The sequence below is a fragment of the Diabrotica undecimpunctata genome, chromosome 8, assembly GCF_040954645.1.
Source record: "Diabrotica undecimpunctata isolate CICGRU chromosome 8, icDiaUnde3, whole genome shotgun sequence".
NCBI lineage: Eukaryota > Metazoa > Arthropoda > Insecta > Coleoptera > Chrysomelidae > Diabrotica > Diabrotica undecimpunctata.
Window position 1 is genome coordinate 88,549,728 of NC_092810.1, and position 144,179 is coordinate 88,693,906.

The window sequence follows — 144,179 nt, forward strand, 5'->3', positions numbered from 1 at the left end:
TAACGGTGTTTGTTAAAAATTCTTTTGTATTTAATTTCAAAATTATTTGACTCTGGTTTAAAGATAATTTGGTTTGAGGATAAATTAATTGGTTCAGGTGAAATCTCTATTCCAGTGATAGGGTTCTCAACTGATGTATGTTGTGTGTTAGTACTGTTTTGTAAGTTGTCAAAATCGGCAAGGAAATCGTCAATGTCGAAATTGTCGGGTGGTTCAGCACATTCTGAACTCGGTGGTTCAGCACATTCTGAACTTGAGCTTAGGGCATTTATTTGGACTCGGCTAAGAGCATCAGCAACTTGATTCTCTTTGCCTTTTTTATATTTAACTTCAAAATCATATTCTTCTAGTTTAAGTCTCCATCGGGCTAATCTAGAAGTGGGGTCTTTAATTTTGTAGATCCATACGAGAGGATTGTGATCTGTTTCTACAGTGAATTTTTGGTTGTATAAATACATACGGAAGTGTTTACAAGAATCTAGTATGGCTAAAAGTTCTTTTTCAATAGTGGAGTAGTTTTGTTCTGCGGAATTTAGAGTTCGAGAATAGTAGGCAATAGGGTGATTATTTTGAGATAATACTGATCCTATAGCTATATTAGAAGCGTCTGTAGTCAGTACAAAAGGCTTTTCGAAGTCTGGGTATTGTAAAACTGGGGAATTAGTTAACAATTGTTTGGATTTTGCAAAACATTCTAAATAATTTGGATTGGTAGGGTCAATAGTTGCTCATTTTCGAGTACATCTCGAAAATGGGGATGTTATTTTTGCAAAGTTGGGTATAAATCTTCGGTAGTAACCGATTAAACCAAGAAATGATTTAATTTCTTTTACTGTTTTTGGTAGAGGATATTTTTGTATAGCTTCGATTTTTGCTGGGTTAGGTTTGATTCCTTCGGTTGTCACTACGTGACCTAAGAAAGAAACTTCTTTCGTGAGAAACTCAGATTTGTCCAACTGAATTTTTAAATTATTTTTCCTGAAAGTGTCAAAAATAGTCGCAATATGAACTAGGTGTTCTTGCAATGACTTGGAAAAAATAATGACATCGTCCATGTAGACGAAGCAAAACTTATGAATAAAGGGCCTAAGAATATTGTCCATTAACCTTTCGAATGTTGCTGGGCTATTCTTTAAACCAAAGGGCATACGTAAAAATTCAAAGTGACCATGCGGAACTGAAAAGGCTGTTTGCCGAATAGAATCCGGATGAACTTCAATCTGATGGTAACCTTGAGCTAAATCTAATGTTGTGAAATAACTGGCTTTTCCTAAGTTATCCAGTATCTCATCTATCTGAGGAAGTGGGTAGCGATCACTTTCAGTAAGATCATTGAGCTTCCTGTAATCAATTATTAATCTAAATTTTTTCTGACCTGAGGCATCAGCTTTTTTTGGTACTATCCAAACTGGAGCTGAGTACGGTGAAATTGACGGTCGAATTATCTTATTATCTAATAAATTAGTTATTTGTTTTTTTATTTCTTCCTGCATTGCTTTGGGATGCCGAAATCCCTTTACATAAATCGGATTTTCATCCTTCGTTTTAATTTCGTGTCTAACAGCTGACGTGAAAGTTAAATTTTTGTTTTCATCGTAAAATACATCTTTATATTTTTTGCAAAGATGTATAATTTTATACTTTTCTTCGTTATTTAAGTGCGAAGTACGGATTTTATTTTCATTAAAATGCGTCGTCGGAGTTTTTACTATATTATAATTACAGAAGTTCTCAACTTCAATTCTCTTATTAAATTTCATAGGCATAGGTAAGTCGATAGTGTCTATAAAACCGTTTTTTGCAACGTGAATAGAATGGGGAATTTTGATACCTTGAAAGTGTCTTTCGCGCAATAAAACTTCACCATTATGAACGCTTACTGGAATTTTTTGGTATAAAGTTTCAAATGGAATGCTAACATGAGGATTCTCAAAGGTTAAAATATGAGTTGCGTAGCTAATTGTGGCGTGGAATCTTTTCAGATCGTAAGTTCCAAGGAGGATATCAAAGTGCTGACTAAAGTCGGCGATTTTTACGTCGAATGTTTGTGGAAAATGGGTAAAGTCAAAGGTAAGCGGGGACCCGGTAGAAGGAGAATATCATGGCTGCGGAATTTAAGAACATGGTTTAAGAAAACCTCAATGGAGCTGTTTCGAGCCGCAGCGAGCAAGGTCATGATTGCCAATATGATTTCCAACATCCGAAACGGATAGGAACCAGAAGAAGAAGAAGAAGGAATAGTGGCGTCTTAATATTTAAGTCGTGCTTGGAAGTAATTTTCATTGACGTTAGCGAAAAAGGTTTTCGATAAATATGATTTTTATCAAATAGTTTGAGAGCTCGCGGATTTAAAATTAAATGGGAACCGCCGTTATCGATTAAAACGCGTAGATGTGTTTTGGGTGTAACGAAGCAGGGTAACTCAGGGGAACTTGCGATATTATGTAGGTTTATACAGGGGGTGGATGATCGTCTAACGGGATGGCTTGAAAATCCTGATGGGTTGGGGTCAAGGAGCTTTATATTTATTTAATCTTTGTTGGTTGTTTTTCGGAACATTGTTTCGTTGGAAGGATTGATTTTGTTCGTGAGAACTGAAATTTTGTCTCTGAGGAAAATTATAGTTCTGTTGTGGAGTGAAGTTAAAATTGGGCTCTGTGTTGTGAGTTGAAGGTCTCACATAATTTGAATGCATGGGTTGGAAGTTTGAGTGTGTGGGTTGGAAGTTTGTGGATCTTTGATTATTCGAAGATTGATAGGGTTTATTTTTGATTGGGGGCTTTTTGTTTTGTTGGCTCTTAAGGAAGTTCATGTATTGTTGTTGATTTTTGTGGTTATCGTAGGCAATACACTTTTGAAGGGCTTCTTCTAGGGAATTTAATTCAAAATGCGATAAGTATTCGCAATAATGCTCGTTGATTCCGATACAGAAAGTTTTGAGGGCAATGTTTTTGAAGTATGGAGTTTTAAAAGTGACTGTCGCGGGATTATCGTTTAGGGTGATGTGTTGGAGTAAATCGTTCAGATTTGTAGTTTATCTCTGATGATAATTGTCGTAGGATTCACTATGTTTTTGGACGGTGGCGGATAGTTGTGTTACTAATATGTCTTCGGAACGTCTGTCTCCGTATTTAGTTAATAACGCTGGACGAATTTCTGTCCAATTGATTTTATTAGAATAGTTTAAGAAATTTCTAGGTTCTCCTTTAATTCGAGATACGATATGGGAATTTAAGATAAATTCTTGGGACGGATTTAAATCTTGGGTGCCTAAGAAAACTATTAAATTATCTACTGCTTTGATAAAGGTGGAGAGGTTGTCTCCAGAAGAGAATTCGGGCAGAGTTGAGCAAAGGCTAGCAATATCGCTATTGGTCATCGGCATTTTGGAACGTAATTTAGATGCAGGCTTAGATTTAGGGGTTTGTAGATTTCTTTTTATTTTTAGATTTAAATTGTCGAATAGTAAACTTAAATTTTCGATACTATTTTGGGAAATATCATTCAATGTACTCATAAAATATATGCAAACATGTAAAAACATAAATGCAAATATATATAAAAAATTCGTTGAAGTAAAATGTTATAAATAATATAAATTCAATAAACAATAAATAATAAATTCAATGTAAATGTTTAAGAATTCAATTAAAATAATAAATGCTCGTAAACAATGGTAAAGAAAGGAAAACCTTACGCAAGGATGATCGTGTTTGATTTCCAATACATTTTTCTCTTTTACCAGGTTCTTCAGGATTTCATTAAATTAATGTAGACCAGGAAACGCCTATGTTTCTGTATGAAATATCCTGTGGTTCGCAGCGCCAGAAATGTTTCTTCAACGTTGAGTTTCCCAAAAAAAATCTTTATTTCGAAAATAAAAGTTACAATTTTGAGAAATACTACAAACTACTACATTTAATGATTTAAACTTGACTATTGAAACATAATAATAAAATTACAATAATAATAAAAATATTGATTTCTTCCTATTTATAACGTCGGATATCGGAATCTGCTGATTCTTAATAGTAAGGGAGCTTATGACTACATTTCTATATATATATATATATATATATATATATATATATATATATATATATATATATATATATATATATATATATATATATATAGGAAGGGGGGGGCGGCAAAACGGGGTAGTGTGGCAAAACGGAGTACCCCTCTTATTTTCCAAACCACTAGTGCAATTGAGCTACATCTCCAGGAATTTCGTGTTCACGTGGTACGACATCACCTGATGCCGCCGTTTGGCTGTACAGCGCGCCAAAGTCGATGAATTCGTTGAATAGTGAGGATTGATAGTGGTATTGCAATATATTACATATTTCGTTTACAAAAGTAAGTAGACTGGAACTATATTCACTCAATAGCTATTTATTTCATGTCATTGTCTAAGGTGTGAACTTATAATTTTGTTAGTATTATTACGTTTTAAGTGTTATTAAATTTATTATTGCACTATAATCACAAATATGCAGCTGGGGCAAAACGGGGTAGGGCAAAATGGGGTACTACCCAATTTTGCCCCATGAATTGATATGTTTGGTGTTTGATTATTTTAATTACATTTTATTTTTCTTCAGATAATAATGGTAAGAAATTATAAAAGAAAAACAGATCGACAACAAAGTTGGAGTGAACAACAGATGCACGAGGCAGTGCAACTAGTTATAGATGGTTTCATGGGATATAAGAAAGCGGCTGAGCAATTTAATATACCCCAAACCCAATTCCGAATACAAAATTCAGAAAACGCTTGGACGTTATAAATGTATCTTTTCAATAGAACAAGAAGCAGAACTAGCAGTTTATTCGACCACCGTGGAAGCTCAACTATTTGGTCTGACCATGAATGAATTAAGAGAACTTGCTTTTGATTTAGCAGAACGCAACAATATTGTTCATCTGTTTAAAAATTCAAAAGCAGGTTTAGACTGGGTAAAAGGATTCTTGAATAGGCATCCTAATCTTAGCTTACGAAAGCCAGAAGCTACCTCGTCAGCTAGAGCAATGGGGTTTAATAAAGTCGCAGTAAAACAATTTTTCGACCTTCCATAAAATATTTTGGATACCCATCAGTTAACAGGGGATAGAATATATACTGCGACGAAACGGGCTTAACAGTAAATCCTAAAGGTCATTCTAAAGTAATTTTCAAGAAAGGACGTCGTCAGGTCGGAATTTTAACTTCAGCTGAACGAGGTCAAATTGTTACCGCTGAAATTTGTTTCTCCGCTAGCGGGACATATGTTCCCCCAATGTTAATTTTTCCCAGAAAACGCATGCAGCAAGAATTCCAGACTGGACTTTCATCGGGTGCGTTTGCTGGGGTTCAGGAAACTGGGTGGATGACCAAGGAACTGTTTGTTGTTTGGTTTCAAAGATTTATTTCTTTTACCGGAGCCAAAAAAGAGAAACCAATTCTGCTTGTTTTAGATGGACACTCCACCCATACCAAGAGCTTGGAATTAATTGATCTTGCACGAGATAATGGGGTAATTTTGTTGTGTTTTCCGCCCCATTGTTCTCACCGACTTCAACCACTAGACGTGGCATTTATGAAACCGTTAAGTAAGTACTACGAGGATGAAGTACGTAAATGGTTGAGACTTAATCCTGGAAAAGTCGTTACCTTGTTTCAGATAGCTTCGTTATTTGGGGCCGCTTTTATACAGGCTGCAGCGATGAGCACGTGACATGAATGTTTTTAAAGATGAAGATTTCTTACCTTCTGCAACGACAAACATTGAACTTTCTCTCAATAATACAAGGGAGATGCAAGTCCAGAGTACTACAGCTTTCAAATATTCTTTCAACCATCCATGATTGTACAAAATATTTTCAGTCCATCGACTTCGGCACAATCTTCCATTTACTCAACTTCTCAACCAGATCTGAATTGTAGTAGTTTTAAAGGTGCTAGTCCCCAAATCATTTTGCCAATTCCCAAAGTATTACAGACAAGTAAAAGGACTACCAGAAAACGTGGAAAAACTGTGATTTTGACATCATCGCCATATAAGGACGAGTTGCGGAATGCTGAAAATCAAAGGCAAGGAAAAGCAGACCAAACCGTAAAAAGAAATCTGCTTAAAAATAAAAAAGGCACTGTTAAACCAGCCAAACAACAAAAAACATCATCTACTATTCAGAAAAAAATGCCAATTCCTACTCCTGCTTCATCTGATAGTGAAGAAGAGGCTGCAGAAGATGAGTGTCTATACTGCCATGACTTCTCTGAAGAAGGGTGGATTCGTTGCCGATCATGCTCCAAATGGGCACATAATTCGTGTGCAGGAGTTGATGAAGATGACGATGATGCTACACACTTATGCGCTCTATGCGAAAATAATTAAAGATACATATGTATTTTATTGTTCAATACTTATGAATACAAAAATAAAGATATTTTTTACCTTCTGACTTTAGCTTTTAGGAGGTACCCTGTTCTGCCCCATAGGTGGGGCAAAATGGGGCAAATGACACATGCGTCAAAATATTAGTATACATCAGAAACGTCAAAACTACTATGTCACGCAATATTATTTTTTTTCTTATTATTTCATAGAGATTACGCTTACAGCTTGAAACAAATAATTTTTAATACCGTGTATGAAATATGTAAGTTCAAATCTTACGTACCCCATTTTGCCCACCTTTCCCCACCTCTCCCCTATATATATATATATATATATATATATATATATATATATATATATATATATATATATATATATATATATATATACGTGTTTATATATACGTGTATATATATATGTGTTTTTGTAAATTTCTTAATATTCGTTTTATTGGGCGTGAACTTCTCTTTAATGATTTTTATGTATTTTATCTTTAGGTCGTATCTACATCCTACAGACAGTGTAATTCACATATTTTTCAAACCTAATTTTGCAAGAAGCTACAACCATGACGAAGTGTATGTTTGGTATGAGATGATAGGTACGTTTCAATATTTGTATTATCATTTTGATCTACAACATATACAAAAGAAAATTTTAAACGAAAATAGGAAATTCATGCTTTCAAGATGTTTCATAAGCCGCTCTATATAAAATTATATAAATTTTTTCCCGGAAAATTAGAGGTATTTCGAAATTTTAAGATGTTAGAACAACAAAGTAGCAAAATACAGTTTCATAAGAAGTGAATATTTGTCCAGTTTACCACTTCACGAAAAACGATTTGACTTGTCTAACTAAAGATCTCGAAAAGGATCTCGTTAAAAAAAGTGGCATTATGGGCATTTTTATTCATAGAAGGTTGCATTGGAGAACACCTCAATGAAGTCAATTAACATTGTCGCAACAGAAAAAGGTATACCACCTTCAATCATGAAATGGTTTTAATCTATGCTCAGTATGAATATAATTATCTACCTATGAGATCAGTCGCCCACTATAAGAAGAGTAAAAAGTCCTATCACCTTAACTGTGGTCGATAGTGGTTGACAATCTTTTATCAAAGCTAAAAAGGAAAGAAGCTGGACTATGCAGACGATCTGTTATTGCTAAACGCATGTAGAATAGTCTTAAATCTAGTACTTACTTGGTGTTCTAAACAACAAATTTCAGTAAATCGTCAGTTTGTTTCAATCAATACAACCCAATTTGTTGCAATAACAAATAGAAGGAAATTAATAATTCAACCTCCGTCCTTGAATAGAACAACACCATTATTCTCAGAAGAGGTTAGTCTCATAATTATCCGAGATAGAAAACCTGCGTGAAGTGCTCATTTTGCAAGTATCGCCAATAAAGCAACAAAGGAGCTTTGGGCGTACCATCGGATTTGTGGCAAAATTGGGGGCTAAAACCTAAAATGATCTATTGGTCATATACGGTTTGATTCATTAAGAATGTCCTATTAACAATGTCCAATCCAAGTTGTAGATTCTAGACCTCAGTAGGTATATGATGATTCTGCCCAACATGCCTTATACGAATATTGTTAGTTTCCAAGATACCGGGTGTTTAATGATTAAATATGGATTTTAATTTTCGCAATAATTTTGTATGTTTTCACAATTTAGCATTGTTAATAGACGCTTATTACACTTTGTTGTGTTTAGTAAATCGAAGCAATTATTTTTCAGTTCAACTATGAGTAAAATAATAGAAAAATATGAAGAAGCGTTAAATTCTACAAAAAAAGTTACTCTTGTTTGATTCATGTAATTCGAACGGTTATCAAGTTCTTTGCTTTTAAAATGTCCAATGAATTTTTATTTGACAATAAAAAAATTTGTTCTCTAAATGTGTAAGAGTAAAAAATTAAAGTACCAATTAAAACAAAAAACTTTAAAGTAAATGTTCACCATTTACTTCAATACACTTTTTGATCGGGTTTCTCAAAAATCTCTTCATATCAAATAACCCTTATCTATAACGTTTAATCACATTCGCAACTTCTTCTATATTCTTTCACAATTCTAAAAGAGAATTAATTCATTTTTTGTAAACTAATGCCTTCTTTGCGACCAAATTAAAAAATCCGAAGAATTAAAATCAAGACTTCTTGGTAGCTAAGCAAACTTACTTCCACGAACAATCTATCGATGCGAAAACTGTTAATTTAAGTATTCTAAAGAATAATGTGGTGCCCCGTCGTGCAAAAACGACATGTTTTGTTTTAAGGCGAGACGTACATCCTCTGTGGATTAAAAGTCCATGGGAGATTTTTAGTGTGTCATTTGACCCAGCATGAATCACATATAAAACAATATTACAATATGTAGTAATAACTTTAGAAACTATGTCGACAATTCTTATCGGTACAGGTGAGTCACAGGTAAGATAAACTTACTACCCAAGGGGGGCACTTTTTAGCCAAACATATTTTTAGGCCATTTATAAATTCTGTAGGTAATACAAAAATAATGACCTGCGATACAGTACAGCATTCATATACAAAGTTTCGGATCGGTATATAGATTAATTTTTTTTGTTACGCCGTACATTTTGGGTGGAACAGGAGTGACAAATCCCCATGCTTTGAGTACCGATAAGAATCGGTGGCATAGTTTCTTAAGTTATTATTACATATTGTAGTATTAATTTATATGTGTTTCATGTTGGGTCAAATGACCCCCTAAAAATGTCTCATGGGCTTGTAGTCTACTAGCGATTCGTGTAAATGTTCTTGAAGATAATCTAAATACAGAGGTCCATTTAAATTAGTTGGCAGTTTAAACGTTTTGTTCTTTTGAAAAACGTGCTAGTGTAATTGAAAATAAAAAAGTTTTAAATGTTTTAGATCGTTTGTTAAATGAAAGTTTAAATCCAACATTTTTAAGCATATTTCAAATGCCTCATATTTGTTACCAAAACTCAAAACTAAAATTTTATGCTATAGGTTTTAAAGGTTAGGCTCTAGTAATCGAAACTTTATAGTGACCAGTTAATGAAAGGGATATGTTGTATTGATCTCGTTAGAATCATAAAAAATGGAAAAATCGCGCCACGTTTATTTACTTAACACCTCTATAAAATCTGAGTTTATTTGCGACAAAATACAAAAACTGCATACGAAAGCTGAACTTTTTACCTTTAAAACGCATCTTGATTTTTGTGGATAGGTCAGTTGAATCAAAAGATATCAAATTTTTACCGTTGAGCGGTGGCTTCAAGCGTTGTTTCTAAGAGAATGGTTCATTCTACACAAAAAATGCTTATAAAAATTTTTGTTTCAATTATCTCAGCTACATTTTTTATTTAAAACATTTTTTTCTACGGTGTACAGATTGTTAGTAAACCGATTTTTTTGCATTTTTAGCCCCCTGTGAGGGGGGTTTTTGGGCGAAGCCCGAGGGTAAAAATGGTAAACTTTTTTGCATCTTTTTGGGGTCCCAAAATTAATATTCTCGGCAAAATTCAGCTTGTTCGTATGATTTTTAGAGGTTCAGTGGCATTTTCGTCTCTGCCGACTGGAGTATTACACTTATTGCCAGACTTAATCGGCGAGTTCTGACATCTGAATTCTCTGCAACACGAATAAAATTTCATCTTCTTCATCGACAGTAATAGTTTTTCTAGCTTCATGTTGACTTTTAGGACGTTAAGACCCCCTCTCGCCTAGGCGGTTGTAAATATTTCGAAAGTAACAGTTTGTAGTTACTTTCGATTGGGGTTGCCTTCGATTTGGGTATAATTGTGAATTGCTACATTAGCAATACCCATGCCAAAAAACGTGAAATTGTCCATTTTTAAATAACAATATTGTGAAAACATACAAAATATTGCGAAAATTAAAATCCATATCCCAAACTTTAAACCCTCGGTATATCGGAAACTAGCAATATTTGTATAAGGCGTATCATTATATTTTGAGGTCTAGAATCTACAACTATAGGGATTTTGAATTCTTAATTAATCACCCTGTATAACGGTTGTCAGACCCATAGTTACTGATGTTGCGCTGGTTTTGGTGGAACAAAAGAACCCTGTAAAAAGCAATAATGGCAAAAAGATACTAAGACTCGCTTTAGGATCTAAAACCCGGCGACCTAATTGTGTATTTCGAGATTTTAAGAGTTACAACAATGCAATCGATCAAGATACCTAGTAATATTGGGCGAAAACAAGATTTCGATATCAAACTAAATATTATCATAAACGAGAATGAATTAATACAAAAAGAAATCGCACAAATCACAAGATATTGTTACGATAAATATCATGGCGTATAAAACTGTAAATATATTATGACTAATTCTTTTCTGTTCTAGTTATTTCGGCGCTCAGTTGAAAAATTAGTTTCAGCCGTCGACCGCCTTCTAGTTTCTTCGCCGAAATACCAGTCTATTCGATGGGATCCCGTTCTAATGGGGAAGGTCATCGACTCATTGCCAGACCCTTCTAGATAACGGCGTTTTATATAAATGGGACATTTTATTTGGAAAACAGTTAGTTTCTGAAGATTCGCGCCGCGTTTTAAATTGTAAAGCACGAATTATAATAAATTATATAAGTGTAAAATAAATTAGTACAAATAAAGACTTTAATAAATTTGTAAGTGTTATAAATAGAACCTTTAATAAATAAATAATAAATAAATTAGAATTAATAAAAACATTACAAATGGTGTCAGAAGTAAAATAAAAGTAAATTAGACTTATATTAATATAACGTTGTTAGTGTTGTTATAAGTGTTGTTCCGAAGTAAATATTTTTAAATTGTGAAAATGACGACGATTTATGAGCTCACAGTTACGAATTTAAAAAGACATCTCGAGGACAGAGAATTAGCTTCTACCGGAAAAAAGGCTGAGTTAGTCCAACGACTAAAGAACGCTTTACAGGAAGAAGGGTTGGACCCAGAGACATATATTTGAAGATTCTGTCCTCTCGTCGATTTCGAAAGTTTCTTCTGATGTAGCCAAAGTTTCTGGTGATGTAGCCAAAGTTTCTGGTGACATCGCATCATTAGAGAACAAAGTTTCCGGCGACATCGCTTCTTTAGAAAACAAAGTTTCTAACGAGATTTCTTCTCTGGAAAGCAAAGTTTCTGCTAACATTTCTTCAGAAATCTCTAAAGTCACTTCTGAGATGTCTGCCCTGGACGATAGAATATCTTCGTTAAAAAACCAAGTTGCTTCCGATAAGTAGGCCTTTGAAGAAAAGATGAAAGAGATGGAAAGGAAGATGGAAGAAACAGGGACAGCAGAGAGAGGAAACAATCCGATTACAGTAGAGACAAAAGAAGAAGAGACGAAATGTAAGTTGGAAATACGGCCGAAATTTGAAGGAAGTGGAGGTTCTGTTCATGTTAAAGTCCCAACTTTCGACGGAAAATCATCATGGGACAACTACATGAAATAGTTCGAATCGGCCGCAAGAGCGAATGGACGGTCTGAAAAAGAAAAGGCTGTAAACCTGACTATCGCTCTTCGAGGAGATGCCTTAGATGTGCTTCAGACCATAGACGTAGAAGAGACGGATCACTTCGAACAACTTAAAAAGAGGTTAAATATGCGATATGGCCACGAACATTTGGAGCATGTATATCAGTCGCAGCTTAAAAATCGAAGACACAAGAAAGATGAGGCTCTTTAAGAATATGAGGTAGATATTGCCAAATTAGTACCATATGCTTATCCAACAGCTCCCGAAGACATGATGGAACAATTGGCCGTTCAAACGTTTATTGATGGTCTTCGTGATCATGAAATGCAACGAACACTGCGATTAGATCGTCACAAGACGCTGATTGATGTCTTATCCGCCGCCCTCGAATACGAGTCAGCTACACAGGCCTCTGGCGGTTACAGTAAAGTTAGGACTGTAAAAGAGGAAGGAGATGAAGATAAACTTGACCAGCTCGTTAATATGATTAAGAGTATGACATACAAGAAAACGAAGACCATAAAATCAAGAAACTCACCATCAGGAAAACCAGAACGAGTCGGCCTTAGGAGGGTAGCTTCGCCCCTCCAAGTACCCTCTTATACTAATAGCTTCTTTGAAATGTCGTGAAGATAGTGTATAGGTAGATGGAGAAATAAATGGTAAAAGGCATACGTTGTTGGTGAATACCGGAGCGACCAGAACCATTATACGCCCGACAGTTATAAACAGCCGTAAGAAACTGTTACCAACGAGGTTGCGACTTCGGACCGCTACAGGTGAAAATGCCAACATTCATGGAGAAATCCAGGTACAATTGGGAATTGGAGCAGAAAAGTTCGTCCATACTGTTATAGTTGCTGACATCGAAGAGGATGTTATATTAGGAATGGACGTAATGAATATGCATGGATTCCAATTGGATTTTAAGAATAAGGTAATCAAAGTTGGCAACGAGGAGGTATTTCTTCATCCACATGATGACAACACTGTGCAAGCGGCCATTAAAGAAGATACAGTCGTGCCTGCAAGAAGCGAAACGATCATAGTAGCGCGGCTACAGGGAATTGTGGACGAAGGGACACCTGTTATGATGGAGCCTTGGAACCATGAGGACGAGGTTGGCCGTGGAATCATAATTGGAAAGGAATTGGTGACTTCGGCTAAAGAAATTCCTGTGAGACTTATCAATGTCAATGACTACCCGGTAACCATCAAGAAAGAGACAAAAGTAGGAACTTGTGTACCGGTGATATCCATAATCTGTCAGACGACAACATCTGATAATTCCGACGACAAATTCGACCAAATAGTTGCAGTTGCAGAACAGTCTCTAAATCAGATGGAGAAAAGGAAATTAAGGGAATTTCTTCGATAGTATCGTGATATTTTCGTACCGAAAGGAGGAAAGACGGGAAGAACAACCGTTGTTAAGCATAAAATTGATACTGGTAATGCTAAGCCAACTCGTCAAACAGCTCGACGATTACCACATGCGAAAAGAGAGGAAGCTGAAACAATTGTTCAGGAAATGAAGAAAGACGGGGTGATAGAACCTTCTACGAGCCCATGGGTCTCTTCGGTGGTCCTGGTTAAGAAGAAAGATGGAACGACGAGGTTCTGTGTGGATTACCGTTTGCTGAACAACGTTACCAAGAAAGATAGTTATCCTCTGCCTCGGATCGACGATACATTGGACACATTGGTTGGAAGTAAATTGTTTTCTACTTTGGATAGTCTAAGTCTGGATACTGGCAGGTAGAAATGGACCCAGTAGATAAAGAGAAAACAGCCTTCACCACAGGATCTGGATTGTGGCAATTCAACGTTATGCCATTTGGACTCTGTAATGCTCCTGCGACATTTGAGAGGCTTATGGAAAATGTGTTGAGAGGGTTATCTTGGAAAACATGCCCGGTTTATCTGGATGACATAATCGTGTTGGGGGAGACATTTGAAGATCATCTGAAGAATTTAGAAAACGTTTTTAATCGACTTAAAGTTGCCCAATTGATCTTAAACCCCAAAAAGTGCCAGCTATTTCAAGGTAAAGTCAATTATCTGGGTAAAAAAAATTAGACTTACTCACAATCAATTTAATTTAACTATCCAGACGACCGGTTTCGCTTTCTACAATATGCAAAGCATCTTCAGGTCTCGATACAAAGTTAAATAAATGATGCCGGTACTCTATTAATTGATGGTTGAAAGAACATGGTTCAAACTATCCTGTATTGTTGAATGGAGAACTTAAGTCTGCTATTGTAATTGTTTGACAGTAAACGGGGAAGTTCTTGAGGAGACAGATTTTATCCAATGAAGTAGAGATAGGTGTAATGTGATTGTTTGTTAGATGAAAGTAATGTTCCATACCATTGAGTTATTTAAAAGTTATTTATATTTATTCTAGAGATATATTTATGAAATGTGTGTTATTTATTGAGATTTTATTTTATGAAGGTGACAGTTGTAAGACAATGAATGAGATTAGATGTACAAATTGTGTGGGTGTGCAATTCTTTCAACTTGTAATTATCAAATTTCTTTGATAAAGTTCTATTGTTATATATGGCAAATGATTGCAAAGTCAAGTATTTAAAATTAAAAATTAAGGACAATTTAAGACACACAGAAAACACTTAAAAGGCGGACAAAACAAACATTAAATTTAAAAAAGGGGACTTGAATGCACTACATTCAATGTCTCCTCAAGAACTTCCCCGTTTACTGTCAAACAATTACAATAGCAGACTTAAGTTCTCCATTCAACAATACCGGATAGTTTGAACCATGTTCTTTCAACCATCAATTAATAGAATACCAGCATCATTTATTTAACTTTGTATCGAGACCTGAAGATGCTTTGCATATTGTAGAAAGCGAAACCGGTCGTCTGGATAGTTAAATTAAATTGATTGTGAGTAAGTCTAATTTATTATTTCTTTTACCTTTTGAAATGGACTCACACAAGCAACACATTCATGATTTCAATTATCTGGGTCATATAGTCAGTAAAGAAGGAGTGGCCGTGGATAAGGGAAAAATCGATTCCATTAAGGAATGGCCCGTATCAACGGATAAAAATCAAGTGAGAAGTTTTCTTGGACTATGTACTTGTACGCGACTTACAGAGGAAGCAAGAGACTACCGCTGGGATACAGACTGCCAAAATGCCTTTAAGACCTTAAAAAAGCATTTAATCACAGCACTAATTTTAGGGTATCCGCTGCCAGAAGGAGAGTTCATCTTAGATACAGATGCAAGTAATGTGGGAATTGGAGGAGTGCTGTCTCAGATTCAAGGGGGACAGGAACGAGTCCTTGGATATTTTAGTAAAGTTCTTTCAAAACCTGAGCGGAATTATTGCGTTACGAGAAGAAAACGTCTAGCAGTAGTGAAATCAGTAGAGCACTTCTATCAATACCTCTATGGAAGAAAGTTTTTAATCCGAACCGACCATGCCGCCCTTAAGTGGTTAATGCAGTTTAAGAATCCAGAAGGTCAGATAGCCAGATGGATCGAACGACTCCAAGAATACGATTTTAAGATTGAGCACCGGGCCGGAATTAGCCACAGAAACGCTGATTCTCTTTCCAGAAGGCCATGCCCAGCAGAGTGTTCCCACTGCAACAAAACGGAATCCAAGGAAGAAGCAGTGCTAAGAACAACGATGGTCAACGACGACTGGACGCCTACTAAGATCAGGAAAGAACAAGAAAGATATCCAGTTATACAGAAAATTCTAAAATGGAAAGAGGAAAACCGTCGACCACCTTGGCAAGAAATATCAAACCTATGCTCAGTAGTTAAGACGTATTGGGCCCAGTGGGACTCATTTATTCTGGAAGATGGCTTGCTCAAACGAGTACTGGAAAATGATGACGGTTCAGATAAGAGAAGACAGTTGGTGATCCCAAAGAGCAGAATAGCCGAAGTACTTCGTCAGTTACACGACAGTCCATCAGGAGGGCATTTTGGTGTAAAGAAAACCCTTCAGCGAATTCGGAAACGATTTTATTGGATGAACAGTTCCGACGACGTAAAAGACTGGTGTAAGAAATGTACTATTTGTGCTACGAGAAACGGGCCTTACCGAAAAAGGAGAGCTCCTATGAGACAATATAATGTTGGAAGCCCGTTTGAAAGAATAGCTTTGGACATCGCTGGGCCATTTCCAGAAAGTGAAAATGGAGGCAAGTACATGTTGGTAGTAATGGATTACTTCACTAAGAGGGTCGAGATTTACGCACTTCCAGACCAGAAGGCCGCCACCGTTGCAGATAAGTTGATCCAAGAATATATCAGCCGATTTGGAGTGCCTTTGGAGATCCATAGTGACCAAGGCAGGAACTTCTAAAGCGATCTATTCCAAAGAATATGTGATAGACTAGGCATGAAGAAAACAAGAACTACCGCGTATCATCCGCAATTGGATGGTATGGTAGAACGAATGAATAGGACAGTTGGCAAGTATTTGACAAAGATGGTGTCCGATCATCAGCGAGACTGGGACCAATATCTTCCGTTCTTCACAATGGCCTACAGATCTGCTGTTAACGAATCAACAGGCCAGACACCAGCCAAAGTCCTATTCGGACGCGAAATGCAACTACCTTGTGATATAGAGTTTGGGTGTCTACCTGGAGAAGATGTAGCAGGTGAAGATTATGGGATCGAATTACGAAGAAAAATGGACGATTTACATGAGTTGGTCCGTTCCCATCTTCAGATCGCTAGCGACCGAATGAAGAAACGGTACGATACACAAGCCGAAAAGGGTTGCTTTAAGAAGAACGACAAAGTCTGGCTCTATAATCCCAAGAAGCGAAAAGGTTGTTCTCCCAAATTGCAGCAGTTTTGGGAAGGCCCATACTTAATTATGGAGAAGATCAACGATGTCATCTACCAAATAAGCAAGATTCCGAGGGGAAAGCCGATGATAGTACACCATAACCGGCTGGCATCTTTCGAAGGTGACCACGACGAAGATGAAGAAGTGGAAGTAAACCAAGTCCAAGATGTGTCTGACCTCACGTTTGAGGAATTCATGAGTGCCTATGGAGGTACCGGTAAAGCAAGACATGGTGTTACCACTGAAGAAAAGCAAGATCTACTTGCGCTTCCCGATGACTACTCGCTGGCCCTTACCATCCCGGCCAGTATCAAAGATGCACCAGGGTTGGTATCCGTATTTCGAAGGAAGTTTGGTCGAGTTGCAGAACTTCAATGCCAAGTGCCAGCTCCTGGGAAAGCCTTGAAACTCCAAGAAGCATCACGTTACCTGTTCTACCTGGTAACAAAAGACACTGCCCGTGACCAACCTACCTACCGAGATGTATGGGGAGCCTTACTTCAATTGAGAGAGCACGTACTAGAGTCCGACGTGCAAAAGTTAGCCATGCCAAAGTTAGAGTGCCGCCAATTAGACTGGAGGGTTATCCGAAGTATGGGGGAGGAGATCTTTAAAGACACCGAAGTCCAGGTGTTAGTCTGTTGCAATCCGCATAGTTACTGGTGCGGAGAGAAAACCGTCCCTTGTCATTTTTATACAACTGGAAGTTGTAAACGAGGATCCAGTTGCCGATACCAGCATACCGTTCCAGTTCCAGTCCCGACAAGGTTCCAGGAGGAACCATCTTTTAAGAGGGGGGCAATGTTACGATAAATATCATGGCGTATAAAACTGTAAATATATTATGACTAATTCTTTTCTGTTCCAGTTATTTCGGCGCTCAGTTGAAAAATTAGTTTCAGCCGTCGACCGCCTTCTAGTTCCTTCGCCGAAATACCAGTCTATTCGATGGGATCCCGTTCTAATGGGGAAGGTCATCGACTCATTGCCAGACCCTTCTAGATAACGGCGTTTTATATAAATGGGACATTTTATTTGGAAAACAGTTAGTTTCTGAAGATTCGCGCCGCGTTTTAAATTGTAAAGCACGAATTATAATAAATTATATAAGTGTAAAATAAATTAGTACAAATAATGACTTTAATAAATTTGTAAGTGTTATAAATAGAACCTTTAATAAATAAATTAGAATTAATAAAAACATTACAATATCCTTACAGGATTTATACTGGTGGGTCAAAAACACAAGAAAAAATAGAAATAGGGATACGGGTTCTAACACCAGACTGTCAATAGTCTTTGGAAATACTGCTCCAATTTTTCTAGCAGAAATACTAGCAGTCGATTTTTGTGCTCAGTGGTGCCTGAAAAATTGAACTAAAATATTAATTGTCTCAGCCGCTGAAGTTGTACTGAAGGCTCTGAACTCTACAATTTATGAGTCAATAACAGCTTGGAACTGCAAACATTCTTTGCAAACTTGGAACTGTGGATAAAATAAGATAAAATTAAATTAATAGAAGAATTTTTCACTAAGTAACAAAAACAAAATTTGTTTAATTTACTAATGTTTGTATTTTGAGAACGATTTCCGAAGTGGAAATTGAAACGTCAATAAACGTATTTTAACCTTTAATTGTGGCTTATTCCCAGTTAAATAGTAATTAATTTAAAATGCCACAAGAAAATAGCTTCAGAACAATATTGGAACTGTGGGTTCCGGGGCATAACGGAATTGTTGGTAATGAGATTGCTGATAGTACTGCTAAAAAAGGAGCAGAATTCCTTCTTTTATCTGACTGGTGGGAAAATATTTCAGATCAAAGACAATCGAAAAAGTTATAGCATTGGACATTACTCACTCAAATATTATTTCTGTAAAATGAGCAAAGTGAACAACATGTAGATTTTGCAAAAATGCCGGAGAAACGGCCGAACATATAGTTTGCAACTGCAGGGGAATTTTTTACCAACGCCATAAGTACCTGGAATAGGTCTTTTTAGAGCCTCTCTCCTAAACAGATCACTTTTACCAGAGGTTATTTTAAATGTTTTTTAAGATCTTAAAAAAGTTTCTATACATTTATCACAGCTTTTTAATAAACTCTTTCCACACCCGACTTGGGGTGGTAACCATTCCCAGAAGAAAAGCACATATTGCCATACGGTAAATTTTGATCTTTGACCTATTGTTTAACTACTGTCAAAATTTCAAGCAAATCGATGCATACAAAAATGGTTCACAGGTTTTCTACTATTTTTACCGTCTTATCCTGGACTATATGCCACAAAGGTAAAAATATTGAATTAATGGTGACACAAGTTCCTTGCAACGACTATTGAATTGTTTTGGTATTTTGATGATAGAAATAGGCGCAATAAAAATTGCTTATTTACAGTGTTTTTTAACTTTGTTTACATTGTCCAAAACTGTAAAATTAACAAAAATATATACCTATGATAATTATGTAAACAGGAGTGAAAGTCTTTAACTGTAATTTTTACGACATAAATGAAAGCTTAATTGACGTACTGGTTTTTGAAGTTATACTTCTATACGCGCGGTCGACGTTGGAAATTTACACGGGAGTGAATCGGTGAAATCATTACATATGTAAGATATAAGTAAGAGAGAGACAGAAGATATATTTTCTCTTTCTCTATCGGGAATAAAAATGTTCCTTTTGTATATATATTTAATAATATATATTATATATATATATATATATATATACTATTATACATATAATATATATATATATATATATATATATATATATATATATATTAATATTATTCTTTATGTGATATGTTTTGTATTATTTATTAAATGTTCATAATTATTTTAGGCTTTTGTATTTCAAAATAATAATTACAATAAATCACTGTATGACCGAGAACTGTCAATTTTGAAATACGTTAGTGTCATGTTTAATTGGCAAATTTCTTACGTGTTTGGTTTATACGCTGGTATATGTGAGTTCGAATCCCAATATGAATTTCCTTTTTTATTTTTGAAATATTTAAAAACCCCACGTTAGTCTTATTAAATATATGTAATATACGCAAAAATGCTAAATTTTAAAATAAAATGAAAATTTACAACATAATCCGAGTTGTTGGTTTTTATTTTTATCTTCCACAAACATTTTTTGAAGTTATACTTTTATACGCGCGTTCGACGTTGGAAATTTGTGTGTATTAGTATATATTGAGTGAATCGGCAAAATCATTACGTATGTAAGATATAGGTAGGAGAGAGACAGAAGATACATTTTCTCTCTCTTTCTCTCTCGAGAATAAAAATGTTCTTTTTATAAACATATTTAATATTTATTAATATTATTATTTTTTTATTAATATTATTATCATGGTAAATTAAACATATGCGTAAGTTATGTATATTATTATTTTTAAATACTTATAAATATTGGATTTTAATTTGTATTGTATTATAATATTGAATTATGTGGCAGTGTATTGTATTGTATTTCTATATTAATAACAAAATTAACAATGAATTTTACTGCAGAGTACCTATGTGTAAAAGAATTTTTTGGTTTTCAACTCCTTTTATACATATATGAAAATAAAAATATATATTTTCATTAAAATATTGATTCAATCCTTCATTTACTTACTATACTCCTATTACAGGTCAAATGTTTATATACAGCAAACGATGCACCATATATCTGTATACCTAATTTTTTTCTCTTTCTGTTCTCTCTTACCTATAGCATTACATATGTAATGATTGTGCAGATTGACTCAGATATAAATTTGTAACGACGAACGCGTGTATAGAAGTATAATTTCTACCGGCAGTCCCACTGGACTGCCACACCCGTTTTTTCTTATATATAAATTATTATCTTTCGAGTACTAAACTTAAAATAGTTTTCTATAAATTTTAATGTATTGAAAACATGAGGTATATAAGTCAAAATAATTAAAATAATTCGAAAATTATTGTTAGGGAGCTTCTAAGCGGCTCGTTATGAACTGCCCTACATGTTACGGAAATGAATGCAGAAAAAATTAATATGCTTACCTATAGCTGTATCTTACTATTAAAATTCAAATGGGATAATCCCCAAGAGGTGGCTGTATACCACATTGTTAAAAAACTCGAAAATAGAAGTATAACACTTCTGTTGTAATTGGTATATTTAATTAAAAATTAAATTTAAAAATCCAAAAGGATCAAGTTCAGAATGTTTTCAGACGATCTTCAGAATTAGTTCATCTTCATTGAACTTTGTAGTACTTGCAAAATAACCCCAAAACAGAGAACACAAGTCTCTACTCAAAAGAGTTCTTCTACATCCGATTCTACTCGGATGGACTGATTCACTGAAGATGGACTGATTAGTCCAAAAACGTTCTGAATTTTTCTTTTGAATTTTATTATTTAATCTTTAATTAAATATACCAATTACGACAGAAGTGTTTTACTTCTATGTTCGAGTTTTTTTTTTCTTACTATTTTTAGGGCTGATCCTACATAAAATTATTGCTTTAATACTACATATACTTGTATATACTTATATAATCTATTTATTTTAGGTACTTTTGGGGGTATATTTTCTTTATTTATCGGAATCAGCGTAATATCCATCGTAGAAGTAGTTCTGTTAATCATAAAAATAGTTTGGAATAAAATGCAAATTTCATTATAATATTAAATTAAAACTACACCTGTATATTTATTATGTTTCTCCTTTGGAAATATATTAAACTCTTAGAATATATATGTTTCTTTTTGTTGTCTATTTACTGCCTCTATTTACTCGTTTAAATCTGTTGATAATTTTGATACACGAACATAAACGAATTACAGAATCGGACCGCTCAAGTAGAATGCCTTCACAGCTTCTTCTGCTTGTGTAAAAGACGACTAATTGGAACAGCTGTCAGGTGACAATTAACAAATTTCTTAACTTGTTCCTATATGATAGTAAATACTCATAACTATCATACAACACCTACCCCTACCCATCATACACCACCTGATATTCAAACCTATACCCGAGGAGAAAACCTACACTAATACAAAAACCAGTGAAGGAAACCACTGAAAACAAACGAATATGCATAGGGCAGGCAGCTATACATCATCCTAATATACAGCCACCCTAACCTAAAGGTGTAACACCTTCGTGGCGAAGGGATGCATAGCCCAGGGGTTACAAGCCCAGGGGGCTACAAGCAATGCCCAAGGGAGATGGCGTATCCGCGGGGAAAACAGTATTGGCAGGGTAAGGGAGCACTGTAAGGGACCACTGTACCAATCAACGCGGAAGAAAGATGAGAAGGGAAAAGAAAAATAATACAGACGGAAGAGAGTTTAATGGCAGTGAAGGAGAAAGCAGAAAAAGGTTAAAAAGAGAGGGATAAAACTCAAGGGGGGGGGGAGGAAAAGCAGGAAGAGTGATGTGGAAGAAAAGTAAGAAACCGGATCCACAAGGAAACTAAATCCCTGTAGTTGGCTGTATACCATGCATCACAAAAATTTTTATTTAAAAATTTCCTTTATAAAAGGTATATTTTATATAGGTAAATTATTGGTAATGAGATTCCTGATAGTACTGCTAAAAAAGGAGCAGACTTCCTTCTTTTATCTAACTGATTCTTTGGTATTTTTTATATTAATTATTTATATTATTTATATTACTAATCTAACCTAATTACTATTTTAATGGGAATAAACCACAATTGAAGTTTAAAATAAGTTTATTGACGTTTCAATTTTCCCTTCGGAAATCGTTCTCAAAATACAAACATTAAAAAATTAAACAAATTTTGTTTTTGTTACTCGATGAAAAATTTTTCTAATAATTTAATTTTATCTGACTCATTTATATTAACAATTCAGATATATATTATACATTTTAAAGTAAACGACTTTAAAATGATATTGCCAATATGGCTAAGTTGCGTTCCTGTGACGACTTTATGGTAAGGAAGTTCATTTGATTACATGAAATCAACTTTCACTTAAGAATATCCGTCAGAAAAAAATCATAGCATGTGATTCATCTTTAAAAAGACAACCACTTGCTATGATGACAGTAAAAATTTCCTGTTAGTGATTCCATAGTAAATCATGAGGAAAAAAACAGAAAAAAAACCTCATAATACTATCCCGACTAAGTATTTGGCCTTACATTTAGTTTACTCTCAATAAACACAAAATTCTGATTTTATGTGTATGTTAGTTAAAAAATATAAATGCTGTATCCTCGATATGTTACTGACTTACTAATAGTGGTATTTTTCTTTTATTAACTTCCTCTTTTAATATGGGTAACCTAATCTTACTGTTGTTCTGAAGCTATTTTCTTGTGGCATTTTAAATTAATTACTATTTAAATGGGAATAAGCCACAATTAAAGGTTAAAATACGTTTATTGACGTTTCAATTTCCACTTCGGAAATCGTTCTCAAAATACAAACATTAGTGTTTGTATTTTGAGAACGATTTCCGAAGTGAAAATTGAAACGTCAATAAACGTATTTAGTAGTAATCTTACTGCATTCTGCCGAGGAATTTGCGACACAATTTGTCTCATTTAGCATAATTAGAGCCGCTTCTTTGATTTTTCTCTTTTTACCATATGTTTCTTTTAGGACTATACTTGAATTGTTCTATTGAACCCTATGTTTATTTTCCCATGCGTGTTTATATATTTGAGATCTATCAAATTCTTTATATTTAATATAAGATTGATATTCACTTAAACTAACATTTACAACTTTTAGATATACGATCAGTTTTATTTATGTTTCACCTAAATAAAACTGATCGCATTTACAAGGTATTTTATAAATACAATTCTTTGTTCTTTCTTGTTCATTGTTAGGTTTTGTTTTAGATAAGATAGATCTCAATGTGTTTATTGTTTTGAATGTTGTTAAAATGTTGAATTTATTTCCCACCTTTTTAAGTTTTTCTAATAATCCTTTTATGTATAGTATTGTTATTTTCCTAGTAGGTATTATTCCTTGTGTATGCTGTAGGATCTCGTTCTAAGTTGTTCTGTTCTATTCGGTGGATTGCTGAAAATTCCTTATTTATAAACTATAAAGGTTAATAATTTTTTAATAAAACAGATGTTAACAAATGTTTTTCTAATAAATTTTCTGACGAATATTCTCGAGTTTAAGTTGATTTCATGTAATCGAATAAACTAATACTAATCAAACTAATAAAGTCGTCCTAGGATCGCAACTCAGCAATATTGGGAATATCATTTTAAAGTCGTCTACTTTAAAATGTACAATATATGTCTGAATTTTTAATATAAATGAGTCAGATAAAATTAAATTATTAGAAGAATTTTTCACCAAGTAAAAACCAAAATTTGTTTAATTTATTAATGTTTGTATTTTGAGAACAATTTTCGAAGTGGAAATTGAAACGTCAATAAACTAATTTTAAACTTCAATTGTGGCTTATTCCCATTAAAATAGTAATTACTTTAAGATGCCGTAAGAAAATAGATGAAAAGTCCTATTGCTGGCATGCTCATGATCAATATACGTCTATAGTTATAACCACTACACCGCTTTGTGCTTAAGATGTGGTGATATATGCTGAGATGTGGTGAACGTACCTACTGTCACGAAATGATCTGACTATTATATATACTCATTTGTATAAATTTATTCTCCTTTTCTGTTACATTTTGTTTGAATTGCTCATTAAGTTCGTGTCAGACGGTCAAAAAATATTTTATTAAGCTAGTTTGACCAAACCAAAAAATTGACAGCATAAGACGTCACATCCTGAGTTTGATCAAATCCTCTAAAAATAGAGGATCTTCTATTTTCAAGGTCAGCTTGATTAAACTTTAATTTTTATTGGTCGAAAAATATTTCGAAATATATTTTTTTCTTTGGTTGACAGTATGTGGTCTATTTATAGTACGTCCACTCTATCTTTTCCCATGGATGAAATTATTCACGAATTACTTTTTATAGTAGGTCTCTTTTTTACTCACAAAAACTAGTAGGTATTGCAGAATTAAGCCGCTTGTCCATAGACATCACAATAAGTTAAACAAGGATCAACAATATGGCATGTCTTTGATACCTTGTTTACTGTAGATTTTGACGTTTATAATTTTCATCGACAGTGACATTAGCTCATTGTCGTGTTTATTGATTTATTTGAATTTATTGAAGTTACACTTCTATACGCGGGCTCCACGTTGGAAATTTGTATGGGAGTGAATCTGTGAAATCATTACATATGCAAGATAATGAGTAAGAGAGAGACAGAAGATATATTTTCTCTCTCTGCCTCTCTCGAATATAAAAATGTTCCTTTTGTATATTATATTTAATATTATAATATATTATATACACTGGGGTACAAAATTAACCGGACACTTATGATTTTTCCTAAAAACTGGAGTTTAAAAGAGTTTAAGATGTTCCCAATTAAGTATTTAATAATAGACAAAATTTAAAAGTTTAAATTTATTACAACTCAAGAATGTTACTCAGAAAAAACAATAAACAATTCAAAAAATTTAAAAATCCGCAAAGAAAAAAATATTATTTTTTATTTTAATATAAACAATTTTTATGGAAAACAATGTTTAGTAGAGTGTATTACCTCCACGAGCCCTAATTACGGCCCTTATTCGATCAGGCATACTTCGGTTCAAGGTAGTAAAGTCTGCTTGAGGGATTTGCTCCCATTCGTCACGAACTGCTTGCTCCAAATCATTCATGGTTTCAAACTCACCATGGTTACGTCGAATACGTCGTCCCAGAATATCCCATGCATGCTCTATTGGATTTAAGTCTGCACTTATTGGCGGCCATGGTAATAAACGAATTCCAACTTCATCCAAGTAATCCCGTGTTATTCTTGCGATGTGCGGACGAGCATTATCTTGCATTAGACGAAAGTTTTCTCCAATAAATGAGGCAAATGGCACTACATGATCTTCCAAACATTTCTGAATATACCGTTGAGCGTTCAAACTACCCCCTTGAATTGTAACAAGTTCTGTATGAGCCTCTAGGGAAATGCCTGCCCACCCCATTATACCACCTCCACCAAATTGAACTCTCGGAGCAAAACAACATTGCTGATAACGTTCACCAGTTCTTCTCCATATCCTATGCCGTCCATCCGATGAGTATCTGTTAAATCTTGATTCATCCGTGAAAAGCACAGCACTCCAATCGTCAATACTTCAATTAAGATGTTCGCGAGCGAAGTGTAAACGTTGCCTCCGATGATCTGCTGTTAATAGAGGTCCCGTGACAGGTATTCTGGACCTTAATCCATATTCATTTAAGCGTCTTCGAACGGTATAAACGGAAACTGTGTTTCTATAGACATCATTTAATCGTTGAACAAGTACTGGTGCTGATAATGTACGATCGCGTAATGCTTGTAACCTAAGAAAGCGATCTTCAACTTGACTTGTGGTTCTTTGTCTACCTTGACCTGGTCTCCTAGTGTATTGTCCTGTTTCCCGAAATCTTTGTATTGCATCAAACACTGTACTTCGAGAAGTTCCTAAAGCATTTGCGATGTAACGAATGCTCCGCCCATCATCCTGTAAAGCAACAGCTTGTGCTACTTCTTCTGGTGTCATAATTTTTTTAATGCAAGTTTTAAACAGGAGACAATCAAAAACCTACAGCCGAACTTATAATCAGGTACAGTACCACAATAAACTTAAATTAATACTAAGCCAATATTTCACATTAATAACAAAACGTATGTGTAAAAGTGTTTTTGTTCGCAAAAAACATCTAAACAGGTTCAAACAAGAAAAAAACTTGTCGCTAATAAGGCATAAAATACAATTTCAAACAAATTAAACAAGTTTCGATCTAAACACCAACAAAAAACAAAAAAAATTGAGTGTCCGGTTAATTTTGCACCCCAGTATATATATATATATATATATATATATATATATATATATATATATATATATATATATATATATATATATATATATAAATACATATACACATATATATATATATATATATATATATATATATATATATATATATATATATATATGTGTGTGTGTGTGTGTGTGTGTGTGTTTGTGCATTATTGGCTTCGGAGTCTCTGTCCATTCGCCATCTTACCTTTAAGGGATTATTTTGTATTTTTTATACGGAAGCTCTAAAGGAGTGCTCCTTGCTTTCTTCTCGTTTGCTATACAATCATAGTCCTGCTCTAATTTTACAAAGAAATATTTCCTATATATCTAATTTATATATATATATATATATATATATATATATATATATATATATATACATATAATATTATATATATATATATATATATATATATATATATATATATAATATTATATATATAATAAAATATTTATTAATATTATTATTTATGTGATATGTTTTGTATTATTTATTAAATGTATTATAATTATATTAGTCTTTTGTATTTCAAAATATTATAATCCCAATAAATCACTGTATGACCCAGAACTGTCAATTTTGAAATACGTTTGTGTCATGTCCTCGGTAGTTTAGTAGTCAGTATCCCCGCCTGTCACGCGGGAGACCGGGGTTCGATTCCCAGTCGGGGAGGACTTTTTTTATTAATATTATTACATGGTAAATTAAACATATGCGTAAGTAGAAAAGTTATGTATATTATTGTCATTTTTAAATACTTATGAATATTGCATTTTAATTTGTATTGTATTATATTGAATTATGTTGCACTGTATTGCAGTGTATTTTTTTTATGTATAATATTGTCATTTTTAAATACTTAGGAATATTGCATTTTAATTTGTATTGTATTATTATATTGAATTATGTTGCAGTGTATTGTATTGCATTTTTATATTAGTAACAAAATAAACAATGAATTTTACTGCAGAGTATGTGTAAAAAAATGTTTGCATTCAACTCCTTTCATACATATATGAAAATAAAAATATACATTTTCATCAAAATATTGATTCAATTCTTCATTTACTATACTCCTATTACAGGTCAAATGTTGTTTATTAATTGTTAGTAAGTTGTTATTAATTATGTTTCTCTTTCTGCTATGTCTTACCTATAGCATTACATATATAATGATTGTGCAGATTGACTCACAAATAAATTTGTAACGGCGAATGCGTGTATAGAAGTCTAACTTCTACCGGCAGTCCCACTGGACTGACACACCCGTTTTTTTTTTTGTTTTTTCAAATTATTTACCTTGTATTCTTTGGGTATATCATTTAAATTATATATTTTCAAGCATAATTATTGTTATAACGACTAACTGTTGCTCTCTTAATTTGATTACTTCCTTTAAGTATTTATTTTTAAGCTAATGAGAAAAGTAATATTTTCTAATCTACAAATTGTCATTATACTACATGAGTCTGGCTATACTTCCATCGAACGGTAACTTATTTGTATATTTTCGAGATTACTTATTATTATTATTGTTAAGACATGCCTATAAAAATGCTAAATTACCAAGCGCAACAACTTGTGTTGAATTTATATGAATATTTTGAGTTAGAAAGAAGTAATGGAGAACCTTTGGAGCCTCTTACATCTGTTCAATAGGTAAAGTATCAAATGCATGTTTTTTAATCAATTACCATTAAATAATTATTTTTTTTAATAAAGTTGCCGCTGCTTAAAAATATCACGGCGGACAATATACTCGATGCCCTTTAAAACCAGGCAAAAATTGACGCCGTCTTAAAAGTAAGACGACTGATATGCCCGAGGCATCAAAAATGGCAGTACGGAATACGTAGTATGATATGTACCAACAAAGTAAGTATTGATTTCTTCAGTGTGAATTTTATGATAAACAAGAAACTGGTTAGGTAGGTACCTCAATTTTCCTGAAATTTTCTATCTACTTATTTTTGGCTATAAAAGACTATAATGAATTTTTTTTTTTAGAGAAGCATGTTACTCTGCGGAGTTTGACCTGTCAGTTAAGGGATAAAGAAGTAGTGGATATTGGAAAATCATCGCTTAGTACATTGTTAAATCGAACTTAAATTCAAAAAGGATGACAATCGACGAGCAATAATTGAGCAAACTGGTAATACTGATCTAAGAGCCAGATTCCTCCGTAAATATATGGAAAATCTTGAAAGTGTATTTACAAGAGAAGTTGTTTTTTTAGATGAAACTTGGATTTACTCCAAAGGAAACAAAACAAATTCTTGGCAAGACAATAATGTCAAAAGTTTCCGAAAACCAGGAGGTTCTGATGGTAAACGTTTTGTAATTGTTCACGCTAGTTCACGCAAAGGATTTCTTTCGGGAGAAAATTTATTGTTTTGATCAAAATCAAACGTAGCTGATTATCATGGAGAAATGAACAATGAACTTTTTACTGAGTGGATAAGAACACAATTAACAAATAATTTAGAAGAGGCATCATTTGTTGTAATGGATAATGCTTCTTACCACAGTGTCCTTTTAAATAAACAACCTTCAACTACTTCAAGGAAAGATGAAATTATTAGTTGGTTGATAAAAAAGACAACTAAACTCAGTGTTGTGGGATAAGAACATTACGAACGAACACCCTGACAAGAAGTATCCTGACATATGGGTCCGAAAACTGGACAATAAACAAGAGAAATAGAGGTAGAATAAGAGCAGTAGAAATGGAGTTCCTGAGGAGAAGCTGTAGACTTACAAAAAGAGACAGAATTGAAAACGCAGAGATTAAGCGGAGAATGGGAGTGCAATCAGACATAATCGACTATATAGAGGAGAAGAGACTATCCTGGTACGGCCACGTCAGAAGAGCGGACAGAGGACGCTGGATAAACAAAATCACAGAATGGAGCCCGATTGGAAGAAGAAAGAGAGGAAGACCCCGAAGGTCATTCAGAGATGAAATCGACGAGGCTATGGAGAAAAGAACCCTGCGAGATGTAGACTGGAATGACAGGGAAAATTGGAGAAAACGGTTGAGTGAAGGAAGACAGTGAAAACTGTGGAAATCCTTAGTAGTAGTAGTGATAAAAAATAGTATTAAATATGACCCACATTTTACACACACACTGTAAGTGACCCACAAAACTAACAGAAAAGAAAATAGGTATATATGTCATTGACGAGTTGCTCCGAGAATATGGTCATGAGGTGTTGAGACTGCCTCTTTATCACTGTGAATTTAACGCAATAGAATTGCAGAATGGGCATTCTGATACTGCTGTTTTAAATATATGGAATAAGACACTGGAACAATATAATGCAGATATTTGGGAGAAATGTGCCAAACATACCAATGAAATTATCAAAAAATGGTATATCCGAGACAAGATTATGGTGAATGTTGACATTCAACCAATTAAAATAAATCCTGATGATAGCTCAGATTCAGACAGTGACGAGAATTAAAATACATGAGTTTCTATTTCGGTTGGCATTCGATTAGCAGTTTATTGTTATATAGTTACCCAATCTTTTATTTCAGTCTTGTTTGAAGACATGTTTTATACTTTCTCTAAGAATAAGCTATGGTATGAAGCGTTATCTATTATAATTATTAGGGATGGTTCAGACAAATTGTTTAATAGTTTATTTTCAAACCACGATTAAAAATTTGCTTCATTTTCATTACCAGCATGAAGAATAATATATCCAAAAAAAAATATTTCAACACCTTCATGTTTTCAATATGATTACGGTTATATATTAGGGTGAATATAAATATATTACGGTTTTCTATCAGTTTTATTAGATTTTAGAAATATTTTATTCTCATCTTGCCATAAGCGACATATAAATCTATAGATCAAGTTTCATCTATTAAAAACAAACTTGTATAGTTCTTCATGTTTATATTTTTTATATAATCTCAAAGATTCTGCTTTCTTCACAGCAATATGAGATTGTTCCATCACTCCTTGCCTTGGATCATCTTTTAGCCATTTAAAACCAATGTCTTTCAGTACAATATTGAGTGACATACGATAACCACTAAACAGATCTTTTTCCTTCAATTGAATCCATAAATGGGTCTGTTGGGGTAAACTCGCTTGTTTGAATAACTCGCTTGCATAAAATTGATACACTACTTTACTACTACTTTATTTTCACTGAAACAAACTTATTATATATGTATATATATATATATATATATATATATATATATATATATATATATATATATATATATATATATATATATATATATATATCTTCATGTTCCTCTTCTTTCTTGCGCGTCTACTGTCAATTTTCACGAAAGGGTGTGGACAACTGCATCCACTCCAACCGCAACTTCACTCATGTTTTAATTCTCCGTAACATACCGGCCGCCTTGAAACGTGTTAACACTTTCAACTATGTATTGTGCTTCAGTCGGTAATATACAAAGTTTTGATACGGGTCGTTTAAACATTTTATTGTTTATGCGGACTGTTACCACTCGCACTACTCCATCAGTTCCTGGATGAACTTGTTCGACCTTAGCCATTGGCCAACTTAGGGTTGGAGTCTGTTCATCTATCACTAGGACAATATCCCCTGGTTGGATGGTTCTCTCGGAATGTTGTTTCCACTTGCTTCTGATTCGTAGTTCAGCAAGATATTCTCTCTTCCATCTTCTCCAAAAATGCTGGAGAATTTTTTGTAATCGCTCGAAACGCTTGAGACGATTTTCTGGTATTTGATTGACATCTCTGTCTGGCAGCGAAACTAAACTTTTTCCCAGAAGAAGGTGAGCGGGAGTCAAAGGATTTTAGCTGATCAGGAGAAGATGTTATAGGGCATAAAGGACGTGAATTAAGAATTGATTCGACCTGAACCAGTACCGTGTGAAATTCTTCTAGATTTAAATGTGCTTCTTCCACAACCCTCTTAAAATTAAATTTAAAACTCTTAACCCCGGCTTCCCAGATCCCTCCAAAATTTGGCGGTCTGGAAGGTATGAAATGTCAATCTATTCCTTGCTCGGTGAAGTAACTATTGAATTCTTCCGATATCGCTTGATTTTCGAGGAAGTTATTCAGACTTTGTAATTCCTTTTTTGCACCTACATATGTTTTTCCATTATCTGAATAAACCTTACTTGTTTTCCACGTCTGCTCACAAATCGTCTAAAAGCAGCTAGAAAACAAGTAGTGGTTAGATCAGATGTAATCTCTAGGTGCACAGCCTTTGTCGACAAACATACAAATGTACATACATAGCTTTTTATTAATTTAAAACCTCTAGTCAATCGATCTTTTAACAAAAACGGACCAGCGAAATCCGTTCCTATATTAATAAAAGGGATATTGTGTTATTCGTGTAGCCGGTAATTCTCCCATAATGTAATTACCAGGTATAGGTTTTGCTATAATGCATGAGATACAGTTCCTGACAATTCCCTTGCAAATATTATGTCCAGATATTGGCCAAAACCTTTCTTGAATCGAAGCCAACAACATAGTTGGCCCACAATGCATCAATCGTTGATGCTCAGATTTTAAAATTAAACTTGTTAGTACATGTTTAGGTAACAAAATTATTGGATATTTTTTATCGTATTCGTAGGTTGACTTCTGCAACCGGCCACCCACTCGGATAGTACCATTCTCTAAAAATGGGTTCAAAGATAATAAGGTACTATTGCGTTTCAATCTTAAACCCTTACTTAATCTTTCAAAGTCTTCAGGAAAAGACTCCTTTTGTGCCAAGGTTTTTAATATGTCGAGTGCGTCTCTTAATTCATTACTAGTAAAAAGCCCACTCTTTTTTTCTTACCGCATAAATCTTTCACGTTTAGCCTTAATTGACAATTGAATATAAATCTCGCAATATACGATTTTACTCGAATAAGTTTATTCAAATTTGAAAAACGTGTGAACAAATTAAAATTAGCAATTAATATTGAGTGATGAGCAGTAGCCTTTTGCTCTGGTAAACCTTCAAACTTTAGGATTTTACTAGATATAAATTCTTTTAGATCATTTTTAGTTAGCCAACTGGGACCATTCTACCACAAATTTGACAAATATCTCATCAACACTCATACCCCTAGAGACGAGATCCGAGTGATTTTGGTCAGTCGCTACATAATACCAATCACTCACATCTGTTAGTTGTTGAATTTCATTTACACGATTTGCTACAAATAATTTCCACTTATTAGCTGGACCTATTATCCACGATAATGCTATCTGTGAATCCGAATAAAAATAGCACTTATCAAACTTAATTTGTAAATCCTTTATTGTTCTTTGTGTCAGCTGTGCTAGTAGCAACGAAGCACATAGCTCTAATCGCGGTATAATTAATAACGTTTTAACTGGTGCTACTCTAGATTTTGAATATAAAAGTTTGGATATATATTGAACTGATTGAACTTGACACCTAATATATATACAACAACCATAAGCCTTTTGGTTAGCACCGCCAAATCCATGCAATTACACAGATACATACGTAGACTGGACTAGCACAAGATCAAAATAGATGGAAAATTATGAGGGAGATCTATGTCCAGCAGTGGATAAGCGAAGATTGAATGATGATGATGATACGTAGACACTGTGACCATTCTGGGTATGGTAAGATCAGTAATCTTCATTAAGTCGTCTTTGAAATTCAATCATACATTAACTATTTCTTCGGGAAGATTCTCATCCCAATCGAACCGCCCTTGCCATAGTGATTGCATTAATAATTTGAAGACTATTGCAATAGGGCCGAGTAGACCTAGAGGGTCAAAAATCTGCGAAATAAACGACAATATAACGCGTTTCGTGATAGCTTGGTAAGTTTTAAATACTGGCAAGGAATATTTTATGGAATCAGATTCAGAGTCCCATAATATCCCTAATGTCTTGTTCGTCTCTCCATTGTTTATATTTAAGATACTTGATTCTAAGCTCGTATCTACTTGGAATTTTGTCAATAATCGTCTTTTGTTACATAGCTATTTTCTTAGTTGAAATCCTTCACTCGCTAGAATGAATGTCACTTGTCCTTGTAAAGCTAGTAATTTATGCTCACTATCTGCTCCTTCTAGATAATCATCCATCTAGAAAGACCTTTTTCTCGATTCACTCGCTTTAGGATTACTTATTTTATGTTCACTTGCTAATTGTGTTAAACAGCGTACAGCTAAATAAGGAGCTGAAGCCGTACCTTACGTCACTGTGTTCAGCTGATAACATTTTAAGTCATCGGCTGCGTTTTGTCTCCAAAATATTCTTTGTAGTTTACGTTGTTTGGGAGCTACGTGAATCATTCGATATATATTTGATATATCTGCAGTCATAACAAATTGATACTTTCGAAACCGGAGAATTATTGAAATAAGATCATCTTGCAAGGTCGGTCCCACACATTGTACCTCATTAAGAGACAGACCGAATTCCGCTTCTGTATTTGAACTTTGAATGTATTTTGGAAATAAATTTCGCAATATTGCTCTTCTTCTGAAAGAAATGTTTTTATACTAGAATGAACATCTTCTATCTCCCAGAATTTCAACAATATTTTATTAATAGCCTGCTCTTGGCTCAATACGCTGGAAAAATTGCTAGCATACTTTTCTACCCGGCTAGACGTTGAGCTTATCGCGCCGCCCAAGATCCATCCTAATTTTGTCTCTTGTAGAACAACTTTGCTATCTTCTAATTGAATCCTGTTCAATTGTAATATTTCCCAGAATACAGATGATCCTATTAACAGATCTATTTCTCTCGCTCGATTGTAAGTATGGTCAGCCAATTTAATATCCTTTGGTATTTTTAAAATGTTTTTATTAAATGAGGTGGTAGGTAACTTGTCGGTAATACTTTCTAACACTAAACAATCAATAACTGAATTGTAATCGCTTGCACAAGAAGATATATTTAGCTTCACTCGATTATTTAATTTGGATATCGCTTGCCCTACTCCTATTATTTTAAAATTAACCGACTCCATACTTATATTTAATTTTTCACAAAATCTCCTTGTTACAAAGTTGCTTTGTGATCCATTGTCTAACAGAGCCCTACACTCATGTACATTGCCTTGGCTGTCTTTAATATTGAGCAAGGCTGTTGACAGAAGCACTTGTCATATTGTTCTCGCTAAAACAAGTATGACTACTTTCTACTTGTGTATTGTTATGATTTTCACATGTACTTTGTAATGTTCGATTGTCATTGTTAATAGTTCCCTTGTAATTATTTTCCTTTGTATTATTGCTAGATGCCCTAGAACTATCGACATGCAGAAGACTGTTATGTCGACCTCCGCAAGCTTTACAACCTGAATGCCTACAACTCATAATGTCATGTCCGGATCTCAAACAATTCTTACATAGATTTAATTTACAAATCTCAGGTAACTGCATAGCTGGGGATAAGTTTAAAAACTTTTCACATCGAAAAATAGTATGTTTTCCTTTACAAAAATAACAAGTGACCGCACCTGATCCTGCTTGATAAGTACTTACAAATGCATTCCTTTTATTGTTATTGAATTTGTTATTAAAACCTTTAAATTGAACTTTTTCTTTTGTATTATCATGAACTACATTTGAAACTTCAAGCTTCTCTAATAATTTACATCTTTGTTTTAAGGATTTATTAAAATCATTGTGGGTAAATCACCATCAATTCTAAATAGCTCCCATTCTCAACGAGTATATTTATCTAACTTGTTAGAAAAGAAATAAATCAATAACCTATCCCACATGTTTACACTCTCACCTAAAACTTGAAATGCTCGCAAATTCTTAGTGAAGCTATCATATTCATAAAATGATCTCAAACTTACATGACTTTCTTTTTGTATAACAGGATATTCAAATAATTCTTTTATATGACTATGGATTAATAAACTCGTTTGAACGTACCTATCTTTTAACAAATCCCAGGCTATTATATAATTATTCTTGGAAACTGAAATTTATTTTATAAGCCCTAATGCTTCATCACTCAAACATGATCGTAAATAATAAAATTTTTGAATATTAGACAATGTACTGTTATCGTCAACCAAGGCTTTAAATGAATCTCTGAACTCTATCCATTGTTGAAAACTGCCACTGAATTTTGACATTTTTATCGCGGGCAAATCGACAGCTCTTGAGCGATTTTGTTGAATTGGAGCATCGCATAAATTATAACCTGAAGAGACTACACTATTGCTAGTAAGTGTTAAATTAAATAACGGTATAAAATTTATCAAGTTTTGACTTCATATTACTTATTAGTGCAAAGTATAATTTTTCAAAGCATTCCCTCTCATCCTCGTGCTCTTGTAATCCAGATTCCGCCGTCTCAGTTAAATCTATTGCTTCTTGCTTTATATTTAATTCTGCGTATAAAACTTCGACTTTGTTTAACCTTACTTCTAATTCTTTGGCGGTTCTATCGTCGAAAACATCAGAATAGTTAGCATGATACTATAACAACAAGATATGCTCACTTGCCGTTCTAATTTTAATCGACTTTGCGCATGACGTCATAGCGAGCTCAATTTCAGAAAGCCTAATATACTAGATAAATATAGAGCATCAAATATTCAGTTGGCTGTAACATATCGGTATAGGATGTATCATGGCTATTTCAAAAAATAAAAAGATGTCGATTGGTAAAATTCTGCCAACGGTAGATGCATTTACACAGCATCTAAAAATAGTTTATAGTTGGTTGTGCGGAGGAGTTTTGAATGTAACAGACTGCAGATGGAAGTTCAAAGAAAATTCCTATCATCCAATGAAGATGACACAGCCTCCTGGCCCACCAAGTGTGAGAGTTTAATTTTTTGCAGTTGCAAACAAGTCTGCGGCTGATCATATGGATGCAAAAAGAATGGCTTGGTTTGCAATTTGACATGTAAAAATTGTGCTTGTTCCAATTGCACGAATATGGAGAATTATGATGAAAATCAATTATCTGATAAAAAAAACTGATGATGAGGATAAAAATTTTTTGTAGAAATCATATTTTAACTTTTATTTGATACCACACCTTAAAATAACAAAACTCTAGGAGACGAGGTCCACACTGAGCACCAGGTAGCTCGAGGACCATCGCCGTCATAATATTTGTGTTCAGCAACCTCGAAAATCTCAGAGTAATTACTTCCTGATACTTTCGACCAGGAGACGAGATCCACCCTGGGCACCAGGTACCTCGAGGAAGATCTTCGTTATCTTATTCATGTTCAACTACCTCGAAAACCCCTGAGTAATGACCGTCGATTGATTTATAGAATGAAAACATTCTCCAGAAGATGAGGTTCACCCTGGACATCAGGGGGCTCAAAGCCTAATGCAAAAAGTTCCATACCGATTCATCTCACTGCGGGAAATTGTTAGGTTTATTGCTTCATTTCTTCGTCTAGTAATTCATAAGCGTTTAAAAATAATAACCAGTGAGAGTGGATATTTTGCATTCCTATATTGCTGTATATGACAAACTGTTAGTATTTCGTTCCATTATAAAGAAAAACAACACATTATTTCTTAAGTATGTGTAAAACAAACTCTAAAATACATAAATAATAAACTTCACATTTAAACAAACTTTATTTTAAGAAAACAGCTTTCATTTATGTTACAAAAAATACCTCATACGAGAAAAAACATCACACAAAGCGTTAACAACAAGAATTGCTACAAAATACAATAAATAATTAAGAGATCATGAAACATAAGAAATAAAAACTCTTCAGAGTCTTAACGAATCGAAAAGCAAAAATAGTAAAAAAAAAATTACAATATTCAATCTTTTATTGTAGAAAAAATTAGCCCCTCTTTATTCTGAGTATTGCGCAAGTATTATGGGTGTTTTCTTTGGTTTATTTAACCCCACATAGTTTCGGAACGTTATTGTTACTCTTGCTCGTATTTTCATTAAAATATTTCTCAGTGTTAATTCTTTGAATAATTATAAGGAAAACGCATATTAAAATACATACATAGAGATTATACCGCCATTATTCCTTAACGAAAATTATTGAAAATTTAAATATAATCAAATAGATTATAAAATTTCTATAAGTTTAGACTACTCCTAGTAATAAGAATGAGAAGTGCTTCCATTGCCACCAAAATTAGGTGATATAAACAACATGAAAAAAAAAAACGATAATTTACAAATACAAAAGTGGCTTTATTGAGAGTACAAAACTAGCCAAAGCATTTGAGCCTTCTTGATACGTTCCTTATAACCTGTTAAAAAATGTAGTACCCACTTGATGTTAAAAAATATTTTAAAAAGTTATATACAACCCACATTTATTTCCAAAAAGTCTTAGCTTCTATTCATTCTGTTGCCCCATCCTCTTCTGTGATCATCCTTAAATTCGTCCTTAGCTCTCATTCTAGCTATGTACTCCTCGTTGTCTTCTTCCACTAGTTTCTCGTTTTCCTCTTTGTCTCTTTCTTCTTGATTTGGAGACACGCCGGAAGTAGCTGCATCTTGTAAAGATATGGGGCCTTGTCTGGGTTTATTTGGATCAGGAAAGATGCCATCTTCAACACGTTTTTGGTAAAATTCTTCAACCTAAATAGAAGAAATACTATAATTATGAACAAAAATCTTTCTCTTATGACAAAATACAGTTCGTGTTTAAAACAAATTATTTATTTATTTATCACCGGCAAACCATTTATAATAGATTTTTTACAAATTCTATAACAATTATTCACTGGAAACATTTTATCATAAGTAGTTCTTTAAATAGATCCCGTAGATTAGCGTGAATAAGTCATGTACTAAGAAGTAATGATGATAGAGATACAAAAACCATATATAATTGATAGGGATTAAGTATATCCATAGATAAGAATGAAGAACATATCTCAGATAAATAAGCGGAACAAAAGAAACTGAGTATAAACTTGAAACTTCTGAAATAATAATTAAATGAATTAATGTAAATCGTACGAACAGAAATAAGAGAAGCCATCACACAGTTAAAAATTAGAACTCTTATGGAAAAAATACAATAAACTATGACTACATTTGTTCTCTAGCACCGTGAGAAGAGCAAGATAAAAATCTAAAAACATAATTATATTAAAGAAAAGTTAATAAAAACTTCTGTTCGTCAGCAGCCAGAGAAATCACACATCAGAATATATTGAATATTGCTATTAGCAGCAAAAAAAACGGTGTTATAGTCAATAACGAGAAAACCAAATAAAAGTTCATTAACAGACAAAAGGTATGATATAGAATAGAGCATAAATGTAATAATAGAACCATATAATTTTGAAAGATTAGAGCAATTTAGATATCGCTGATAACGTTGTCACATAAAAGATAAAAGGTAGCAAACCATAGATACATAATACAAATAGACTGACTGCTGCCATACATTCGCGTTTTCGCAATGCGACAGAGAAAACTGACTAAAAGCAATTCCTGCATCTTTTTCTAATCGACCACATGACCGGACGGCTTTATCGACCACGTGACCTTCTCAATGGTCATTTAGGTCACGCGTTCGATAAACCTTCGATACCGATATGGCAAAATAGAAAAAGATGCAGGGACTGCTTTTCGTCAGTTTTCTCTGTCGCACTGGGGGGAACGGATCTGTATTGCAACAAGTCAGTCTATTTGTATTTTATGTCTATGTAGCAAACCAATATCCTCATATAACTATTAAATCTACAAAAAGAAGAAATTGCAATATAAACAAAATTTGTTTAGTGTCCAGAAAAGAACTCCAAAAAAAGAATTTGGAGAAACGTCAACTACATGTGTAAAATAAACATCAAATTTATTCTTTTAACCAAAATGTTCACACCAAGTTTTATTATATTAAAATAGCCGGTAGCTCCAACTACCTGTATTCTATAGTATTCAGTAATCAATCTCAATATGACCGACTTTATTTTTTTAAATCTTTTGGATAGAATGCAAGAAATATGCCACAATATTTATTACTACATATTTTATTTGACGTTTCGATTAGGAGTTCGTTCTCAAAAATGTACAATATTATTTTTACAAGGTATTACGTACAACAAGATGTTATTTATGCTTTTACTTTATCTGGTTGGTTATATAATCAATTAGTTCTCGGTTGTTTCGCACTCTGTATTGATTTGTGATATTATCCTTAACAGGTTCATATATTACTCTAATAATTCTTCTTTCTGCGACGCTCAATCGGCTCTTATTTTGTTTTTTCGTCGTCCATGTTTCATGTACATATGTTATTATAGGTCTTACGACTGCATGGTAAATTCTTAATTTTGGTATTGCATGGTATATTTTTGGATATAATTTTTTGCTTAAAAAGGAGCGATTGCCAGTATGTATTCTGTTGTTAATCTCGTATGCAATGTTTTTATTAACAGTGATTTTGCCTCACACATATTTAGACCATTCAAAGTTTTACTGGTCTATTGAAATAGTATGTCTAATCATGTTTCTCTTCTTATGATAGCCATATATTTTTTTATCCTCGTTTATATGGAGGACCCATTTTTTTCGCTTTTTCGTAATGAATGTATTGAAGATTTTGTTGTTACTATTGCAGTTTTGCAACTACATATATATAAGCATTAATATAATATTAATAGACTTTTTGTTAGTTTTTATTCTCCCCGTAAAATTAGCCCAGTAACAGAAAGTCATTCCATCCAATAAGGGTGGAGGCTGCTCAATCATCAAAGACAATCATTCCATCCAGTAGGGATGAAGGCTACTCAGTCATCTAAGACAGTCGTTCTATCCAGTAGGGGTGGAGCATCGAGTTAGAATCTATGGAGAAGCTATGAGCATATTAACGTGTGTATTAAAAACGGCGTAGGTAGGCGTGGCTAACGATGATACCAATATGGCGGTGGGATCATGGCCGGACTCAATAATATTAAAACTACTATAAAAATATGACTAGTTATTCAGAAGATTTAATCATAATCTAAAAAAGTGCAATACATTTTTAATAAACTATGATTTATTTATCCCGCGGTAAACACTAAAAACACGATATATTATACATTAAGATAAATTAATACAGTCAAATACTATTAATTTATTCTCTGAAGTACGGGCCATTACTTTGTTTACATATTTGTATACTAACCTGTAGAACGTTATTCCTGAAGATTTTTTATTAACATTGCTTCTGCTACTGCAACTACGTTGAGAACAAGAAACCATTATTATGCACTATCACAATATATTATTACAGTTTCTATAAAAGTATTATAAAACTAAAAATATTCGAAAAACAACAAACGTAAACAAACATATACGATATGTCAAAAGTGTCAAAACAATCTTAACAATATGGCCGAAGTGAGGTCGTTTTTAGTCAGGTGATGCCCTCTCCATAGATTCTAACTCGATGGGGTGGAGGCTGCTCAGTCATCGAAGAGACGAGTTCCATCTGCCAAACAAAAGAGTCGTGTCTTGGTTAAGGGGTAGCTGCCCTTTGCGCTTTCGACGATTTTTTTGTGGTTGCTGTATGTCAAAGGGATAAGGTACAGCCTACATATTTGTTGCCAAAATTACGTCGCTGCTGTATCGAGTACCGTTTACTGGTATATGAATTTTGTTACAAATTTATCTTATGTGCTGAACTCTAATAAATATTTTACCGCGAATTGAAAAACATGTTTTAACCTTTATTTGGAACATTTATCGTTAACGTTGAATGGAACATTTTACGTTTATCTAAATAAGTAGTTACTATATTGTATAATAGTTGTAGTTTTATTTTACTATTTGTATCTATAGTAAAATTCCACTATTTGGAAGAGTGATTTCATCGTTTAAACGCCGAATGTCCTTAAAATTAGATGTACTCAGCGGCCCCCGAAAACTACCCGTTTAATTTGCGTTTTCTCATCAGAAATCATAGAATGTATAATTAGTACATATATTTGTGCTTCTCTATAGCAGACGTAACCACAAGATGCCGTACAGTGTAGCCGATTCTTGTTCACAAGTAGCAGTTATGGTGATACAAACCTGAATTCTTCGACGCAGCGATTATTACCGACATAAAAATTCCAACAAAATGAGTTTTTTCAATAGTACAAATTGAGCACAAAATTGTATTGAAATAAATTTTATTTACATGTTCCGTTTTGATACATATTTAAGTTTATAAAATAAAAATTGATTACATTTCATTCCTATTCCGTTTCAAAAACTTGGCAACTTGGGAATTTGCAAAGCATCGTAGCGATAATACCACCGCACCTGCCGAAGCAAGAAACGTTCATTTACATAGGCGGTGCTGGCGGGAGTGCTTCTGTTGCCTTTTGTGATTATATTTTTTGCGATTGAAGTTTGGTGATAATCCTAGTGTTATTGGAGTTTGTCGTTTTATAGTAAATTTTTAATTATATTCTGTGATGGATATAAAAAATATAATGGACGAACAACCGAGTTGTTCCAAGAGAAGACAGCAAAATGTTAACGTCAGAAGAGAAGGTAGTGATACGATATGAAGGAATTGAATTGCATGTTGCAGAAAAATGGCATCAACTATTAGCCAAGCGGCTAATAAGTTGGCTAATAGCCAACAAAAGTATCCATTAGCTGTATTTATCATGTGCCTAAAACATCGGAAAATAAAAAGCAAGTAAAACGTAAAACTATGGATGACGAGACAAGACATTTTATTTTCGGAGTAAAATTCCAACACTGAAAAAATTTCTCAAGGGCTCGAAAACAATTACTTTTTACCAAAGATATCTCGTAGATTATTAATCAGAACTATGCGCGAAATGAACTTTCGATATGTAAAAACAGAAAAAGTGTTATTAAAAAAAAAAAAGAAATTATTGTGTGGAGAAGAAAATATTTTAAAGAAATACGCACACTTCGCAGCATTGAACGGAAAACATATTATTTGGATGAAACCTGGATTAACTAAGGTCATAGGGTTGGAAAAGATTGGCAAGATTTATATGTCAAAGGTAAACGCGAAGCATTTATAGAAGGCTGCTTTACAGGATTAAAAGCTGTATCAGGAAAGGGACGACGGTTAATCATTATCCATATAGGAAGTGATACAGGGTTCCTTGATGATGGTTTGCTTCAATATGAGTCAAAAAAAAACAGGAGATTATCATGAAGAAATGACTTCCGAAGTATTCGAGCGCTGGTTTAAGAGAATCTTAACAAAATTAGAACCTGGTCAGGTCACGTCAATAGACGTTTTAGCGCAACTTCCGCGACAGCCGGGTAGCATCAATAAGCTTTCTGTAACTTTATTTGTTTTTATAGCTTTTTGTAACAATAAAACACTGAAAACTTGGTTTTTGAAACTTCCACAAAATTTATTATAAAATCTTATCACTACAGCTGTTTCGGCAGAGTATCTTTCTCAAGTGATCTATTTTTGGTATGCATTTACACATTATAGTCTTTAACCAAATAGGTTGAGGAGGGGAGAACTGTTTGTCTCAAGTTGGTTAAAGACTATAAAGTGGTTTCGTTAATGACTATAAAGTGTAAATGCATACGAAAAATAGATCACTTGAGAAAGGCACTCTGCCGAAACAGCTGTAGTGATTTTAAGATTTTACAATAAATTTTGTGGAAGTTTTGAAAACAAAGTGTTCAGTGTTTTATTGTTACATAAAATGAATTTCCACCAAGTAACGGTCGAATCCATCAATTATAGCTTTTTGCTTATGGCATTCTGTATTTTTAGGGGAATGTAGGGAATAAGCCACAAAATATATTCAAATGTTTAATTTACTGACGTTTCGATCTCTATTCCAGAAACCGTTTTTAAAAGAAAAAAAAAAGAAAATAAATAATATAAGATTATATAAATAATATTATATAAATATATAATAATAAACAAATAAAATTAATGTAACTATCGTGTATATCTTTGAAAACGGTCTTTGGATATAGAGACCGAAACGTCAGTAAAAACCTGTAAATAAATTTATATTGTGGTCTATTTCGAACAAATAATATTTAAAAAATATAATATAATTAACGTTGAAATAATAGTGAGTGTACGCCACTGGATTTTTATACGTCTTTCCCCACTTCTCTGCCTTCAAACGATGAAATCACTCTTCCAAATAGTGGAATTATAGTATATATAGGTATAATTTATAACAATATTATTTGTCTTATTTACAAAATCATCCTATTTGCGTTACATTGATATTTATGTGGCAATTAGCTGTAAAGTCATTAGTCTTTCCTGCCGTATCATATTTTCCTTATTTTTTTTTGTAGACAGGCGGTTTAGTTTGTGTAATATAATATCCTCAATTAGTCTCATAATATTTAGTTTTCAAAACAGCTGTTATGCTAATTCGTTGACCTTTTCTAAAGCACTTTGGGTTATAACTCTACCTTCACCACGCATAATTTAGTTTTTAAATATTTGGGATTTATATAATCTTTATGTATATATTATTTGTTTATTGATTTTACTTTTTAAATAGAGTTTGGAATGGAATCTTCCTGTTTTAAATCAATGTACATTTGAAAATAAGTCGACAGTTTTCCTTGAAGTCTTACTTTACTTGTAGATTACTCCTTGTTAAATTAATTAATTTCTTAGGTAAGCCTAGTTCTGCCATAGTATAACATTTCTCATTAACTGCCTAATAGTGAATAATTGATCAACGATTCATTAAGTTTTTCTAATTCCCCACTAATAGTCTCCTATTTGATAGTTCATCTATTCACTCAATCGTTCCAGGTGTATTAGAAAAAATACTGTATATTGTTACGATAAATTCTGACCCAAAACCGTAAATATATTTATTACTAATATTTTCATTCATTCACGTATTTTTTAGGTAATGCCTACCTGACACACGATGGGTCCCCCTTTGTAATAAAAACATAATAGTTCGAACCTTCTGGAGACAAGCCGATTTAACCATACCGGTTCTGAGAACAATTCGCCGCTCTGTCTAGAAGGCCTTTCAGCAAAACAGCGGTCTATGTTCGATGTGTTTCGAGAAACAACTGTTTTCATTCTCGAATAACAGGACTTTATATTTATAGAGGAATTTTGGTTATGGAGGGACAGTTAATAAAGAAAATTCGCGCTCCCGATATTATTGTTACGCTCGCCTACTAATAAATTATTGTATATGTAGTGATAAATAAACTTATATAAATTATCGTGCCTTTTAATAAATTAAAGTAGGAACAATATAATAAATTAGTAAAGACATTATAAATTAAAGACATAACAATTAATAAATTCACAACAAATGGTGCCAGAAGTGAGATCGAACATAAATTAGACTTATAATAATAATACAAGTGAATATTTATAAATTGTGAAAATGACGACGATTTATGAGCTGACAGTGACTAATTTAAGAAGACATCTCGAAGACAGAGAATTAGCTTCTACCGGAAAAAAGGCTGAGTTAGTCCAACGACTAAAGAACGCTTTGCTAGAAGAAGGACTAGATCCAGAGACTTATATATTTGAAGATGCTGTTATCTCGTCGATTTCGAAATTAGAGAACAAAGTTTCTGACGATATTTCGAAGGTATCTTCTGAGGTAGCCAAAGTTTCTGGTGACATCGCATCATTAGAGAACAAAGTTTCTGACGATATTTCGAAAGTTTCTTCTGATGTAGCCAAAGTTTCTGGTGATGTAGCCAAAGTTTCCGGCGACATCGCATCATTGGAGAACAAAGTATCCGGCGACATCGCTTCTTTAGAAAGCAAAGTTTCTAACGAGATTTCTTCTCTGGAAAGCAAAGTTTCTGCTAACATCTCTAAAGTCACTTCAGAGATATCTGCTCTTGACGATAGAGTGTCTTCGTTAAAAAACCAAGTTGCTGCCGATATGTTGGCCTTCGAAGAAAAGATTAAAGAGATGGAAAGGAAGATGGAGGAAACAGGGACAGCAGAGAGAGGAAACAATCCAATTACAGTGGAGACAAAAGAAGAAGAGACGAAATGTAAGTTGGAAACACGGCCGAAATTTGAAGGAAGTGGAGGTTCTGTCCATGTGAAAGTCCCAACTTTCGATGGAAAATCGTCATGGAACAACTACATGAAACAGTTCGAATCAGCCGCAAGAGCAAATGGATGGTCTGAAAAAGAAAAGGCGGTAAACCTGACTATCGCTCTTCGAGGAGATGCCTTAGATGTGCTTCAGACCATAGCCGTAGAGGAGACCGATGATTTCGAACAACTGAAGAAGAGGTTAAATATGCGATATGGCCACGAACATTTGGAGCATGTATATCAGTCACAGCTTAAAAATCGTAGACAGAAGAAAGATGAGGCTCTTCAAGAATATGAGGTAGATATTGCCAGATTAGTACGATATGCTTATCCAACAGCTCCCGAAGACATGATGGAAAAATTGGCCGTTCAAACGTTTATTGATGGTCTTCGTGATCATGAAATGCAGAGAACACTGCGATTAGCTCGTCACAAGACGCTGGTTGATGTCCTATCCGCCGTCCTCGAATACGAGTCAGCTACGCAGGCCTCTGGCGGGTACAGTAAAGTTAGGACTGTAAAAGAGGAAGGAGATGAAGATAAACTTGACCAGCTCGTTAATATGATGAAAAGCATGACATACAAGAAAACGAAGACCATCAGATGCTGGAATTGTGGCGAAATAGGACACGTACGAAGCTCCTGTAAGCACCCTAGGTACGACGCAAATCAAGAAACTCACCATCAGGAAAACTAGAACGGGTCAGCCTTAGGGGGGCAGCTTCGACCCAGAACTTTTCCAAAGACCCTCTCATACTAATAGCTTCTTTGAAATGTCGTGAAGATAGTGTATATGTAGATGGAGACATAAATGGTAAAAAGCATACGTTGTTGGTGGATACCGGAGCGACCAGAACCATTATACGCCCGACAGTTATAAACAGCCGAAAGAAACTGTTACCAACGAGGTTGCGACTTCGGACCGCTACAGGTGAAAATGCCAACATTCATGGAGAAATCCAGGTACAATTGGGAATTGGAGCAGAAAAGTTTGTCCATACTGTTATAGTTGCTGACATCGAAGAGGATGTTATATTAGGAATGGACGTAATGAATATGCATGGATTCCAATTGGATTTTAAGAATAAGGTAATCAAAGTTGGCAACGAGGAAGTATTTCTCCATCCACATAATGACAACACTGTGCAAGCAGCCATTAAAGAAGATACAGTCGTGCCTGCGAGAAGCGAAACGATCATAGTAGCGCGGCTACAGGGAATTGTGGACGAAGGGAGACCTGTTATGATGGAGCCTTGGAACCACGACGATGAGGTTGGCCGTGGAATCATAATTGGAAAGGAATTGGTGACTTCGGCTAAAGAAATTCCTGTGAGACTTATCAATGTCAACGACTACCCAGTGACCATCAAGAAAGAGACAAAGGTAGGAACTTGTGTACCTGTGACATCCATAATCCGTCAGGCGACAACATCTGATAATTCCAACGACAAATTCGACCAAATGGTTGCAGTTGCAGGACAGTCTCTAAATCAGATGGAGAAAAGGAAATTAAGGGAATTTCTTCGGCAGTATCGTGATATTTTCGTACCGAAAGGAGGAAAGACGGGAAGAACTACCGTTGTTAAGCATAAAATTGATACTGGTAATGCTAAGCCAATTCGTCAAACAGCTCGACGATTACCACAGGCGAAGAGAGAGGAAGCTGAAACGATTGTTCAGGAAATGAAGAAAGACGGGGTGATAGAACCTTCTACGAGTCCATGGGTCTCTCCGGTGGTCCTGGTTAAGAAGAAAGACGGAACGACGAGGTTCTGTGTGGATTACCGTTTGCTGAACAACGTTACCAAGAAAGATAGTTATCCTCTGCCTCGGATCGATGACACATTGGACACATTGGCTGGAAGTAAATTGTTTTCTACTTTAGATTTGAAGTCTGGATACTGGCAGGTAGAAATGGACCCAGTCGATAAAGAAAAGACAGCCTTCACCACAGGATCTGGATTGTGGCAATTCAACGTTATGCCATTTGGACTTTGTAATGCTCCTGCGACATTTGAGAGGCTTATGGAAAATGTGTTGAGAGGGTTATCTTGGAAAACATGCCTGGTTTATTTAGATGACATAATCGTCTTGGGGGAGACATTCGAAGATCATTTGAGGAATTTAGAAAACGTTTTTAATCGACTTAAAGCTGCCCAATTGATGCTAAACCCCAAGAAGTGCCAGCTATTTCAAGGTAAAGTCAATTATCTGGGTCATATAGTCAGTAAAGAAGGAGTGGCCGTGGATAAGGGAAAAATCGATTCCATTAAGGAATGGCCAAAACCAACTGACAAATATCAAGTGAGAAGTTTTCTTGGACTATGTACTTACTACCGGAGGTTTATTAAGAAGTTTGCAGATATCGCTAAGCCATTAACGCGACTTACAGAGGAAGCAAGAGAATACCGCTGGGATATAGACTGCCAAAATGCCTTTGAAACGTTGAAAAAGCATTTAATAACAGCACCAATTTTAGGGTATCCACTGCCAGAAGGAGAGTTCATCTTAGATACGGACGCAAGTAATGTGGGAATTGGAGGAGTGCTGTCTCAGATTCAAGGAGGACAGGAACGAGTTCTCGGATATTTTAGTAAAGTTCTTTCAAAACCTGAACGGAATTATTGCGTCACGAGAAGAGAACTTCTGGCAGTAGTGAAATCAGTAGAGCACTTCTATCAATACCTCTATGGCAGAAAGTTTCTAATCCGAACCGACCATGCCGCCCTTAAGTGGTTGATGCAGTTTAAGAATCCAGAGGGTCAGATAGCCATGTGGATCGAACGACTCCAAGAATACGATTTTAAGATTGAGCACCGGGCCGGAGTTAGCCACAGAAACGCTGATTCTCTTTCCAGAAGGCCATGCCCAGCAGAGTGTTCCCACTGCAACAAAACGGAATCCAAGGAAGCAGCAGTGCTAAGAACGACGATTGTCAACGACGACTGGACGCCTACTAAGATAAGGGAAGAACAAGAGAGAGATCCAGTTATACAGAAAATCCGAAAATGGAAAGAGGAAAACCGTCGACCACCTTGGCAGGAAATATCAAACCTATGCTCAGTAGTTAAGACGTATTGGGCCCAGTGGGACTCATTTATCATCGAAGATGGCTTGCTCAAACGAGTCCTGGAAAATGATGACGGTTCGGAAAAGAGAAGACAGTTGGTGATCCCAAAGAGCAGAATAGCGGAAGTACTTCGTCAGTTACACGACAGTCCATCGGGAGGGCATTTTGGTGTAAGGAAAACCCTTCAGCGAATTCGGGAACGGTTTTATTGGATGAACAGTTCCGACGATGTAAAAGACTGGTGTAAGAAATGTACTATTTGTGCCACGAGTAACGGGCCTTACCGAAAAAGGAGAGCTCCTATGAGACAATATAATGTTGGAAGCCCGTTTGAAAGAATAGCTTTGGACATCGCTGGGCCATTTCCAGAAAGTGAAAACGGAGGCAAGTACATGCTGGTAGTAATGGATTACTTCACTAAGTGGGTCGAGATTTACGCACTTCCAGACCAGAAGGCCGCCACCGTTGCAGATAAGTTGATCCAAGAATATATCAGCCGATTTGGAGTGCCTTTGGAGATCCATAGTGACCAAGGCAGGAACTTCGAAAGCGATCTATTCCAAGGAATATGTGATAGACTAGGCATGAAGAAAACAAGAACTACCGCGTATCATCCCCAATCGGATGGTATGGTAGAACGAATGAATAGGACAGTTGGCAAGTATTTGACAAAGATGGTGTCCGATCATCAGCGAGACTGGGACCAATACCTTCCGTTCTTCACAATGGCCTACAGATCTGCTGTTAACGAATCAACAGGCCAGACACCAGCCAAAGTCCTATTCGGACGCGAAATGCGACTACCTTGTGATCTCGAGTTTGGATGTAAACCTGGAGAAGATGTAGCAGGTGAAGATTATGTGATCGAATTACGAAGAAGAATGGACGATGTACATGAGTTGGTCCGTTCCCACCTTCAGATCGCTAGCGACAGAATGAAGAAACGGTACGATACACAAGCCGAAAAGGGTTGCTTTAAGAAGAACGACAAAGTATGGCTGTATAATCCCAAGAAGCGAAAAGGTTGTTCTCCCAAATTGCAGCAGTTTTGGGAAGGTCCATACCTCATTATGGAGAAGATCAACGATGTCATCTACCGAATAAGCAAGATTCCGAGGAGAAAGCCGATGATAGTACACCATAACCGGTTGGCGTCTTTCGAAGGTGACCACAACGTAGATGAAGAAGTGGAAGTAAACCAAATCCACGATGTGTCTGACCTCACGTTTGAGGAATTCATGGGTGCCTATGGAGGTACCGGTAAAGCGAGACATGGTGTTACCACTGAAGAAAAGCAAGATCTACTCGCGCTCCCCGATGACTACTCGCTGGCCCTTACCATCCCGGCCAGTATCAAAGACGCACCAGGGTTGGCATCCGTCTTTCGAAGGAAGTTTGGTCGAGTTGCAGAACTTCAATGCCAAGTGCCAGCTCCCGGTAAAACCTTGAAACTCCAAGATGCATCACGTTACCTTTTCTACGTGGTAACAAAAGACACTGCCCGTGACCAACCTACCTACCGAGATGTATGGGAAGCCTTACTTCAATTGAGAGAGCACGTACTGGAGTCCGACGTGCAAAAGTTAGCCATGCCAAAGTTGGAGTGCCGCCAATTAGATTGGAGAGTTATCCGAAATATGGTGGAAGAGATCTTTAAAGACACCGAAGTCCGGGTGTTAGTCTGTTGCAATCCGCATAGTTACTGGTGCGGAGAGAAAACCGTCCCTTGTCATTTTTATACAACTGGAAGTTGTAAAAGAGGGTCCAGTTGCCGATACCAGCATACCGTTCCGGTTCCAGTCCCGACAAGGTTCCAGGAGGAACAATCTTTTAAGAGGGGGGCAATGTTACGATAAATTCTGACCCAAAACCGTAAATATATTTATTACTAATATTTTCATTCATTCACGTATTTTTTAGGTAATGCCTACCTGACACACGATGGGTCCCCCTTTGTAATAAAAACATAACAGTTCGAACCTTCTGGAGACAAGCCGATTTAACCATACCGGTTCTGAGAACAATTCGCCGCTCTGTCTAGAAGGCCTTTCAGCAAAACAGCGGTCTATGTTCGATGTGTTTCGAGAAACAACTGTTTTCATTCTCGAATAACAGGACTTTATATTTATAGAGGAATTTTGGTTATGGAGGGACAGTTAATAAAGAAAATTCGCGCTCGCGATATTATTGTTACGCTCGCCTACTAATAAATTATTGTATATGTAGTGATAAATAAACTTATATAAATTATCGTGCCTTTTAATAAATTAAAGTAGGAACAATATAATAAATTAGTAAAGACATTATAAATTAAAGACATAACAATTAATAAATTCACAACAATATCCTAATAATTAATATATAGCTTATATATAGCTCATACCGCTATAGTTTGTGCAGTACATTTTATCATCTCCTTTGTGTATGGGTATGCTTTTCAGCAAGTTGGTACTTGCTCTTACTTTTAAATTGACAGATCAGCAGTTTAACCGCCTGTACTGAACTTTTTTCTCCATTTTACAAATATATATAACAATTATAAAACACACTCTGAAATACCGTTGATTGAAATATTGGATACCCTATAATATTCAATCAACGGAAATACTAAGATCACGGGGAGAATATTATGGGTTATTTCTGGTTTCGTCATAATTTACACTGAAATTACTAACAGGAGAGTGCTCTCACTTCCAATATATATATATATATATATATATATATATATATATATATATATATATATATATATATATATATATATATATATATATATATCCAACAGATGCTAGTCATATACCATCAGTACTAATAAAATGGAAACTATCAAATTAATGTCAATTTCATTTAATCAAACGTACTAACCTTAAACATGGTCATTCAAGGAAACACACCTCAAAAATATTGACAATACATTAAAAATGGCTTAAGCGTTAAAAAAATTAAAGAATTGTGAATAGAAATAGAGGAGACATCTATCAAAGAAACGGAACAGCAAAGCTCACAGCATGAGAATATTGCCTCGCACTTTTATATCGCAATTTGTTGTCAAAATTCTATAGTTTTTCAAAAATGAACTCTGATTCGAAGATTAAAACGTCAAACAAAATGTAAAAACCTATTGAACCTTATACCCAGCATTATTCCCTAACAGTGAGATAACGCCACAAGAAAATAATTAAAAAGAAATTATAAAAAATCATTGCGAAATTTAAAATCCATATTTATACCGGTATCTCAGCAAAGAGTAAGATTATAGTATAGTATAATAGTATAAAAGTAGAACATATTTTGTATAAGGCACGTAGGGCACAGTCATATTTTGAGATATAAAATCTTCAATTTAGATATTGGACATTCTTAATAAATGTATAATCTAATATGTAAGCCTGTTTATGTTTTACAGACTTGGAAAACACTGAAGAGACAAATATTTATTCTTTTGTGTATTAGGTTCCAAAAACAGTGTACTCAAAACGAATAATATTATCTACCAAGTATTTTATTCCAGTTTAATATGAAATCATCAGATATTAGATATTATACAAATTTCGTCATAGGTGCAAATTTGAGATAAAAATCAAATGATAGAGCATATAGTGAAATCTAAATATCTTAGAATAGCTGTATCGAGCGAGGATAAGGTAACTCTATGATGAGGAAAAAAGATCTATCGCTGAGGAAGTGAGAAAGCAATTGGCAAACGAAAAAGAGCACTTTAATTACATTAAATGAAATATGCATTACAACCTATCATGATACACATATATTCGTATCGCAGAAATAAGACAATTAATAAACACGTTAAGAGAATCTTAATAATAACAAAAATTTAACTTTTAATACACAGAAGAAATAATGATATACAGAAGATACACAGGACAAACATTAAAATAGCTGCAATAAAGAGAAAATAATAAATCAGTCATATTAATGTAAAATAACAACGGAAAAGGCAGAGTGTTTGTCATAGCCTTGGACAAGTGCCCAATTGAAAAAAGAACACAGGTCGTTCAAAAAAGAAGGAACTCTAGAAAGAAAATAGAATAGATTTAAAAAAATAAAGGCATAAACATGTCTTTTCCTAGTCTTTTAATATTGAAAATACGTAAATAGAACCTTGAATTAAAATGTAACCTTTGATATCTGTGATAAACCCATCACCTGAACAATGGCGCCGATGTATGTAGTTGAAATTTTTTACACTTATTTTAACTGTTTATTTTCTTATTATCTGTATATGAGTTGCGACCGATATCACAAACTTATTTATTTTCCACAAAGAGACTCTTTAATACATAAAATTATTACTATACAAATCTGATTCGAAATATCGTCAAAAAGTAATACACGGCATGTAAAATTAAAATTTTTAATAAAAAGTAAAAGATTAGGTATTACTTATGGGGTTCAAAGAACGAGCCTTTACGAAGATTGAAGTACTACTAAGACCATCGCAATCGGGCATACCCCGGGTAATAATTAATTTATTAATCGGATAATTCTTTACCCCCTTTAATCACCTCTTTAGTCACCCCTTTAATATGATTTTGTCAAATTGGTCCTTTTTAGGACCAACTATTCTAATAACATATATAATAACATATACATATAACATATATAATATTCTATATAACTGTTAAGGGCATATCTAGAGATAAAAAAAAACTTTACTTTACTTAAACTTATTAGACATATGCCCTAAACACGAATCTGACTTATTTCTAGTGCAGGAAACAAATATAGATATAGACATGCTATCTCTGTCGGAAAAGAAGCAAAGAAAAATTGAAAGTAAGAAAGGACAAAACCAGTCAGCTGAGAGAACCTTTCAACGATGTTGAGCTTGGATCCACCATCTAGATATTTAAAAAAAAATAATACAACTACCGACATTGAGGATCTGGGCACAAAGCTAATTACACAATCTGGACCAAAAACACTACAATGGCTCATCCGGATGATCAACAACTGTATTCAAATTATGCAGATACCCAAAGTCTAGAGACAAGCCAAAGTTTTTACCATGCTTTAACCTGACAAAAACTCCAATGACCACAAAAACTATCGGCCAAGATCTTTATTTTGTCAGCTATTCAAAATACTTTTACGGGTACGAAAAATATCGGGTATCACGGGTGATATTTTTAAATCTAAATGCCGCTTACGACACCTTAAATTACAGGATATTTCTCCAAAAACTATATGATATCCCCTTAGATAACAAACTCACTTATATTATCTGCGTATGCCTACACAACAAAATATGTTTTGTATCACTCAATGGTAGGAATAGCAGATGAAGAACGGTCTCGCTTGGGGTAGCATAAAGGTACCTACACTGTATAAGATTTACACAAACGATCAACCCATAACAGTAGACACTAGGACTTCTATTATATAGACGATACACCTATTATTGCACAATAAAAATAAACTATGAATCAATTTTCAGCCAAAACCCCTGAAAAACTCATGTGTGCTCCTTCAATTTCCCTAACATAGACGCTTTCACAAAACTGAACATCCAATAACGTCATGAAATCGTTGAACTGTAGACTTGAAATAAATAAATAATTGAATAAAATAAATTCCTTGAAAATAGTTTGTATCGCACGTGGTCATTCACAGATCATTGTTTAAAACTAAAAGGTAAATTGGGGACCAGAAATAATATTCTTCGCAAGCTTGTCAGCTAAAAATGAGGCGCTTGCACTATATGCTTCTGCTGCCGAATATACATTGTTAGACAAATTAATCATTCTTTCTTTTTGTGCACACTACTACCCATTTTAACACAAAAATATCTATTGTAGCACTTAAGCATATTTATTTTGAGATAACCTTCTATCGAGATATCATATGTAGTACACAAATAAGACCAGAACTAAAATAATAAAAAAGCTTTATACAAGATATTGCAGAAGATTGAATGAAATAAAAGCAGTTTTTATTAATCGGATGCTTACATAAAACGTACATACTCACGTAAACAAAATATAATACGAAATTTCTGCATTTAAAAGTTCGGCATTGAACTAATAAAATTGTATTAAATAAAAAAACAACATTTTTAAAAATGCAGAGAAAATAAAATTTTCTATGCAAGTGAACATTCCATTAAATAATAAGCCCAGGGCCTTTTGTGTCTATATACCTGTTTTTTAAAGAACCAGGTACCTATTAGTACATAGTAATACTAGGTAATAAGATATCCTCTGTTACCCAGCGTAATGCGTATGGCATTACACTGTCTACAAAAACTAGATAATAATAAGGAGCCCATATAAACCGTTCAGGGTATATGTTGAAAATATACTGTATAATCGCACAGTTGCCAAACTCTCAGAGCTTACTTAAACCGATAAACTTATGGTTCACATATACAATGAAGAAGATCTGAACGACCCCTATAATATATACACGTGAACTAAACGATATATATTTATGGTACAGGGGTACTTATGGGCTCCAAAAATTTTTTATAAATTATTAAACTCTACATATTGACGAATCGACAGAACCAATATTATGGAATGGTCAAGTGAGCTACGTATATCGGTGTCCACTTGACCACGGAGCTCACTTGAACCTGAATTTTAACATGGGCGGAGTCCACTTTATGTCGTATATATATATATATATATATATATATATATATATATATATATATATATTAAAAGTGATTATTTCGACCAAAAAATAATTTATAAATCTGTAGGAAATATCGGATATAGTGGTCTATAATAAAAATCTTTGTTTTTTTCTAAGACTCAATATTTCGCCATTTATTTTATAGCTTCATCAGGATTAAACTTTAAAACAATTAGAAACATTACAAACAAATGATGTACAAATAGATTTAAAAAACACTCACAGAAATTAAAAGATTTCACAAATAAAACTAACATTGAAGTATGTAAACTTTTGAATGTCAAGATTAAACTGTGCTGTTCCACAGCAGTACGATAAAAAAAAATTAAAATTATTTCAAATGTACAAATAAAAACAACAATAAAATAAAAGAAACGTTAGAAGATTGATATTTCTTTGATGAATTATTAAGGTTAATTGTTATTAAGGTGAATGTTAGCTATTTTGAATATTTATAAATTTTGTTCAATACATTACAATAAATGTTACTTAATTGTCCAGTGTCTGTTTTATAATTTAAAGTGTTTTTATTTTTGTTTATGTGATACATCTCAAGAAATAATCTACTTTTGTAGTTATCATTATGTGCCAAAATGCGAGCTTTGTTATAGTCAGGCATATGACCGGTATTTTCATAGTGCTCAACTACTGCACAAGCATTTTTTCCCAAGCGTCAATCACTTTTATGTTGTGTGATGCGTTGTTTTAGCCATTGTGATGTTTGGCTAATGTAGCTATTTTGACATCCTAGACACGGTATTTCATAACCAACATTACTTTTATATAGGGTTGGTACTGGGTCTTTGATTTTTGAAAACAGTTGTTTGCCGTTCATTGTATTATATTTAGCTATATTAATATTAGGAACATTTTTGAATATGGATATGACAGAATGAGTTAGACCATTAATAAAGGAGAGTTTTTTATATTTAATTGATTTCTTGTTAGAATCATGGACCGGACCATCATAGAAATTACTGCTGTAAATCAGTTTTTTTTTAATTTGTTTAGGATAGCCGTTGTTACGAAAAATTTTTGTATAATATGTCCAGATTTTTTTGTAAAAAGTTGTCATCAACAATGGACATTATCCTGTTTTTCATACCTAGTACAGTATTATATTTTTGACGGGTGGTATGATTTGAATGGTAATTTATATACCTGCCTGATGCTGTCGACTTTTGGTACCAATCAAATGTCAAAATATTGTTTGTTCTTATTACCCTTGCGTCTAAAAATGGTATACTAAAATTTGTCTCAGTTTCAATTGTAAACTAAAGATGTTTATTCATCATTTTGGCTTTACAACCCTGTGTGGGTCCTAGCCTCCCCAAGAATTTTTCTTCAGTCGTCCATATCTATCGCCTTCCTCCGCCAAGCACGTATTTCCATATTTCTCATGTCTTCATCGATGTTATCTAGGAATCTTGTTCTGGGTCTTCCTCTTCTTCTTTGACCAATAGGTCTATCAAGGAGCGTTTTTCTAGCTGGGTCGGTTTGCTCCATCAGCATTACATGGCCTACCCACCTCAGACGTCCTATCTTTATGTGTTTTACGATATCTGGTTCCTGGTATATCCTATAAAGTTCGAAGTTGTATCGTCTTCTCCAGACACCATTTTCATTTACCGCTCCATAGATGCGCCTTAGTATTTTTCTTTCGAAACATCCTAACATGTTTTCATTGCTTTTTGTTAAAGTCCAGGTTTCTGAACCATATGTTAGGACTGGGCGTATTATTGTTTTGTAGAGTTTTACTTTTGTATTTCTTGATATAACTGTAGATTTAAAAAGGAGATTAAGCCCAAAATAGCATCTATTAGCCATGCAAATTCTGCGGTTTATCTCTGCGGTAGTGTCATTTTCAGTATTGGAAGATGTTTATTAAATCGATTAAAAATGTTCAGTGTAGTATTGATGTGATACGATGGAACTGCACACATGATGTCATCGACATATTTATATGTAAATGGTAATTCAAAAGGTAATTGTGTAATCACATTATTTAAGAGATGATCAGTTACAATAGTTGCAAGAATTGAACTAATCGGGGAACCCATCGGCGTTCCAAAAATTTGAAAGTAAAATTTACCATTGAAACTAAAGTAAGTGTTGTTAAAAATGAACCTAAGGATTTAAAGAAAATTGTCTTTTGATAATGTCGTGTAGTCTTTTATAAGGTTCCAATTTGATTCTATAATGTACGTGACCATATTTAGTGGAATGTTTGTAAATAAAGACACCACATCTAAAGAAATTAAAACATAATCATTTGGTAACTGCATTCCCCTAACATCATTGACAAAAGTAAATATGTTCTTAGAATTATAATTATTGTGATATTCAAAGGCATCATTTAATGTATCAGCACGAAATTTAGAAATGTTGTAAGTAGTGGATTTTAAAGAACTTACAATAGGCCTGAGAGGAATGTCCAATTTATGGATTTTAAGCGAACAATAAAGTTTAGGGAAACATGAGTCATAAATTATCAAGTTTTTTGCAACTTGTTCAGAAAGTTGATGTTGGTTTTTTAAGATTTTTATTAAGTCATTATAGTTTTTCTGTATCACTGACGTAGGTATATGTCGATTTGCCATTTAATAATGTTAAGGTTTTGTCGATATATTCCTGTTTGTTCATAGCTACCGTACATCCACCTTTGTCAGATTGTAAAATGTATACGTCTGAATGTAACTTTAAATATTGTTTTACATATTTAAACATTTTGTTCATTGTTGTGGGGCGTTTAGATGTTAAATTATGTAAGTAATTAGTTTATAGCTTCATCAGGAGTAAACTGTAAAACAATTAGAAACATTACAAACAAATGATATACAAATAGATTTAAAAAACACTAAGTAACAAATGTAGTAACTATGTTAGTAATGTTTCTAATTGTTTTACAGTTCACTCCTGATGAAGCTATTAAATAAATGGCGGAATATTGAGTCTTAGAAAAAAACAAAGATTTTATTATAGACCACTATACCTGATATTTCCTACAGATTTATATACATATATACATATATGTATATTATATATATATATATATATATATATATATATATATATATATATATATATATATATATATATATAAATATGTTGGAAATATCGGGTATGTGGTCTTTATTAAATAAAAAATCTTTGTTTTTTAAAACATAACAATGTTTAAAAAATAACAATGTAAGAAAACATTAGAGGAATAGTATTTCTTTAATTAATCATTAAGGCTAAAGAAAAGGCTATTAAAGAAATACTATTCCTCTAATGTTTTCTTACATTGTTATTTTTTGCATTTTGAAATAATTTTTACTTGTTCCATCTTATTTATTGTTAACGAACGTGCTCAAAGATATTTTAAATTTTTACATGCATTTTATTAAATGTACAGTTTCATCAAGAATAATGTTATTTTAGTATTCAATTTTATTTATGTGTATAATCTTTTAATTTCTGTAAGTATTGTAAATCTAAGTGTACGTCAGTGTTTTGAAATGTTTGTTTTTTACAGTTACTCCCGATGAAGCCATCAAATAAATGGCGAAATATTGTGCTTTAGAAAAAACAAAGATTTTTTATTTAATAAAGACCACATACCCGATATTTCCAACATATTTATAAATTGTTTTTTGGTCGAAATAATCACGTTATATATAAATTGTTATGATGTATTGTTTTTTGTTTGAATGATGAGCAATGAGTATTTTTAATAATATAGGGTTTTTATCGCGGTTCTCAAAGAATTAGCTTGTAAGTACTTTTTTAAATTATCTTTATTATAACTATTATGAAACACACATATATATCTAACCTAGCCAATGTAAATTTAAAATAAACTATCTTTAAATTGATATTCTTATAAAACTAATTAAATTCTATAGACAATCTAAAATTTAAACAAACTATCTTCAAAATTGAAATTGTTATGACACTAACTAAATTCTATTAACAAAATTTTGTACCTTTCTTTCACTGAATGCCTAAATGAACTGTTTTCCACTATATAGATTCTAATCATCACTAAATGTCTTCGTACTTCGGTTATCCTTGTTTTTGTGAAATTACTTTTTCCAATTATCAGCTTCTACCAATTTAAGATATAGTTTTCTTCACCAGCATTTCTACACCACCAAGCAAACCAGCAAACACCATTTATATTTATTCTTCTTTTCAATATACCAATATCCAATTATTATAAGTTGATTTATACTAATCTCCAATCATAATATAATTTTAATTCCTTCCAATGTCCATCCAATATTCTTCTAATATACTTTTATAATCTTCAATAATTATTTGTGTATAATTATAAATGTGCATTAAATATATGCATAATTTTTAATCTTCATTTAACTCACTATATTAAACAATTGGACTATCTCCAACTAACTTTCATATTTCTTATTAAACTGCTTGACTGACTTACTAAAACTGTGAACAATTGACTTCACTAACTAATCTACTAACTTTCATAATAAACTGCTTGACTTCTGACTAAAAACTGCCTCTTGAATCCAAATCACGGGTATTTATATCTTTTTGGATCCTCTAGAATCATCTGGTAAGAGATCATCTTCCAATTTGTTCCATTACTTCTATATAGATGTTCTCGAAAAAATATCTGTTCCATCCACCGACATAATCATTATTCCAGAATGTTCGACCGTAAACAATGGTCACACTCTGCACTCTGGAGAATTCTTTAATGTTCCATTGATAATTTTGTTGACATTTAGGCTTTTCAGATCAGAATAAACATTCAAATTAGTAACTAACACTCTAATTTAATAAAATACACAATTCAAACAATATATTATTATAACCCCACTTTATATTCCCTTATGATTAATTTCTATCTGTCAATTACTTACTGTATAGTTGGTTGCATAGGCACATGGCTCACTTAAACATATTTACAACATTAAAATACAACTTTTTACACTTATTATATGCTAATTTATTAAAAATGCCCTCACATAAATAAATTTTTATAAAATTCTCTAGTATATAATTTATTTAAAACAACCAAATATCTAATATTATGTAGTATATAACTTATAAATTATTTTCTATAAACCCCAATCGTATCAATACTCCAAAATAATATTTAAAATAAATAATTTACTTATTATTTTTTTAAATATTAATTTTCTCATACCTTATTAAATTTAATAAATCAATTTTTTTTTTAAAATGTGTTAAATACATCCCTGTTCGCTGTCTATGTCAAAACAGAGAACAACGGAGCACAGTTCGGCTATTCTATGGTCAAACTGTCATGTCAAATGGAGCAATGGATGCGATATCAGAGAATAAAATATAACCTTAATTAAAAATATAATCGATATGGTGTTCTGTTTATTTATAGACAAAATCTAGGAATTATTTCCATTCAAAATAACTTCATCAATATAAATTGGTAAGTTTTTCCACTTTATTATATTAGAAAGACATTTTTATAGCAATTATAGTATCTAACCCCAAATTATGATTTTTAGGGTACCAAACAATTTCCATATGTACAAAATTCAACAAGTATGATGTCAAATTTATTCACAACAAAGAAATCTACCATCTATCTATGAAATGGATCTATCAGTAAGTTATTAGTGTTATTATATTTGTGTTAAAGGTATAGAAAATATTATTCAATCTCTTCATGATATTGAAAAATGTCGTTGATATGAAATATGCCTCTTAGTCTGTTCTCTGCATCTATTAACACATAACTATTTAGTCCATTCTGATTTTCAATTGTATATGGACCTTCAAACATTGGTTGTAATTTCTTACAACGGTTTTCTTTAACATTACTTTTTCTAAGTGAACGAATTAACACTAGGTCTCCTTTTTTAAATGTGATTGGTTTTTTTATATTTCGATTTTGTCTTCTGATATATTTTTCAGCTTTCCTCCTAATTCGGTTATTCACTTTCTGCATTACTTGTTCTAACATATCCTGATTATATTCACTAATCCACTTTCTGTTTCCTATATGGCCAAACATTAAATATTCTGGTACTTCCTCTGTATTCAAATTATGTGTATTATTTAAAAAATACTCTACTTGTGGTATATGTTGCTGCCAAGTTTCGTGTTGATTTTGGCACAGTATCCTTAAATATTTTATAACTTCTTTAATATATCTTTCTGCAGGATTTGCCTGCGGATGTCTGATACTTGTAAAATGAATGTTGATTCCCTTTTTCTCACAAAATGTCCGAAATTTTTGGTTGTTAAAATATGTAGCATTATCTATTATGCAATTTCTAAATGGTCCTATTTCTTCGAAAAATTGATTAATATATAATTTTAATGTTTTAACATTTGTTCTAGAGCAGGGATATAGTTTAATAAATTTTGTATATAAATCAACTATCACTAGTATATGCTTTTTTCCTGTTGGACTGAGAACTAAATTTGAAATAAAATCCATGGAAATTGTATTTAGTTTTTCATATACAACATTAGATTTATATGTGTTCTGGTTTTTGAAATTCTTTTCTTTGTTTAGTTGACATATTGGGCATTGGGTAGTAATTTCTTTTGCTATACTTATGTCATTCTTTGCAAAATAATTGTCCCTAAATAGCATCCATAGCTTTCTTGAACCAATATGCATATAATTGTTATGTAAATTTTTCAATATTTTCTTTGCTAAAGTTCTAGTTATTACATATACTTCTATGCCATTTATTATTTTATAATATACCCCATCTTTCCTAAGGACTTTTTGTTTTTCACTCAAATTGATCTGATCTCTTATAATTTCTTCTTTAGAATATAATCCAGTACTTTCTACTAATTGATTTAATCCAATTTTTATTGTTCGCTGCCCTTTTTGTGATGTATTTTTTAACCTTGATAAAGCATCTGCCACTATATTGGATTTTCCAGAAATGTATTTGATTTCAAATGAGTATTCACTCAATATTAGACTCCACCGATGTATTCTACTGTTTCCATATTTGTTATTTAATATAGATGTTAAAGCTTGGTGATCTGTTTCTATTGTAAATTCATTACCCAACAAATAAAATCTTAATTTTGTGACACAGTGTATTATACTTGCTAGTTCTAATTCTGAAACTGAGTAACCCTTTTCATGTGGCTTTGTAATTCTTGAAATGAATTGTATTGGGTATTCGACCCCATCATGTATTTGTAATAATACCCCTGATAATCTCTCTATTGATGCATCTGTTCTTAATATGAATGGCTGTGTGTAGTCAGGATAGTATATTTTCAAATTTGACAGAAAAATATTTTTAATTTCTTGGAATGCTAGTTCTCTTCTCTGATCCCATCTCCATTTTACACCTTTTCTCAGTAGTTCAAGTAATGGAATTTCTTTTATACTTAGATCTGGTATCATCCTTTTATAATAATTAATTATTCCAATAAATCCTCTTAAAGTTCTTAAATTGTGTGGTGTTTTATATTCCTGAATGACTTGTGTCCGTTCTGGATCCATTTCGATTCCCTTAGTGTTAAGTTTATAACCTAGATAATATATGACTTCTTTTTGAAAAAATGTACATTTTTCTTGATTTATTTTTAGTCCAACTTTGTCTAATCTATTTATTATAATTTTTAGGTGTTTCTCATGATCTTCAGCCGTTTTAGAAAAAATTATTATATCATCAATGTAGTGAATTACAAAATGTTCATATTGATCCAAAATATCATGAAGACATCTACATAGAGCACTGCAAGATGATTGAAGTCCAAATGGTACTACTTTGAATTGATATACTACTCCATCTATCTGAAATCCTGTATACTGTCTACTTTTTCTTTCTAGAGGTATTAACCAGAAACTATGCTGTAAATCGATTTTAGTGAAAAATGACATTCCTGTAATTCTTCCTAATATTCCATCTATACTCATTGGTGCTTCAAATTGCTTTTCAGTAATCTTGTTAATATTCCTTGCATCCAAACATAACCTGATTTCACCTGATCTTTTTCGTACTACTACTATGGGGTTAATAAAACGTGTGTCTGCCTTCTCAATGATTCCATCTTCTAACATATTATTAATTTTGTTTACTTCTTCTCTGTATTTATATGGTATTGGGTATGATTTTGTTTTAAAATCTTTTTCTTCTTTAACTTTTATACTATGGATATAATTTTGTGCAATTCTATTTTCTTTATTGACAAGTCCCTTGTGTTGCTGCAATATGGAAATGACTATTGATTCAGGGCAATTTAAAACTTTTATCATATCTTCTTCTTTACAAATAAAATTATTCTTCATTATGTACTCATTATTCCTTGCTTCCAATTTTACGCACTCCGCCTCGTAGGCATCCATCTGCTTAAAATTTCCATCCCTTAAATATTCACTACAATAATTATTATTTACATTCTTTTGGGACATTTCCCTATCATCAAAATACATTTCTTCTTCATAAACATCATTATTTTCTTTTAATAATATCCTATCAACTCTTATTCCTTCTTCTACCTCATCTTTCTGCATAAATTTAATTATTTGCCCTTCCAAAGTTACCATTTTCTCTTCAAAATCTATCTTTACTTTCTTCTTTTCCAATTCATCATTTCCCATTAATATATCAACACATAAATCCTTGACAATAAATCCTTGCATATTAATTTCTTTATTAAGAATATTAATTTTAAAATTGGCTAGTTTATCAATTTCACCCAACTTCTTATTATTTGCACCAACAATTTTAATTTTTGGAATCTTTATTATATCTGATAGTTTTAATGTATTAAAAATGAAATTCTCCGAGACTAAAGTACTTTCTGAACCAGTATCATAATTTTAATCATTTTATTTTTGGCCAAAGCATTTATATAAATTAAATTAATAGATTCAATAATTTTCTCTTCATCTAAAGAAATAAATTCAGAAGGTTTTTCATAATAGCAATGGCCTAACTTGTAATTCAGAAAGTTTACTGCACAAAATTTTGATTATTAGAATTGTCAGACTGTATCTGACCACTTGGATCTGATGTCCTATGTCTTTCCCTACTATGACTTCTACTCACATTTTCTTGCCTTGTACGATTTCGTTCCCTGTCTTCGCAGCTCCTATTCCTTCGAACACAATTTACCTGTCTGTTATAGTTAGGTCGCTCTGTATTTCTTCTATTGTTAAAATCTTGTCTATTATTATTAGTACTGTTATTAAAATGTTGTCTATTATAATTACTGTTATTATTATTAAAATTTTGTAAATTATTACCATATCTATTATATGATTGTCTATATTGTTGATTATCATTTTTATTATATTGAAAGTTATTATTGTTTTTTCTGTTGTTATTATTACTTGTCATATTGCCTCTTTGTATTCTTTGAATAAAATTAATAAAACTATCTATTGTTTGAATATTTTGTACAGTTACGGTTTGCACAACATCAGCATCAAAATGTCTAGATACATTTAAGACTGTTTCATCCTCTCTAAGTGGTGGTTCTAAATATTTTGCAACTGTTATCAATTTCAATGCATAATCTACCATATTTGATTTTAAATTTTGATTATACTTTCCAAAATATAGAATTTCTCTAAACTTGGCTTGCTCTAATTCACCCCAATAATAATTTAAAAATTTATTTTCAAATGTTTGAAAATTATCTAAATCATTCTCAATACTAGCAAACCAAGTTGCTGCATTGTCATTTAATGTCACTCTAATATAATCTTTAATATCATTAATATTATTCACAAATCTTAATTTATGTTTTAAACTATTTATGTATACTCTAGGATGCAAATTTTTTATATTACCAGAGAATTTAATCCCAGTCTCATTTGTTAAATTTAAGTAAGGTCTTCCTATGTCTCTCATTTGTGAAATATCATCTATTCTCTGTTCCACATTTCTTATTTGATTATTATTTATTTGGATATTTTGTTGTATATCATCTAATTTTTCTTCTGTGTTTCTCCTGTCTTCGTTAATTTTTACTTCTAAGTTACATTTCTGTAACTCTATTTTCTGTTCTATATCTATCTTATTATCTTGAATAATCCTCTTTACTTCTGTCCTCTCATTTTCTATCCTTTTCTTGTAGTCCTTCCGTATAATTTTTATTTCATTTGCTACTTTTTTCTCTGCAGCTTCAAGTTTTTTATCCATTTGTTTTTCTATTTGTTTTACAATTTTATTATTATTATCTTCTATTTTCTTTTCTAATTTTCTATAATTCTCTTCAAATTTCTGTTCCATTTTTTTCATGTCTTCTTTGACTTCTTTTGAATTCTCTTCCATTTTTTTTGTATTCTCTTCCATTGTCTTGTTCATCTGCATCATTAATGACATCAAAGCTGCCATATTGACATTTTCCTCTCTTTCTGGATTCATTTCTGCAGTATCTTGTGGAACTTGAACTAAACTCTCCTCTTGTATAGGTTGTGTTTCTACTTCCACATCTTCTTCATTCTTTTTGCTTCTTGTACCTTTCTTTCCTTGAGACATTTTGAGACTTTACTTGTTCAAATATAATTAAAAATAAAATCTATAATTTTTCCTTTCTACTGATAATTAATTTAATTATATGAGAGCACTTATCTTCCCAAACTAATTCTTTTAAATAGAGAGCCACCGCGTTGGGTGCCAAAATTGTTATGATGTATTGTTTTTTGTTTGAATGATGAGCAATGAGTATTTTTAATAATATAGGGTTTTTATCGCGGTTCTCAAAGAATTAGCTTGTAAGTACTTTTTTAAATTATCTTTATTATAACTATTATGAAACACACATATATATCTAACCTAGCCAATGTAAATTTGAAATAAACTATCTTTAAATTGATATTCTTATAAAACTAATTAAATTCTATAGACAATCTAAAATTTAAACAAACTATCTTCAAAATTGAAATTGTTATGACACTAACTAAATTCTATTAACAAAATTTTGTACCTTTCTTTCACTGAATGCCTAAATGAACTGTTTTCCACTATATAGATTCTAATCATCACTAAATGTCTTCGTACTTCGGTTATCCTTGTTTTTGTGAAATTACTTTTTCCAATTATCAGCTTCTACCAATTTAAGATATAGTTTTCTTCACCAGCATTTCTACACCACCAAGCAAACCAGCAAACACCATTTATATTTATTCTTCTTTTCAATATACCAATATCCAATTATTATAAGTTGATTTATACTAATCTCCAATCATAATATAATTTTAATTCCTTACAATGTCCATCCAATATTCTTCTAATATACTTTTATAATCTTCAATAATTATTTGTGTATAATTATAAATGTGCATTAAATATATGCATAATTTTTAATCTTCATTTAACTCACTATATTAAACAATTGGACTATCTCCAACTAACTTTCATATTTCTTATTAAACTGCTTGACTGACTTACTAAAACTGTGAACAATTGACTTCACTAACTAATCTACTAACTTTCATAATAAACTGCTTGACTTCTGACTAAAAACTGCCTCTTGAATCCAAATCACGGGTATTTATATCTTTTTGGATCCTCTAGAATCATCTGGTAAGAGATCATCTTCCAATTTGTTCCATTACTTCTATATAGATGTTCTCGAAAAAATATCTGTTCCATCCACCGACATAATCATTATTCCAGAATGTTCGACCGTAAACAATGGTCACACTCTGCACTCTGGAGAATTCGTTAATGTTCCATTGATAATTTTGTTGACATTTAGGCTTTTCAGATCAGAATAAACATTCAAATTAGTAACTAACACTCTAATTTAATAAAATACACAATTCAAACAATATATTATTATAACCCCACTTTATATTCCCTTATGATTAATTTCTATCTGTCAATTACTTACTGTATAGTTGGTTGCCTAGGCACATGGCTCACTTAAACATATTTACAACATTAAAATACAACTTTTTACACTTATTATATGCTAATTTATTAAAAATGCCCTCACATAAATAAATTTTTATAAAATTCTCTAGTATATAATTTATTTAAAACAACCAAATATCTAATATTATGTAGTATATAACTTATAAATTATTTTCTATAAACCCCAATCGTATCAATATATATATATATATATATATATATATATATATATATATATATATATATATATATATATATATATATATATATATATATATATATATATATATATATATATATATAACTGTGCAAATACTGGTCAGTGAGTAATGGCGGTCATCCCGATTGTGCGAAATCTATTCAATCTGGCAACCTCCTATAACCGTCAACGAAATATTATTAACCTGTTTTCAATGTTTTCGATCTTATTTTTATTGTGAGTAATATAAGGTCTTAATTCATTTTTATTCACTTGTAGATCCTAAAATTGGTTACAATTGATTATAATGATGTTAGCTGCCTATTCCTTTTTTAAAGATCAATAATTTAATACATGTTTACGAGTGAAAAATTATAAGAAAAAAAATGTCAAGAGGAGGCAATGCCGGTCAGTTGACCGGTATTATCCCCATGCTGACTTATATTAATTTACAGTTTGTACTATTAATCCTTAGGGAATTTTTATATTTCAGATGACAAGGAATCGAAAAAGAACGACTTGTAAAGCAAAATGGAGTCAACAGGATTTAGAAAAAGCTATTTTAGCTTATCGAAATGGTGAAATGACTATGCGAAAAGCAGCAAAAGCATATGTTATCCCTTTTTCGACATTGCAAGAAAGAATAAAAAATAAAAATCTTCAAGGCGCGTTATAAGGAAGAAAATCAGTATTTTCTGCCGAACAAGAAGCTGAAATAACCACACAAATAAAATATTTAGCTTCTATTTTTTATGGCGTGACAACAAAAGAACTGAGAAAATTAGCATTTGAGTTTGCTGAAAGAAACAGTATTAAACATAATTTTAACGTCTACTTAGGATTAGCTGGTGTCGAGTAGTTACGAAGTTTTCTTCGCAGAAATCCAACAGTATCCATACGCAAAGCAGAAGGCACGAGTCCAAACGCTTTAAAAGCTTTTAATAAAGAAGAAGTGGACCTGTTTTTTAAGCTATTAGAAAGTTTATTACAAAATATCAATTAGGTCCAACACAAATATACAATGCCGATGAGACGGGAATTAGTTCAGTTCAGGATCCTGGAAAAATGTTAGCTACCAAAGGCCAGAAAAGGGTGAGCTTTGTAACTAGTGGAGAGAGGGGTAGAAACATCACAGTTATGTGTGCCATGAATGATGCTGGGGTATACATTTCACCCATGTTTATTTTTCCACGAAATCGACTGACACCTCTTTTAGAAAAAGATGGACCTCCGGAGGCATTATATAAATGTTCAAATAATGGTTGGATTGATGAAGGTTTATTTTATGAATGGTTGCAACACTTCCACAAATACTCAAAACCCAGTGAAACCTCACCAGTTCTTATAATTACAGATAACCATTCCAGCCACATATCAATAAAAGTTTATGAATATTGCAAAGCAAATAATATTTCTATGCTTTCAATTCCGCCTCATTCATCTCACAAGATCCATCCTTTGGATATTGTTTTTTATGGGCCCGTAAAGCTGAATATCGAAATGAATGTAATTTGTTTATTAAAACACATTTTATGCGAAATATCACACCATATGATGTTGCTGGTCTGTTTAATAAAGCATATTCTACAGTAGCGACCATAAGTAAAGGAGAATCTGGCTTTAAATGCACTGGCATTTTTCCACTCAATCCAAAAGTATTTACAGATCAAGATTTCTTGATCTGTAAATACTACAACATTACTGCTACAACATTACAAAACCAATCGCTTGTTGAAGTCCAAGATAACAATGAAGCCATACCAGCAGTAATTTACAATACAAACCCATCTCAAACTTTGCCATCTATAAATAAAAATCAGGTTGAAACAACAGCAACGGATCCTATTCCGGGACCTTCTACTAGTTTCACATCATTTAAAGAACTTACGTCTATTACAAATTCCGCTGTAAGAAAGAGTATAACCAGAAAAAAACAGCATGTCAAAATCCTGACATCTACGCCTTTTAAACAAGAGTTAGAAGAAAAGGAACAGAAAAAACAGGAAAATTTAAAGGAAATTCAAGAAAAAGGAAAAACTAAATTAAATACCCAAAAATCTCAGAAAGGACAAAATAAAAATAAGACTGGAAAACAAGTACAAACTAAGAAACCTCATTACAAGAGAAAGGTGTTTGATTCTAGTTCTTCGAAATCGGATATCAATATACCATGTGAAGACAGTGACGATGCAGACGAAGATAGATGCCTGGTTTGCAGCGAGTTTGGTAAAAACAATGAAATGTAGTTTAGATGTACCCTTTGCTCAAGATGGGCCCATTCAGAGTGCAGTGGATGGGATTCTGCAGAGGGTTATACCTGCGATGACTGTCAACCATTTTTACATTAAAACACATATTTTTGTTATTTTTTTTGTTTTGTAATAATAAATATTTTTTACCTTTCTTACTGATTTACTTGAATTATTACCCATTAAGTCACATTCGTTAATCGTTTTATAACAAAAAATTGTTAAATAGATATTAATTTTTATTTTAATAATAACATAAACAAATTGACTGGCATTACCCACACTCATGACCGGTATTGTCCATATATGGTGACAATACCGGTCAAAGATACTTTTTTTATTTTTTGTCTCTGTCAAAGACAAAAATTTTTGATTTTTTAAATTGAATGTGTCTTGCCATAAGTTAAAACCGCAAATGACCAGTTGACACCTTAAATTTGATTCACAGAGTTTTACTTTTTTTTATATTAAATTTTCTTCTTAGGTGACTGTGATTTGCACACTGAATATATAATGCTACACTTAAAATTTCCACGAGAGTTATGTGTTTTCTGTGGTTTTCCAGGTTTGACTCCTCATTGAATTATTTTGGTTTTGACGAAAACCATTATTTGACGACATTTCCAGAAAGGTCGCACTTGTCACTCTCAAGTCAGGTAGAGATGCATCTTGCTGAGGCTTGAAGTAGACTGTCTACTCTAGCAAACCTACTATCATAATGCAATTTCCTCCCTTTTCTCTAGAGGGCACTAGAGAGCACCTGATATTTTTGATAACATATATCTAAGAATAAGTAATGTAGAAATTTCTATTTCTATTTCTTTCTACTTTAAACAAAGTGTAAAATAATGTGCAATTTGTATTTCTATTTCTTTCTACTTTAAACAAAGTATAAAATAATGTGCAAATAGTATGCGAACAGTAACATTCAAATATGGTCTACCTGCTATTCTATTATGTACATTTCACTCTTATAAGATCATCAGATACAATTTGATAGTTTAGATGAGATGATAAACATTGCAGGCAGATGTGAATATTCCTGTTCACATATTATTTGCACATTGCTTTATACTTTGTTTAAAGTAGAAAGTTGCAAATTATTTCTACATGAAGGGCTGTTCTTCTATATTTTATGAAAAATATCTGGCGCCATCTAGTGCCCTTTAGAGAAAACAAAGGATGTCATGATAGTAGGTATGCTTCTATATAATCCAGAGTGCACTGGTTTGCACAGTAAGTTGGCATATATATTATATATATATATATATATATATATATCCCATTGACATTTTTCTGAAATGACATGACATATATGTCTCTGGGGCCTATTAAGTCACTTAATGCTTCTAAAAACAAATGCCAATATGACCATCTGTCTTTTTTAATGACTACTTTATTAAAACATCATAAATATTATGTTTAGATGCCTTAGTTCAGTTGCCTACTAACAATGTATTAATTGAAATTGTATAATTCATAAAGTAGTTTGGAGAGTCTCATATAAACAGCCGTAAACATCCATTGTTGGATATAGGTCTCCTCTAATAGCATAAAAAACATTTATTATTAATATATACATTGATCTAATTAACTTACTGTCATAACAGGTAAAGATGGATAGCCAGCACCAAACACAGCTTTCTGTACTTCATCCTTTGTTATAACAATGGGTCTTAGAGGTGGAGGAGGTGGTCTCTTTGGTTGAGGTTTTTCCTCTTTCTTCATATTAGCCATGTGCTCTAAAATAGGCTTTTCCATATCAATACTGTTGAGTTCATCAATAGATTCATAAATAAATAGTTTAATCATAGTTAGAAAGTATTTTCTTTTGATTTCTTCATCAACATGTTCATTTTCCATGTTTGTCTTTAGGTCTTCTAATTTAGATTTTAGTTCTTTTTGTTCTTTAAATCTAAAACACAATTATTAGGAATTTATTTTGTCACACATTAAGAAAATGTATAGAAAAGTTGTGTCCCATATATCACAACAAAGGAGACTTGTTGAAGTTAAAAAAATGATATAATTCATTCAACATTGCAGCAGCAACCTAGTTTCCTAAAAAATGCATAAAAAAGTACTTTTTGTATTAAAAATACAGATTACTTGACAAGTCTACATATCTGATCAACTATAAACATCCAAGATTGGGACATGGATCTATATTTTATTTTTTCTATCCCTCTTTATATAAATACTTTGGATATATTGATGGTATAGCATGCTGTTTTAATGATCAGATCATCTAATATTGTTCTGAAGCTATTTTCTCTTGGCATCTTAATATTAATGTTTTCTATTTTGTTAATGATGTTTCAAGTGGAAATCAAAATGGCAAAATAAACTTATTGTTTATGTAGGAAATATATAATTTAGCTGAAATGAAATGAGATGTAGGGGAGTAAAAATGGGAAGAGTCAATTTGGTACAATTGACACCATTATCAGCACAAAGAATTTATTTACATAACCAGTTATCCTTTATTGTTGCAAATTATTGTTGTAAGATCTGGCAGAAGGCATTTTTGCTGTACCTGTAGTAAATAAATAGATGTGTCACATACACTCTGTGAAGATTGATGAAATTGTGGTCCATTTGCAGGGCAACAGTATTGATGAATCTTTGCCTTCTCCAAACTAGGGGCACAGGTTCTAAGTCAACAAAACATGTGGGAAACGGGTGAACTCTCGATTCGCAACCTTATCTCAAAGTAATAGAAAACCCAAAAATACTCACAAGTTTATTGATAAGATTAAAATATATGATCTGGGGTTAAAGTTAGGATGTATCCCACATACATGTTTAAGGGTAGGTTATCAAAAAACCTTGCATGCTGTTATAAAATGTGTATAAGTTGCCAATTTTAACTTGGGAAAATTAAAGGAGAAAATGAAGATAAACAATGAAATAAGTAATTAAATTATGTAACTAAATAAATATGTTGAAAATATCAAGAAAAATAAAACATAAAATATTCAAGTAAACACTTTTCCAAACACTTATTTTAAAGTAAAAGTGTGACTTACTCCCAATAAAAATAGTAAATTGTATCAGATTATCTAAATTTTGTAATGTCTCTTTTGTGCTACATGGGCTAATTTCATGGACTACAGTGGAAGCTGTCTCTTGGAAGGTATAAATACTACATGGAGTACAGTCTAACAATAGGAGTTTTAGCTGAAGATTTTTTGTTATCTCCTTTATAAGAAGGCTAAATACCCTGTAAACTAAAAATATAAACACATGACACATTAAAAAACCAGAGAAATGATAAGAAAATTCTTTTTGGGCCAGACTCTCTTCATATAAAAAAAACATAAGAGTTTTGTAATAGTTGTAGTAACAACTATAGGTATGTATTAAACAGATCAGTACCTTTGTATTTTATTAGCTCTAGTGTTGACAGAGTACTCCAATTTCTCCAAATCTGTCCTCTCCCTCTGTTCTTTCTCATCATTTTTATGTTTCTCTTTAAACTGATAATTACTCATACCATAATCATTACACCTCTTTAAAAAATCCTTAAAATATATTTCTGCTACATCTACAATATCTTTCCTTTCTCCTGAAGTTAATTTTAGACTTAGTGAACCTAAAAATGCTGGAAGAAGAAAATACTGTAGATCATTTGTTGGTATCTCTTCTATTCCTTCATTTGTGCTAAATATGCTCGATAATGATACCAGTCTCGTTGCCTGTTCAAAAGTTTTCATAGTTTTCTTGATTTGTGTCTATAACAAAATAGTAATTAATGAGAAACTACAAGAAGCCCTCAAATCTTGTAAAGGCAATTTACTTGTACAATAAGATGTACATGTAAATACTATTTTACTTATAGTGACTTAATTTTCTCTATTCAGTTCTTAAAGTTACTACTGATATATAAAAAAACATAATAAAACAAAGGAACTTAATTCATTCATTTTGTTCAATTAATGTATTGTTCTTATTGTACTTGAAGAGTAAATAAACAAACATTATGTATATATAAATAAAACATTGTTTTAAGCTTAAATTTATTTGTATTCATTTTTAAAGAGTTTCCTTAAGATGAATAAATTACTTATAAATAGAAATTTCTGAAATACCTGCAATTCATTGCTATTTGTAGGCTGGTCACTGTTAATTATGGAATTGTAGTTATTTAAACCTTCTTTAAACATCGAACATAGAGTTTGGATATCTGCTTCCCCTGTATCTTTCGCATTTTGGGCCATATTGTTATAAATATTTACCGTTTGATATTTTAATTTCGGTTAGTTGATGACGACTTTTAGGTTATGTTAGTTTTAGTTTACTTTGATGAAATTGTTGACGTTTAGTATGTCAATGTTATACCATTTGTACGTTCGGAAGTGTATACACAACCACACAGTTTTTATTATTAGTTTTTAACAGGCCCACCTTTGTTGGCATCTATCCATAAAAAAAATTTATGATGAAAAAATGTTTGAGCCCTAGATAATACAGCTACCGTTCCCCTGATTTTTTTTACTTTCTCCCGATTTTGCCGTTTGATTCATTGACTGATGTAAATATCAATTAAGTACCTATGGTGTACAACTCGTATCAAACATCAAATACTCAAAGGGCAGCGCCAGCTCAAAAATGTCACCTAGGATTTTGAATTAATAGCTTAAATGCAACATGCGGCGCCCTTGAAGACCACAATATATTGAAGATTATAATCCACTGATTATGTTATAATTTAAGAGAGCTCTCTCTACATGCTAGCGAATCCCCCTGATTTTAATTCGAAGGTTTAAATGATGCAAATATCCTACCTCAGAAGTTTACTTCTTTTGAAATTATTCAGACTGCTATGATGTTTTTCTTGATATCCAACAACCACTCGCCATATCAGATTATTTACAAACAAAAATTTAGATTCTGTATAAGCATGGCACATGGTGTCTAGTGCACAAAATAAATTAAAACGTATTAGAAATAATTTTCCAAAAGTGCCGGGTGCTGTACAAAATTTTGTTGTAGCAATAATGCTTGACAAAAAATTTATCGAAATATCTTCTTTAGAATCACATAAAATTTTCATCAAAAACGAGCTACCACGAAGAAGACGAATAACTAGTAACAAAATGTCAGGTGAAAATCCTAATAATGAGACTGAATTCAATGCTAAAAATTATTTCAGAATCGAGACTTTTAATGTCATCATTGATCAGATAAACACTAGTATGACAATAAGGTTTCCCGATCAAAAGCGACTCTATTGAGATCTGTAATGTTTTGATCTCAATGAAAATAATACTTGAAATGATTCAAAAAATAAAGATCTAATAACGTATTAAGAAGATCTCCCTGAAGGTGCCAGAGCCAATGGAATCGTCATTAACAATATAAGATATGCCGATGACACCGTAGTATTAGCAGAAACAGAAGACCAACTAAAAATATTGATGAACATATTATCAGAAGACAGTCACAGGCTGCGCTTGGACATTAACTTTTCCAAAACCAAAACTCTGGTATTCCACAAAAACCCCCATGAACAAGTTACACCTAACATACAAATAAATGGTAGGTATCACCCTTCAGAGTTCCCAAAGCTTCATATACCTGGGCAGAGAACTAAATAGTCAACTAGACCACTCAAAAGAAATTAGAAGACGCATTGAAATAGCAAGATCTGGTTTCATGAATATGCGTAAAATGCTCTGTAACCCCAAGCTATCAGTCTCAATAAGATTGAGAACAGTGTTATGTGTGGTCTCTATTACTACATGGCTGTGAGACCTGGACATTAAAACAGCATGACGTCAACAAATTAAATTCATTTGAAATGTGGATGTACCGCCGAATGCTAAGAATAAGCTGGACCAGCAGAACTACGAATGAAGAAGTACTGAGAGCAATGAACACACGCCCTCATCTGGTCAATACTATCAAAATTAGAAAGACATAGTCATATCTAGGACACATAATGCGCCATAGGGAATTTGAACAGCTCCAGGTAATATTAGAAGGCAAGATTGAAGGTAAAAGGGGCATAAGACAAAAGAAAAAATCTTGGCTACAAAACATCAGAGATTGGACCCACACAAAAAGAAATGAATTAATTCATCAAGCCCAGAACAGAGAGAAATTTGCCATATTGATCGCCAACCTCAACAGAGAAGGCACTTTCTTCTTCTTCATGTGCCTTGTCCGTTCCGAACGTTGGCAATCAACATGGCTATTCTGACTTTGTTTACGGCAGAAGGCACTTAGGAGGAGGAATAACATATTACAGAACATCCATGTAAATCCACAAGGAATCTACGTTCCTGTATTTGGCTGTATACCATATATTAAAAAATTAATTAAAATTTTAATTAATTAATTTTTATCCATGTAAATCTTGCATTAAATGCGCTTAGAAGCTCATTTCAAACTCATAAAACTCCGATAAACAATTCCTCTCGTCCAAGTAATTTCCAAACGAGTTTTTTCAAAGTTAAAATTATTAAAGACCAAGCTTTGTTCTTAGATAACAAATGAAAATATGAAGATGGTGCAATCAAACAGAGAATTTCTTGTAAGAATTGATACGTTATATTCATTTGCCTTGGCTCTAGGGGCTTATCACTTCAAAGGGAGTATAAAAAATTTCTTTGTTGTTATATTTTCTTCTAAATTTTCGAATATTGGTGTTCCCAACGCGTAAATCATAGTATTATCTCAAGAAAATCAAATTTCATCGGTGAAAACTATTTTCAGATAATGTAAAATACTAAAATACCCCCATTTTCGAATTTATTTTCTATGAAGCCTTGGAGCGCACTAAAAAATCTAAAAAAAAATTAGAAAGGGAGTTTCTATTGACCACCAATCACAATGATTTCCCTCAAATTTTTTGAACTAGTAGATTCTTTTGTAAAAGCAGTTAAAAAATTACTCACTTTTTAAAAATTTATTTGAGTATACAGGGAGTCCAAAAGAGTATAAGGGGCAGTGAGGAACTTCTCTCCTTGGCTGATAAAGTTTATAGATTAAAATTAAAAATAAACTTCACAAATTAATAATAGTGATTTACTTTATATGGATTAGGATTTTAAAAAGGATATGAGAGGGGGTCTGCGCCTTCCGTTTAAAGTTAAGGTTGGCGCATTTTTTTTTGGCCAGTCCAGCCCTGAATTTTAATAATAGATTTTTAAAACAATGGTGTTCAACGAAGAGGAAAAAACAAAACGTATCAAATGTTAGTTCCGTACGGCCTATAGCAGTATTTGATTCCTACAGTTACAATACCTTTTACAATTTTTTTGAAACATTGTGTACAATTATTCAAAGATATATGTAGCGTTGGTAAAAAAATGGATGTGGTCGTTGGTCTAAATATACAGCTGAGAATATTGGAAGTGTTCACTGTTGTTATTAATCAGATGACATTTATGACTTTTATTCAATTTTGATGGGTAGATGATATCCTCTACAGATGAGATGGGTAGATGATATAAAAAAAACAGCCAGAACAAATTGGAAGTATGTTGGTTAGGATAGAGATCAATGGAAGGAGTTGGTAGAGGCATATGTCCAAAAATGGATGATAGAAGGCTAAGAAGAAGAAAGCATATTGTTATATCCAATTTAAAATATTCAGCTTTATGACCAGACACAATATAAATATAGAAAAATATACCATGATTTATGTCAATATTTAATATTTCATTATTAGGAAACTATAAAACCATCTATCTTATTAAAAATTTACAATCACAAATTGTGTTAATAATTTAAACTGTTAATATCAAAGTCTCCACATCCGAATATAAATAGCAGAAAAATACATGCTCATCTAATGAAAATTATTTTTTTTTTGTTAAATTTGTGTTTTAAGAAAGCAAAAAGTTGTACACAAGTTAGGTTACATTCTGAATTCTTTGTGTGGGAGTTACTAGCCATCCAAAAGAAAGAATGCTTATGGACTACCTAAGCTCTAATGTCACAATGGGCGGGGTTTTAAAAACCTTTCCAAACATTTCTAATTTGTGTGTATTTGTCCCATAAGAAATTGGAAATATTGGTTTTTTAATTGGTTAAAGAATAAATAGGGATTTTTAGTCACGAACATTCATTCTGCGGGATTGATATTATTCGTTGTTCGTGAATTTGTGAGGTAAGATTATCAAAGTATTAAGACTTTTACTATGAATGTTCATATTTTAAGGTTATGTTATGATTGATTAAAACTTTAATACTTTTTTACTGTATAGACTAAATATATTCGTTTTCTCGTAGTTTAAATAACTAAGTCTAATAACATCTTTATCAACGTCTGTTTTGCCTTGCAATTCTTAGAAGGCACAGATTAAAGCAAAAATCTGAATTTGGTTTCGAAAATGAGTTTACGGATTTTAATATCAGATGTCGCTATTTGCGTCCATACGAAGCCATGTTAGAGATGCTTCCTAAGACAGAAGAGATTTATTTTCACGTTCAGAGCGACTTTGAATGGCCATTCTGAAGAGCCCTTTTAGGTCGAAATACGTATAAGCGGATACACAGACGCACTGTATGTAAAATCAAATCTTAACTGTCTTTTTCCTTTCAAATCTTAACTGTCTTTTTCCAGTGTTAATAGTAGTTTTGTTGTCATTACTGAAAAATTCAGTAATACTGGATATCTTCAACATATGTTCACTAGCCATTATATAAGCAGATCTAAAAAATAAACTCAAAAACTATTACAACTTTCAAAAAACATTTTATTAAACACTCATTACGGCAATTTGATAGAAAGGTTTCCACAGAATGTTATATTACAACTTAAATACGAGAAATCAAATATCTTTAGTCTTTTACAGGATAAAATCACTGGTAACAAAAAAAGAATAAAACATTATTTTAAATATTTTTCAACTTCGTAAATAAATTCAATGATTTATTGATTTATTTTGAAATAACCTTGATAAAAAAAAAACAACAAAATACCTTGAAATACAATAAAAAAATAATTTAAGTTTTAATCAAACAATAACATAACCTTAAAATATGAACATTCATAGTAAATATCTTAATACTTTGATATTTTTATAGAATTTTTCATATAAAAATGATTGCACGTCATTTGAGTGCAAGATTTACGACGTCAGAACCCCACAGCATTGCCAAAACATCCGAACAGTTAGTAAGTGACGAATTTTTAAAATGTCAACTATTTGTCAAACTTTGATATAACAGTAAATACACTTAGTTTTAAGACTACTGCAACACAGAAAATACATAAGAAAACATTTTAATAAAAAATTATATATTCTAAATTTTAAACTTACCTCTTTTAGAGCATTAATAGTAAAAACGTCATTGTTCAAAATAATCTATTTTATATGAAAACTTATCGGCTTTCTACAGACTATTTAGTTGTTTTGGCATAGCACAATCACAATACACAACAATAATTAGTTTTTAAAGCTATTAATCTAAATTTAATATGTATTTATAAATACAATTTATTAATATATAATATATTATGATCAAATTGTGTAAGAAATCCAAACATAAACAAAATTCTTACTCTAAAAAAGCGGCAATACTTTATACAATTTTGCCACACACTGAACTGTCATTAAAATTTGAAGTATTCCTGTATCAATTGCATACAATTGTGTAATCTATTTAATTAAAATTATTATTTTGTGGAATATTAGCCTTAAAGAGTTATTTCATAAAATTTATATTATTAATAATAACAAATGTTTTTGGTTATTTAATCAATATAATTCTAAAATTCCCAATATAATGATGATTACATTTTTCTGATTATTATACCATGTTGACGGCTATGAAAGATCAAGCAGTTCCATATGGGTTTCGTATAATTAGTTGTGTTAGGAAAATTTGATCTCTAAGGTTGACATTGTGGAAATTTTGAATATCAGTGATGTCACTGTATATAAATTGTGATGTGCAACGTTACTTTGAAAAATGGTATACCTCACAAATTCACGAACAACAAATAATAATATCAATTGCACACAATGAATGTTCATAACCAAAAGTCCTTATTTATTCTTCATAGAATTAAAAAAAGACAATATTTCCCACTTCTTATGGGACAAATACACACAAATTAGAAATGTTTGGGAAGGTTTTTAAAAACCCTGCCCATCATGACCTCAAATTTAGGTAGTTCATTCCAAGCTCTGCTTGAACAACAATTTTTTTCAATGACTCTGTATAAATATACAACTTGACACATTAATATGTTAGACATTACATTATTATCATTTAGATAAGACATATATTATTAAAAAATATATAATTGTATCTATTTTTGTATAAATATTAAGAGCTTCCTGCCCCAGGTAGTTCTTTCACTTTCTATCACTTTTTTCATATTACACTCTTTGACTAATATATCCTGAATGTCATTTTCTACACTTTCTCTAATTTTAAGTTTAGAAAATTCTGAAAAAACAAAGTCCTTCTGTTTCATTCTTTTCACAGCAGTTTTATAACATTTCCAGGGTTGTGGTTCAACTATAATCATATCTGAAATAGTACTAATGTATTTTAGAAATCTCTTTAAGCCCAAGTCACCATGGTTTAGGTGGATCCACATTGTTGTTGAAAAACAAAACAGTGCTGTAAATCTCTTAAGGCTGTGATCTTGAAGGTAGCTGTTTATGATAGCATTCCTTTCTTTTTCTTCCATTATATCTAAACATTGAAATTTAATATTATTAATTTTAACATCCTTTGCTCGATCTATTAACAAAGGATCAATATCTACAGCCAGAATTGAAGTGTCTTTTGATACATGCTCTTCAAAGAATTCCTTTAAAGCTATAGTTAGATTCTGTAATATAGAATTTAAAAACATTATAAAATGTCCAAATTAGAAACATTAGATATTTACCCCAGTGTTACAGCCAATATCCAAAGCAACAAATGGTTTATGTTGATTCCAAATATATTTGGGTAATAAAGTGATGCGATCATCTGGGGAATGGAATTGATAGTAATTTATAAAATTTCCAAACTGTACAGCACCTGGGTTCCCTCCCTTGAATTGTAGTTTACAATCATCCATATGATTCATAATTTGTATTTAAATGTGTATTACAATTTGCCATAGATATTTTCAGTATAAAATATTTATGAAATATAATATCTATGTTCAGTCAGTGAGACTTACTACAGTACTAGGTTAAGGTTAGTTTTAATCTTCTGTTTTAGGTTTAGTAAAGGACTATTCCACAAGGAACTCATCCAAATGTCATTAAATATTATTAATTATTTTAAAAAGAATATTTTTATGATTTTGTCTTTTGAGGAAAACAAAATTATAATCCGTTCGCTCATCTTGGAAGGGAATATTTCGACAGATTCATTGTCGGAAACACGCGACACAAAAATTCCTATCTCTAGTATTAGCTCTAATAAAATAAACTTACTGTTGCAAACTTCCTTCGTTGAAAAAAAGAAGAATAAGCATGAATAATGTGAATAATGGGAGTGTATATTCATTCATTTTCATTAAAACTTTCCATTTGTAAATATTATTTTATACACAACTATAAAATTTCAAAAATAAACTCTTGTTTTATTTGATGCAATTTTATTGAAATGAATACTTCTTGTTGTTCGGTATAATGTTTGGACGGGACCGAAATCCTATTTAGCGTGACTTGAAAAATCGAAACGGGTGTAGCAGGTAATCTTGCGGTATGCCGTAATATACGTACATATAAACTTATTATAATATATTTTTTTCTTGGTAGAGAAATTTTCTCAGGATAGGTGGAGATCGATGGAAAGAGTTGGGAGAGGCCTATGTCCAAAAATGGACGAGAGAAGGCTAAGAAAAAGAAGACATTATATCCTGTCAATCCCCATTTCTCTTTTCAAAGCCTCGCGTACTTCGTTTCTAAACGATTTAAGAGATCTTTCTCTTTTTAGGTAGGTATTCATCGGTTTCATTCTGTAATTTTGTTTATTCCTTGTTGAGTGTGCTCTTCTGTCCGTATGTCGTATATGTCCATATGTGCCAGTGTATTTTCATCTATATAATCGGTTTTTTAACAGTTTGTTAATCTCTGCGTTATTTATTCTGTCCCGTCTTGTGATTACAACTTCTTAGAAATTCAATCTCTGTTGCCCATATTTTGTATTTATGTTTCTTATTTATTATGCGGTTTATAGATTCGTACATCAATATATTTACTTATTTTTATGTGTGTATATTCTAATTTTTGTTTTTCTAGTAAAGCTTCTGTTACAGAGTTCAGTTTTCTTTTATAGTTGGTAGGTAATCTGTTTGATATTATAAATCCTAAATACTTAAATTTAGGTGTTTCTGTGATCTTCCTTCGTCTACTTCCAGTTGTCTTATATTGTTACTTTCCGGTGTTAAATATTCGGTTTTATTTAGGTTTATCTCTATTTCTTGTTCTAGTTTTCTAATCATAAAAATTAATTAGACATCTTTATGTTTTGAACAAAGTGGAGGATGTTTTGAACAGTCGTGCAGTAATCCGTTCTTTTTTGTCTTAAAACAAGCTATATTATATATAGGTACCAACCTTTTTTTATATTATAAAATAAACAAATTTGGTGTATGTTATATTTTATTTAGTTTGCTATCATTGGAGTTTTCATTGCTATTGTTAGCTTTTTTGGAACTCTGATATCGTTCATTACTTTCCATAGTTAAATTCTAAGTATTGAGTCGTGCGAATTCTTAAAATCCATACATTATAACCCAGAGCTGATTTTTTCTTGTTTTCCGCAATACTTCAGCCCTATTAGTGTATGTCCGTTCAATGTCCATTTTGCCATGCATTTAACCGGGTATCAGCATCGGCTCTGGACCGAAGTATTTTGTATCTGAGGCTCTTCTAGCAAGTCTACCCGCTCTTTTATTGTCGTATATTCGTCGGTGACCTGGAAATAATACCAGTGTGACACTGTTGTGTTCCACTCATCTGTAGAGTTCTTCTTGGCTTTCCCACACTAGCCTAGAGTTTACCTTAGAGCTTATAAGAAGCCATAGTTGCTAGATTATCTGTGCATATATTGATCTGCTTATGACGGGTTGTTGGGTATGTCGCTATTATATACCGGGCCCAGTGAAACGCAAGATTAATCTGAATAAAAATATATTCAAATAAATAACAAAATCAAATGAATCTTATATAACATGTGCAATAAAATAAAAATACAAATCCTATTGCATAAAATCGACGGCACTACGGTCCGCTGTTCATACATGCGAAAAAAATATATATTATATATATATAAAGCACGACGTTTTGGTCAATACCCAAACGCCGTTGAAGACTAATTAATACTTAGTCTAGATTAGAGGTGGCCGATCGATCACTACTTGATAACGGACAAGGAGCATATGCGATCAATCGCAGAAGGAAAGGACGGTTGCTCTTTGATTAATACTCAGACAAGGGGTAGAAGCTCTTAGCAGATCAGTATTCCTGCTTGAACTCTCAGGATGGTTGTCATTTGATCAATACTAAAAAGGCCCGGGGTTGAAGTTCTTACCAGATCAGTTCTCCGATTCGAACCCAGTTCTCTGTTGCGGTGGTTGGCGTATTATGTCGTTGCTGGTGTTTCATCTCCAGCGCGCATAGATCTTAGTGGTAGCATGTGGTAGCTTGTCGGTGGGGGCGCATGCGTAAATGGCAAGCTGATGGTAAGCGCTGGCGATTCCATCGTTACACGCTTTAGTTTGAAAACTCATGCTCTAATTTCTCTTGCACAATGCAAGATTGCAAAAATCTCTGAATGAATACATAGGTATATTCTCCGAGTCAAATAGAAATATTTAAATTTTCACCACTAATGAATATTTTTGCACTCGACTCTTGTGTATTTTTAGACGCGCCAGCTCCATCTCTCTCGTCTGGAAATATAAATTTGGAAAGATATTTTAGACATGTATCTGGGTTCCATACGGTCAGAAACATGAACGTATAAATAAAGAAAGACCGGGCTATTTACATCTTTACATGAAGTCATGAGATTGCCACAGTCATAGGCACAAATCCCTAATTTGACGTTGTCATATTATTTTATTTTCAAGTCAATCTTCGAAATAATTTTCTATTTTTAGTATAATTTATTTTTAATTTATAAATAAAAATGTATTACTTAGTATAAACTATTTTTAAATATACCCATTTCGCAACCAAGAAATTAAATGGAAAACATTATTTTATATATATTCTGAGAATCTTAACTTTTTGTAAAACTTGGCACAATTGGTAATATCAACCAATCATAGCGATTTGAGGAAAAGGAACATGGCCACATGGCGTTATACTGTTTACCTTTGAGTTGATAATTTCCTTATTTGTGACATTTTAGTGAATTTGTTAATATATTTTGAATTTCAATTGAAGAATCGTTAATAGTTAAGTGTTCTAATGGTGCGTAACTGTGTTGTATGCAGGAAAACTGCATATTTTCATCCAGAACTTTCATTTCATTCGTTTGGAATTACATCTATGGGTGTAGTACAGGGATGTAATATTACTTAATCCTTGACATGAATTAAAGTTTAATTTTATGAAATAAAGTTAATTTTGGAGTACCTATTATAAATAAATTTATTTATTTTTTCTAATCTACAATATAATTGCTATAAATATATTAATTTCAATGAAATATAATATGCAGATTCCCAGTAAAGAATCAACTGTCAAGTACAAAAACCGCGTGCGACCCAGGCGGTAATCCGGGAAGACCAGACCAAGCCAGAAGGAGAACGAATTCTCTCCCTGACGTGCGAAATTACCTTAAAAGAAAGGCCTCCCCAAGGAGCAGCGATAGCCACAAGAAACGAACTTGCAGTCAAGCCAACGAATTGATAGACTTCCTAGACGATGTAATTTCTGATTAGACTTCCTGATTAGAGACGATGAGAACTGTCCCAAAGAATTAACGGCGGCTGAACTCACCAGAGCCGCCAATTCCATTAAAATAGGTAAATCCCCTGGACCGCACCGTGTGCCACCAGAGGCGATAAAAATACTAGTGAATGAATGCCCAGAAGCTACTAGAAGGGCACTCAATGAGCTGATAACAAGACAAGAATTTCCAGACCAACTAAAACTAGCTAAACTTACACTGATACATAAACCCGGTAAAAACCCGGAAGAAGCCAATTCGTACAGGCCTATATGTCTATTACACTGTCTGGGAAAACTATACGAAAATATTGTCAAAAATCACCTAGAAGATGAATTAAGTGAAAGAGAGACTATATCCAACAGACAATACGGATTTAGAAAAGCTAAATCAGCCATAGATGTGGTAAAAAGTTTAACTGATACTGTAAAAACACAAAGAAAAGATGGGCCATACTGGTTATGTTTGATGTGAAGAATGCCTTCAACTCTGCCAACTGGGCACATATCATAACAAAACTGAAATCAGCACGAGTGTCAGGATACCTCATCAATATCATTAAAAGGTATCTTACTAATAGATACGTTACAGCGGCAAAAAATACAGAACAGAAGTTAACAGCCGGCGTACCGCAAGGTTCCGAATTAGGTCCAACACTCTGGAATATATTAAACAACAGGGTACTAGAAATAGACTATGGTAGAGATACTCTAGCTATCGCATACGCAGATGACCTGGCGATACTAGTCACGACTGACATGAACTGGATAATCTAAGATAAAGTCAACACATGCTGCAGAAAAGTCAACAGCTGGATGGTTAGAAACGATCTTGAACTGGCAGGAAGCAAAACGGAAGTGGTCATACTAAAAGAACCACGACGAAGACCCGAGATGACTTTTCAAATTGGTAGTACTATTATAATGCCTACAAACTGTGCAAAATACCTAGGTATATACATCGACACATGCCTAAAGTTCACGAAACACCTGATAAATGTAGTCCAGAGGGCGGAATAAAGAATGGCAGCCCTAAAAGGATCATGCCGAATATAGGAGGCCCAAGCAGCCAAAAACGAAGAACGACCCTCCTATATGGAACCCCCATTTGGGCAGATGTACTAAATTACAAAAAGTAGAGAGACATGATAACCAGAGCCCAGCGCAAGCCTCTATTAAAAGTGACAAGTGCATACAGGACTACTTCAACGATGGCCCTACAGTTAATAGCGGGCACGGTACCCATTCACCTCCTAGCGAAAGAACGGCAGACGCTCTATAACTTTCGAAACGGCCACCTACCTCAGGTCAGAGCCGCCATTAGAGAACAATTACTAACAGAATGGCAAGCAGAATGGGAGGCATAGATAGACAAGGCACAATGGACCAAAACATTAATACCCAATGTGATAGTAAGTAAGTGTGATAGTAGGTAAGTTCAAGCGAGTAAATTTTTATTTTATGTAGTTCCTGACCGGACATGGATCTTTCAGGTCTTACACGTATCGTATATGAAAAACCAGCGATGATAATTGTGTCGTATGTACCGTAGAAGACGATGTGGAGCATTGTATCTTCAGGTGCAAGGTGTTTGCGTCGGAACAACATATAATGCGAACAAAGCTAGGAGAGATATCCTCTGACAACTTAATACGTGTCGCTATGGAAAGCAGAGAGAACTTTGAATTTCTTATAGACCAAGTAACAAAAATTATGAAGAGAAAGTCTATGATAGAGAAAGAAACTGAGACCGGATGAGAGTGATCTGGGGCAATCCGCCTTCATTCAAAATTGGTAATCATTATATATTATGTATGAATATATAGATATGTGTATATGTGTGTATATATGTATGTACTACACTTGTTTACTATACGTACTTATTGTTACCAAGTATTACCTAATACCTAGTATTCCTATACCTTATTCTCACGTAGTATACCTATATATCGTCGTCGTCGTCGTCCTTTGTCTCCATTATTACTATTATTATTATTACGACAACAAGAAGCACGGGAAGACCTCAAAAAAGATGGGTATATGACATAAGAACAGTGGCAGGCAAACAGTGGATTAGATTGGCGCAAGATAGAGAAAGATGGAAGCAATTGGGAGAGACCTACATTCAGGAGTGGATGGAAAATGGTTGACAAAGAAGAAGATACCTATATATTCCATATACTTTTCCCCTGGTTCCTTACTATTCTTAGGTAACACCATCGGCAAGGCCATATTTCTTAGTTCCAAGTTCCAATTCCAAGTTCCTTACCGCTCCTAGCTAAAAACCGGCAACAAATCTTCATTATCAATTCAGGCAGCGCAAGGCACTCCTAAGTTTCGTTCGCTAACTGAACACGTACGGGGGTGTCTTGACGAAGAATGGGTGGTTTTAGTTGGTAGGCAGGGCAATAGGAAGGCATCCGTTGGCGGTACCTCCTCTACACAGGGGGGAATGGGCTCGGATGTTTTCCTCTGCCCTGAATCCAACACACACCGAGCAATGGTATGGTGTTTAGAACATTTTCACACGCATCAAAAAATAAAAAAAAACTAACAACTAAGCTAGAGTTCAAAGTATCACTCACTGGATAAGAGAAGAACATACTCAATACCCTGAACAGGTTAATGTTTGGGGAAGAATATTTTAAACTTTTTATTGCTTATGTATTATTTTAGTTTAAATAAAATATTATATATAGTAATTTGCGATTTTATTTACTTCATCTTTATTCTTTTGTGTAAATCAATGTTTGTTAATATATTTCTATATACTGAAAATTAAAATTATCCATCGTTCGTTGATTCTCACTTACTCACAATAGTCATCGTTTATTCAAATGAAAAAATTGTTTCAAATACCTTGCAATTATTGGAAGGTTAGCCGCAGATCACAGTGTATCACCTCGCTTCTTTCCCCGCGCCTATAAGCTTTTCGAGTTCAAATTTAGGTAAACGGAGTACAGGGCATGCCCAGTCCATCTTTATTTATACGTCCATGGTCATAAATCATCATCCATTCGGTACCTGATTTAATACATGATATAACTATGCCCTCATCTAACCGTTACTTTGATTGGGTTTTCTCACAGTCTATAACATCTCATTCTGACCTCCCCCTTATAAATTGTGTAAAGGAAGGAGGTCCAGCAGAGCCTCCATAACATCCGTCGGTGTGCTCGTCATAGCCCCTGTGATTCCAAAGCAAATCTTACCAAACCTTGCTTAGTTTGAGGATGGCAGTTTTTTGCTGCTCCTATGGCCACCATACCACTGATACCCCACATTTTTCCATGAATGTGCCTAGCTACCGTTAACATAGTTAACGCTCTCTTGGTTATTAGTTCTATGTGCTGATTACAAGTAAGCCTCGATTTTAATATTATCCTAAGATACTTTACGTCACTCACCAGAGTTAGGTGTATCCCATTTAGGTTAAAGGGCCCAATCACTCAAAATTCCTCCTTCTGGTAAATTTTATGATTTTTAACTTCTGTGGGCTTATTGTAACCCTTAAATTTGAAAACAATTCTGTAAATATACTATATAGTCAGAACCTGTTGTATTATAACTTTGACTGCGCCGTTAAATTGGCCTGAGCCAAGACAGGCATGATGCCTGTCGTTGTTGAGTCTAGCTCATCGTAACCAGCTCGTATATAATATAACCAGATTTCAGAAGTGGGGAATGATACTTATGCGAATAGCCTCTGGCTACCCGTGCTGAACCTGTATCCCCATTAATGTTGCATATTTATATAAAATTGCTGTTTTTATATATTTTTTATTAAACTACCAAGACAGTTGTGATTATTATACACACATAGCTATTATACACACTTTACACACATAGTTTACACAAGGATTTTTTAGCGTTAATCCTGTTGTCTTCTGTTTTGAAGCTTTTCAGTTATATATATATATATATATATACATATATATATATATATATATATATATATATATATATATATATATATATATATATATATATATATATATATACAGTCCTCTCCCTCTATAACGATATGCAAGGGACCGGGAATTTTTATCGTTATAAGGAGATCGTTATACAGAGAGAGACAAAATTCGGTACTATAATATTAATAATACTGTACTAAATAACCTATTTTAATTAAAAAAAATTATCAAAACGAATATAAATGAATTAACATTGTATTCCACATAGATTTATTAACGAATAATATAAGCAGTACAGTATAAAAAATGACTGTACAATTAAAACATGTGTACTGTACAATAAAAAAATTAATATGCTACTCTAAAATATATTTAGCCTAGATTACCAAAAAAATCTGCTACCTTGGTATGTCTTCTTTTCCCTTTCCATAGAAGTGACCTGACCTTGTCCTGAAGACGCATCGAATCTTCCACAGCACTTATATCGTCTTCCTGGTGGATGAAGAATCGATGCAGCACTTTTGCTGCATCCAATGCCTGCTGAGGGGTCGGAGCTGGTTCTGGCTCTGCTTCCACTTCCGAGACACTGTTTTCTTCTTCTTCTACACGAACTGCTTGCAGGATGTCCTCGTCAGAAAGTCCAGATGTTGTAACTACATTTTCATCAACTTCTTCAAAATCTGTTAGCTCTTCCGGTCCGTAGGTGATAGTAAGTTTAAACTGTCTGGCCCAAACATCTAATGGTCACCTTCATCATCAGTCAATCCTTGATCTTCCACCCATCCTGCGTGTCTGAAGGAATGTTTTATTGTATTGCTCGTCACCTCGTCCCAGGATTTACTAATCATTAGGATGGCGCCAAGAATGTTTAGTTTAAGATCGCCATTATTCTCAACCAATTCCGCCAAAAGTCTTCTCATGTAATGGCTTTTTAAACTCTTGATGACACGTTGGTCCATGAGCTGAAGGACACTCGTTGTGTTTGCTGGCAGAAAACAGAGTTCGATGTTTTGAAGGTCGCACAATACAGGATGAGCAGGACAATTGTCTACAAGCAAAAGAATTTTTTTCCCTTTAAGCTCGATATCCCACTTTCTTATCGCTTCTTCAAAAATTTCCTAGGTCATCCACGCACTCTTGTTTGCTTTATAGGTCACCGGTAGATTTTTTATGTTTTTAAAGCAACGCGGGTTTTTCGACTTCCCTATCACTAACAATTTTCGCTTCACCGAACCCCTCATGTTAGCGGCCACTAAAACTGTAATGCGTTCCTTAGAGAGCTTTCCACCAACGCACTTTTCCAATTTAAATTTTAAAGTTCTGTTGGTGTATGGTGTCATTTTAAATCATCCGTTACGTTTTTGTTAACATCGCGAGCTGATTTGCCTGTAGTTGATCTTGTGCCAAAGCTTCCACTTGCTCAGCCAACCCTCAGATGCCTTGAAATTCTCAATTCCAAGTTCAGTTGCAAAAAACTCAGCTTTTGTCCTGATCACAGGCCCAGAAAGTGGAATATGGTTCATACGCTACTGCTGGAACCACTTACGTATAGCGCGATCTAAATCTTCGTGCTGAGGTTTTCGCAACTTCTTCCTGCTACCGCTCTCCATCTCCGCTTTAAGCCACTTTTTTCTGTCCTTCCATATCGTAGCCACAGTTGACTGACAGCTCCGTCCGGCGAACGACATCCGATTGCTTTTCACCTTTCTCTATTGCTCGAGTTATCGATAACTTTTCCTCCACCAAGAGCACTTTACGCTTTTTCGAAAACATGTTGACTGTTGACACACTAAGACACAACTCAAACTGGAAATGAAAAGTCGTCAATAGATGACAACATCTGTGTGATAATAGTTAGGTACGCCGCCCGTACAATAAACGTGAGTCACTTAATTCTCTGATAAGAAAGAGTAGAATGGGTGGCCACATTCCTTAAGTGCAAAACAAAACAACCGCTGGACAATGACCTTGCCACTCTTGACTCAGGTAGTCTGAACTTTGAACACAATAACACATTTGTCATCAACTATTGAACGCTAAAAAGTTATCGCTATAAAGAGAGAACGATATCGGTATAGAGAAAGAATTAATACATTGTTCTTATGACGAACCAACCAACGTTTACTATATATTTTCATCGTTATAGAGCAGGGCTTCCCAAACTTATTCGTACTGTGACGCCCTTGGGACTTTGATATTTTTTTGCAACGCCCCTTCAACCCAACCCCCAATAATACTTACCAATTTTAGTATTAGCCTAGTAACAGGTTATAGTTATAACAAAAAGATTATTTGAACATTTTTTATATTTTTTATTAGAAATTAAGAAGGAAATCAAAAAATAGGTATAAAATACAAAAATGAAAAGGTATATTTATTTATGTAACTGGCTGGTTAATGTGAGGGACGTGCTTGCTTTTTTGAGCACAGCTTATGAGACCGGGGCTCCAGTTTAGACATTTCCATTCTCATTTCTTTTTCTAAGTTTATGTTTGACCTGTAGTTGTTTTTAATTACTGGAACTGCAGAAAAGCCCGTTTCGCACAAGTACAAAGTCGCAAATGGTAATAAAACCTTTAATGCAGTCGATTGAGCGCCGGGCGCATTCTCATACCTTTGTGACATATTTAACAAATTAAATGATCTTAATAAGTCTTTGCACAATACTCATATCCTGTAATTATCAGATAAAATGACTGGGTTTCAGAAAAAGTTTCTCCTATGGAAGAGAAAATTAGAAGATCAAGGAAATTGACTGTTTCCCTGCTTTACAAGTTATTCTACAAGAAAAATCGATAGAAATCCTTGATCCCTCTTTAAAAAATATATTTACACAACACATGTTATCATTGTATACTATATACATAGTAGATACATTAACCATTACCATATACAATAGTAGATACATTAACACAAGCTCAGGAAAAATTTGGCCCTAAACATGGAAAAGAACAAAAAATTAGTAAAGAAACGAAACAAAAAATGTAAGATCGTAGAATGCTGAGAAGTCAAGGAAATGTTGACTCACAAGATATAAACAGCATCAATAAAGAAATCCCTAAAGCCATCAGACGGGATATTAGAAAATACAACAACGAGAAAATTATAAAAACTATAGAAGACAACAAAAGCATGAAAGCATTGAGGAGAAAAATGGAAAATGGCAAAAAAGAAATCTTCCAACTTAAAGACAAAATGGAAATATTATCTCAGATAGACCAAGCATATTACATATAGTGGAAAGTTTCTATAAAACATTATATAAAAGTCAAGTTATTCCAGAGCTCATCGAACAACCAATACAAAAGGCACATAATGTAGGATCGGAGGATATACCAGATTTATCACGAGAGGAAATTCAACATGCCCTCAAAAATATGAAAAATAATAGAGCTCCGGCGGAAGATGGTGTAGTCATTGAGACAATTAAACTAGGAGGTCCACTTTTGATGTCCCGAATCCAAACACTTTTTAATCTATGTCTGCATAGTGAAAACATTCCAAGTAAATGGAAGAATTCGGTTACAATCCTCCTCCACAAAAAAGGGGATAAATCAGATCTCGAAAACTATAGGCCAATTAGTTTGCTTAACCACCTATACAAGCTCTTTACTCGAATACTGACAAACAGATTAGAAGCAAAACTCGATTTCTATCAATCAGAAGAACAGGCAGGATTTCGAGCGGGACACGGAACAAACGACCATTTGCAATGCCTTAAAACTCTAGTTGAAAAGTCTATCGAATATAACAGACTCTTGCTCTTTTCTTTGTCGACTTCCACAAAGCATTTGACACAGTCGAAACAGTTGCTATCTTAAAAGCACAAAAAATCAGAATGCAGAATAGATCACAGGTATGCAAATATTATTCGAAATATAAACGAAAATGCGACAACAACCGTTAACCTCCATTGCATGACTGAGAAGATAAAAATTGGCAGAGGGGTGCGGCAGGGAGATACCTTGTTGCCAAAACTATTTATAAAAGTTACGGAGTACGCGTTTAAACGGCTAGAGTGGGAATCAAAGGGTATTAGCATCGATGGAAAGATATTCAATCATCTCAGATATGCCGATGATATTGTTCTCATAACAGACAACTTAGGAGAAGCCAGAGTTATGCTACAACAACTACAGCAAGTAACCCAGAAAGTCGGTTTAAAAATAAACTATGGAAAAACAAAAATGATGACCAATCTCGTCCCCAATGAGCTAATAGAAATCGAAAAGTCGCCCATAGAACTTGTGGAAAAATACAGTCAAAATCGTTTATAATGAACTTCAGGGGACTGGTGGTTTTTGTACGTTGTAGCCAGTGTTCTCTGTAAGCGGTTCTATCGGTTATAATGAACAGGTTGCTATAAACGATATTACACTGGTAGAAACAGTTGTACCTAGGTTTATGACGCAAAAATGTGTTACTTTATCTATACTTATATTATGTTATAATAATATATTATAGATAACATTTAACATATGTCTTTATTGTACTTACGTAAATCTAAATATGTACGTACATACATATTTGTATAATATGTATTGAAAAAAGTATAAGTAGTCAATAAAGTATACTTATAATATAACGGCTTCTCAAAATCTTTGTATTATAAAAATGTAGTCATACATATACTATTTATTTTTAAAAATACAAAGAAAAATACATACATTTATGTATTACAAAATATGTAAATACAACATTTTACCTGAATATTTAATGAAAAAAGTCTGTAATTTTTGTTTGTCGCCTTTATTGAACTTCTGAAAAAAACATTTTTTCAATTGATGTGGAAACAATCGATAATGATTCTTTCACACTCTGGGAAGTTTCAGCAGTCTGAATAAATGCTCTTATGGTGGAACAAGCAGCATACGCTTCAGCAACAGTAGGAATTTTGCCGAAATCTTTTAATTCTTCATCAGCCTAATCAGTACTTTGTTTGTCACTAGTTTGGTGACTCAGTACGATGTCAATATCTGACAGTTCTTCGCTCGTACTTATTTCGTCATCCACTCGTACATAGTCATCTACAGAGCAGTCAGAACTGAGAAGGGAAACGGCATCCTTCAAATGCGTTTGTGCAATATCGTTGTATGCGATTCCTGATGGTTGTAAGTCGTTAGTTAGGCCGGAAAAACGAAAACAGTTGATGATCGTTTCCTTTCGCACAGATTCCCATGCCTATGATATCATTAGTATAGCGTCAAGAATACTGACTTTCGTATAGTTATTCTCTCACTTTTCGATAATTTTGTACACCAATTCTTTCCGAAAGCATGCTTTAAGACTTCTTGTAACTCCGTGGTCCATGGGTTGCAGTACGGACATACAATTTGGAGTCAGAAAAACGAGTTTAATTTGTTTTAACCTGTCAACTGGGAGGTGGGACGGACAGTTGTCGACAATTAAAATGATGTGTTTCTTTTGTTGTAAAAGTTCCCTGTCCCATTTTATTAAAGTCTTTCCAAAAATAGCCGACGTCATCCAGACTTTTTTTATTGAAATCGTAATCAACAGACAGATTTTTCACGATTTTAAAACAGCGCGGCATTTTACTTTTTCCTATCACCAAAAGCTTTCTTTTTATGGACCCGAACATGTTGGCTGCAACAAGAACTGTAACTCGCTCTTTTGAGAGTTTACCGCCGGACCATTTCTCCCCTTTAAACTTTAACGTGTGATCAGGTGTCAGTCTAAAAAATTTCATCATCAGTCAGTCATTTGTAATTGATCTGTCAACAACTGCTGACTCACCTGAAATTTTTCCATGGACAATATTGTGGCGAGCTCGGAAACGTTAAACCCAGGAAGCATTACACTTAAAAACCTTCTTCAAAATCACAGCGAAAGCGTCAGCTTTACCTGAAGCATCGGCCCACTCACGGGTACATTGTTTGCTCGTTGTTGTTTGAACCAATCGAGCAAAGCGCTTTCAATGTCACTGTGATTTGATGACCGAACGCGTTTTCCATTTTCACACTTACTAAATTGCATAATAATTTTCTCTCGCCGTTTCATCATTCCGGCAATTGTTTAGCGTGACGTTTTAAATTCCCGGGCAACCGAACTCGCGGAATCTCTAGAATCGACTCGGCAAATTATTTCAAACTGTTCCTCAATAGTAAATTGTTTCCGTGACATGTTTTCTATGAAGGTTAGACACAACTGAATTCAAATTCAGAAACGTATACAATGGACCCGTCTTGGGAGTTCTAAATGTCTAAAGGACAAGTAATCAAGTGTAGATGCCTGCCCGGATGTACTATAACCATAAATTAATAAATCCTTACTTCTTATTTCGTGGTACTAAATATCGGTAATACCTGTGAGAAATACAACACTACAATGTCCATTTTCATAACTTTACAGGATAGCACTTTTAAACTTATTTATTAAGATGTGGAAACAATATTATATTGAACATTGTATCTACTGTCATTTACATCATGCGTTGGTTATAATTATTTATTATACAGTGTGTAAAAATGTCATAATTAAAAAAATGGATGTTGTATCATCTGAGGTACAGATATGTACTTGAAATTGTACGCTGTATTTAATATTTTAACTGCTAGTGTTCTAAGAAATACGTTTGCTCTAACCGATATGTTCATTATAAGCAATATAAATGCGTTTTTTGTATGTCATTTTATGGTACCTACTATTTTGTTTGTTATATCCGATTGTACGTTATAGCCGGTGTCGTTGTAAACGATTTTAACTGTATGTGTATTTGGGCCACGAAATAAGGTTAACGCGAGATAACCAAACATGCGAGCTACTCAGAAGAATAAGTCTGGGTTGGGCTGCATTCGGAAAAATGAGAGACGTATTTAAAACAAATATACCGATCCATTTAAAAAGAAAAGCTTTTAACCAGTGCGTTCTACCAGTCCTCACATACGGAGCAGAAACCTTAACTCTCACAAAAACATCAGCCGAAAAATTGAGAAGGACACAACGAAAGATGGAGAGATCAATGCTTGGAATAAGCTTAAGAAATATAATAAGAAACGAGGAAGTTCGTAGACGAACCGGAGTGGAAGACATTATCGAACATATTACAAAGCAAAAATGGAGATGGGCAGGACATGTTGCAAGAATGAAAGACGACAGTTGGACAAAAAAATTGCTTGAGTGGAGACCACGGGCTGACAAGTGAAGCCGAGGAAGACCCCCAACGTGATGGACTAACGACCTCAAAAGAATCGTGACCAATTGGATAGCAGAGGCGCAGAACAGAAGCAGATGGAAAAGTCTAGAGGAGGCCTATGTTCAACAATGGACAACTCAGGGCTGATTGATGATGATGATGATAATGATGTTATCATTGAGCGAACACTTTGAGAAATATTTTTCCGAAGATTGTTCCATATCATATTATCATATGGTTGTGTAATGTACCTACCTACTCACATGTAAGATAATTAAAGTATCTATGTATTTCTATATAGTTTTTAGTCACCTGGTATATGTTATTTACAATTATGAAAAGTTCTCATGTATAATCACTAATAGTTATTTGCTGTTAGAAATCAGAATCAATACTCTTCATAAATATTTTCCTATTTAGAATAAATAAGTTTCGCTAGTTTATTCACCTAATACTTCGTATCTATGGAATAATAATAATTTATTTCTCTTATTTCTTTGTTCGATAAGCTATCCGTATTTGCTATTTTAATATTAATATTTGAGTCCAATCTCTTGTACTCAAATCCATCCAGAAACATCGTTAAATAATTGTAGATAACAGAACTTATATATTCATAGTTTTAAGAAATAACAAGCAGAGTGTAATTTTCATCCTCTAATATAATAAATTTATACATGTCAATATATTCTGTTTAATTCCAAAACAAAGAGTTAGTCCGGAGAAGAAATAAACGCATAGTATTCCATAACAAAATTTGGTGTCAGAAGTGGGATATTAGTAGCAGAGTTCCTCTGATTGCTGATAGAAGGAGAGCTGAGGAATTTTTGAATTGACTTGTTTCCTTCGAGGAATCATTCAAAAAAAAACTGTCAGTGTGGAAAAATCGCCACTACAACTAATTACATTGGGGTCCAGTACATCCAGTTCGAAATCCAGTTCCAGTCATAACCCAATTGTAGTTCCATCGGAAGTAGAGGTGAACCCGTGGAATAATAGACTATGCGACCAACAACAATATTCTACTTGTAAGTACATTCTATCTTAAATTCTGTCTCATATTTTAAAAATCTTGTAAACGTATGTCTACTTTATATCCTGATATAAGTAACTTATTTGACGAACAAATACCTTCTCCCGACTCAAATTCTCTTTCAAATTCTTCTACTTCTAATTCAAATAAAATGTCAGTATCAATTGAAATAGCTGAAAAACTTCTCATTCGATTTGATGGTACAAAATCAAAATTATACGAATTCATAGACAATTGTGATAAAGCATACAATTTAGTAAATCCGCAATCCAAACCCATCTTATTAGCCATTATAGAAACTAAATTAACCGATAAAGCTAGGGCCATAACTAGAAACAGAACATTTGACGAATGGAAAGATTTAAAAGACTTCTTATTAGATGCTTATTCTGAACGCCGAACTGAAGGTCAGTGGCAATTGGAATTACATTCCTTACGTCAGATGCCCAGTGAAAATGTAATGTCATTTGCAAATAAAGTTGAAAATTGCTATATAAAATTAATAAATACACTTGATCCAGACTTATCTCCAGATGCAAGAAATGCATGTACTAAACTCTTAAAAACTCAAGCACTAAATGTCTTTATTAGAGGATTAAACAAAGACCTCTCTATTTTAATCAAAGCCCGAAATCCAGATTCCTTAGAAAGAGCTGTTGCTATAGCAATTGCCGAAGAACAAGAACAGTTATCAAGACAAGAAATTTTCAGACCATTCTGTAATATTTGCAAACGAAATAACCATTCCTCAAATAACTGTCGATATAAAAACAATTCAGATAGAAATGTTAGACATCTTCAAAATTCTAGTTTTCAAAACCCAAAATATCCTAATTCAAATCTTCAAAGGTCAAATTCTCAAAATCAAAATTATAAACCTTCAAATTCAAATTCCAATTCTGATTTTCCTCCAAACTTAAGAAAAGAAAATACCAACACTTCCCAACGTTTTTGCAGATACTGCAAAAAACCAGGTCACGTTATAGAAGAATGTAGAAAACGCGAATTTAACAATAAAAACAAAAATCCAACAAATTCTTTAAACTTCCAGAATCCTCGACAACCAACGGTCGATTCTCGAGGAGTTCGTTCAGTTCAGGCCGTATCACAACCATCAACTTCTCAGTCACTTCCTATGTAGATTTACCCTTAGTAAATAATTCTAATCCATCCTCTTGCAAGTTTCTAATCGATACAGGCGCAGATATTTCTTTAATTAAATATTCAAAAATACTAAACATTCCAAAAATTTATTCTAAGTCTATTACTCTACGAGGCATTGATAAAAATGTCTTAAATCCAAATAAAACTATATGTAGTTGTAACGTAAATTTCAAGATAAAAGATTTTGTCCAAACTCATGTTTTCTATGTCGTAGAAGACGATTTTCCTCTTCATTTCGACGGTATATTAGGTAGCGATTTTTTTGAAATAAATAAATGCCAAATTGATTATAAAGAAAATAAATTAAACTTTAAAAATTGTTCTATTTCAATCGAATATATAAAATCTCCATTAAACAATGACAATGACGAATTTCTGAGAGATCAAAATATCGAGACAAGTTCTAATATCGATGAAATATTTCCTTATGATGCTAAATCCATAGAGGATCATTCTTATTTAGAAACCAATGATATCCAAATAACCTTAAGTAGTGAAGAACTACTATCCAATCCAATTCAATCTAAATCTAACTCTAAATCCAAAGAAAATTCAAGTCCAAAATGTGTAAAATCCACTGAGATATGCACAAATAAAACTTGTAACTCTTCACGAAATCATAAATCAAAATCCTGTTCAGAAGAAAAATCCTGTTCAGACGATCTTATACTAAATCAAAACTCTAATTCTAACTCAAGAAGTAATAAAACTATTCTATCCGCAAGAACTGAAACAATTGTTCAAATTAAAGTAATAAATAATGAATTAAGCGAAGGATTATGTCCCGAACGCGAAATCTTTAAAGGTGTATTTTTATGTCCTAGTGTTGTTAAAGTAAAAAATGATTTCTTTTTAACCTCAATCGTAAACACTACTGAAACGGATGTTGAATTAAACGATATTCAAGTAGCAATAGAAAAAATTCCAAATTTACAAAACAATGCAAATATACGAAAAATGTCTTCTTATAAAGATAATACGAATTCTAACAGAATTGCTAAATTAAAAAATGCCTTGAGAACAGATCATTTAAATAGTGAAGAAAAATCATCTTTAATTTCTATTTGCAAGGAGTACAATCATATCTTTTATCTGGAAGGAGATCAACTTACCAGTACAAATGCCATAACTTGCAAAATTCCTTTAAATTCTAATGTACCTATTAGCACTAAATCATACAGGTATCCTGAAGTACACAAACATGAAGTCGAAACTCAAATAAAAGGTATGCTAGATCAAGGTATTATCGAAGAATCAACTTCGCCATGGAATTCGCCCCTTTGGGTTGTGCCAAAAAAGGCCGATGCTTCAGCAAAGAAGAAATGGCGAATTGTTATAGACTATCGACGACTAAATGATATTACTATAGGAGATTCATTTCCACTTCCGAATATAGTCGATATATTAGACCAATTGGGTCATTCAAAATATTTTTCAACAATAGATTTAACATCAGGATTTCACCAGATCAAAATGGATCCTGAGGATTCTCCAAAGACTGCTTTCTCAACTCCGTCTGGACATTATCAATATTCACGAATGCCATTTGGATTAAAAAATGCTCCCAGTATTTTTCAAAGGCTAATGAATACTGTCCTCTCAGGAATACAAAATTACAGATGTTTTGTCTATCTCGACGATATAGTCATTCATGCCGATACATTAGAAAATCATAATAAAAGATTAAAAGAAGTATTCGAAAAATTGTCTACATTCAACTTAAAAATACAACCAGATAAGTGCGAATTTTTTCGTCGCGAAGTAATGTATTTAGGACATTTAATAACTGAATTTGGTGTCAAACCGGACGAAAAAAAGGTATGTGCTGTTACAGATTTTCCTATACCCAGAACACAAAAAGATATTAAGAGCTTTTTGGGTCTCACTGGTTATTATAGACGCTTTATAAAAAATTTCAGTGCTTTAACACAACCTTTAACAAAACTGCTGAGGAAAAATGTTGAATTTAATTGGACAAGCATTCAACAACAGTCATTTGAGAACCTGAAATCAATACTTTGTTCAGAACCAATACTTCAGTATCCAGATTTTACCAAACCCTTTGTCTTAACAACGGATGCTAGTAATTATGCAATAGGGTCCATACTTTCTCAAGGTAAAGTACCAGATGATTTACCTATTGCTTATGCTAGTCGTACCTTGAACAAAGCGGAATCAAACTATAGCACAACAGAAAAAGAATTACTTGCAATTGTATGGAGTGTTAAACACTTTAGACCATATTTGTACGGAAATAAATTTTTCATTTATACGGATCATAAACCACTCACATGGCTATTTAATGTAAAAGATCCCGGATCAAGACTCGTTAGGTGGAGATTAGCATTAGAAGAATATAGCTATGAAATTATTTATAAACCAGGTAAATTAAATCAAAATGCTGATTGTTTAAGTCGTCCTCCTTTAACCATATCTGAAACAAATATTTGCGAAGAAAACAAAAACCCGGCAACAATCACCTTACAAATAAACAAAATGAGTAAAGAAAATAATGACACTTATTCACAGTTCTTATCTAAATCCGAAACTATATTAATAACAAATGATAATATAAAAGAAACAAATGAAAAGATTACATCATTTTCACAAAATTTAGCATTGTTTGTTTCCGTAGATTTAAATTTTAATGAGATCGTTCAGAAACAAATAAATAAACAATTCAGTCATATAGAAAAATTGAAAGCCAAAAATCCAAGACTAAATGACATTATATATATTTCTGATCAAAATAAAAACTTTTATTACATATTTATAAAAAATAATTATTGGGACAATACCTCTTATGAAGATATATTTAATTCCCTAATAAAATTAAGAGACTGGTTATTAAACGATAAAATATTAAAAATTTGCCTACCCAGAATAACTTTTAGCTACGATAAATTAAGTTGGGGAAAAATTAGATCTATGATTAGATTTATTTTTAGAAAAACTGATATATCTATTATCATTTATCATGATATACTAACAAATCCTGAACCTGAGGAAATAACTACAATATTACAAGAGAATCACACTAGTCCTACGGCTGGACACTCTGGTTTTCATCGGACATACAATCGTATAAAAAAACATTTCAAATGGAATAATATGAAAAATGATATTAAAAACTTTATAAAAACCTGTGAATCTTGTCAGAAAAATAAACTCGTTAGAAAAAAATTCGTAAAGCCCATGGAGATAACAACAACAAGCTCAAATCCATTAGAAAAAATATTTTTAGATATAGTAGGTCCTTTACCTTTAACCGAGTCAGGTAATAAGTTCATATTAACATTACAAGATGACTTAACAAAATTTTCTCAAGCTTATGCAATTCCGAATCATGAAACCAAGACTATCGCTGAAAATCTGGTTCGTGGATTTATTTGCAAGTTTGGAAAACCCGATATAATAGTTACTGATCAAGGCCGAGATTTTACTTCCAAATTATTTTCTCAAATCGCCAAGCTTTTTAAAATCAGACATATAAATTGTACTGCTTATCATCCAGAATCAAATGCTGCATTAGAAAGGAGTCACGCTACTTTAGCAGACTACCTTAAACATTATATTAAAGCTGATCAATCCGATTGGGACGAATGGCTAGATTTTGCTATGTTTTCATATAATACAACTAATCATACTTCAACCAAATTCACACCATATGAACTAATATTTGGATATACACCTAATCTACCTAGCAGTATAATACGACCAGTAGAACTCAAATATACATATGAAGATTATTTAGATAATTTAACACTTAAGCTTAGAAAATCTCATGAGTTAGCAAAAACGAATCTATTAGAATCTAAAGTAGTCAGTAAAAAATATTATGACCAAAAGATTAATGACACCGTTTTCTTAGAAGGACAATTAGTATATCTCCAAAATGAGCAAACAAAGAAGGGTCAAACCAAAAAACTTACACAAAATTATAATGGACCTTATAAAATTCTAGAGATAAATTCTCCTGTCAATTGCACAATTTTAGTAAATAAAAAACCAATAAAAGTTCACATGAATAGATTGAAACATGCTTTTGTTTCAGGTATGCAATAATATGGCTGACAAATAGTGAACAAATTCACAAGAAATATACCAATACTCCTATCAACAAATCACCTGGAATCTATTACGAACACATAAAAAATGTTCAATTTATTGAAACTCATTGGAACATATTAAGTCATATTCCTTTACAACCTTTTACAGACAAATTAAATTTTGTAGATCTCACCTATCAAAAAACATTAAGACTGTGTCAAAACAAACCAGTTCTTATTGAATTACGATTATGCGATACTTCACTAAAACTCTTAGGACAAATCATACCTAGACTCTTTCAAGATGAACAAACTTTAAAAAACATAATTCTGCATGAACATTTTAGACCAAAACGCGCTCTATTTAATGCAATTGGATCTGTTTTCAGGACCTTATTCGGTACCTTAGACAGTGATGATGCTGAAAATTTCAATAATGCTATTAACAAAGCTGAAAGTAACGAAAATCATCTTCTTGATTTACTAAAACAACAAATTCATGTAGTAAAAGCCACGATTGCAAATTTTAATAACTCTATTACAAATCTAGACCGAAACAAAGTGATTTTTGATAAAAATTTTGAATCAATTACCAATTACACAGATAAAATGAATAATAAATATTTTAATTTAGATTTAAAACAAAAAATTGAAGAACATTTTACCTTACTAACTTTCTTTATAACAGAATTACAACAAGAATATTCTACTTTAATAAACGTTATTCTATTTGCAAGAAATAATAACCTTCATCCTTCTGTTATAACACCTGAGCAACTAATTCAAGAATTATCTAAAACGGTAACGCATTTACCTAGTACATCGACTTATCCATTTCCATTGACTATCGATTATGCTCATAAATATTTCGATATCATTTTACTTAAATATATATATTTTGATAACAAGATTTTAATTACGGTTAGTATACCTTTGGTTAGTAATACTCCTTATTCTCTTTTTAAACTAATATCTCTTCCTATAATTCATCCAACATTAAAGAGACTTACCTTTATTCTTCCATCTGTCAAATATCTTGTTCTTTCAGAAAATAGAAACATTTATGTTACTATTGATACATTAGAAGACTGTTATTCATTAGATGAAGAAAAACTTATTTGCAAAAATCCTGATACTTTCCGATTTACACACACTAATCCAATTTGTGAAACTGAATTGTTAACTTCAATAACAAACATACCATCTAGTTGCGATACTCGTATAATTCAAACAGAATATGAAATTTGGCATAAATTAAACAAACCAAATTCTTGGATATATGTTTTACCCAAACCAACAGATTTAACTTTAAGCTGTCAGACTAGTACGCCAATATCTATTGTTCTTTCAAACACAGGTATTTTTTCTACTTCGAATAATTGCAAAACTTACACCGGATCAACTATTTTGATATCTGTCTCAAATCCAAAAGAAAGTAATTTTCAGTCTATCATTCCAGATTTATCCCTTCCAGAAGTCTGTTGTGATGATATTAAGATAAATAATGAATCCAAATTACACCTTGTTCCCTTACAATTAAATAATCTCGATCGAGATGCATTAAATTTAGCAAGCCATAAACTAGATAATTTAGAGAAAATGACCTCAGAAACAAATATTAATTTTTCAGACACAATAAAAAATAGTTCTTATTTCACTTATGCAATCTTATTTTTGATAAAATGTATGTTACTTTATATTTTATACAGGATAATTAAATATTTTTACCGACGATTTCGTAGAAATCCGTCACATAGTTGTCAACAAATTACAAATTGTTTAACACTAAATATATGTCAAAGTAAACGAAAACATGTACATGAGACAGATTTAAGTATAGATTGTAAACATAATAAAGACAATAATTATAGTGAATCCAAAAAGTGTGAAGAGACTAGTTTCACAGAGACTACACCGATAAGACGAAGTGAAAGACTATCGAGACTAAAAGAAACTATTTAAATGTGTTAAAATAAAATAATAATGTATACAAATGTTTTATACCATTTAAATGAAAATTCATTTTACAATTATTTTCATTCTTACAAAAGGAGGTGTAATGTACCTACCTACTCACATGTAAGATAATTAAAGTATCTATGTATTTCTATATAGTTTTTAGTCACCTGGTATATGTTATTTACAATTATGAAAAGTTCTCATGTATAATCACTAATAGTTATTTGCTGTTAGAAATCAGAATCAATACTCTTCATAAATATTTTCCTATTTAGAATAAATAAGTTTCGCTAGTTTATTCACCTAATACTTCGTATCTATGGAATAATAATAATTTATTTCTCTTATTTCTTTGTTCGATAAGCTATCCGTATTTGCTATTTTAATATTAATATTTGAGTCCAATCTCTTGTACTCAAATCCATCCAGAAACATCGTTAAATAATTGTAGATAACAGAACTTATATATTCATAGTTTTAAGAAATAACAAGCAGAGTGTAATTTTCATCCTCTAATATAATAAATTTATACATGTCAATATATTCTGTTTAATTCCAAAACAAAGAGTTAGTCCGGAGAAGAAATAAACGCATAGTATTCCATAACAGTTGGGTCAGAAACCTTTTCCTGTCATCCACGCCATCGACACTTTCAACAAAGGAAGAAGAACAACTGACAGAATTGTCCTGTGATTCTAGAATAAAAGCTTCAATACGACAAGGACAAACTGTTTGAATTTTGAAGCTCACTTTCTGACTTTCTCATGAATATCATGCCATCAACACTGCCAGTGTTGCCAATATCCGGATAATTATCCGATTTTCGGATAATTTCGTGGACCATCGGATTTGATTTATTTATTAATACATATATTTTATACTCATTTAAAATCAAATAAATATAATTTTCTGTATTAAAAGTCCGCGCTGACACGCGACGCCCCTGGGACAACGCAGCGACGCCCCAGGGGGTCGCGACGCACAGTTTGGGAAGCCTTGTTATAGAGGAATTATCGTTATATAGAGGGAATCGTTATAGAGAGAGACTACATATATATATATATATATATATATATATATATATATATATATATATATATATATATATATATATGTATATATATATATATATATATATATATATATATATATATATATATATATATATATATATATCCGTCTTTTTATATTATTCAATGTTTCCTTCAATGTTTTATTAGTCATCATCTCGATAAAAGACCCGTTTTGGTAAAATGATACCCTCGTTTCTCGAAACTATTTTAGATGACAACATATAAATTCCTGACCGCGGGATCATCCGGACTCTGCACAATTAGTGGTAGTTTCCAAGAAAATATTTGTGTTTTGTTTTTTTTTCTAGTACGAAGATTCATGTATTAATAAAACATCGACATTAGCTTACAGGATTATATTTTTTAAGGTTACAGATCGTTTTCAAAATAATAATTTTTTGTTTAATTTTTTGTTAATTCATTAGATAATTAGAAAAAAATAGAAATTAAATATTAAAGGGGTAATTTAGGTATGTGTGCTTTGTCCATTTATTTTTAGTGCTTATTCTGAACTTACCATAAAATGAAAAAATGAAAAGACTGTAAAGAGATGTTCAGGTGTAAAGATAGAAATTCCCGGTGGGAATGTGAAAATTGTAGAAAATATTGTTATGAACATGCTTTCGGCATGGGCCAGGTAACAGTTGCATTGCATCTCTAATACTCTTCGAGAAGATTCGCGATGTATCGAGTGCGAGAGAGAATAACCGGTCACGTAGGCGAATTAGAGGTGGGACTACGCCAGAATATTCTCGAACATAATACTTTTGGTATATATAGGTAACAATGTTAGAAGTAGAGTTTAGTTGATAAGAGAGTACCGAACTGTAAACTATAAATAAATATATTTATATAAAGTCGAACCGCTTGTTTTATTAAATCTCGCTACAGTTGGTGTTACGGTGTGAGTAGAAAAAAATAAATTCAGCAGTGACTTTTGAAAAAGACTTTTGAACTTTTGAAAAGTATTGTTTGTCGGGAACATCCGCGTAGTTCGCTAGTGATCTTTGTACGAAAGAACATTTAAAAAGTACGTGTGTGCCTGACCAAAGATGCTGCTAGTACAAGTTTCAGTAAAACAGTTACGTGAGCAACTGGAAGAACGCGATGAAGACTGAAGCGGGTCCAAGAAGATACTCCAAAAACGATTAAAGACTGTTCTTAACAAGAATGGAGATGACCCAGAGACATTCCATTTTCAGTCTGCAGAAGAAGCAGTTTTAATGAAGATAGAAGAAACTTCTTAAAAAACTGATGATAAATTCGAGACTGTTTCCAAAAGATTCGATGAAACGTCTCAAATGATTGAAGAATCTTCTCGAAAGAATGATGAAAGATTCAATGAAACGTCTCAAATTATTAAAGAAATTGCTAGACAAAATGACGAGAAATTTGAAAATGTGTCTAGAAGATTCGAAGAGACTTCTCAAATAATTAAAGAAGTTTGTATTCAGAACAATGAGAAATTTGAAGAACTTAAACACAGAAAAGAACAAAACAATTTGGAAAATGGCATCATGGAATGTGAGAGGTATAAATGGGAAGGAAATAGAACTGGGGGAAGAAATTAGAGATAAGAACATTGAAATAGTAGCTATAACAGAGACAAAGAAAAAAGGAAAAGGATCAATAATATTAGAAAACGGAATGTTACTAATATACAGTGGAGTGGAAGAAACGAAGAGAGCTCAGGCAGGAGTAGCGTGCATGATAAAGAAGGAGAGTATCAACAAAATCAAAAATTGGATATATTACAACGAACGTATACTAAGAGTAGACATAGATATGGATACAGAGGAAACCAATACAAACCTAATAATATGTTATGGACCAGATGAAGACGCAACAAAAAACGAAAAGAATGAATTCTGGGACAAATTACAAGAAGTGATAAATGATTGTACAGAGAAAATTGTGATCACAGGAGACATGAACAGTAGAGTGGGGAAAGAAACAGAAAAATGGAACAATGTCATCGGACCTTATGGGGAGGACAAACTAAACAAAAATGGAAAATTACTACTCGAATTCTGCCTAGACAATAACCTGGTGATTATGAACACACACTTCCAACATAAAAGGGTACACAAGATCACAAGAGAAGTCAAATCAAGAGACGAACAATCAATTATAGACTATACTATAGTGCAAAAAACAGAGAAGAACTGGATAAGAGACGTAAGGGTAAAAAGAAGTTATGAAATTGGTAGTGACCACTATCTACTAGAAACCACATTCAAAAGCAAAAGAAAAGAAATAAAAAGAAATGAGAACATAAATAGAAAACACAAAGAAATAATAAAAATTTATAAACTAAGGGAAGAAACAACGAGAATAAGATACTCAGAAGGACTAGAGAAAGAGATGGATAATGAACATGAAATAACAGAAACAATAGAAGAAGAATGGGGAAAATTTAAAAATGCGATGATAAAAACAGCTAAATCAATATGTGGAACCACAAGAAATAACAACAGAGGAAAACGAACATCTTGGTGGAACGATGAAGTGAAAAGAGAAATAAAAGAAAAGAAGAAATTATGGAAAGAATACATCCAAGACAAAACACAACAAAAATATGAAAATTATAAGAGACAAAGAACAAAAGTTAAAGAGATAGTTAAGAAAGAGAAAAAGAAAAGTTGGGAAAAATTCGGGGAAAAAATGGAAGAAAACAGCACAGAAAACGTAAAATTATTTTACAGAACACTGAAAAACCTAAGAAGCAACAAAGAAACGAAACTGAAACAAATAATGAACAAGGAAGGAACAATAATAACCGACGATAAGACAATAATGGAAAGATGGAGGGAACATTTTCAGCTGATACTGAATGGAAATCAAGCGAATCCAATGGAGAAGGAAAGCCACAACAGGAGAGTATCCATGAGAAACACGAAAAATACAGAAACTATAGAAAAAGAAGAACTGGAAGAAGCAATAAGAAAGATAAAGATTGGAAAAGCACCAGGAAGCGATGAAGTAGCACCAGAAATGATAAATTGTTATACATATATAACCTAATATGGAAGAGAAAAGTAATACCCAGAGAATGGACAAATGCAGTAATTATACCTATATACAAGAAAGGAAACACAAGAGACTGTAGGAACTATAGAGGTATATCACTACTATGTGTAGCAGCAAAAGTATACGAAACCATAATAGAAAGGAAAATTAGAAAAGAAATAGAACATAAATTAGAGGATGTACAAAGTGGATTCAGGAAAGGACACAACACACAAGACCATATATTCACCATGCAACAAGTAATAGAAAAAGCCTTAAAGAAAAATAAAGAAATACATCTGAGCTTTATAGACACGGAAAAAGCATTCGACTCAGTCAAAAGAAAAGATATATGGGAAAGCCTAAAGAAGAAACAAGTAAGTGAAGAACTGATAGAAGCAACAAAGAGTATATACATGAAAACAACAAATACAGTAAGAATGTTAAATATACAGTCAGAACCATTTGAAACAACCCAAGGAGTTAGACAAGGGGGAAGTCTCAGCCCAGTACTATTCATAAATGTAATAGATGAGATAGTGAAAGAATGTAAGAAAACATTCAAGAAATACTGCATCGGTTGGAACAGAATGCAAATGATAAATGCTGAGATGTGTATATTTGCAGACGACATAGTATTAATTGCGGAAACTGCAGAAAAACTGAAATACAACTTAGAGAAATGGAACCTAGAAGCAAGCAAATACAACTTAAACGTAAACAAAGAGAAGACTCAAATAATGAAAATATCAAGGAAACAAGGGACGGAAGATCAAATAGAAGTAATGATAGACCAACAAAAAATAATACAGACAAATTCATACAAATACTTAGGAACAGTAATCAACAACAAAGGAGACATCGAGGATGATCTTAACAACAGAATGGAAAACACAGGAAAACTATTCCAAGCACTAAATAGAGGATTCCTTAATAACAAAGAAATATCAACAAAGACCAAGATGACAATATACAAAACAATATATAGACCTACAGTGACATATGGAGCAGAAAATTGGATATTAAACAAAAGACATCAGAGCAGAATTCAGGCAGCAGAGATGAAATACCTCAGAAGAACGATAGGAGTAAAAAGAACTGATAAAATCAGAAATGAAGAAATAAGAGAAAGACTCAAAATCAAACCGATACTCGAGTCAATCAAAGAGAAAAAATTGGCATGGTTCGGACATCTAACCCGGATGGACAATAATAGACAAGTTAAAAGAGTGTGGGACGCCAAACCAATAGGGAAGAACAGAAGGGGAAGACCCATTAAAGAATGGAACAGTGACATCTCGCAGATACTACAGAGTAAGGGTAAGACTTGGCAGGAAGCAACACAGATGGCATCCAATAGGAAGGAATGGAGAAAGTTCGTTAAGAGCTAGGACACCTCAGAAGACTGTCAAATAGTGTAATGTAATGAATTGTATTTTAAACGGCCCAACACCGAAAGGTACAAATGGGTCTACTGATTAAGTAAGTAAGTTCCAAGAAAATATTTGTGTTTTGTTTTTTTTTCTAGTACGAAGATTCATGTATTAATAAAACATCGACATTAGCTTACAGGATTATATTTTTTAAGGTTACAGATCGTTTTCAAAATAATAATTTTTTGTTTCATTTTTTGTTAATTCATTAGATAATTAGAAAAAAATAGAAATTAAATATTAAAGGGGTAATTTAGGTATGTGTGCTTTGTCCATTTATTTTTAGTGCTTATTCTGAACTTACCATAAAATGAAAAAATGAAAAGACTGTAAAGAGATGTTCAGGTGTAAAGATAGAAATTCCCGGTGGGAATGTGAAAATTGTAGAAAATATTGTTATGAACATGCTTTCGGCATGGGCCAGGTAACAGTTGCATTGCATCTCTAATACTCTTCGAGAAGATTCGCGATGTATCGAGTGCGAGAGAGAATAACCGGTCACGTAGGCGAATTAGAGGTGGGACTACGCCAGAATATTCTCGAACATAATACTTTTGGTATATATAGGTAACAATGTTAGAAGTAGAGTTTAGTTGATAAGAGAGTACCGAACTGTAAACTATAAATAAATATATTTATATAAAGTCGAACCGCTTGTTTTATTAAATCTCGCTACAGTTGGTGTTACGGTGTGAGTAAAAAAAAATAAATTCAGCAGTGACTTTTGAAAAAGACTTTTGAACTTTTGAAAAGTATTGTTTGTCGGGAACATCCGCGTAGTTCGCTAGTGATCTTTGTACGAAAGAACATTTAAAAAGTACGTGTGTGCCTGACCAAAGATGCTGCTAGTACAAGTTTCAGTAAAACAGTTACGTGAGCAACTGGAAGAACGCGATGAAGACTGAAGCGGGTCCAAGAAGATACTCCAAAAACGATTAAAGACTGTTCTTAACAAGAATGGAGATGACCCAGAGACATTCCATTTTCAGTCTGCAGAAGAAGCAGTTTTAATGAAGATAGAAGAAACTTCTTAAAAAACTGATGATAAATTCGAGACTGTTTCCAAAAGATTCGATGAAACGTCTCAAATGATTGAAGAATCTTCTCGAAAGAATGATGAAAGATTCAATGAAACGTCTCAAATTATTAAAGAAATTGCTAGACAAAATGACGAGAAATTTGAAAATGTGTCTAGAAGATTCGAAGAGACTTCTCAAATAATTAAAGAAGTTTGTATTCAGAACAATGAGAAATTTGAAGAACTTAAACACAGAAAAGAACAAAACAATTTGGAAAATGGCATCATGGAATGTGAGAGGTATAAATGGGAAGGAAATAGAACTGGGGGAAGAAATTAGAGATAAGAACATTGAAATAGTACCTATAACAGAGACAAAGAAAAAAGGAAAAGGATCAATAATATTAGAAAACGGAATGTTACTAATATACAGTGGAGTGGAAGAAACGAAGAGAGCTCAGGCAGGAGTAGCGTGCATGATAAAGAATGAGAGTATCAACAAAATCAAAAATTGGATATATATTACAACGAACGTATACTAAGAGTAGACATAGATATGGATACAGAGGAAACCAATACAAACCTAATCATATGTTATGGACCAGATGAAGACGCAACAAAAAACGAAAAGAATGAATTCTGGGACAAATTACAAGAAGTGATAAATGATTGTACAGAGAAAATTGTGATCACAGGAGACATGAACAGTAGAGTGGGGAAAGAAACAGAAAAATGGAACAATGTCATCGGACCTTATGGGGAGGACAAACTAAACAAAAAGGAGGATCAGTGGAGGACATCCAATAATTGGACAGAATAAGAAAAAGCTGTTTCCTTGACTGCTGCTTTACGAGGTGATGCTGCGGATATCCTAAGATCGATTCCTAAGGGTCAAGAAAAATGTTACCAGACCTTGTTCACTCGACTAGACAAACGTTACGGAGATGCCCATCTACAACAAGTCTACAAGGCGCAACTAAGAAGTAGAATTCAACGAGCAAGTGAAAATTTGCAAGAGTTTAAAGCAGATGTTGGTCGTATAGTGCGGTTAGCTTATCCAGAGGCACCAGACAACATGTTGGAAGAAATTGCTGTAGATATCTTCGTCAATGGGTTAAAAGACAATGAATTACAGAAAGCTTTACGACTATCAAGACCGAAAGTTCTAGATGAAGCGCTCGCTATTGCCTTGGAACATGAAACAGCTAGTCAAACTTCACGGACCCATCGAGTAAGAACCATTGAAGAAGGCGACGAGCCAAACGATGAACGTCTGGAAGAAATGGTACGAAAAGTAGTTCGTAACACGATGCCGAAGAGACGCGAGCCCAGATGTTGGAATTGTGGTGACGTAGGTCACATTCACCGTAATTGCAAGAAGATGATACAACAGTCGGAAAACTAGAACCGGTCGACACCAAGGGGCAACTGCCGACCTCGAGAAACACAGCCCCATAGTAACTGTGAACATTACGTCCTCCGGTGGAATTCATAGCTTGTACATCGAGGGTCGTATCAATAATAAATGTAGATCGTTTTTGGTAGATACGGGTGCAACAAGAACTATTGCACGGCCAGAAGTAGTACGAGGCCATCTTAAATTATTGCCTGCAACAGTAAAGCTTAGAACAGCAACTGGTGAGATAATTAATACATATGGCGAGGCTAATATGTCAGTATCCATTGGCCAGACCACAGTGAAACATACAGTATTAATTGCAGAGATCTCCGATGAGTTCATATTGGGGATGGATTTACTAAGGAAAGTTGGGGCTGTATTGAATGTCAAAGATAGAGTTCTCGAGATCAGTGGTGAAGAGTTGCCGTTTCATGAAGACAAAGAAGATGTTATCAGCTTAATAACTACTTGTGACGTAACAATACCCGGTAATAGTGAGAAAATTTTGATGACCAGACCTGATGGTTACTGCCGAGAGGGAAGTTTAAGGATGGTCGCAGATGTGAATAATGCCGAGTTTCTAACGGCAAAAGCTTTGATGAGAATTCGAGATGTCGTTCCTGTAAGAGTTATGAATTTAAAGGGAACTGCTATTAAGTTAAGTAAAAGAACTTTGATCGGACAGTGTGTTCCCGTGGTTTCGATTTGTTCGATGAATACTAATGAGAAACCGTCGAAATCTAAGTATCCAAAGGAGCTTGTTGAGACGATGATTAAAACGTGCCAAGATCTTGATGATGAACGAACTAAAAAAGTGAAATCTATGCTGATAGAATTTCAAGATGTTTTTGCCATTGATAAGAAGGATAATGGCAAAACAAGCATAGTAAAGCATAAAATTAATACCGGAGACGCTCAGCCAATCATACAACAACCTAGACGACTTCCATTTTCGAAAAGAGATGAAGCCGAAGACATCATCAAAGCAACAGTGCAATAGGGCATGCAGTGCAAATTGTAATCACTGTCTTAAATTAGAAGAACGACTTTGCGCCGTAAGACGAACCACCGCCATTAGAGATCAATGGCAGCCTCAACAGCTACAAGACGCTCAAGCAGATGATCCATGTATAAAAAGAGTATTAGATTGGATGCGTCGAAGTGAAAGACCTTCTTGGCAAGACATGTGCATGTAGTCCAGAAGTCAAGTGTTACTGGAGCCAATGGAATTGCCTAGTGCTGAAAGATGATCTTCTGTATAGAACCTTTGAGAACGATGATGGTACAAAAACTAAGCTTCAGTTGATTGTACCTAAAAGTAAAGTGTCAGAAGTATTGCGTCAGTTGCATGACGGTGCATCAGGTGGACACTTTGGTATCACGAAGACTCTGCAAAAGGTTCGAGAACGGTTTTATTGGGTGAACTGTAAAGATGATGTAAGAAGATGGTGCCAGAAATGTGAACTGTGTGCAACCAGTAATGGTCCAGTTGGTAAAAAGAGGGCACCCATGAGACAGTACAATGTTGGTAGTCCTATGGAAATAGTAGCAATCGACATTGCAGGTCCACTTCCAGAGACAAATGATGGAAATAAATATATCCTGGTAGCCATGGATTATTTTACGAAATGGACTGAGGCCTATGCGATACCAAATCAAGAAGCTGCTACCGTGGCAGAGGTACTTGTTAAAGTATTCTTTAGCCGATTTGGTGTTCCTTTGGAGATCCACTCCGACCAAGGGCGAAACTTCCAGTCAACCCTTGTCCAAAACGTTTGTAAATTGATTGGTGTCAATAATACCAGCTTGGCCGTGAATGAAACTACAGGCCAGACTCCAACCTGCCTGATGTTAGGTCGTGATGTTCGTTTGCCCTGCGACCTAGAGTTTGGCTGCAGACCTTCCGAAGAACATATTGCAAGCGAAGATTATGTCGACCGCCTGAAGTTAAGAATGAACAACATTCATGAACTTGCCCGACAACACATCCAGATAGCCAGTGACAGAATGAAAGATCAATATGATTCTCGATGCAAGAGTGAAAGCTATGAAGTAGGTGATCTTGTTTGGCTTTATAATTAACAACGTCGTCAAGGCTTGTCCCCCAAACTGCAAAGACAATGGGAAGGTCCGTATGAAATTAAAAAGAAAATAAATGACGTAATATACCGAATTAAGAAGTTGCCGAAAGGTAAACCAAAAGTAGTTCACATAAATCGTCTTGCACCATATGCTGGCTCAAATGAAACAGAAGAAGCACGAACCCTTCAACATGAGATGAAAGATGACCGGTGACCAAGCTTTAATGAATTTATGTTAAATTACGCAGAGAGAAAGAGTGCTAGATTCGGCGTGACCACAGAAGTTCAGCAGGATCTTTTTAGTGTTCCGCATAACGTCTCTCTAGCCCACTGTGTTGCCCAAGATCTTGAGATGACTAAAGGAATCTCATCCGTATTTTATAAGAAATTCGGTCGTTTGGACGAGTTAAAAAACCAGCAGCCTAAAGTTGGAAGAGTACTGAGATTAGAAGACGGTTCTCGATCTTTGCTGTATATGGTGACCAGGAAATCGTATACAGACAGGGCAAGCTACGAGGATATATGGCGTGCTCTAACTAATTTGAAGAAAATTGTGTGCAATTACGACATCAAGAATTTGGCCTTACCCAAGATAGGCCATGCACTAGATAATCTGGACTGGAAGATTGTCAGAAGCATGCTTGAAGTGATCTTCCGAGAAACCGGCGTACGAATTACTGTGTGTTGCATTAACCCGATGAGATCGTATCCTTCAAATTCAGTAGACTGTTATTTCTTTTTAAAGGGTTCATGCAGAGCTGGAGAGTCCTGTAGATTCCGCCATCCTGTGCCTACATATAGAGTTGCTGATCGGGACGGTCAGAGTTAAGAGGGGAGCAGTGTTACGAACATGCTTTCGGCATGGCCCAGGTAACGGTTGCATTGCATCTCTAATACTCTTCGAGAAGCTTCGCGATGTATCGAGTGCGAGAGAGAATAACCGGTCACGTAGGCGAATTAGAGGTGGGACTACGCCAGAATATTCTCGAACATAATACTTTTGGTATATATAGGTAACAATGTTAGAAGTAGAGTTTAGTTGATAAGAGAGTACCGAACTGTAAACTATAAATAAATATATTTATATAAATTCGAACCGCTCGTTTTATTTAATCTCGCTACAATATGTATGACGTAGTAACAACCGAAGTTAGGCCAGGTGTAGGAGAAAGTGGTAAAGGTTAATGATGAGGCAAAGTCGTTATTTTCCTTTCCTGCTTCTTCTAGCCCTCATCAATTTACTGCAGGATAGGCCTATTCGCGGATTATCGATCATTTTCTGTCGTCTGCGACTTTTTTCCAGTTTGTCCCAATTATATTTCAAATATTTATCATCATCCCTTCCCAGTCTATGTCGCCACTCGTTTCTGTTCATCGCCAACCGTTGCCAGTTTGCTGGGCCGATCTTACTCGCGTCCTCGTCCAAACCATTATCCACCTATTTTAGTTGACTTTAACATATCTCTCTTTCGTACACGGTCTCCATTTTGTCACCATTTTTGTCCACGTGTGCATATTCTAGCTTAGTCCATTTCCACTTACCCAACACTACGAGTACTAACTCGTGTTACAATTCGGTCCATTACATCAGTAGTTATTATCTGTGTTTTGTTTCTAATGTCTGAATTCCTTATTTTAATGTTATTAAAATAATAGCTCGTTTTATCGGTATCTGGGCCTCCGGACAGGGTAGATGTAGTGTTTCATATTTTCTGTTATTGTGTTGTCAATTTATAAAAAATATGCAAGATATAAAATAAAAAGTTTATTCATGTTAGTAATTTATCTACGTGGGATTTCGATAGTTCATTATATTCATGTTACTGCATTTTTTGTTCAAGAGTATGACCTCTATATTCCTCCACGGTCCATGTATTTAGTAGATATCGATGGTTTTATGTTCTTCATTTATTTTAACGATTACCTTATTTCTGGAATCGTTATTTTAGGATTTTATTTCATTTGCAGCTTCCTTATTGGATACACTATTTTATTTGTTTCCTTAGTCTTTTATTTTCTGGTTTCGATCTGATAATGGTTTACTGAGCATTTTCATACTTCCGTTGTTTTCTATTATTACAAGCGTAGACCATTAAAACTTATAGACATGACTTGTACCGAATAGTTGAAGCAAACACCTTCTGCGCAAGTGCCGTCACAATATGGCTTAAGCTAAAGTTAAATGGGATTTTTCGAAAAGCCCTAATAAAATTACCTAATTTTAGATGAATTTTAATAAAACTGCAATATTTTGTAGAATATATGGAAGATAAATCATTTAGCAAAGGAATTAACGAATATTTTTTATTTAAAGTAATTTTGTAAAAATAAATGTTAATTTGAAAGTGTACCTACCTCTTCTTGTTTGAAAAATAAATTTAAAGGATAGAAATATTACTTTAGGAGAGTTTTCTCCTAAAGTTTCATTTTAGGAGAAAAATTATGTATATAAATCTATTTATTGACCACAAAATAAAATAGATTTGCTATCTTACTTTTAAGCCTATTGACATTATTATTGAAGTTCTCACCTTTATTGCAACAATGAAAATAAATTCTTTATTAGGTTTTTATATTATTTCTTTAAGATGTTCTAGTAAAGATTTTAAGGTATTAACTTTTTTAACAAGCCTTCTATTTTGTTGTTGCAACATTTTGATTTGTTTGTTTTTCTTTTGAAATAATTTGTTTACTACCACTTTATATTCCTGATCTCTGTTAGATGATTCTTGTTCAACGAAGTCACCAAGATAATTTCTTCGCTTTTTCAATGAAGGTTTTTCCTAAGATAGTTTCCTCTAGAATTTCTACTGGAGTCTTTATGGTAGTAGATTCACTCGTTGTTATATTTGAAGGGCTCGGGTGAAGATAATGGTAAGTCACATTTCTACAAATGTTCAGAAATGGAACTTAAAAGTTTACCGATTGATTGCTCTGTTGCAATGACGCTTGTCATAGCAGTATTTTTACATGTATACTCGTTAATCTTCTAACTAGCTTATTTTAACTTCACCGCTGAAAACGAATTTTAAATTTACGAGTAAACGTAAACGTTTTACGTTTATTGAACTGCACATAGGATATAAAAATGAAACAAATATACTAAAAAATGTTATTAGAAATAAACACAAGAAACAATAATGGAAATAAGAAAAACATTACAGGGACTTTGCAAATAATGACCTGTAAAACTCGTGATGAACGTTGGGAATCCAATCCAAACACGAAAGTACATGTTCAAGTTTACTAGGTTCAATACCAAGCCGTGTAGCATATTTTTTCTGAAGATCTCGAATAAAATGTTCTTGTAGGATCCCAGTTCTTCCTCTTTTTTGAATTGGGTATGAATTAAACTCACCATTGTATGTATCAGCGATTTCGATTTGTTCAAAGTTCTCAGCAGAGAAGCGCATTCGCACAGCATTTCTAATACTACATGGATTAGCCGGTGTAGACTTGGGTTGTACAAAATAGTTTCTCATTTCAGACACTTTTAAAAAATCTTCTTGATTCATCTTGTAAACGATGAATGGATTTTTCTTTTGGCATGTTTTTAATATGTTTTCCCACTCAGCTGGAGAATATACATATTGACAATGAGCTCGTACGTATTTTTCTACAACAGCAAAATCTCTGTCTGATGGTAACATTGTGTGTCCGACCTGTGGAAAAATATGTATTATTTCCTTAAAATTTCCCAGAGCTAGTAAACGAAGCCACACTCCAACCAAAGACCAGTTTTTATTTTGGGCGATGCAGTTATCAGAGATAGCTATTAACGTATGTCCTTTAATATTGTGCATCTGGAAGTGTTTAAGCAGACAGCTTCCGATCTCGTCTGCACCTCTAGCAGCGGTTGACTCATCCCACAAATAAAAGTATTTCTGTGAGGGATACAACGAGTGTATACCCAGATTATAAGAAAACAGTTTCTTTTTATAAAATGTAGGACCAGTAGACAATTTGGGGGTTGGAAGTGCTTGTTGAAGGTCAAATGTTATTGCATATGTTTCATTGCTCTCTTGTGCTTTTTTTGTTGCATTTTTTATCGCGTCTTGTCCAGCTTTAGCCTTCCTGTGATGCAGTTCTTGCTTCAATTTTAACGCTTGAATTTGTTCGTCATTTCTTTGTATTGTAGCCTCTTTCATACTAACATAGATTGAATCACATATATGGCACGTATCGGATTTAGGTGATTTGAATTTAATATTAAAATCGTCAGTAAATACTCTTCGAAACTTATCAGCAGATACACATTCTTGATTTTGCGATAGACATTCAATTTTATAAACTTCATAGCACTTCTCTATTGTATAGTCCATTGTCATAAAATACGTATTACAGTTGTCATTTCGGGAATAGTGACTCTCATATTTTGGGAGTCTTTCAATAAATTCTTTAAGAAATAGGATGTCCTCATCAGAAAATTTTTTTTTGTGATTTGCATGACGTCCTCTTCCATCCATTTTCGGCGTTAGTAAACCTTGTTTGATGTTTTTAGCAATATTCTCGACTCTACCCCTATTATGTTGTAGTCCATGAATATTTAGAAATGCTTTCTTACAAATTTGATACCTCGTGTTGCCTGTAGTTGTTATTAAATAATCGACAGTGTGACTCCTTCGGGAAGGCGACTCCTTTGGTTTGGTACTACGGGCCTTTGTCTTAATCTGTATGCATCCAAATAAATACGCATTTTGGGTATTAAAATTATTTATCTCCCAAAACTTCTGAAAAATACTTTTCCTTTCGTCTGCTGATACTACCTCAAAACATTTTCTTTTGCACAAACAATCTTCTCCCATCGATTTTTGTGGTCTAACGTTTCCCTTTCCTCTTTTACAAGTATATGATTGACCACTGTTCCGTTTGTTTTGTTGTCGCTGATCAATATTACATCCTCGTTTCCTCTTTCTTCCTCGAACAGGGTTTTCTTTGTCAGGTTCATCAGATACTGCATTAGGATTGTGGTTGGATAACGGTGTAGGCCATATCTTACGATGTTTCTGCAAAAGAAATTGTACATTTGTACAAACAGAACATTTTTAAGCGCAAGAAAATTTCGGGTCAATGCATTATAAATGCATTCATTTTTTTGAATCCTGAGAAGTATTTTTGATAATTTAAACATTAATGAAAGATTACAGTATTACCGAGGGTCAAAAGTCCCTTAGAATAAGCGAAAAGTTTCTTCTGACTCAGATATTTAAAATTAAAGTTCACACTAAATTTTCTCTTCTTTTTCACTCCCGTAACTTATTAAAATACACATTGTAGAAGTTTTCAAGGACTTTCGGCCCTCACTCGTAATGTAGTCTTTCATTCCGGGTTTAAATTTTTCAAAAATACTTATTAGTTTTGTGAATATTCGAAAAAAATAAATGCATTTAAAAAGCATTAAATTCATGAAAACAATGGTAACTACTTGTGAATTGGTTATATTCGTTAGTCTCGTCGTTATACGTAAAAAATGGTATCTACACAATTACCATTATTTTCAAGCTAAATCAAGTTGGAGACAAATATTCAAAAACTTACCTTTTTCTTGCCAATATCTTCGTTAAAACTGTAGTCTGGATCTTTATCGCTATCATCGCATTCTGAACTACCATTTTTGTCACATATTTCTTGCAAATTTCGCTTATTTTGTTCACACAAAGACGTAAACAACTTATTGTTCGCCGCCATGATGACAAATACCATTATATTCGTCACGACGACTGTCAGTTACCAGGATGTTAGGGTGCTACTGTAGCGTCATCTATTAAGATATCGATAAATCTTCACAAGGAATCGGTTTCTAGCTACATTTATCATTATTTCCATATAAAAAGTCGATTTCGCCAAAAATGTTAGATACCATTATCTTCACCCGAGCCCTTCATTTATATTTTCACTTTTAGAGCTTGTTGTTTTGTCTGAGACAGTTTCTTTTTTTACTAAAAATTTTCTAGTTTTAACTTGCTTAATTAAACGGTTTGGAAAATCGAAAATGCTGAGTACAGCATCTTTTTTGAGTTGTTTTTTTTTTAACTCCATCCGCTAGTAATAAACGAATCCGCCGTGAAATGATTGGAACAAATTTTAGAACTATTAAAATTTTCACGGTGCATGGCTATAATCCATTTTTTTGCAATGATGAATCTTTAGGAAAGCTTAAACAATTTATTTACTTTATCCTTCAGTTTTCAACGTAATTATAAAATAAAAATTATATAAGACTCTCATATATGTATCTATTTTAAACACTTTGGATGCTAAATTTCTGGTAGGTTTTCCAAGTTTAATTTATGAATTTTTTTACCCATTAAATGATATATCTGCCTTTTTTGTGTCGCTGCGTAGAATTAAATGCACTGAAAAATAATATGATAATTTAAAAAAAATAATGTATTGAAAAAGTTTTAAATTGGAACTTAACACTTATAAAAAGTTTGCAAATACCTATAAGCACTTCTAGTTTCTAATGTTTCTGCCATAAACTGACGTCACGCACAGCTGCGCAAAGCAATTTATGCTTGCTTCACTCTTCGAAACAGGGGGTATAGCATACGGCGTGTCTATAAGCTGTCTAAGTGGTCTAAGCTTACAAGCATCTGTTCTTTTTCTAACTAACCTGATAGTCCAGTCGGGATAGCATTTGACCTAGCATGGTAAGCTGCCTCAAATTTAATTATTTTAACCTTTAGGGGGTTCAATAGTAGTGTAAAATTAAAATCGTCACTGAATTTTGCCTTTGCGTCAGCCGCCATATTGATTATTAAAGGAGAACCGTTTTGCTCAAAGGCTTAAGGTGTTGCAAGATTATGCCTGTCAGTGCAGATGAGGTCAGATTATCTTTAAATTTAGTAAAAAAAGCTTTACGACCCATTTACAGATATTAACCAAATACATAAGTTAAAACTGCACCTTTTTTAAGCGAAGATTTTATTCTTGCGTTCTATTAATTTTTCTCTATAGTAAAATGCGATCGTTACCAAATTAGCGACATGAAATAATTGAAAGAGTCCATTTACTCGACGAAGTGAGTCTGTTATACATGTACACTTTTTAAATTTTATTAAAATTACTTTATTCAATTTTAAAAATATTATTTAAAATTTAAAAATACAGAAAACATAGTATGAAACTTCGCATCAGTCTACGGTACCACTATTTTAATTTGTGTATGTTAATTATCAGTCTCAGACCGTCACCGTTAATACAATTATGAGACCGTGAGTTTGTGCTATCCATACTCAACGCAGGATATAGTGGTTGGGAAGTTCTCATTCTTGACACGGCACGTGTCAATGGCTAATAGGGAACGTTCTAATAGCTAGCCATTATTATATATTGGACAATACAGCAGGTGTAAATAAGATATTACTAAATAAACATCCGAGAATTAACTGATAACATAACATAGCCCTAGTAGCTTTCTACGAGCGAACGGACGAAACGAATGGGCGACCAATGGGATGAAATGAAAGATGGTGAGCCGTTGCGTCTTTTGAAATGTCGGGATCGGAACTAGTTCCTACGTCCCCTACATAGGAACAGTAACGTGGCTTTCGTTTGAGGTGTCGGTAGTCAGTATGGGGGCCACTAGAAGCGAGACGAGTCCATAAGTCGCACTGTTTAACAGGTTGCGTCCCTAGTACTGGAGACCAGTTCATGTGGGACCACTATGCTTTCATTCCACATAACCTCTGTAGAAGGTTTTACAAATTTAGTGCGATCAGCCCGAGACTGAACTTGCGCTTGTAAGACATGCCTGCAGTGAAGACGAGTTCCTACATGAGTAGGTTCCTTGACGGTGACCTGTCGAACGTACTTGGTGGTTCGTTATTCCAAACGGCCTGTATGTGTTTGCCCTCACATGGATCACGGGCAGGTATACATATAGCAACACAGGTACTGCGGGGAGAGTGAAGCATCACAGTACGTCTACCATGCCACCACAAATATACGTTATCCATTTGTGTTGACAAAGATTCCTTGATGGGTATAGGGTTCGGGTTTTTTGGTTTTGCTGAGCTTCGAATCCCGCGCACTGCACATATGCCTCTTGCCGACGCGGGGTACGTGCGGTGGGTCTGCGCCTAAGGAGAGAGAGGAGAGGGTGTTGGCTATCTAGTCTGTGTTGGTTGGCAAGGATTGATTGTAAGGATGTGACGTAGGGGGCAACTAGAGTTGTGCAGTGAGTGAAAGGGAGAGAGTTGACGGCGCAGGTCACCAGAAGTATATCTTCACAGACAGTTCCAGGTGGCCTGCGAAGTCCCTGCAGTGTTTAGTCCACGCGACACGGCCTATGGTTAGGACTGAGGGAGGATGATGCTTGCCCCCATTCTCTCAAACTAGCCTTAGGGGTGGAGGACAACCGAAGCCTGGGGGTGATTTAAAGCGTGTTAAAAAAAAGCAGGTTAAAAAAAGGCCAGAAGACCGCGTAGTGTTTAAGAGTAATAGGGCTCCTGGAAATGCAAGCCAATTAGTAATACCATCTTCCAATGCCTGCCATCCAGCTATCCCATTTAGGTGAGATGGGCATTGGTATAACTGGCAAGGGGGTGAAATGCGGGTTTGCTAGCAAGTTGAAAGTACTCGAGTTGATCGCGTTTATCTCACAAAATCGGACATTTGAACTTTGTGCTCTGGGGTTCCCCCAGGCCCCACTCCCCCACCTCAGAACTTACACTGGTTATGAAAATATTCGATGTCGTCTTAATAGAAAAGCCCAGAACATCCTAGGTCTTTAGGACTTGTACTCTAGGAGTTAATAAAATATGTACAATAAGCCAATTGTCTGTAGCACGACCGCTGTAGAAAAGACGGAACAAAGTTAAACTTATAGAGATGAAGAAACTAACTGATGGCTGGAAGAACCATATGTGACATAATAAGTAACGAAGATATTCGAAGACTAACGGAAAGTAAACATATAGTAGAGAATATACAACAAAAATAATTGATTTCATATAGACACTTAAGAAGAATGCATAAATCTTCTTGAGAGGAAACTCAAGAAAATATAGCGAGATAAAATTGAGTTATCAGTACTATAATAGTTATGTTGAAATTATCTGGTCTTTATCCTAATTCGTAGAATTTCTTTAATTTTCTTGGGCATATTGTGGTTGTCATATTTTTCTTACCCTTTTCTTCCATATCCTTGAATATTTCGGTAATCTCGTTGTATTGGTTTATCGAATCTTAATCTAATGATTTTATGAACTTTTCTGCATTCCATACTATTTTTGTTTTTAAATTTCCTTCTTTCCATTCAAAGAAAGCAGTAAACGCCTATTGGGAAAACAGGCAAAAAGTGAAGACATATGAAGGAAATAAAAAAAATAAGAACTTGGAACCATAAAAGTAAATTTTTATGAGTATGAGAAAGAAAATAATATGAATGAAATTTTATTTTTAAATTCATTTCTTATCGTTTTCTTCAATAAAGGAGAATTTCTTGAAATAAAAACCCTACGCCTCTCATTCTGTAACTTTAGGAACGCTTATGGTAACAATATTGTTGTTTTGTTTTTATATTTCGTGTAAACAATCAACGAATGGGGTCGTTGCTCCCCTACACATAATTTCGTGATCGACGTTTTGTTTTGTTATATGATTACGATTTGACTGCTCTTATCTTTGATTTATCTTTTAAATGAAATGTGTTAAGGAAATGTGCTTGTTTTGATTAGGAATATGTAGTAAGCGTTGGTTTTGGTGATTAACAGTTATGGCTCAACGTTCGTAATTAATTTTACCCCAATAAAAATAGTTCGATAATATATTGAGCTTGTATATTAGTTCCTATAAATATCTATGTTATTATAGTTATTTAAAGTACTTTAAAATTTAAAGAAACTAAGAATGAGGATACAAAAAAATATTTAAAAGAAGGAGAAATCTATAATCAGAAACATGATATATATCATTACTAGTTAGTCTACTACAGTCCTAAAGTAATACGTAATACATTCAGATTATACCCATATAACAATTTATTTAAGTACTGAAAAAAATCATTTTTATAAAAATTAAAATTTTTTTATTAATGTGAAGGTTGGTGCTGCATTTAGCTACTAAATTTATTATATTAAGTTGATGTTTTTACTGAGTTGTAATCTCAAATCGAATTTTAATTTTAGTTTGTTTCTTTTTGTTTTTGAGATATACAAGATACGAGAGCAGGAAATCCCTTTTCAAAAGGTATGTGGATGAGAAAAGCAGTAAATGTTGCAGTGCTTCTTCTGATATTTCTTTATAACCTGTTTTTATATTCACAAAAAACTTGATAAGGAAGATTCTTTGAATTGACGATTTAAAGGTGAATCACATGAGATTTCTATTAATTGATTTTCCTGTATCGTTGTAAAGTTAATGATATCCGAAAGATCTGCGTTGAAAGTAACGATTACGAGACTTGTATTAATTCAAATGTCCATAAATAAGACCACGGACTATGCTCGCGCAAGAATTGAAGAAACTCTTGGTCTTCACATCCTCCGACCTCATCTCGACCTACTTCAGGTCCTTCGTCCACTCCTTATCAATTTCAAAATCGTTCATGGCATCAGAAATCTCGAGAGCGTAACATGCCAGTATTAAATTCTTTATCGTGTTGGAATTGCCATGAAGGACACATATTTTATGAGTGCAGAAAACCAAGGACACATATATTTTGTCATGGTTGTGGGAGAGATAACACTCTCAAGAGGAATTGCTATAAGTGTTCGGGAAACGAGCAGACCGAGGCTCGTACCCTTAGCGACCCTCAGTCTACAATTCCATCAGGGAGTCCAACCACCGTCGTGGAAGGAAATATAGGTCAACCAGGGCCCAGCAATTCAAGGTCAGTTCCCCATCAGAGAAACAATCAACAAAGCACAAACGCCACAACAGGTTCTTTAGTAAATGTTAGGTGTAATTATGTTAATAATATGGACCAGGAAACAGTTCTGTCATCTGTACCGAGTTTTGATGATTATGATAGTTCTATATTAGTACCTTATAATGACTATTCTATACCTAGAGTCTCTGGCCTAGATATAAATTCTTTATTAGTTAAGAAATGTAACGATAACCGACCATATCTCCGAATTGAGATTCTAGGAGAATCTTGTTTGGCATTATTGGATAGTGGCTCCAATATTTCATTATTAGGTTCTCATTCATTAGAAATGTTAGATAAAGCTAACACTAGCATATCATCTATTTCCTCCCTGTAAGTGTCAACTGCAGATGGAACAATCCAGTCTATAGTAGGTAAATTTGAAACTGAAATTTTGGTGTTATATAATACCTTCTGTACAAAATTCCATAATTCTTGGCATGGATTTTCTAAATATATTTAATAGTACTTTAGATTGTTCAGACTTTTCATTGTGTATGAATTGAACTGAATTTTTCCACTCTTATTGTCATCCATGATTTCTCTAGTTTATCAGTTTCAGAACAGAAACAATTAGAGGCCACTATGTTCAAATTTTCATCGATCTCTTCGAAAGACAAATTAGGCCGTACCTCTCTAATCTCGCACACTATTGAGGTAAATACGTCTACTCCATTTAGACAATATCAATATCCTATAAGGGAAAGTAGCCTAATTTCGGATACCATTTACAATTAGTGTCATATTTTTCACCTAATAACACATTTTAAACTTTTATCTACTCAAGAGTACTTGCAGAGTAATATAGAAACTAATTTTATTATCATAGACAATTTATTGAAAATCTTTTTTACAAAAAATATTGTTCAATAAAATTAGTGCTTTTGTATGTCAAAAATTTTAGGGCTCCTAATTTCGGATACCCTATCCGAAATTAAGACACCATCTTGTTCATCATAAGAATAGTTATACATCTTGACAAAAGTCGCAAATATAGGTTTTCTTCTTATCAGCATTGGCGCACATCTCATGACACCACTTGAAGCACTTTATACACCTTATCCACTTCTCACCGTGTGTATCTTCGGAATATAAACTGTCACAAAACATACATTCTGTGTCTCCATCTTCATCGTCTACATCCATATCAGAATCATCATCCAAAATAAGGTCATCACCAGGATGTGAAGTGTCACTACTACTCGATTCAATTTTTTTCTTTTGCTTTTTTTGGCGTGGAGTTTTTTTTCTGTTGACTTGATTTAATTCGTTGCTTATTTTTGGTTTCTTTTCTTTCAAAGACTTTTTTCTTTCTTGTTCGGCTACACTTCGTTCAAGTTCATCTTTATAAGGTGTACTAGTTATTATCCAACTAGAACCTTTTCGAGGATTTTTTTGTTTGTTTGTTTGTGAGGTATAACTGCAAGAAGGCAGTGGACTAATATCCTCAGCTCTTATCATAGTTGCCGTAGTTTCAGTTGCATTTCCATTGGATGATTTATTTGTTAAGTTATGTTTTGGAGGTGTTCTTTCGATAATGCTTTGTGGTTCTGGTCTTGACTGACCTCTTGTTGGTAATACTTCCCCATGATTTTGATTTATGGGTGGTGGTGTTCTTTCTCTTTGTCTCTCCATTATAAAATCGTGATCAGAAAAGTTATTTTTATTAAAAGGATATATTCCAGATTTGCGAAAACCATTCGCGGAAATTTCTGCAGTAGCACTTTTCAAATATGCCGGGCACATAAGCTTACAAATTTGATACGAGTTTATGGTGCGTCCAGGATTTTGCCTTAACCACATCTCAATTTGTTGCGAATAATATGTTTTAAATGGTGACATAAAAGACAAATCTAGAGGTTGTAGTTTGTGTGAACTGTGCGGCGGGATACACAAAATTGTAACGAAATTTGCACGTCCTGCTTCTATCACATCTATATTTCTTGTGTGGCTGTAGTGACCATCAAGAATAAGCAGCACTGGGTCTTCACGGGATGGTTTCACGTGAGCTACGAAATGCTGTAGCCATTGGGAAAAAATGTGCTGCTGAATCCAACCTGATGGATGGCAAGCTGCAATAGAGCCAGGCGGCGATCCATCTAATAATTCCACTTTCATGTTCTTTCTTGGAAACACGAATAATGGAGAGACAAACCCACCAGCAGCATTCATACAAAATACAACAGTAACTAATGCGCCTCTTTCAGTCGCGGTAACAGATCCAACCTGTTTTTTTCCTTTTAATGTTATAACACGAGTATTCTTGGACTGAACCGTTGTTATGCCGCTTTCATCAACGTTATAAACTCTTGCGGGGTTGAAGTTAACTTTTTCCATTGACGTTTCTAAAAGATCATAGAATCTGCTGACATTTTCTGGGGTAAATCCCTTAATTCGGACTTTCGAGATTGCTTGTGGTTTTCTAAGGGACAAAACTGCGTTTCGCCTCATAAATCCCCTTAACCATTTTTTACCGGCAGATTCGGCATGGGCAAATGGATGACGAAGACCATTTCGTAAAGCTATTTGATATGCAAGTCTCTTGATATCAGCGGTCCCAATTCCGTAAAATCGCCGGTCCATTTCTAGGCAATACGAGACTAAATCTGCTTCCATTTCTGCAGAAAGTACTGGTCTTCTTCCAACTTTAACAGCAACCAACTGCTCCGGAGTTTTATTTTCTTGCTTAACATAATCTTCCAGAGTTGATTTCGGAACAGCAAATAACTTCGAGGCTTTAAGATACCCCATTTCCTTTCCCCTGACGGCACGGATAGCACGTATCATTCGGTCTGGATCCCATTGTTTATGTTTTTTACTTGTTTTTGGCATTTTCTTCTGAAAAGAAACAAAAGTTTTTATGCTAACATGATCATCAATTTAAGGTTCCTAATTTCGGATATCCGAAATTATGGGACTTGTACTATCCGAAATTAGGAATTTTTTATTTTTAAGGTTAGGGCTCTCTAATTTATATGTGATTAAAATCTGCTTTAAATTAGTAGCAAAATCAAATAAAACAGGTTTCTAGCTTACCCCTGCCAAAAGATCAAACTTCAAACAGGAATAAAAACACGAAAAAATAGGCTTTGAAATACGACCGAAAAAAAACTGCACAATAACGTTTGGTGGTTTCGGCACTGCCATCTAACGGGGAGCAGCTTTACTACCTAAACAATTTAAGATAATGTTCTCTGTGGTATTCAGCGTGACATACGTATAGGTTTCTGTTCGCAAATAAAGAAACTTTTTTAGATACACCGCTATCCGAAATTAAGACACTATCCGAAATTAGGCTACTTTCCTCTACCTCAAGAGTGGCAAGCAAAATTGGGAAAAGAGATTGATTCAATGCTTTCTTTAAATATTATAGAACCATCGACTTCTTTTTATTGTAGTCCACTTTGGTTAACTAAAATGAAGGATGGATCCTTCCGAGTTTGTTTTGTTAAGTTAAATAGTTAAATAGTATCACTGCTAAGAGGAATGCCTATCCTATCCCCGGGATGGACTTAGTCATTGGTCCAGAATTGGAACCATATGTGTTTTATTACTTAGATGATATTATAGTTGTCACTCCTGATTTTGATTTAGATATTGAGATTTTAGAGAAAGTGTTTTCTCGCCTTCAAGAGGCGAATTTAACAGTCAATATAGAAAAATGTAAACTGAAGATAGGTGAATTGTCTCTTACAATCCAATGTCTTCTCAGTTATTGTGTTGTCACCTGGTACCCAGTATACTTTATCCTTTGATATAGCTTAATGTTAGTCATTGTGTAGCAAGAAACCCTAAATTAGCCTGATTGTTCTCGGTGGATATATTAAATATGGATTTGTTATCTAGAGCAGAATCGATTTTGGATCTGGTTCTTGCTACCATTTTTTTTATTACGTTGGTACATCCGTATTAATGTAGTGGTCGACATGTTCAATTTTATTTGAGTTGAACACAAAATAAAAAAAGGTTTTTTTTTGTTCTCTTGTAGCCTGTCGGCTTCAACCTGAAGTATTGAGACCTTTTATTTTGGCTTGGGAAAGAATAATTTTTTTTTAATTTTCTGGAAGTACTTGGGATTTGGGGAAGAATTGGACGTTGAGTTGGGAAAAGAAGGAATCTTAATTTACGATTTTCTGGTTGGTCTGCCAGACTGCTACCACTAAACGTAGGCTGAGCCATCTCAGAGCCCACCCTCTACCTGGACATCAGACAGCTGATGAAGGAAACCCCTTCCCAGCAATCATCCCATAGGGTTATTAAGTACAATTAATGTAAAATTTAAACGGTCTTTTTGTATAACATATATCTGTATCCTCGGATACTTGGGCTTTCAGCCTAAGTGGGTTACGAAACAGTTTTGTGCACAATCCTCAACTCTTTGAATCCTTTTACTTGGTTTTATTTTGTTATTCCCTATTTACATTGAATTTATTTATTTATTAATATTTTTATATAACACTTATAATAAGTTGCCAGGATATATTATCCAATTTTATGGTCATTTGTATGTACCTTCACATATCCAATTGCTTAACTGACTATTGTCATACTTTAAAACTGCCTTGTATTAACTGGTATAATTATTTTATTTTTTTGTTTGTGATATTTTAATTGCTATTTACTTCAGGTGAGTTATTCAAACAGTATTAACATTCCCTTTTACCTCATTGTTAGAAAACTTTTTTTTGTATATAATTATATTTTGGGTCATATTTTTTTTAGGTAACTGTTTTTTTTGTAAATATATATTTTGGGGATATATTTTAGTAATTGTTTAGTGTATATAAGTATAGGGTTGAGATAGTACATTACGATTATAATATAGTGTATAAAGCATTTCAGATTTTTATTTGTTTCCTATCATCTTTTATTTTTCAGTTAGTATATAACTACATATATCCCAAATTGGAGTGATATTTAAAAATTCACCCTGGCCCCATCTCAAGATCACCTTAGGATTGATCTAACCTTAGTTACTACAGGCAAGCGAATGTGCCGACCTCCTCTCTGGGCACAACTCTCATTCTCTTGAGCTAAGCCTAATCTATTGTAGTGTTTCAACTAGACTTTATATTTTCTTTTGTATTGGTTACATTCCCTATTGTTTGACAATTTTTATTTAACCATAAGTATTCTTATTCACTACACATTATCTGCCTTAAATATAATTTCCCTTTAAAAGACTAACACCTGGCTTTTGGCCTTCCTCTTATTAATTGTAACACCTTACATAATTTCTAATATTGGCTTCACCATCTCAGACTATTTCCCTTAATTTGCTACAGTACGCTATTCCACAAACTACTTTTGAGCGCAAAGTAAAAGTAGCTCGAGGAAAAGGATTGAGTTCGAAAGAAGCTGCAGAAAAAAGATTGGGTAGATTTACTGTGTTTTCCGAAGCGCAAGAAAATGAACTTGGATGGATTATATTTTATATTTAGAAGAAATATTGTTTGGCCTTAGCTTAACAGATTTAAGAAAACTAGCTTTTGATTTAGCCGTTAAAAATCACATTCCACACGTGTTTAATGAAGATAAGAAAATGGCTGGTAAGCACTGGCTTTATGGCTTTCTAAGGCGGCACCCCCAATTAGCATTACGTAATCCTGAAAAACTGTTTACCCACCTGTTGGTCAACAGCTACGGGTGGAAGAACCGACACGTGGTAGGTCACTTCATTGTCCTGGAGCATAGAAATTAACTCCGAAGGCGGAAGAACTAAATTAGTCAACGGCATTGGGATGTGGAAAGCCAGGGGATGACTACCACATTAAAGATCCGTAAGGATATCCTTAGTAAAAAATCATCATGGATCCACTAATGGATAATTTACTTAATTATCATGGAGCTCGGAATCCAAGATCCGGCAGGGGAGGACAATCAGATTTAGACGACAGGGCCTCTCAGGTCGTCATCAAGGTAAATCCCTGTCAAGCAAATAAGAATAACTCTATAGCCTTGAAAATCGGAACATGGAACGTAAGAAGTTTATACCAATCAGGCAAACTGGATAACGCTGTGTCAGAAATGTGCAGAATGAAAATTAACATACTGGACCTTAGCGATATACAATGACCTGAATCAGGAAAATGTAACACCAGAAATGGAACAATGTATTATTCTGGAAACAACGACTCCAAGCACAAACAGGGAGTTAGCATTATAGTTGATAAGAATTCTCAGAAAGCTGTTTGTAACTTTGTTCCCTACTCTGATCGAATATTAATGCTGTCTATAAACTCTCATTTAAAACGTAAAATAAATATAATCCAAGTACCTATATGCACCCACTGCAGACAAGGATGAAGACACCATAGAGACCTTCTATGAACAAATCGACAATGCCTTAAGGCTAACTAAAAGACAAGATATAAATATTATAATGGGCGATTTGAACGCTAAAGTGGGCCGAGAAGAAGTGGAAAATTGCGTGGGGCGATATGGATTCGGGGAAAGGAATGAACGTGGCGATAGGCTTGTCGATTTCTGTGTCAATGAGGTACTCATAATTACAAATACCTTGTTCAAACTTCCTAAAGTAGACTATATACGTGGAGGTCACCAGCTGACAATAACAACAAAATAGTCATAAATCAAATAGATTATATTATCGTCAACAGAATATATAGAAATTCTATAATATCATCTAAAACTTATCCAGAAGCGGACATATCCTCCGATCACAACCCGGTTGTTTTGTCGATGAGAGTGAAACTAAAAAAGGTCAACAGCCCTAACACCAAGAAAATCATGGATACAAGACGTCTAAAACAAGACAACACATATGCGGAAACGAAATTTAAAATAAACGAGAACTTAAGGAAAGTCAAAGAAGATAATGCAGAAACTCTAACTATTGACCAAAAATGGGGAAAAATTCAACATGCCCTTATGTCAGTTGGAAAAGAAACCCTCAAACCACTTGGAGAAAAAACAAAACCTTGGATGATATTAGAACTTCTTGAACTTATGGAAGAACGAAGAAAACATAAAGCAAATGACCTGAATAAATACAAAGAAATTCAGAGAAACATAAGAAAGAAAATTCGAGAGGCAAAAGAGAGGTAGCTCTCCGACAGATGCAAGGAAATAGAAGATCTGGATAAAAAGTATGATAGCTTTAATTTACACAAAAAAATTAAAGAAATGACAGGTTCTAGAAAACGTACAAGAACGAATATCCTTAAAAATGATAAAGGGGATATTATTGCTAATATGAAGGAGAGATTATGTCACTGGACTAATTACATCAAACAACTATTTAATGATGAAAGAGAAGAACTGTCATTAGAAATCACCGAGGATACCGGACCACCAATATTAAGAGAAGTCATCTATGCCATCAAAAACACAAAAGAGGGTAAAGCTACTGGACCAGATGATGTGCCAATCGAATTATTAAAACTCATCGATGAAGATGTTATTGATGTAATGTTTGAACTCTTTAACTAATATATCAGACTGCCCCAATCCCCAGACAATGGCTGCAATCGACCTTTGTAGCAATTCCCAAAAAGCCAAGTGCAACAACTTCCTCAGATCACAGAACAATAGCTTTAATGAGTCACACACTTAAAACATTTTCAAATGTTCACAGCAGAATTATTGTTAAAACTCTTGAATATGAAATTGGTGACACACAATTTGGCTTTAGAAATGGTATGAGTACAAGAGATGCTTTGTTCGGCTTGAATGTGCTGGCTCAAACATGCATGGATATGAATCAGGACATGTACTTATGTTTTGTAGACTTTGAAAAGGCATTTGATAAGGTTCAACATAAAAAGCTTGTAAATATATTAAAAAGCAAAAATATTGACAGTCGTGATATGAAAATAATATCTAATTTATATTGGAATCAAACTGCCAAGGTAAGAGTTGACAATCAGTACACCCAAAATATCAAAATACAGAGAGGAGTCCGCCAGGGTTGCGTGCTGTTCCCACTACTTTTCAATGTCTACAGTGAAGCGGTATTTCAAAAAGCGCTCTCAGACTCAATAGAAGGTATATCTATCAATGGAGAAGTTTTGAATAACTTACGTTTTGCAGACGATACAGTAATAATGACGGATAAAAACAATGATTTACAGAACGTAATGCAACGCCTTAATGAACGCTGTCATGAGTACGGACTGAAGATAAATTTAAAGAAAACTAAATGCATGATCATGACTAAATCTGCATATGCAAATATCCAACTATCCAACTGTCCAAAACAACTCCATCTGAATAAGTTGGCCGCCTTTGAATTTTGGTGTTACAGAAGAATTCTACGAATATCATGGAATCAAAGAATGTCAAACGTGGAAGTAACTAGAAGGATAGGAAATGAGGCGGAAATAATATTAACTATCAAAAGACGAAAACTTGAGTACTTAGGACATGTGATGAGAGGGCAAAAATACGCATTATTACAACTTATTATGCAAGGCAAACTCCGAGGAAAGCGAAATGTGGGAAGACGAAGAATATCCTGGCTTAAGAACTTAAGGGAATGGTTTGAATGCAGTAGTGCAGAACTTTTTAGAGCGGCAGTCAACAGAGTCCGCATAGTCATGATGATTTCCAACCTTCGATAGAAGATCGAACTTAAAGAAGAAGAATCCTGAAAAAACTTCACTGGCAAGAGGACAAGCTTTTAATCGAGAAGCAGTAAAGACATTTTTTGATTTGCTTGAATCTTTATATACGCAACACAATTTATCACCCAATGATATCTACAGCGTAGATGAGACCGGCATTATGACTGTGACAAGTGGTTTGTTTGTCTTCAGCAGAACGAGGTGTACTGGTGACCTTAGAAACTTGTATGAATGCCGCAGGGAATTTTATGCCAGGGATGTTTGTATTTCCCCGTAAGAAAGCAAATCCGCTCTTAATGGATGGAGCTCCATCAGAGTCATCTGCAGTGTATTATGAGACTGGTTGGATTACCAAAGAAAACTTTATTGTATGGTTTAAAAAGTTTATTGAGTTTTCTAATCCCGGACCTCAAAACCAGTGCTACTTATCTTTGATGGTCACAGTACCCATACCAAAAGTTTAGAACTCCTTCATCTTGCTCGAGAAAATAACGTTCTATTATTATGTTTTCCACCACACACCACACACCGATTAAAAGCGCTCGATGTCTCATTTATGGCACCACTTAGTACATTTTATGCACAAGAGGTTAAAAAATGGTTGCTTAATTACCCTGGCAGGGTGATCAATCAAATCACAATTTATCAAATTGGATAACTAGTCAATTCTGCTTTTTCAAGAGCAGCTAATATTCAAATCGCAGTGAAGAGATTTGAAAAAACTGGAATATATCCTTTCAATAGAGATGTATTCCCTGATTACCTGCTTGCCTCGTCAGATACCACAGAACAACCAAACCACAATTCTGAGCAGCAGATATTATGCGCCACTACTACCAACACCACAAACAATAGAACAGAACATTCTTCTTTTTCAAGTGGAACTGTGCCTTCTAACGACGTTTTTCCTGAGTCTTATAACGAAACTTCTCCTGAGCCCTGTAATTCAACAGGTGGTTGACGACAGGTCACCCAAATCAGCTTTTCTGCTTTCACCAATTTTGATGTCCCCACCCCAAGAAAAGGAGCGTGTAAAGAGGAATAGTAACAAGAGGAAAGGTAAAACTGTCATATTAACATCGTCACCATACAAGGCTGAACTAGAGGCCGATGAACAGGAGCACCAAGAGAAGCAAGAAGGTAAACACAAAAAAGACCTTTTCAACAAAAATAAAAAATCTGCGACTTTCAGTGATAATATATTAAGGAAAAGAAAGACTAGAGAACCAGTCCTGCTACTGCCCAAGAAAATGAAACAAAACAATGGTTTGTCTATCCAAAATAAGCGTAAAAATAAAAAATGTCAGGCTGAAGATTCTGATACGTCCTCTAATGAAGACGAGGAAGAAGAAGACGAAGAAGCCTGCATTTTTTGCAACGAGATGTACAAAAACTCTTTCGATCAGGAAGGTTGGATTCGGTGCTGTAAATGTGGTGGCTGAGCACATGAAGCTTGTTCAAGCTGTGAAGATGATGATGACACTTTTATATGCGATTTTCGTTTATAGTTTGATTTTTACATTTTAATACTGTTCATACTGTCATACTGAACCTACTGTATAATAATGTTCAATACTTCATTACATGATTAATTAAAAAATAACCTAATATTTCCGTGTACCCCATTTTACCCACCCTTTCTTGAAAAACGAGGTATTTGCACATTTTAAAAAATGTCTATTTCTATCCTTACGTAATTTTACGTAATTTTTGTTAAATTACTCAATATCTGTTTTCTGGTACCTGAAGACACACTTTAACTACATAAATGTGTAAAATATTTTATTAATTACAAATTTTCATTTTATGTCACAAAATGTGATGGCGACCACATTTTGGGCAACTCTTCCCTATATATATATATATATATATATATATATATATATATATATATATATATATATATATATATATATATATATATATATATATATATATATATATATATATATATATATATATATATATATATATATATATATTTTTAGTGGATTTTCTTGGGCTTAGGTTCATAAAAAATTTGATTTGATACTAAGGCATTTTTATATATTTTTTCGACGTTTCGGCAGGAAATCCATGCCTTTTTCAAGAAGTAATATTGACTAAAAAACATTTTATGATAGACATAATACGATTTAAAAGTTAAACTTTTGACTTACCAAGCATGTAAAAATTTGTTACTAACAAGTAGACGTCACAATTAAAATAATATTAAAAACATAGGACATACCCACTAAGTCACTACATGTAAAATATATTTTAGATCTAATGTGTTGTTTATTGAAGTTAGTTTATCGTTTAAACAACCAGTTATTTTAACATCATAGGCGTTCTGAGATTGTCTTTTTATGTGTTTTTAAATTAAGTTAAAATATATTTTGTTCAAATTTTTGACATCTTTTTTATCATTTATTGCATTATTATTTTTTTTTATTTGTATAGACTCTAGAAGCTCTCTCTTTTTCCTGTTGGGTTCACTTTTTAGGATCTTGGTTTTCTCAAAATCAAATTTATGTTTTTTTTCGTTTTCATGTTTTGTGAGGGCGGTTGAGTTTTTTTTGTCATATTTGTGGGAACGTATTCTTGAGTTAAGTAGCTGACTGGTTTGTCCAATATAAACTCCATCACAATTCGAGCAGGGAATTTCATATACAACATGCGATCTTTTTAATAGAGGGGTTTTTGTTTTTAATCTTTTACAATAACAATAATAACAATGAAACCAACACGGTAAAGAGAAACTATATGTCTCTTCCCTATATAAAAGGATTATCAGAACAAATTGCAAATCTTCTGTCCAAACATAATATTATGGTTGCTCATAAAGGGCACAATCTTTTGAAAAAGAATTTGTATTGACAGCTTAATGTGGTAACAAAAGAAGATAGTCACCATTTTCTCAGAATAGCGTATATATTGGATGCTCTCTCCGGGCCTCTTCAGTGTTTTACGCTTAGAAAGCTTTTGAAGAGCTGTAAAGAGTTGTGATTAGCGTACCGACATTAAGCTACCAAAATCAAGGAGGAAGGTTTATTTGGGACACGGATACCAAGAGACTGTCATAGATGCCGTTCGAGGAACAGTCATTGCTTAATTTAAAGATATTACAATTACAAGAATATATTTGTGACATCTATCACAGCGTAAAAAAATCCATTTAAATGCCGATGTCCTTTCCAGATGACCAAGAAGCGTGAATTATAGTAACGATGCCGATGTAGGCAAAATGCCCAGGAAACAATTTATGTCTGAAACCTACCTTGAATTGTAAGTGTAAAGGTAAAAAACCAACCTGAGAAGATTTAAGTGCTTGTAGTCAAAAAGTTGAAGCCTATTATTTGATTTTAAATTCCGTTTCAAATATTCAAAATAAAACATCTCAGGCGAATAATTCGTCGACGAAATAATATCAAGGATGAACAACATTCACGAAATTGCCCGATGCCATATTCAGATATCCAGGGATAGGATGAAAGATTAATACGATTCTCATTCCATTAATGGAAATTTAAACAGAAAAGCACCAGGTCCTGATAAGATAAACAATTAACTGCTAAAATATGGAGGAAAAAGCGAACATGGCAGATGAACAACAAGGCTTCCGGAAGAACCGCAGCACAATAGACGCAATTTTTATTATCAGACAAATAATAGAGATGTCTATTGAATATGGAAAACCAGCATACATGTGCTTTGTAGATTTAAAAAGTGCTTTTGACAGGGTGAAACGAAATGACATCTTAAATTTATTACAAGCTGAACAAATAGATCATCAGATAATAAGGACAGATAAACAGGCTTTGACTGTAATCACTTATTGGACTTCAAATGTAGGGCTTAATATCCCCAGGAGTCCAAAATCATGAATTTTACCAGAAGGAGGAATTTAGAGTGATTAGGTTTTTTAAAGCTTACCTTTAAATTGTTAGGATAGCCTTGCTACGCCGCTGATGAAATATACATAATCAACGATCTAGTTGCAGGTGCGGGAGTCTAGTGACATCGAGAAATTTCTATTGATATACGGAACATTCAATCGGACAATATAAATAAGAGCGATTGCAATTGAACAGTCAGTCGATAATATAAATTTGGACGGTTGAGTAAATAAATGTTATAAATTAATTGTGTTTTTAGTGTTCATCATGATCTAGCCTCAAAAGTTCATTGCTGAACATAGGCCTCTTCCTAGTGTTTTCAACTCCCTCTATCTTGCGTCACTCTCTCATCATGTCATCAATCACTGACTAAAAAACCGGATGAGAGTAACGCAAGATTTTTAGTGTTAGTGTAGAAGACTTTAAACTGTAAATAAATTAAAATAAACATTACATTGGTGTCAGAAGTGATACCAATGTAATACAATTATTGATTTAACAGTGACGTAAATTGGAAGATAGAGAATTAAATTCCTGTAAATTCCTATAAAGGACGCCCTGAAAGAAGAGGGTCGTAATCCAGAAATGTATGTATTTGAGGACAGGAATTCTGGTGCGATTTTGTTAAAAAATAAAGTTTCTTGTCATATTTTCAAAGAATATGAGGTAGATATTGCCAGATTAGTGCGATATGCTTATCCAACTACTCATGAAGACATGATGGAAAAGTTGGCTAGTCAAACATTTATGATGGTCTTCGTGATTATGGAATACAGAGAACACTGCGTTTAGCTCGTCACAAGACGCTGGTCGATGTCTTGTCAACCGCTCTCGAATATGAATCAGCTACACAGGACTCTGGCAGATACAGTAAAATTAGGACTGTAAAAAAGGAAGAAGATGAAGATAAACTTGACCAGATTGTTAATCTGATGAAACTAATTGCATCCAAGAAAACGAAGACCATAAGCTTCTGTAATTGTGGTGAATCCCGTCCAAAGGTACTTACTTAAACTTAAAGTTTAAGTAAGTACCTTTGGACGACACAACACAAATCAAGAAACTCACCAGCAGGAAATACGAGAACGGGTAGGCCTTAAGGGGGGCAGCTTCGACACGAAACTTTTCCAAAGACCATCTCATAGTAATAGCTTCTTAAAATGTCGAGAGGATATTGAAAACATAGACGGAGAAATAAATGGTAAAAAGTATACATTGGTAGTTGATACCGAAGCAACCAGGATGATTATACGCCCGACAATTATAAACAGCCTTAGAAAACTTTTATCAACAAGTCTGATAAAACTGCGGACTACTACAGGTGAAAGTGCCAACATTTATGGAGAAATTCAGATCCAATTAGGAATTGGGGCAGAAAAGTTCGTTCATACTGTCATAATTGCTGACATCGAAGAGGATGTGTGAGGAATGGACGTAATGAATTTGCATTTGCATTTAATTAGATTTTAAGAATAGGAAATAAAAGTTGGTAACGAGGAGATATTTCTTTATCCCCATGATGACAGCACTGTGCAAGCAGCAATTAAATAAGATATGGTTGTGCCTCTTGTTCCTCATAAGTGAAACAATCATAGTAGCGCGGCTGAAGGAAATTGATGATGGAATCTTGGACCTATGACGAGGAGGTTGGCCGAGGAATTACAATTGGAATGAAATTAATTACTTCTGCTAAAGAAATTTTATTAACATTAGTGATTACTAAAATTGATACTGGTAATGCCAAGTCAAACAGGCCGACGATTACCACAGGCGAAGAGAGAGGAAGCTGAAAGGATTGTTCGGGAAATCAAGAAAGATAAGGTGATAGAACCTTTTACCAGCCCAAGGGTCTCTCCGGTGGTCCTGGTCAAAAAGAAAGACGGAACTATGAGGTTACGTGTGGACTACAGTTTGTTAAACAATGTTACTAGAAAGATATTTATGCTCTGACTTGGATATACGACACGTTGGATACATTGGCTAAAAGTAAACTGTTTTTTTTTACTTTGGACTTGAAGTCTGGATATTGACAGGTAGAAATGGACGCAGTAGATAAGAAGGAGACAGTCTTCACCCAGGACCTAGATTGTGGCAATTCAATGTTATTCCAATTGAACCCTGTTATGCTCCTGCGACATTTGAAAGGATTGTGAAAAATGTGTTGAGAGGGTTATATTAAAAAATGTGTCTGGTTTATTTAGACGACATAATCGTCTTGGGGGAGACTTTTGAAGACCATCTGAAGAATTTGGAAGATGTTTTTAACAGAGTCAAATCTACTCAAGTAATGTTAAACCCCAAGAAGTGGCGGCTATTCCAAAGTAAAGTCAATTATCTGGATCATATAAACAGCAAACAAGAAGTGGCCATGGATAAGGAAAAAATCGATTCCATTCAGAAGTGGCCAAAACTGACCAACAAACATTAAGTGAGAAGATTTCTTGGGCTATGTACTTACTATTAGAGGTTCTCGGAGGTTCATTAAAAAGTTGAGAGATATCGCATTCGCGATATCTCTTAATAACGCGTGTTAATAAAGCGATAAGTCATTACCGCGAACTACGGAGGAAGCACGAGATTACTGTTGAGATGGAGACTACCAAACTGCCTTTGAAACCTTGAAGAAGCACAAATATTCGGGTGCCACTGCCAGAAGGAGAGTTTATCTTAGATACAGATGCAAGTAATGTGAGCATTGGAGGAGAGCTATCTTAGATTCAAGGAAGACATGAACGAGTCCTTGGATATTTTAGTAAAGTGCTTTCAAATTCTGAGCGAAATTATTGTGTCACGAGAAGAGATACTTTCTCTCAACGCAAAACACTTCTATTAATACCTCTATTGAAGGAAATTTTATTCCTAACCGATCATACCGCCCTTATATGGTTAATGCAGTTTAATAATCCAGAGTTTCAGATAGCCCGATGAATTGAACGACTCCAAGAATGCAATTACATGATTGAGCATCGGGTCGGAGTTAGCCACAGGAATGCTAATTTCCTTTCTAGAAAGCCGTACCTAGCAAGGTTTTCTCACTACAACAAAACATAATCCAAGCAAGCAGCAGTGCTAGGAACAACGGTGATCAACGACGAGTGGATGCCTACTAAGATCTGAGAAGAACAAGAGAAAAATCCAGTTTTACCGAAAATTCTAAAATGGAAAAAAACCGTCGACCGTCTGGTACGTAATATCAAGTCTATGCTCAGTAGTTAAAACGTAATGCCCAGTGAGACTCCTTCATCATGAAAGACGGCTTGCGTAAACAAGTACTGGAAAACTATGATGGTTTCGCGAAGAGACACAGTTGGTGATTTAAAAAAAAGGTTTTATTGGATGAATAGTTCCAACATTATAATGAAATGGCGCCACGAGTTCCGGACCTTACCTAAAAGAAAGGCTCCTATGAAACAATACAATGTTGGAAGTCCATTTTAAAGAATAGCTTTGAACATTGCCGGACCATTTCCATAAGTGAAAATGGTTGCAAATTCATGTTGGAATTTGCAACTTCGTGACGGAATACTTCACGAAGTGCAGTGCATACATCAGCCGATTTGGAGTGCATTTGTAGATCCATAGGGACCAAGGGAGGATCTTGGAGAGCGATCTATTTTAGGGAATCTGCGACAGACTGGGAATGAAGAAATCAAGAACAACAGCCTATCAGCCGCAATCGGATGAAATGATAGAGCGAATGAATAAGGCAGATAAAAAGTATTTGAAAAACATGGTTTCCAATCACCAGCGAGACTGGGACCAGTACCTCCCGTTCTTCGCAATGGTCTATAGATTTGCTGTTAATGAATGAACGGGTCAAACAAGATCAAAAGTCCGACTACCTATGATCTAGAGTTTGGATGTCGACGTGGAGAAAATATAGCTGGTGAAGATTATGTAAACGAATTATGAAAAATAATGGACGATATACACGAGTTGGTCCGCTCCCATCTTCAAATCGCTAGAGCTAGAATGAAGAAAAGGTACGATGCCCAAGCCGAAAAGGGATGTTTTAGAAAGAATGACAAATTCGTCTGACTTTATAATCCAAACAAGCGAAAAGGTTGTTTCCTTAAGTTGCAGTAAAATTGGAGGGGGGGGGTCCGTATCTTATTAGGGAGAAAATTACCGATGTCATTTACTGAATAAGCAAGAACCGAGGGGAAAACCGGTAATAGTACACTATAACCAGCAGGCGCCATTCGAAGGAGACTATGGAGTAGATAAAGAAGTGGAAGTAAACCAAGTCCAAGAAGTTCCTGACCTCAGGTTTCAAGAATTCATGGGGCAATATGAACGTACCAGTAAAACAAGACATGGTGTTACCACTGCCGAAAAGCAAGATCTACTCTCACTTTCAGATGACTACTCACTGGCCTATACCTTGCCGCAAAAGCTTTGAAACTTCAAGATGCATCACGTTACCTTTTCTATCTAGCAACAAAAGACACTGCCCATGACCTACCAAACTGTATGGGAAACCTTACTTCAATTGAGGTAGCACGTGCTGTAGTCCAATGTCCAAAAGTAAGCCATGCCAAAGCTAGAATGCCGCCAATTGGATTGAAGGGTTGTCTGAAATATAGTGGAGGAAATCTTTAAAGACTCCGAAATCTAGGTACTAGTTTGTTGCAGTGCACATGGTTACCGGTGCGAAGTAAAAACCGTCCGTTGCCACTTTTATACAACTGGAAGTTATAGAAGGAGGTCCAGTTACTGATACAAGCATCCAGTTCCAGTCTCGACAAGGTTTCAGGAGGAACCATCTCTTAAGGAAGGGGCAACGTTACGATAGCCTTGCTTCGCCGATGATGGAATGTACTCGATCGACGATCGAGTTGCAGGTGCGGCGCTCTTGCGACATCGAGAAATTTCTATTGAAATCCAAAACATTGAAGCGAACAATATAAATAAGAGCGATTCCAATTTAAGTCAGTCGGTAATATAATATTTGTACAGTTAAGTAAATAAACGTTATAAATAAAAGTACGTATAATGTAATATTTGTACGGTTAAGTAAATAAACGTTATAAATTAATTGTGTTTTCAGTGTTAGCAGACTGTAAATAAATTAAAATAAACATTACAATATCCCCACAGTTTTCTCCTGTTCATCGTGGAGCTCTATTAAGTGGAGCTTAAAAAGTGCTCTATTAAGTCTAAATAGGGTAAACATAATAATTGGAACAAGTAGAAAAGATATATACATATATATATATATATATATATATATATATATATATATATATATATATATATATATATATATATATATATGTGATTTAAATGTAAAACATTTCCTATGTGTGTTACCACGAAAAGATAGAAGTGTAGAACGAACTAATCGCCCAGTTAGGCTTAGTGGCAATGAACAATAATAAACTAATCCAATATACTACTTAAATAGTCATTGAAAACTGCTGAAATAAAATATCTAAGTAAGACTTACTTGACGAAAATTTATTTAATTATCACAAATACATTTTATACGAAATTGGTATTAGGGTATCAGTGAAAAGTGCAGTGAGAACTTTCACAAGCCTACATTGAAGGACGAAATAAAGATATGATACGAAAGATACGAAATAAATATGCATAATTATGAATATACCGACATAAGAATGAATATATTAATACAGAAGTCTTGAAACGCAATATTATAGAGGAGTCATGAAATACAACCCAACTCGAAACAATGTAAGAAAAGAATACAAAAAAAGGAAAAAACAACTAAATAAAGGGATCAAGGGAGCTGCTGTTGGTGAAATCTCAGTGACGTCAATAAAGAAGATAAAAACTAGTATAAACAGTAAACCAGTAAATAATTTTCAGCCCAAAAACAAAGATATAGTACCGAAGGTTTCACCAGAAAAGAAATTGACATTGCCGCTAATAGCATAAAACTAGGTAGAGCCCCAGGAGCGAAGATGATTCCACCGGAAGCGATAACAATGGGCCAATATGTCTTCTGGACTGTATCGTAAAAAATATAAAGCAATAATAAAGAATAGCTTAAAAATATAACTCAATCAACTACAGATAACAGGCAATAGCCGATTCGGATTTAGAAAGGAGAAATCTGCAGTGAGCCCGATAAAATACACTCTCCTTCTTCAAGTTCCACTTCTATCGGAGATAATCATTTCGGTAATTATAATTTTGTCGGTTACGCGCCTGAATAGTTCAATTGAACTGCATTAAAACCATTCATGGAGATTTCGTAGCCACGAGATTTTATGTCTCCCTACTCTTCTTCTGCCTTGCTTTATATTTTGCTCTGCATTATATTTCTTAATAGTTCGTATTTTTCACCTCTCATGATGTGCCCTAAGTATTTCAATTTCCTGATTTTTATGGAATTTAAAACTTCGCAGTGTTTTCTTAGTTGTTCGAGAACTTGTGCGTTTGTTTTGCGATTCATCCACGATATTTTCAGAATACGCCGGCAACACCACAATTCGATTGTTTTCAGGTTTTTAATGTTCGATCTTATTTCTGTTGTTTGATCAGTATCTTCTGTGATACATGCTCCAAGGTATTTGTATGATGATATTAGTTCAATTTCTGTAGTATGTACAACTAGCTTAACTTTAAAATACACTCTAGACACCGTTCATAAAAAAATGGTCGGTCTTAATAATGATTGATGTCAAACAGCATACCGAAATGTGATTGTTACAAAACTTGTCGCGGTAGAGATGTCCACATATCTAATAAACGCCATCGAGAGTTATATAAGGCTATAGAAGAACCGAGTACCGCAAGATGTAGTATTATAACTTATAGGGCCGACTGTAGATTGCCCATTGTAGAAAGTTCGGTATAACTGTGTCCGACAACAGTAAGAAACAAAGATGTTTTATCAGTAACCTATGCTGATGCCTTTTTAACCAAACACAATGACAAACAAATATTACTTAGGAAAATATATGTGGAGTACACAAAAGTAAAAAAATCAATGATAGAAAATGAGATATTATTTGGCAAACAAAATTAAGTTAGTA

The 144,179-nt window shown here is 33.6% G+C and overlaps 2 protein-coding genes across 2 annotated transcripts; both read right to left on the bottom strand.

The window, feature by feature from the left end:
* Positions 1 to 37,231: 37,231 nt before the first annotated feature.
* Positions 37,232 to 74,072, bottom strand: Tap42 (immunoglobulin binding protein Tap42). The gene is made up of 4 exons (XM_072540571.1): positions 73,770 to 74,072; positions 73,057 to 73,412; positions 71,278 to 71,593; positions 37,232 to 38,237 (listed from the first exon to the last, which is right to left on the bottom strand). Exons 1-4 carry the CDS (start codon positions 73,896 to 73,898, stop codon positions 37,986 to 37,988), a joined length of 1,053 nt encoding a protein of 350 aa, XP_072396672.1. The 5' UTR covers positions 73,899 to 74,072; the 3' UTR covers positions 37,232 to 37,985.
* Positions 74,073 to 77,325: 3,253 nt separating this feature from the next.
* Positions 77,326 to 80,846, bottom strand: LOC140447742 (probable RNA methyltransferase CG11342). The gene is made up of 2 exons (XM_072540572.1): positions 80,540 to 80,846; positions 77,326 to 80,479 (listed from the first exon to the last, which is right to left on the bottom strand). The coding sequence occupies exons 1-2, from the start codon at positions 80,720 to 80,722 to the stop codon at positions 79,949 to 79,951; spliced, it is 714 nt and encodes a 237-aa protein (XP_072396673.1). The 5' UTR covers positions 80,723 to 80,846; the 3' UTR covers positions 77,326 to 79,948.
* Positions 80,847 to 144,179: the final 63,333 nt, after the last annotated feature.

Bases quoted from the DNA above. Each gene is read 5' to 3' on its own strand.
- Tap42 (XM_072540571.1), bottom strand. From the start codon at position 73,898: ATGGCCCAAAATGCGAAAGATACAGGGGAAGCAGATATCCAAACTCTA. The intron at 73,413-73,769 runs GTATTTCAGAAA...ATTTTGTTATAG, and splicing joins CAAATAGCAATGAATTGCAG to ACACAAATCAAGAAAACTAT. The intron at 38,238-71,277 runs GTAAGTTAATTA...TCTTCTATTTAG, and splicing joins CATCTTTACCTGTTATGACA to GTTGAAGAATTTTACCAAAA.
- LOC140447742 (XM_072540572.1), bottom strand. From the start codon at position 80,722: ATGAATCATATGGATGATTGTAAACTACAATTCAAGGGAGGGAACCCA. The intron at 80,480-80,539 runs GTAAATATCTAA...TCTATATTACAG, and splicing joins ATATTGGCTGTAACACTGGG to AATCTAACTATAGCTTTAAA.